Source organism: Podarcis bocagei (genome assembly GCF_964188305.1).
Source record: "Podarcis bocagei genome assembly, chromosome: 4".
Classification (NCBI taxonomy): Eukaryota; Metazoa; Chordata; class Lepidosauria; order Squamata; family Lacertidae; genus Podarcis; species Podarcis bocagei.
Window position 1 is genome coordinate 25,560,678 of NC_138128.1, and position 140,206 is coordinate 25,700,883.

Consider the following 140,206-nt stretch of genomic DNA (forward strand, 5'->3'; position numbering starts at 1 on the left):
TTATCTTTCATTTACCTGTTTCATCGACCTCCTCACACCTCCCTTTTTTGTATTCTAGTTCAATTAGCTATTTCAGCAAATCCTTTCCATCTTTCTCAATTTTTGTTCTATAATTTATCTTAACACAATCTAACCTTAAATTTTCCACTTTGGCCCATTAACAATCTATTTTTACTTAATTCTTTATAACATTTCTGCTAAAGCCATATAACTTCATTCCAGCATCCTTCTAACATTCATTAATTTTGCAATATTTCTGTAAATATACTTTAAATTTTTTCCAATCTTCTTCCACCGACTCTTCTCCCTGGTCTCGGATTCTGCCAGTCATTTCCGCCAATTCCATGTAGTCCATCAGCTTCATCTGACATTCTTCCCAGGTGGGTAGATCTTGTGTCTTCCAATGCTTTGCGATAAGTATTCTTGCTGCTGTTGTAGCATACATAAAGAAAATTTTATCCTTCTTTGCCACCAATTGGCCGATCATGCCCAGGAGAAAGGCCTCTGGTTTCTTCAGGAAGGTATATATAAATACCTTTTTCATTTCATTATAAATCATCTCCCAGAAAGTCTTAATCCTTGGGCATGTCCACCAAAGGTGAAACAATGTACCTTCAGTCTCATTACATTTCCAGCATTTATTATCGGGCAAATGGTAGATTTTTGCAAGCTTGACTGGTGTTATGTACCACCTGTAGATCATTTTCATTAGATTCTCTTTTAAGGCATTGCATGCCGTAAACTTCATACCTGTGGTCCATAACTGTTCCCAGTCAGCTATCATAATGTTATGTCCAACATCTTGTGCCCATTTAATCATAGCAGATTTCACCATTTCATCCTGAGTATTCCATTTCAACAGCAAGTTATACATTCTTGACAAATTCTTAACTTTGGGGGTCTAACAATTCTGTTTCCAATTTTGATTTTTCCACCTGGAAGCCAAGTTTTTTGTCCAAATTATATGCCTCCATTATTTGATAATAATGGAACCAGTCTCGCACTCTGTTTTTTTAATTTTTCAAAACTCTGCAGTTTTAATTTGTCTCCCTCTTGTTCCAGAATTTCCCAATACTTCGGCCATTTGGCCTCCATATTGAGTTTTTTCTAAGCCTTTGCTTCCATTGGTGACAACCATCTTGGGGTTTTATTTTCTAGAAAGTCCTTATATCTTATCCAGACATTAAACAGTGCTTTTCTGACAATATGGTTTTTAAACGCTTTATGTGCTTTAACCTTATCATACCACAGATATGCATGCCCAGCTTTCGCCAACCTTGTGCCTTCCAGATGTTTCCAACTGGCCAGGGCTGAAGGGAGTTATAGCCCAAAACATCTGGATGGCAACAGGCAGGCAATGGGTGGCTTATTTGTGATCAGCACTGAATTTCGAGGATGGGTAAGGTCGTGACTGTACTCACCTAAGAGCACTCCCGGCAAATTCCATGCAGGGGGTGCAAAACACAATCAGATACCCGCTAAATAATAATATAAAAAACTGGCTCTTGGATAGAATCACAGGTGAGTCATACAGTTACATGTGACAAGGAAGCATTGCTAAATTGGCCAGTGTGCTGCAGGTGGAGTAGCAATACCTGAAGAAGGGTGAAGGAGGTTTCTTGCTATAGCTTCATTTATTTTGACATACATAAATTTAATGACTATCTCTTTTCAATTTACTCCCCCTGGCTGGATGAAGAGCTGAGTACAGTTTCCGTCTCTAAAACCAATTAATTGTGATGACCTTGGAAGGCAGTTTCTGGTTATAGTACCTCTTGATGACTAACTGGCATTTCTGCTGTTATGCTGATTGTAGTGATTTCGACATCAGTCAGAGGAAATAGTTCAGTGTTTCCAGCCTCTGAAATTTAATATTGAAATATTAGATTTGCACAAGACACAGCATTAGTCATAACTGAACGACAACACACTCCCCCCCCCCCAAATGTGAGCATGTCTGCTCAGAAATAAGTCCTATTCAGTTCAATGGGACTTACTCCCAGGCAATCCTTACCGGTGCTTTTGCTACATGGTGATTCATGAATAAGAGAATAGCCAAAACAGACAGCCAACTGAAAACAGGTGCATGAACAAATAACACATTTTCCTTATACCATTGAAGTTTTCCTCTTCCGGGGGGGGGGGATGACAATGGAATATATGCGCTTTTCGCATCAATACATTCACTGTTTTAACTTTTGCCATTTGTCACACTCTTCCTGCAAATTGTCATTTTACAGTTCGATGTTGAAATCCACATTTATTCATTCAAGAAATTCGGATCTGCTGTTCTGCTTCACAAGGGAGTTGCTTAAATCACAATCACAAAAGCAACAAATTAAACGTTGGAGCACAAATTATCAAACAAAAACAGCAGCACAAAGCACATGATACAGCTGCTCCCTACCTCAGAAATGGGGTATCTGTGTGTCCCGTCCCCCCCTCCCCCCAGTACGAGTTGGATTCCAACTCCGAACAGCCTAGATCCAAATACCAATATTGTTATTACACCTAGTTGAGGTTTCATTATATGGAGGAAGCAGAGGTTGCCTGGGAGCAAATATACCAGTTAGCTAAGCTTTCATTAGAGGAATATGTAACAAAACCTCTTAGAACAAGGCTTCTCCGGCCTCATTACTTGCATTTGTTGTTGTTGTTGTTTAGTCGTGTCCGACTCTTCGTCACCCCATGGACCAGAGCACGCCAGGCACTCTTGTCTTCCACAGCCTCCCGCAGTTTGGTCAAACTCATGCTGGTAGCTTCGAGAACACTGTCCAACCATCTCATCCTCTGTCGTCCCCTTCTCCTTGTGCCCTCCATCTTTCCCAACATCAGGGTCTTTTCCAGGGAGTCTTCTCTTCTCATGAGGTGGCCAAAGTATTGGAGCCTCAGCTTCAGGATCTGCCCTTCCAGTGAGCACTCAGGGCTGATTTCCTTCAGAATGGATAGGTCTGATCTTCTTGCAGTCCATGGGACTCTCAAGAGTCTCCTCCAGCAACATAATTCAAAAGCATCAATTCTTCGGCGATCAGCCTTCTTTACTTGCATACTCACAATGTGAAAGACCCAGGCTATCCATGTAAGATATCTTAATGCAAGATACAGTGGTACCTCAGGTTACAGGCGCTTCCGGTTACTGACGCTTCAGGTTACAGACTCCACTAACCCAGAAATAATACCTCGGGTTAAGATCTTTGCTGCAGGATGAGAACAGAAATTGTGCGCTGGCTCTGCGGCGGCAGCGGGAGGCCCCATTAGCTAAAGTGGTACCTCAGGCTAAGAACAGTTTCAGGTTAACAACGGACCTCCAGAACGAATTAAATTCTTAACCTAAGGTACCACTGTATCTTTGAAGCACCTCTTCCTTCCTTTGCTGAGACACAGGAGTACTGCATAGATTTCTGGACTAAATTTGGCAATAAAGTTTTGGATGTCGTAACGGAAGCACTGCAGGTCTGTGCTCGTGTAATAACCATATTAAAAATGCCGAGTGTCCTTTGATCGAGATGTTCTTCTAAGCGTTTCTTATCAGTTGCATATCAGTTAAAAACGCCCAGCCAAAACAGCTGCTCTTTCCGCTCCTCTCCTCCAATTAAAATATATGGTTTTTAAGCCCATATAGAAATAAAACAAACAAAACAGGTATGCTCCTTGCCTGTATGGGGCAATTAAAGTTAACTGCTGAGCCAACTGCCTTTGCAATTTAAAAACTATTCAAGTTGTGGGGTTTTTTTGTGTGTGTTTTTTAATGAAAACTAGAACAGACCATGGAACTCAAGAACAAGAAGTCATACTTGTCGCCATCGTCACCTGGAAGTCCAATGCAAACCCCTTACGACCTGCTGCTAAAACGAAGGCTTTCCCCTCCATTTTAGTTGGGGGCTGAATGTAAACTGAATCCCACCCCACAGAGCAGTTTGGAAACCTGCCGCCTTGGCTGTGTTTACCAGTTCTGCCAATGCAGAACTGATTCCTTCCTCTTGCTCCAAACTGGGACGCAGGAGTGTTTGTGTGTGATATCCTGTACTCTGCATAGGAAAATCTGGTATATATTTTTTAGTTAACATGCATGTTTCATTGGCACAATATTGTGCCAACAAGAATGAATCTGGCCCACTGACAGGACCTAGGATTCTGCCTCTGCCAATGATATAGTTGCTTATAGATTTGTTGGACTTGATTCTTGAAACATTAGAAACATTTTTCCTCTGCCACTGGAAATTCAGCACAAGATAGAGTGTGTGTGTGGGGGGGGAATGTTTGCATTTCCCCCAGGATTGGAAATTCTTATATCTTAAAACAGCTTGAACAGGTAGATTAAAATGTCCAGAATGAACTGATGAACTGGACATTCTGAGTTGTGCTTCAGTATTTATGGGTGGTGGCTCCCTGCTTGTGGAACAATACCTTTAATTAAGCTGTTGGCTAATTAAACAATCAATGGCCTTTTAAATGTGGTTGTATGGTGGATTATTGGGGTTTGTTTATGTATTTTGTGTTCCCATTTTGCATTTTTATGCTGTAAACCACCCTTTGGTCTTCGGATGACGGGCGGAATATAAATTTAATAAATAAATAGGTAAATATTTACTTTATAGACTGCTACTAATGTCTGTGCTGTGGAAGAGACAGCCAAGTCAACTTGCCGGGTAAGATCAGTAGAAACAGCAGGTCCAGTGCAGGTCTATGCGCATATTATCTTGGAAGTAAATCCCATTGTGCCCAGCGGGGATCCTGCACGGATCCGTGCGCTCCTTATCACATTTTCTTTGGAAAGCCTCCTTCAGAAGACAAGAATAATTGCCCTGCTGGTCAGGCCGGCGGCCCACCTAATCCAGAGAGGTTTCCCAGCAACTGGTATTCAAAAGCATTGCTTCCTCCAGCTTCTTGGAGGTACAACACAGCGATGAGTTCCCTCCAAAGAGAAGCAGCGCGCTCTGTTGTGGACCTATTATTGGCTCGGGCGAAGAAGTGAGTTCCATGCCCAGCAGATGGCGGGCCGGAGCGCCTATCCTGGCTCTGGTGCGCCATTGAACAATAGAGTGAAGAAGCTTCCATGTGCGCGCGTGCCCATCTCCACTCCCCCTTTTTTCTCTCGCCTTCAGCGGCCGCTGTTTTTTTAATTTTAATTTTAGAGGGGGGGGGGCGGTGCCTCCGCGAGAATCTCCAGGAGCAGATTGTGGCGGGGGAAAGGAGAGAAAGAGGGCACCGATTTCTTCCTCGCTCCCGCCCATTCTCTCTCTCTCTATCTCTCTCTCTCTCTCTCCACACCCCCCCCCCCCGCCCCCGAAGTCTCCGCCTTGCCATCAGCAAAGACCAAGGGCATGCTCAGTAGGAGCCAGCATCGGCTTCGGGAGCAGGCTGCGACTCTACACCACCCCCTGCCTCTCTTTCTTGCGTCAGATTAATGTTCCGGGGAGGGACGGCGTGCGTGGGGGGGGGGCGGTTTGAGAAGGAACCACGCGCGCTTTGCCCGGGGGAGGAGCGGAAGGGCCGCCGGGGGCGGAGGAGCGGCTTAGAACGCTGAGCTGGCCCGGTGGAACGTCGGGGCTTCTCTTTTGGAACGCTCGCACACACTTTGGAACGCTCGCGCTCTCCCGCGGCGCGGAGGCGAGGCCCGGCCGGGCTCTCCGAGGAGCAGCAGCAGCAGCGGCTCCAGGGAACCGGGCGCTGTTGTTTGGAGTCTCGCTGGCGGGGGGCCTGCGGGGTTTCGGTGAGCGAATCAGCTCGGTGCCCGCCGTTCGATGGTTTGTCCCGACCGAGATGAGCCGCCCGTCCTCCGCCGGACCCAGCGCTAGCAAACCCTGCGGCAAGCAGCAGCAGCAGCAGCACACCCCGTCGCCGGCTGCTGCCCCTGCCGCCGCTGCCGCCAACGCCGCCGTCGCCACCATCTCCGCCGCCGGGGCCGGTTCCTCCGCGGTCTCCGCCGCGGCCGCTGTGATCTCGAGCCCTGGAGGAGGCGAAGGCAGCGGCGGGCCGGTCTCGCCTCAGCACCACGAGCTGACCTCGCTTTTCGAGTGCCCGGTTTGCTTCGACTATGTGCTGCCCCCGATCCTGCAGTGCCAGGCCGGGCACCTGGTGTGCAACCAATGCCGGCAGAAGCTGAGCTGCTGCCCCACGTGCCGGGGATCCTTGACCCCCAGCATCAGGAACCTGGCCATGGAAAAAGTGGCCTCGGCCGTCCTTTTCCCTTGCAAGGTAAGGAAGGGCAGGTCGCAGGCAGCAACCGGCACAGCCGCCGGAAAGGTGGGCGGGGAGAGGGGGCTGGGTCGAGGGAAGCAGCGGGGCTCAGCGCCTGCCCTTGAGGTTGTGGTGGTCCAGGTGTTATTTTAAAAGCTAGCTCTCTGAAATTCTCCATACCCTACTGGGAAGTATTGGGGCGAACCCCGTGAGCACCCCCCCCCCGCCTCCCACTAACTCCTCATGAGAAACAAATACGAAGTGCCCTTTTCTTCTGGAGAGCTGTTTTCATTTTAATGTAAGATGCACCTGCGTCTGTAATTCTGCCTCCGCCACCTTCCAAACCACTATTCCAAGCAGCCTTTAGACATAACCCCTTTACTCTTCAAGCTACAGAAGACGTGTGGGGTCTTGCTCACATCCACAACAGTAAACTGTGTCCATGGTCCTGTCAAGAATGCAGATCTTTGCTCTGTTGTTATTTCTTTCTGGTGCATAGTTGTCAAGAGACTGGGGCCAGAGAGCTCCTGGCTTTTGCACCTGACCTGTGCCAGGGCTGTACCCAAGCCAGTCTTTCTCAGTTTTGCTCCCTAATATCTTGCAATATGGAGTATTAACCTACTTTAGTTGTAAGGCTCCCTGGTATAAATGTATGTGAAGAGCTTGGAGCACTTGAAAGAACACACAGACTTTAAAATCTCTCATTATTATTATTATTATTGGCTCATGTCATAGTTATACCTCATCCCTGCTTACACTTGACAGCGTATGCTATGTTACACCAGAGAGTTAATGTATAATTCAAAAATAGTGGCCACTGAGGAGTGGAGATCTAAGGGAGCATAAAAGTTTGGAAATGATTTGGAAACTCTTTAGCAGTAGCTGGATTAGTAAAACAGGAGGTTTTTTTTAAAACGGGGAGGCCAGAGATGGATAGCTCAGTCAGTCAGTAGATTCTTGACAACATGTAGGGAGCCTTGCCAAGTGTCTCGGTTAATTGAAACACATTGGTGCTAATGCACTCCCTGTTAGTCTGCGCTGTGCGCTAAGGGAATTGGGGCATTGGTCTAAACATGGCAGAGATGTGTGCAAAGGCCCATGAAATGTGGTACCTTTCCCTCCTCCTGCTTTCACACTTCTGACTCAACCTGAAAGGCAAAACTTGACAGAGCGAGAGACAAGTTGGGTTCTGGTGTGTTAGTTGGCAGGGATACGTGCAGGGCAGAAGGGGCAGGCCAGGGGGATGTGGGGAGGGGTGATTCTCCCCATCAACAAGTTTTCCACTTTTTTTTTTTATCCTGCATGATTCGGTTGCAGGCAGCTGGGGAATGGAAATGTGTGCAAAGGAGAATTGGTGGGTGCAGAAAGCTGTACACACCTGATTCTCCTTTACAATCCAACTTTGCACGTTACCTCTGCAGAGACATCCCCCCCCCCAAGATATACTTTTGCTGATGAAACATGTTTGCATCCCCTAAAATATCGAGCCGGGAGCTCAGGAACTTCCCATATTGGTACGTCCAAAGCCACAGAGCTCCTCTGCATCCAGTCAGAGGCTGGGGGTTCTGTTGATGACGTCTTTTGCTGTTGTGGAAGGGGACAGGATTGGAGCTTAAGGGCACCTGCAACCTATACTGGGACGGTGCTGATCCTTTGTGCTTATTATTAGTAAAAATGGTTGCAGCATATCCCTACCCTCCAAGAGGAATGCTCCTGTTCAGGGCTTATGGGGTGACCCCGTTTCACTCCTAAACCATCGGCCCTTGACCATCCAAGTTAACGATTGGAATGAGTATAGCTAATTGCTAGTCCATAAGGACTTAGAAAAATGAGCATGGGTTGCACAAAGAAGCAACAGCACCGACATCCCATCTCTGGTGGTGATGCCATTTACAACCTTTTTCTTTTAAATGCTCCCACCCCTTTTTCTCAATCAGTGTGAGTTTTTAGGGGGGAGAGGCTGTTTGGAAGCACCCTAACTAAGATAAAAACCGAGGTGGCAGCTGGCAGAGAGAAGAGCTGTTTCCACCCAAGCTTTCTATCAGTGCCAATCTTTAGGCCCTTGTCTCCCTTAAACTAGATATACCGGTGTCGGTTTCGCTCCCAAGACGCAGGTTTAGGCTGATCAATATGCACTCTAAACCATTCTAAAATGACATTGACACAGATCTTAAGGTCGTGTTGATGAAAGGCAAGGCTGGAAGTGACCATGTCGCCCGCGTTAACAGTCTCAATCGGAAGGGCTCCAGTGGCAAAAGCAAAAATTAAACTTGCGGAAATAGAGAGTTGCTGCATTGAACCACTGATACTATCATAGAGAGTCGGAAGGGACCCCAAGGGTCATCCAGTCCAACCCCTTGCAATGCAGAAATCTGAACTAAAGCATCCATGACAGATGGCCATCCAACCGCTGCTTAAAAGCCTGCAAGGAAGGAGAGTCCATCATCTCCTGTGGGGGTCGGTTTGACTATAATTCAACCAGAGTTTGTTTTTTTAGGGGAAGGGGGCGTTTAGGGAAGACAGCTCCTTTCTTACACTGTTTTGGGAATGGTGCTGCAAAGGAGCACCTAGTTCTTAGATTTAAGGTACGCTGTCATAGAGTGTGCTTACAGAAGGCACCAGGTCCAGTCCTGGGATTTCAGGTAGCAGGGCCGGGATAAAACCCACCCTGGAGACTTGCCGCCAGTCAAGAGGAGTCCGTCCTGGACAAAGAGGGGCCAAATGGTCTGACAGAGTAGCTGGCAGCATCTTCATTCCAGGCCTGAACATTGCAGGATGGCAACTTGATACCAAGTCAGACTGTTGGTTCATTTAGTTCAATGCATCAGCCTTCCTCATCCTGGGACACTCCAGATGTTGTACTACGACTTTCATCATCCCTGAATGTTTGTCATCCTGACTGGGGCTGATGGGAGTTGTAATCGGAAGCATCGTGGGGGGGTACAGCTTGTGGGAGGCTGGTGACAGTATTGAGCTAGGTGTAACAAGGATGGGAGATGGGGTAAAGCAATGCGGAGGTTGGTACATATAAAGTTGTATCCTCTTGAGTTAGGCTCTTCTGCACTCTGTGGCTTTGGCATTCCAGTTTCCGACAGGGGACTCCCACTCGCCCTATCCAGAAATGGCAGATATCTTGAACCTCAGATTTTCCCCACATTAAGCATGTCCTCTGCCACTGAATTTGGGGGCTTCCTCATTAGCGTGTGACCTACCAAGCCAAACGTATCCCATTGGGTATCTAGTGTGATCTGCCAAGTGTCCCAACAACTCTGCTGCTTTGCAGTAACAGGTCAGTGGCAAAATCCGGAGGTTTATTGTGTTCCTGTTGGACCACCGTACATGTCTTGTAGGCTATGTTTGGTTTAACGGATCACAAGTTGCTCAGAACAAGTGCTCACAGTTCAGAGTTTTGAATTTAGATTCTACACAGAGAAACAAATGGTAATCACGAAACTGTAGTTGAAGACCAGTATTCGATTAAAACATGATAGGCTTCCCTGTGGAAGTCACTAAAACCTGCAGGTTTGAAATGTGCTTTCTTCAGAATCAACATATTGCATGGAGAATCTCCACATCATCATAAGCCACCTATGTGCCTGCAATGAAGCCATGCTATATACATAATGATTCCCAAATATTACATAGATAGGATGTAAAATTCCCAGAAAGTTTGAAAGGGAAAAACTTCTTTTTCTGTGGGCAGGGGAATGGAAATGAAAACCTTTGCAGCACTTATTTTCTTTTCTATCCCAAACCTTTTACAGCTTTGGCAGCATTAAATGCATAGTTCATAATATAGTTAGCATGTAAAATTGGTGTGTTCTTGAAATTTGCAGAGCAATGCTATGTGTTTACATGGAAGTGAGACCTGCTCTGTTTAGAAAAGTTTGCTGCCTGGTAAGCACACATATAAATGCTGTCTCAAAACTAGAATTGCCCTAGTTTGGGTAGGAGAGTGCATATGTCACAGTTGTTTCAAGGGGCAAGCGGAAAGATTGAGCACAAAAGCGGGGTCAGCTCGTAAGGGAGCAGGTGCAGGAATCCTTCTTTTCTTTTTTCATTTCCAAAACTTAGACCAAAGGTCACCAGAAGAGGATCCGTTGTAGCAGTAGAAATGTATGCAGTACATAGTGGAACCTGGACATCTGGGAGTTAGAGCCTGGAGCTATAGTCCTGTGCCTACCTACCTAGGGGTAAGCCCCATGGGACACAACAGGACTTACTTCTGAGTCAAAATGCATAGGGCTGCGCTGAAAGTTAGGTGTCATACAGGGTCGATTGGCATAACCTGGGGACACTTCATACATTGTATAGTTGATTTGCGCACCCTACAAATGCAGCATTGTGAGACATCCTAGAGTACATATTTTGTTTTATCTATATTTTGTTGAAGGGAGCAATCCAAGCCCAAGGTCCACCGGGGGGAGGAGAGTTGGGAATAGGCAGGTCTCAGGCTGAGCCTTGGTTCAGTTGGAACTGAGTCTCGCATCCTGGCTCGGCTGAAGATATGCCATCAAAAATGGGGGGAAATAGAATAAAAATCAAAGCACTACCATCCTACCTTATCTTGGGGCTCAGTCATAGCTGTCTGAGCTGAGGCTGGGTTAAGTCCTGAAAAGGGGCCATTCTAGAGGTTTGGGGGGTCGTCTTGACGGGGCAGGGGAGACTTCTGTTCCAAACATGACCTAGCAACCCATCAGAAGTTAACACTGGTGGCACAAGTCAAACTGTTTTAAATGCTTGTTTTCCCTCTGCCAGGCTCTGGCCAGCTCAACTGGCAGCAGAGGCAGCTTTAGGGTAGCATGACCGGTGCCACACTGCAGGAAGCACCACAACAATTATGCAGAACGGAGCGTGAGAGGCAGGCGGGGTGTTTGTGTCAGATTTTAGCATCGCACAGGGTGCTGCTGAAATTTTGGAGCCCCAAATCAAAGATTGGAATAGGGGTAAGTTACACCAGCCTAATTTACTCCAGCATCCATTATTCCGGCTTCCTTTAGTTCAGATCACTCTGCCTTTCCATCGGTGGTTTCAGGATGGTTTTTAAACACTAAATAAGTAAAACAATGGCACAGGCATACAAAGCAACCAGCAGACAAGAGCGTGCTTGAAGTCAGAGAGTAAGACAATAAAAATGTTCTAAAATGCCTGACTTAATGAAGAAGTGTTTGTGTGATGCCTTTAGCCACAGTGAAGTTGGCAAGGTATTTCATAGGTGCCAAAAAAGGTTTGTCCTTCGCTTTGCACCAGAACAGCCTTGGTTGCCCCAAGTGACGACCTCTATCCGGGAAGAGATGAGAGAAGTACAGCCTTGCTGTTATGCTTTCATTGGCTTTTGAGAAGGTTGACCGTGGAGTTCTTCTGCAGCAACCCAGGGAGGTGGTAGTTGAAGGTATTATGTTTCAGTGGTTGCACTGCTATCGGCAAGGTTGCTTCCAGAAAGCAGCACAAGGAGATTGTTGTTCAGCAACGTGGCTGTGGGGGTCTCAGAAAAGGTCTGTCTGAAATTCATGGGATCTTGGGATTTGGAGCATGGTGCCATCTGAGTCAGGAGAAACTCTGAAGGTGTTGGACCGGTGTCTGGAGGCAGTGAAGGGCTGGGTGGGAGCTAATAAACTCAGGATGAATTCTGATAAGATGTAAGTACTGTGGGTGGCTGGGGGGAAGGTGGTTCCCATGTCTGGGAATTATGTGTAGAACCTGTTTTGGGAGGGGTTCCACTCCCTCTGAAGGAACAAGTTCATAGTCTGGGTGTACTCCTGGATTCCAGCCTCAAATGGCTTCTGCGGCTGGAAGTGCTTATATCCCACTTCAGCGAATTCACTAGCTATGGCCATTCCTAGATGGGGATAGCCTGGTCTCAGTTGTCCATGCCCCCATCACCTTCTGTCTAGATTACTGTCATGGCTGTATGGGGGGCTGTGTGGAAATTGTCAGACTGTACAGCAGGTTAAGTGGAAGTGATTTGCCCAAGGCCACCCAGTGGACGTCATGGCACCAATAAGAAAGAAAAAAATAGAATAAAAATCAAGGCACTAAAGTCATGTCAACATCATCCAGGTCTAGCAAGTCTGGGCACCACAATTCAAGAAGGACACTGACAAACTGGAACGTGTCCAGAGGAGGGCAACCAAAATGGTCAAAGGCCTGGAAACGATGCCTTATGAGGAACGGCTAAGGGAGCTGGGCATGTTTAGCCTGGAGAAGAGGAGGTTAAGGGGTGATATGATAGCCATGTTCAAATATATAAAAGGATGCCACATAGAGGAGGGAGAAAGGTTGTTTTCTGCTGCTCCAGAGAAGCGGACACGGAGCAATGGATCCAAACTACAAGAAAGAAGATTCCACCTAAACATTAGGAAGAACTTCCTGACAGTAAGAGCTGTTCGACAGTGGAATTTGCTGCCAAGGAGTGTGGTGGAGTCTCCTACTTTGGAGGTCTTTAAGCAGAGGCTTGACAACCATATGTCAGGAGTGCTCTGATGGTGTTTCCTGCTTGGCAGGGGGTTGGACTCGATGGCCCTTGTGGTCTCTTCCAACTCTATGATTCTATGATTCTATGATTCTATGAACAACCTTCAAACAGAAAAAGAGTATCTTAGCACATGACTAGTCAGTGGCCTGACCTTTCTAGCCGGTTGCTGTTAAAGGTCAACAGAAGTACATTTAATGCAGGCTTTTCCTGTTCTAGGAGAATTACCATGGAAACGATAGGTGACCGGGAAATATTGTAATGTGGGTTGTCATCCGATGACAAAATTGTGTTTAATCATCTAGTCTGGAGATGGGCAGTTTCAGGACTTTGGGGCAATGCGGCCCTCCAGGCTTTTATGGGTTCTCTATCTAGCCCTTGGGGCCCTTCACAGGCCACATACACATACCGAGCCACACCAGCCCTTCTTTGCCTGCCTGGAATGTGCCCTTGAACTCTGAGAATGCCTTTTGCCTGAATGGAGGGCTGTGATGTTAGGTATGCCCATGAGTGCGAAGGCACAGCACTTCACAAGATTCCCCATGACTGGTCTACACTGCAGGATTTTCGACACAGGTAGACAATGCTACAAGGGACACGGGTGGCGCTGTGGGTTAAACCACAGAGCCTAGGACTTGCCGATCGGAAGGTTGGTGGTTCGAATCCCCGTGACAGTGTAAGCTCCCGTTGCTCGGTCCCAGCTCCTGCCAACCTAGCAGTTCGAAAGCACGTCAAAGTGCAAGTAGATAAATAGGTACTACTCCGGTGGGAAGGTAAACGGTGTTTCCGTGTGCTTCTCTGGTTCGCCAGAAGTGGCTTAGTCATGTTGGCCACATGACCCGGAAGCTGTACGCCGGCTCCCTCGGCCAATAAAGTGAGATGAGCGCCGCAACCCCAGAGTCTGCCACGACAGGACCTAATGGTCAGGGGTCCCTTTACCTTTACCAAGACAATGCCACATAGAGATGCTGTCTGGAAAGGACACGTTCTCTCACTGAGCTGTGCTCCATATGCACCAGAAACATTAAGAAATGGAGCAACTAGCTATACGGTTTCAGATCCATAGGAAGCTGCTTATACCAGGTCTGGCTGTTTGTCCTTGTGGGCTGGCTGGCATTGTCTACTCATGACTGGCAGTAGCTGTCCAAGGTAGCAGTTGGGGATCCTTCCTGATCCTTTTAACAGACAGTGATAGGTACCAAACCTGGGACAATTATCAGTATAGCATGTGCAATGTCACTCAGCTGTGGTTCCTCCCCACTTTTTCAGCACGACAGTGGCTTTTTGAGAGAGTCAAAGCTGGCATAGGATAGAAGCCTCATTCCTTGCATCTTCCACTCTTACCGAGATCACTGCCATCTGTTGGAAGGTTTGCAAAAAATAATAATAAACAAATGCTTTGGTTTTTTGCATCTTTTGCAAAACCTGTTTGGCCGGAGATGGCAGTAGGAGGAAATAAACAAGAACATTCGTAGTGGTGTCTTCATTGTTGCCACCTTCAGCTGTCTGAGTGTATTGTCTGCCTTCAGCCCACCTGAGCACAAGGACAGGGTATGGGCCCATCTCTGTTTAGCATAGTAATTAGGATTTAGCATGCTATGGGAGGCACCCATGTTCAAGATAAGCATCCTCTCTTACCCCATCTCCTGCCTGGGCCAGCTCTATAGAAGTGCCGTACCAAGAATCAACAGCACCACAAAGGGTGCAGGAAGAAACTTTAAAACAATTAAAGATACCAATCAATTGATTTTCAGGATGCTACCTTAATTGTGTTTGAACTGTACTGTAAGGGTTGCCTTTGCAATTTGATTGTCATTGCTCATATGATAGGGGAATATTATCATCTGCGATTATGGGGACGCTTTGCTAATCCAAAACAAGCAACCGCAGGTTTGTTTGGCAGTTGGAAGGGGAAATTGCTTAATGGATTTCTGTTTCCCCCACCCCTCCAACATGTAAACAAATGGGCGCAGTCCATTTCCCACTGAAATCGATGGCAAAGCTGCTATTGATTTTAATGGGCTGTACAGTAGTGTCTTGGTTTTGTTCCAAGAATGGGTGGCATGAGTGATAGCTAGGGCGAGAGGGAGGAATAGAGGGCATGAAAAAGAAAAGTTTTCCAGTAACAGTTCAAGTGTTACTCAGAAGTAAGCCCTGGTGACTTCAGTGGGGCTTACTCCCAGGTAGAGTGGGTTAGGGTGGCAGCCTAAGTGACTTCGTGGAAGTGCAAAACTAACCTGCTTAACCAGGGGTAGGCAACCTAAGACCCGGGGGCCGGATCCAGCCCAATCACCTTCTCAATCAGCGTGTTTTAACATGATTAGAAGGTGTCCTTTTATTTTAAATGCATCTCTCGGTTATTTGTGGGGCATAGGAATGCGTTCATTTTTTCTTTTCAAAATATAGTCTGGCCCACCACATGGTCTGAGGGACAGTGGACCGGCCTACAGCTGAAAAAGGTTGCTGACCCCTGTGCTTGACTAATCCTCTTTTCGCACAAACAGTGCCTTTGCTGGATTTTTTCCCCCCAGTGTCTAAGGGGTTTCTGCAGAGTTGCTTGCACAGTGCTGAGAAGAGGGCAGTTACTAGATTATTCATTCATCGAAGATCTGGGTTAACGACTGGATTGGCCAGAATTGTTACCCGCCCTGTTCCTCTGACCTAGAGGAATGTGCAAAATTGGTATAGCCAGTGTTATTTGACTTCTGGCTAAGTTAGGGATGGAATTGGCCACTTTGCTTTCTCTCCCATGCTTTTCAATTTGTCCCACTCCGCACCTTTTCCACTCCTGCTACAGTGGTACCTCTACTTACGGACGAGTTCTGTTCCGGGGTGCCGTTTGTACCACGAAAAGTCTGTAAGTAGTGTGCCGCTTCTGCGCATGTGCGTGATGCAATAGAGCGCTCCTGCACAAAGCGCATAGAACACTTCTGCGCACGCAGCAAAACCCGGAATTATACACTTCCGGGTTTGCCGCATTTGCAACCCGAAAATCCGCAACATGAACCTAATGCAACAAGAGGTATGACTGTACTTGGGCAAAAGTGGGCTCCTTTCTCCCTTCCTAGAGTGACAGCTTTCATGTTGCCAGAGAGTATGTGATAGAAGGCTTTGATTATCCTCTCTGCAATGCCTTCATATTGTGGCAAACCACTGACGTCTGATACTTAGTGGTATTGTCTGTAAAATGGGTATATCATTGCTCTTCATGAGCGTGATGGTGTCTCATACTAAGCTTCCTGACAGTTAGTTGGTCATTATTAACATTGCTGTGTAATCTCCAAATTCTGCTTTTGGAGAATAGGAAGGGAAGGGAAAAGATGTCAACTTCTCCTAAGAACTGGTTCAAAGGTGACTGGCCTGGGGACAACTACTCAATGTATTAGGCAGCTTTAGATATTTAGAGAAGACATTTGCATGGTTTATGGCAAGTAGACATTTACTAGCATTTGGCTGTTGTCTTGTTAGGAGCTGAGGTCATGAGAGACCTGATGGTGGCCAATTCTTTAAATAGCAGAAATGCACATGCTGTGTGTGCTTTTAATCCCAGTCACTAGTAGCCTCTCTTCATTAATTTTTTCCCTTTCCTTTCTCCGAGCATACTATTTTACTTTGTTGGTCTCAGTGATGCAAAGCTAGTTCACCTTTTGTTCCTCTCAAAATAATATCAAAATGAATCAATAGCTTGCTGCTTCCCTGCCTCCGACTAGCCATTGTCTGACTGCATTAATAGATGCTTGCGCCTGTTTCATAATGATCAAATAAGACTTAAAAGGTAGGATAAGAGGCAGGATCAAGGTTTGTTTTCTAGAATCGCTGATGACAAATATGATGGGGAGGGACGGGAACCAGTTCTATTTTTAGTTCTTTGATTGATTTTAATGAATGAGTTGGGAACAAGCCTGGGGCTGTTAATTACAAGGCTGGGGTCTGGGTTCTTTAGAATGGAGTTTGCTAGGTAGGATTTGGAGCGAGACCCCGGATTGCAGCAGATCATGTTGGTAAGGAATTGCACTGCTTTTGCATGAATCAGGTGGTTTGCTTAAGAGCAGCAGAGAATACAAATGAAATAGTAAGGGGCCCCTGACCGTTAGGTCCAGTCGTGACCAACTCTGGGGTTGCGGCGCTCATCTCGCTTTACTGACCGAGGGAGCCGGCGTACAGCTTCCGGGTCATGTGGCCAGCATGACTAAGCCGCTTCTGGAGAACCAGAGCAACGCACGGAAACGCCATTTACCTTCCCGCTGGAGTGGTACCTATTTATCTACTTGCACTTTGACGTGCTTTTGAACTGCTAGGTTGGCAGGAGCAGGGACCGAGCAATGGGAGCTCACCCCATTGCGGGGATTCGAACCACCGACCTTCTGATCGGCAAGTCCTAGGCTCTGTGGTTTAACCCACAGCGCCAGTAGTCGGCACTGATTGTCCCAGCTAGGGCTGGGCGATATCAGCTTTTCAACATTGCGGTGTGCTGCCAGCCAAACATCACAGTTTGATGATGTACCACGACATTGAAAAAGCAAGCTGCATTGGCCTCTGCCCATGAGGCACCTGGTGAAACTTCCCCAGCTCTCACCTCAGGAACTGAGGCCGTTTCACCCAGGCGCCTGTGGGGTGGGACAGCGTAGCTTCTTTGGCTTCCCCTCCCCAGCTGAGACAGCCTCAGAACTCCCCCTGCTCACGGGCAAGCAGGCAGGACATCGCTGCTAGCTGTGGGAGTGCCAACCACGCTCCCCTCAGCTGAGCAGTTTCACGGCGCCCGCTGCCAGGCTGAGGTAAGGGCAGCTGCATACAGTGATACCTCGGGTTACATACGCTTCAGGTTACATATGCTTTAGGTTACAGACTCCACTAACCCAGAAATAGTACCTCAGGTTAAGAACTTTGCTTCAAGATGAGAACAGAAAGTGTGCGGCGGCCGCACGGCAGCAGTGGGAAACCCCATAAGCTAAAGTGGTACCTCAGGTTAGGAACAGTTTCAGGTTAAGAACAGACCTCCAGAACGAATTAAGTACATAACCAGAGGTAGTACTGTACTCAGTCAAGCAGTTTAAAGATGCAGAAGGAGGAACAAGCTGTACAGTGGTACCTCGGGTTACAGACGCTTCAGGTTACAGACGCTTCAGGTTACAGACTCCGCTAACCCAGAAATATTACCTTGGGTTAAGAACTTTGCTTCAGGATGAGAACAGAAATTGTGCTCCGGCGGTGTGGCGGCAGCGGGAGGCCCCATTAACTAAAGTGGTACCTCAGGTTAAGAACAGTTTCAGGTTAAGAATGGACCTCCAGAACGAATTAAGTACTTAACCTGAGGTACCACTGTATTGGCCCCCAGGTTGTTCTCCCTCTGCATCGTATGAGGGTAGAGTGCGATGGTGGTTCACTCAGGGATATGTCGGTGGTGAGACTGCCACCGCTCCTCGAGTGGACGCTGCTAACAGAGGGACCCGGGAGCGGTGGTGGGTTCACCAGCGATATACCGCTGAGTGAAGCTGACACCGCGGTCTGCTCCTCATACCGGTCCTGGGCGATATATTGATATTTTGCCCAGGCCTAGTCCCAGCATGTGCTGACTGCAACGGCTCCTCGGAAGCCAAAGTGACTCATCCTTTGTCTTCATTTGGGGTTGGGGACCTTTGTTGTTAGTCCTTTTGTGTACTTGGCTTGGAGGGGGGATATCGCCACCTTGCAGTGTCGGGTGTCAGGCTAGGACTGAGGAGACCCGGGTTCAGATCCCACGAAGCCCATTGTGTGACCTTGAGCCAGTCACCATTTCTCTGCCTAACATATCTTACAGGGAGGGTTGTTGTGACGACAAAATGTGGAAGAATTTACGCTAGCAAAAAACACCTCGCAGGAAAGATGGGATTGCAATCACACCAACTTTTTTCTTTGTTTCCACAATCCATATAAATTATATTTGCCTATATAGACTTCCACTTTAGTTCAGATTTGCTCCCCTGATCTTGGGTGATGATCTTCATAGTTCAGTGGACAGAGTCTTTATAAAGCTACAGTTGTTGTTGTTAAAATTTGCATACCATCCTATACCCATAGGTCTCAGGGCAGTTCACTACATAAAATCACAGTATAAAAAACAGAAAATACACAATAAAAACAACCCAATAATCCCCTTTCACAACACATTTTTAAAGGGCATTGATGTCAATCAGCCAAAGAGGTATTTATTATTTACAGTTCTACACTAATAAATATTATTTATTAGGATTTACAGTTGTGTCCCTGCACAACTCTGAAGCGCACTGGATCTTTTATCCTAATCTGCCACACAATGTGGGTCCCTCTTAGGAACAAGACTGGAATATAGTATAGCAGATCATAGTGGAAATACCTGAATTTCCACCTTTCAAGCAAACGCAGCTGTCATCTATCTACACCTGGCCTTCATGCGAGAGAATTGCATGGAGCACCCATGTCATAGATGACGTTATCAGCAAGGTGGAGGAAGGAGCAGAGAGTGCTCTGCAAGACCCAAGACTCTTGTTGATGGTAAATGAGTGTTCAGATTGGACTACAGACACTCCCATTGTCCAGGTGCAACCTGAATACTTACTCTCCTTATACATATATGCCTATATATCTAGACTTCTGCAGAAGCCGCCAGGACTTTTAGCTGCTTGAAAAAGATACAGTGGTCACAGCCTTCCTGTGCCTATGCTATTCCATTTTGGCTTCGGCTGCAATTGATTTTGGTCCTCTTTTTTATTGTTGGCCACTGCTTATTCGTGATGCTGCCTTTGATCTGGCATTTGCCCATCTACTTCTTATCACTTCCTCTGAGGCTGGAGTTTACCATGTGGCTTGAATACTGTATCTTAGGGTAGCCAGTTTAGTGCTCTCCCATAATTCCTGGCCATTGGCCAAGCTGGGTAAGGCATTGCACTTGCGGCCCCAGTTTATGACTCCTCCATTGGATCTTTGCTTAGATTGTTGATGGCTGTGCAGGACCTTCGCCTTAGTTCTGATTCTGAACTTGCCACTGACTCTTGAGTCCTGATACTCTTCCCCCTCTTCTTTGATCTTTTCTGTTCTTCATCCACTCGGTCTCGTAGCGGCTTGGGCTTGCCCAGATCTGCTGATTATCGGTATTGTTCGCCAGGTGCAGATTGTTCCAGTCTATTGTTAGCTTTAACTGAAAATTCTCTTTAGTGAGAGGGGGAACTAACTAGAAGATTATGAATGGCTGGGACTTGTTTCTTTGGTGTGTGTGTTTTTTCCTCCTTTCCATTTTTTGAAGAACTGACTTTTAAACTGCAATGCAGAATACAAAACCACAGTATTGTAACACGGTGTAAGTTGGCAAAAGCAGAAACTTAGAAAAGCCTAGCAGCGATCGTGCTTAATTTCCCACCAACCAAAATGAAGCATCTTAAAAATTAAAATCAGATTGCATTGCTCAGAGAAACCCTTTTAATAATTTAAATCTAAACATTTATGCGATGTTAGTTGTATCTGCTCCGAAAATAGTGTTTCTTTTTTCTTTTTAAGGAAATGGTGCCTTTGCTTGATTGCAAATTCCAATGCTACCAATACAATTTGGAGGATCAGGCATATACTGGGGGCTTACGCACGTCCCCATTATTTCTCACAAATGCAGATTCCCTCATCCATTTCCGGACGTGTTCTCAATCAGATTTCCTGAACCTGCTTCCTTCCAGATGTATTGGAATGCAGCTCTTTTCAGCCCCACCAAAGACAGCTCTGTGAAGGGCACAAGGTTGGGGAAGGCTGTTCTAAACATACTTTGCCTTCAGTTCCAAATTCATGCAAACTTTGGTTAGTGCTGACCAACTACAAACTACAGTTTGCAGTCCTTCTTTAAAGCAGCTCCCTGTTAACCTTACTAGGTAAAGGTAAAGGACCCCTGACAGTTAAGTCCAGTCACGAACGACTGGGGTTGCGGTGCTCATCTCACTTTACCGGCTGAGGGAGCCGACGTTTGTCCGCAGACAGTTTTTCTGGGTCATGTGGCCAGCATGACTAAGCCGCTTCTGGCGAAACCAGAGCAGCGCACGGAAACGCCGTTGGCAGGAGCTGGGACCGAGCAATGGGAGCTCACCCTATTGTGGGGATTCAAACCACCGACCTTCCGATTGGCAAGCCCTAGGCTCAGTGGTTTAGACCAGTGTTCCCCAACCTAGGGCCTCCAGCTGTTTTTGGACTACAACTCCCATCATCCCTCGCTAGCAAGACCAGTGGTCAAGGATGATGGGAATTGTAGTCCAAAAACAGCTGGAGGCCCAAGGTTGGGGAACACTGGTTTAGACCACAGCGCCACCTGCGTCCCTTAACCTTACTAGACTTGCTCAAAAAGCGTATATACATGTGCTTACTTTTCACAGTTCTGCTTCCAGAAGTTCAGTTTTCCTCTGGTTTCCGATATTTCACCAGCCATTTTTGCTGACACTTAGTAAGCGTCTGGCCCTTTGTAGCTGTGATGAGAACCTGGAAATTGTCTTTGGTCAAAATGCTTACGGTAACCGGATTCTGCAACCAAATGGAAAAATCTTTGCTTGCAGGATGCAGTCCTGCCGTGTGCTCAGACCTAAGTGAGTTAACTGTCGAAGACAACTTCTGCATTTTAGAACCGATAGCAAAATTGTAGTGTAAGGGAACAGTATTTCACAAATGGAAAACTAATAATATAAGCACACAATTAGCTATGTGCCCAGCACAGCATGTGCTGACCTATACAGCTGCTGAGACTGCAGTTAACGGTGATTGCCGGGGGTGGCGCGGCTTGGCTTACGATGCATCTCGGAGGGAAACTTGGAATAATTGAAAAGAGGCAAGTTGGTGAAATAGATCATAGATGTTAACAGGATCTAAAACTTTCCACAATAAAAAAATTCCTTCCAGTAGCACCTTAAAGACCAACTAAGTTAGTTCTTGGTATGAGCTTTCATGTGCATGCACACTTCTTCAGATACACATGTGTGCATGCACACGAAAGCTCATACCAAGAACTAACTTAGTTGGTCTTTAAGGTGCTACTGGAAGGATTTTTTTTATTTTGACTATGGCAGACCAACACGGCTACCTATCTGTAACTAAACCTTTCCACCTTCAGCTTTGGGGGGCTTCATGTGAAATGCAAGGTCCTGTCTTGTACTTATTACCCGCCCTTGGCATTTTCCAGTGAGATCTGGCCAAGGTCAAGTCATTTGCCCACCTCCGAGCGATTTTGCCTTGCAATCCGAGAGCTGCACCCCAGAATAGTTAGCGGTATCTGGGGGTGGGGTGTGTTTATGCCCCAGCGTCCTCAATGACACTGACTGTGATTAAGGCGCCTCACTTATGCCCCTAAAACACTGTATCTCTAAATGTGGGCTCCTGCGTTGCTTGTGCAAATAGGCCAGTAGTGGGTGATATAATCACAATATTCCCACTCTTTTCTCTGCCCAGAAAAAAACCACTGGTAATGTTTACAGGTTATGTAAACATTATATAAAGGTAAATGGACCCCTGACCATTAGGCCCAGTCGTGACCAACTCTGGGATTGCGGCGCTCATAACGCCGTTTACCTTCCCGCCGGAGTGGTACCTATTTATCTACTTGCACTTTGACGTGCTTTTGAACTGCTAGGTTGGCAGGAGCCGGGACTGAGCAACGGGAGCTCACCCCGTCGCGGGGATTCAAACTGGCGACTTTCTGATTGGCAAGTCCTAGGCTCTGTGGTTTAACCCACAGCGCCACCCGCGTCCCTATATGTTATGTTATAAGGTAGCTCAAAGTAAAGTTTCCAGCGCACAGCTTTTTAGAGATGTGTTGTGGACGTACCCAAAAGAAACGAGAGACTTCCACAATAAAACATTGGCTGTTATGCATATTTTAGAGGCAGCCAGGCATAAATGGGGCAAGAATGAACATGTCCCTGGGTACCGTAGAACTAATGTGCTGGGTTCTCGGTTTCTGCTGCTCGAATGCTTCCCACCTCTGTGTAAGAGGCTTGGCACCATTTCAAATGCTGCTTGCTTTGCTGTCTGGCTGTGGCAGATGCAAGAATGCGCAGAAATTTTGCCCGCCCCCAGAAATGTAAATGCGCCCTCAGAGGTAACTCGTGTCCATGTCCCAAGCACACGGACCTGCTCATTTCTGCTTCATATTTCTCCCGCCCTCGTCCCCCAAGTTATATGGAGATGCTGCGATTCTCTCATCACCCGGATGCCAGATTCTCCCAAGAAAACCACAGCCCACAAACTCTTAATGGGCCCCTTGGTTTGTTTGGTCTCTAACCTAAAAGGTCTTTTCTCCTGGACTGAGCTGTCTAGACATCTTTATCTAGATCAAGCCTTCTATGCAGATGAGTCACGTCACAATCACTGCCACAATTACCCGCTGCAATAATGAATTGATAAAGGGTGTGACATCAAAGCAGGTCGTTTCAGTTGTGCATTATTAGCAATAGCACGTTGCTGCAATACAGAAGGTTCCTGTCTGTGGTACCATCTGGCGGGCCAGGCAGGCTGCTGCAGTTTGCTGTGCTTTCATTTTTGCACATATATCGTATGTGATACCCGCCAGGTTCTCTGTAGCAGCATGTGCCTCCCTCTCTCTGCAGGGGGACTTTACAGTTTGTGCTTCCAAAGCTCACTGACCAGGCTGTAAAAGAATCTCTTAAAACTGTTAATAAATGGGGTAGGATAAGATTTGTAATCTAGGCTGTGTGTGTGTGTGTCTTGGGCCAAAAGAATTGTATTCCATGGAAATTGAAACGTTATGCCCACAATACATTATTCACAAGTGGATATTCTTAAAACACTTAATTTGCATCGTTTGGATTTCCCCCTGTCGCTTTACCATTTAGTAATAATGAAATGAGGGCGGAGGGGAAATCTATAAAAGAGCTGGGTGAGAGAGAGAATGGGTTGAAAGCGTCTGGAGGTGGGAAAGCCTGTTTCTCATCTGTCATCTAAATGCTAAATAATTTTTTTCCATTGCAACCACGAGGTCTAGAAACTTGAAAAGTTGTCTGTCTTGGCAATGATAATTTGGCCCCATAGGAGTTCCCCCAAAAGAATTCCCCAAGTCTCATGGTTCACACAAGTCTTCTGTTTCCGTGCTTTTAACCTTTTGTACCTTGTGTAATGCGACGCGGGTGGCGCTGTGGGTTAAACCACAGAGTCTAGGACTTGCCGATCAGAAGGTCAGCAGTTCGAATCCCCGTGACGGGGTGAGCTCCCGTTTGCTCGGTCCCTGCTCCTGCCAACCTAGCAGTTTGAAAGCACGTCAAAGTGCAAGTAGATAAATAGGTACCACTCCGTCGGGAAGGTAAACGGCGTTTCCATGCGCTGCTCTGGTTCACCAGAAGCGGCTTAGTCATGCTGGCCACATGACCCGGAAGCTCTCTCGGCCAATAAAGTGAGATGAGCGCCGCAACCCCAGAGTCCGCCACGACAGGACCTAATGGTCAGGGGTCCATTTACCTTTTACCTTGTGTAATATTTTTATACATTTACAAGCTCACCACAACTTCTTATGGGTCTGTGTGTGCCTTTAAAGCTGTTGGGTTTGGGGGATTTTCTGTGCAGCGAGCAAACACTACACAAGAGCTGAGTGGCATGTCCTTTCGGTGCTTTGCCATAGAGTTTGCAGGATCAAAAAATCCCATCTGCTCACCTTGTTCCAAACTGAGATGTAGCATGTTGTACACAGAGGAGTGGACATCTCAGGAAATTGTCAAGAAGCAAATTAATAATAATAATGCCTTTCACCTTTTTGTTAACATAGATGTAGGTTTTAGTGTTGAGTTTTGTAATATTATCCTTAGTAGCATCAGCAAAGCTAATGTGATTTTCATATATGGCACAATTACTGTTTAGCTGACAAAGCTCAGTGGGAAATGCTGGGGTGCAATTATGGTGCATCTGAATGTGAGATGGAATGAGAACTACTAGGTTAGAAAGAACTGGACATAATAAAACATGGTATAGGAATGATAACAACAACAATAATGAGTTTATCTCAGGTGCTCAAACCACTGCACACAATCACACACAGAGTCATCTTTACAACAACCCTGCAAGATAGGTCAGCATTATTATCCCCATATTGCAGGTAGATGCCTAGGTAAGAAAACTGACTTCCTTCAAATTCAGAATTAAAAACAGTTAACACAGATTACAGTCACAAGAATAGGCTGGGCCCTGAAAACACACATCTCAAGTGTCAGAGACCAGCGTATAGAAGTACATCTTCAGCACTTACCAAAAGCCAGGCTTACATCTGAGGAGAGGGAATTTGGGGGCTACCACAAAGAATGCTCTCTTCTGGGCCACCCCCAATGCACTGAGCTTCTGAGGAAGGTGGAACTACCCAGAGGGCCACCCTCTGCTGATCTCAACACTCTGGATGATCTGTAGGGAAGGATGCAACCTTCCATATATTTGGGGCCTAAGTTGTTTTAAACGCTAGCATGAGCATCAAAATGTTGGTGTTGATCTTTAAAGCCCTAAATGGCCTCGGCCCAGTATACTTGAAGGAGTGTCTCCACCCCCATCGTTCTGCCTGGACACTGAGGTCCAGCGCCGAGGGCCTTCTGGCGGTTCCCTCATTGCAAGAAGTGATGTTATAGGGAACCAGCCAGAGGGCCTTCTCAGTAGTGGCACCTGCCCTGTGGAACGCCCTCCCATCAGGTGTCAAAGAGATAAACCTGAGATTTAGAAGACATCTGAAGGCAGCCCTGTTTAGGGAAGTTTTTAATGTGTGACATTTTAATGTATTTTTAATCTTTGTTGGAAGCCGCCCAGAGTGGCTAGGGAATCCCAGCCAGATGGGCGGGGTACAAATAATAAATTGTTGTTGTTGTTGTCTTAAATTGGGCCTGAAAGCGGGTTGGTGGCCAATCCTGGGAACTGTACTTTGTTAAGGGTGAGGAGAGTTATTAGGAGGCCTCTAACCCCCTCGCAAGAGCTACAATTCCCATAGTTTTATGGAAAGAGGGATTGATGGTTAAACCACTCTGGGCATTATAGCTCTAGGAGGGGAATGGGGGTCTCCTAACAACTCTCAGACCAACAAGTTCAGTAACAGACACCATCACTGACCTTTCCTTAATATATCTATATCTGAGAGTGATTTATATATTATGGCATTCAGCAAGTGAGGCTTTTAAATCTGAATTTAGGCCAAATGTGGTTTTTATTTTTGAAAAGTTGACTATTGGGTGCTGTGAGCTGGACCTTGTGAAACATTTCAGAGTAGTTGTTAAAAATTAATTGCACTCTGCGGCGCTTGTGTGAAGTTGATGGCTGCGACGGGAGTCGCTGGAATAGCTAAATTTTTGGCAGTTGCTTTCGCCTGAGAAATCGGTCGAGTCTGTTGCTCTGTTAAATGTTTGCCATAAAAACAAATGGAGTCTTTAAACTGCCACTTACTTTGAATTAAAAACGGTTGTAATTTCATGTAATCGCACACCCACCGATATTGCAACCTTCGTTAGCAAGCGGTCTCCGCTCGTGAATTAAAATCCTAAAGTCATTCATGGCACGAGGCTCCTGCCCCGCAAACCAGCAAGCCTTGTGTGTCCTTCCCTTCCTCTGTTGCACGCTTTTAGACTTGTGGAGGGTGCCACAAATTGGTTTCAAAGCGCATACATTGGAGACAGAAGGCCACAAGTCGAACCTCTAGCACATCCAGTGAAAAAGGATCAGAGGGCAGGTGGTGGGGAAACTCAAAAGGTCAGAAGAAAGCAATGCGGTTGAAATAATAATTCACAGCCTCACCTTTGTTACAAGTCTTCAACATGGCATCCAGAAATAATAATAATGATGATGATGATGATGATGATGATGATGATGATAATAATAATAATAATAATAATAATAATAATAATAATAATAATAATAATAATAATAATTTATTTATACCCCACCCATCTGGCTGAGTTTCCCCAGCCACTCTGGGTGGCTCTCAATTGAGTGTTAAAAACAATACAGCATTAAATATTAAAAACTTCCCTAAACAGGGCTGCCTTCAGATGTCTTTTAAAGATAGGATAGCTGCTTATTTCCTTCATATCTGAAGGGAGGGCGTTCCACAGGGCAGGCGCCACTACCGAGAAGGCCCTCTGTCTGGTTCCCTGTAATCTTGGCATTTGGTGGAGTATGGCCATGGTTTAGACCAGCCATTACGTTCAAAAAACATAAATGTTTGGTTTGTGCATTATAAGGCAAGCTCTAGTTTCAGGGTATTTCAGTCCATTCGATTTTATCCCTGAAAACCAAAATCAAGCAGCAAGCCACCGATTCTGCTTTATAGTCTTGCTTCCCACCCGCCCACCCTTTATTTTATTTTATTTTTTGTCTCCTTCCAGTACGCCACGACAGGCTGCTCCCTGACACTCCACCATACAGAAAAACCGGAGCATGAAGACATTTGCGAATACCGCCCTTACTCCTGCCCGTGCCCCGGCGCCTCATGCAAGTGGCAGGGCTCGCTGGAAGCCGTCATGTCGCACCTCATGCACGCCCACAAGAGCATCACCACCCTACAAGGGGAGGACATCGTCTTCCTCGCCACGGACATTAACTTGCCGGGGGCCGTGGACTGGGTGATGATGCAGTCCTGCTTTGGCCACCACTTCATGCTGGTTCTGGAGAAGCAGGAGAAGTACGAAGGCCACCAGCAGTTCTTCGCCATCGTCTTGCTCATTGGCACCCGCAAACAGGCAGAGAACTTTGCGTACAGACTCGAACTGAACGGCAACCGGCGGAGGCTGACTTGGGAGGCGACCCCACGCTCCATCCACGACGGGGTGGCGGCGGCCATTATGAACTGCGACTGCCTTGTTTTCGACACTGCCATAGCACACCTTTTTGCAGACAATGGGAACCTTGGGATCAATGTGACTATTTCTACGTGTTGTCCGTGATATTTCTATGTAATTATTGAGACCATGTTGTTGTCTTTCGTTTCACTGACTGTTTTTATTTTTATTTTTATGGTGTTCCACTGTAGCCCTCTTCAGGTGTTCCCTCACACCCTATTAACAGTTGCGTGAGGGGAGAACAGGGTCCCAGCTCCCTGGCACACACGTACCCCAGTCATCGCGGCACCACCATCCACATGTTCGTGCCAGGGAGGCAACTCCATGTGCGCAGGCTCCCCGATGATGTGGGGCCTGTGTAATTGTTCATCGTGTGAGCGGGGGATGCCCGAAGGGGACTTTAGGGTTCTTTCTTAACCGGCCGTTTTCTATCCTCATTCTCTCCTTCACTGCTGCCACCACCTGCCTGTACCACAGAGTTTTTTAAAGCACAGTTAACAGGACAGTTAAGATGATTTTATCCTGTTAATCTGAAAGTAAGGGAGGAGATTTGTTTTTTAAAGAAATAGCATTATTTAAGGTTTTAAAAGGTGAAGGCAAATCCCTTTTCTTGACAAGCAAAACCTGGAATCGGAAGAGAAGCAGCGAAATGGACTTAAAGAGGCAGTTTGCACATGCGGAATGTGGGAGGTGGACTCCTTAGGTGTTCCGAGTGCATTGTACTCCTTCAGGCGGCAAGAGGGGCACTTAAAAACAACAACAACAACAACCCTTATAACGTCCTGTTCTAGCACAGCATCTCCCTGTTATAGTAGTGTTCTCATTTGCCAGGACTTTTTAATGTCTGAGTGTGGGACCTTTTAGAAACATGGTTTATCACCTGCAACCTGAAATGTTACCAGCTTGTTCTGCTGCATTTGTGTGTGTAGCCGCACGAATCTGCTTCTCTTGATGATCTCAGTGATTGGCCTTGTAACAGAACAAAAGAGAGAGAAATTGGAGTACGGCAGTATCACTTCTTAGCGATGCAGGAAGTTGCTGAAGCCTTAGCGGTTAGGCAACATGTCTCAGGCGTGTTCTTTTGCAGTTTCACACACTGAACAGGGGGTACCACTGTCATCTGGTTGGTCTGGCTGTTTTGTCCTTTTTCTTCCCAACAGTTTGTTCCCCCTGCCCTCCAAAAAAGAAAAAAGAAAGAGTTTCCATGCACCTGCAAAATGTTTGACCCTCTTCATCCATCCAGTTCAGCAAGAGCTGAAGAGGCTCAACATTCTGTGGAAGCTGCTAACTTAACGTGGTGGCAAAAAACAAGATGTGTTTTGAGCAGTTTTAAAAATAGGTCCCACCTATAAATATACCCAGGATGTTTGGCGTACTTGACATTAACATTGTAAAAGCTATTTTCAAATAACACAAGGAAAAGCGATGTGCCGATTCGTCTTGTTTATGTTCTTTGCTATCTAAGTTTCCTGTTGTTGCCATATTTACTCTAGTTTTTTAAATAAATATTTTGCAAAAATAATGTTCATGGGCTGTCTGGAAAAGCATTTGCGCATCCGTCATATCTTCTTCGGCGATCCCTCGTAGCCAAGTAAGATTGTCTTCCATAAACACGGTTTTAACACTGAGTGTGTAAGTGACTGTAGAGGCCGATTCTGGATCCACACGTCCTTCCAGAGTGGGGACATAAGTTTCCAGGCAGGAGTTGATCACGGTGAGGGTTTGCCAAGCGTGTCTTCCTCTTAGCAGGTTTCTCCCTTTCGTCCTGAGTTCGAGCGTCTTCAAAGCCCATGACACCTTTGGTAAAGGCTGTTCTCCAACTGGAGCGCTCGCAGGCCAGTGTTTCCCAGTTGTCGGTGTTTATACTACATATTTTTAGATTTGCCTTGAGACAGTCTTTAAACCTGTTTTGTTGACCACCAGCATTATGCTTTCCATTTTTAAGTTCGGAATAGAGTAGTTGCTTTGGAAGACAATAATCAGGTATGCACGCAACATGACCAGTCCAACAAAGTTGATGTTGAAGAATCATTGCTTGAACACTGGTGATCTTTGCTTCTTCCAGTACACTGGCATTAGTTTGCCTGTCTTCCCAAGTGATTTGAAAAATTTTCTGGAGACACCGTAGCTTAGGGGCAGAGTACACACTCCACATTCATATGAGCCTGGGTTCATCCCTGGTATCTCCAGTTTTCAAAGACGTATGAGTAGCAAAGTTGAGGGAAATCCTCCTTTCAGCCTTGCAGAGCTGCTATCCGGGAAAATACACAATACTGATTTAAATTAGCCAGTATTCTGACTCTAAGGCAGCACCATATTTTCAGTATATTTCTGACCTTTCATACTACAGGGAATGCATATTAACTAACTTGCACTAGACCCAGTACTAAACTTGTGCCTGTGTTGTACACTTAAAGAGTTGTATGGTTGCTCAGAACAGTGCATGTGTGTTGGGCAGCGCACTGTTCCACCTCTCATGGGTGCCTGTGAGTTTTCATCCCCTCCCCCAACACTAATTGAGTTTCCTCTAATAACCTAGAATAGAGCCCTGTACCTTTTCTGCTTTCCACAATAACTGTTGTCACTAGATGCACTGAGTGCCATAGTTCCTGCCAATGTTTGTAAGCACTGCTTGCTCAGAGATGCAGGCTGACAAGCAGAGGAAGCAAGGAATTTCAGATGTTTTGGCCCATGCCTTGAATGAATTGCTCAGCAGTTGCTTGAGATTTCCAGCTTTATAGGAACAAATTTTGTTCTGACTTTCCTTGATGGGCAAGGTGTGGATAACCATTCCTCTGTAGCCCAGACCATCAGTGTGTGTCTACTGAAAATACGGTGCTGCCATAGAGTCAGAATACTGGCTAATTTAAATCAGTATTGTGTACTTTCCTGAATAGCAGCTCCCCGAGGCCGAAAGGAGGATCCCCCCAACTCTGCTACTCATACGTCTTTGAAAACTGGAGATGCCAGGGATGAACCCAGGCTCATATGAATGTGAAGTGTGTGCTCTGCCTCTGAGCTACGGTATCTCCGAAAAATGCTTCAGATCACTAGTATGCAACCGTTTTGGTGCATCATTGGTGGAGTAGAAAGCTTTGGGAGAAGGTACTCTGTTATGAAAAGGGCTTTAAGGTCGTGGTGTTACAATGTCTTTCCTCTGCTTCTTGGGATCTACATGTTTGTCCATCTCTGCTCTGACCATCAGCCTCGATGCAATTTCTAAACCTGTCCTCATCGCAATAGCATTCACCAACCCAGTTCAGTCCGTGACTTGAGACTATTGGTTCCATCAACCAAAGCCTAATTTTGCACTAAAATGCAAGTCTGGGTCGTCTGCAGAGCATTTGGTAAGTGGCCGTATTGAGCATCTGCTCTGCCCAGCAGCGGAATGTCTATACTTAACAATCTTAGAGAGGTGGTTTGCACTTGTGAACTGTTCAGAATGTTCACGCCATTCAAAGAGCCAAGATTAAATGGCAGCGTTGATGCCCATGCTGGGTGTGAGGGTGGGGGAAAGAGACCTTTTAGGGCCTGCATTTTAATATACCACTCTCTGTGCCCTAGAGGAAGAGATTTCCCAAGAGGAGAGTTGCTGGATCGCTGGCATTGCAAGACCTTGATTCCTAGAACTCTGTTGACACGGGAACCTTTAAATTATGACACAAGTGTCCCTAGAATAGCTACTGTACATTCCGAAAGTGATCTCACCAGGATATTGAAAGCAGACTCTTGCTAGCACAGCAATGGTTCCAGCTGTCATTTCCTAGGATGGTGTTTTTGTATTCCTCTCTGCTCAGGGGTCCAGAAGGATGAACATGGAGGTGTCTGTGGATTATATCGCCTTCTCGACATACCCATGTAGAGTTCCTCACTTACATATCTGAGCACATCCTAAGGCATGAGAAAAGAACGCCAATAACTTCCTGGGCAGTGTCCACAGACCAGGACAGTCTGAGCAATCAGGGAAGTTGGCAGATCGTACCGAGAACAGGAAATGGTATTATGAACAAAGCTGGCTGGCTGGCTGAGGAAGGGGGTCGCCCCATCATTAACAAACACATTGCCAAAAAAATTCTTTACATACAAATTGAATCTGAACATATGTTATTGCTGACTTTTTAACGTTGAATTCTGGAAATGACTAATGCTGTATCAGGCTAAAGATTTGCATGCAATATCTCAATCCTAGCACCGTTCAGAGGCAACAAAGAAAGAATCAAGTGAATGTATTAATATGATTACATAAATATTGAGAATGCAAAATGTTTCTTTTAAAAGGCAGGAAAAGCTCTCTTCCTTGAGAATCACTATACTTTATAAAATATTCATATTTTTTAAGAAGTGCATAAACGCAGTTGCGAAGAGTCCCACAACTTAGCCCCCTACCCCAGGCAGTCTATTAAGTTTTGCCAACTTTGTGAATATAAGAATAAGAAATATTGATAATTTTTATGCTGACACATAATAAAATGTTGGGAGAGATGTTGCAGCAAATTGTTTGCCAAACGAAGGTTGGGGCTACAGATGATGTTGGACTCCAATTCCCATCAGCCCCAGCCGAAATGGCCAAGTCAGGAGGAAAAACAAGTTCCAGCCCCTCTCTCCCCCCCCCAAATGATGGTCATTCATTAGCATTCAAATGGTGTGCATGCACCGTGTCTTGTGATCAATTATGAGGGGTGGGGCTTACCTGCACCCCCCATATTTTATTCAAGTTGGTATCACTGCTCTGTTCATGGTCAGCATTTTCTAGGAGAATATAAAAACCTTTGCAATAGGCCTCTCATTTTCTAGGTCACGATAGCCTTTTCCACGTCACCTCCAAAGAAACCCGAGCATGTGCATCTTATCCATTCAACCAAGCCTTCTCAATGGAAGTTGCTAACCTGAATTTATTTATTTTTAATTGCAACTACCTATTTTATTTCATTGCGACTCCTCAGGTGTGTGCTGAATCCGGTGGTTCTTTGGACCTAGGAGAAGTAGATTGACACCATTCATTCTGTAATAATAATAATAATAATAATAATAATAATAATAATAATAATAATAATAATAATATTATATGTTTCGCCTTCAATTTTCCTACCTTTATTCACATGCTTAATCTTGTTACAATGAGTACACTCTCTTCTTTGTATAGCAAAAACAAAAAACTTTGCAGCTTAGTAAAGAACGGCTTGGAAACTTTAGAAATGTTTCCAAGTCGAACAGTCTCTAATTAGCAGGAAAATGTCGGTCCACTGAATAGAACAGAAACTGATTTTTCCATTCAGATGGTGAAGTTTCTGCAGCTTTGGTAGCTAACATGCATGCACATTTTGAAAACGACTTGTTAAAGCGTCTGGCAGGTTCTGTAACATGGTCTCCCTCCCCCTCCCCCGCTTTGATGAATTACCGGTATATAGTTGTGGCTTTATCTGGGAGTTGGACAGGGGGACAGCACCCCTGTTGGTTCTGCAGGACCTCTCAGTGGCTTTCAACACAATCGGCCATGGTATCCTTCTGAATCACCTTGCTGGGATGGGACTTAAGAGATCCTGTTTGACAGTGGCTCTGTTCCTTCCTGGAGGGGAGCAATGACTTGGCCATTGGCCTGCCGGGTACCTTAGGGTTCTGTTCTGTCCCCCAAGGCCCATGCTATTTAACATTTACATGAAACAGGTGGGAGTGGTTGTCGAGAGTTTTGGGGTATGCCAGTGTCATGCAGATAACACCCAGCTCTATTTCTCCTTTCCACACAAATCCAAGGAAAATGTCTCTGTTCTAAACTGGTGTTTGTCATCAGTAACAGACTGGACGAGGGTGAACAAACTGAAGCTTAATCAGGACAAGAAAGTATTTTCCCCCTAAAATTGTGCCAGGTTTTTTTTGGGGGGGGGGAGCTTTTCAAAAGCCTAGGCTTGTGAGGGGGGTGATTTCCCTATGTCACTGTATTTGACAAGGATGCTGGCAGTGGCACTGAAGGGGAAAAAATGGCTTTTAAGAAGCGAGTGATGGGCATGCTTTGATTTGCAGAACAAAAAGTTAAGTAATCTATTGAGAGCTCCAGATATTTTCAAGTGATCTGTGGGGAAAGAAAAGTTTGAGAACTAACTGCTAAAGATAGATCCTTGGTGGAATTCTTTCTGCTCTAACTTGGTGTGTGGGAAGAGACAAGGAAAAAACGGAGATATATATATGTCCTTGCATCCCCTGAGGCTGCTGTGGTGCAATGAAAGATGTAGTCTGCCGGCAGTGATTACTCTATCCTTATGTAAAAAAAAAAAAGAGGAACCAACAGAATTGAAGTAGATGGAAAAACACCCACTACCGTTCCGTGATGTGTTTACCACAATCTTCTTCTTCTTCTTTGGCGATCACTTTTGGCCGAGTAAGATTGTCTTCCATAAGCACGGTTTTAACAATGAGTCCATAAGTGACTGTGGAGGCCAATTCTGGATCCACACGTCCTTCCACAGTGGGGACATTGGTTTCTGGGCGGGAGTTGATCACAATACTATAACCCCTGCCCTCAGTGTGTGGGGGAGGTGGGGGGCTGAGGTGTTGGCCTAGGAGCTGGAAGACCTGAGGTCAGATCCTCACTCTGCCTGGAAGTTCACAGGGCTAATCCAGGTAAGGTAAAGGACCCCTGGACAGTTAAGTCCAATCCAAGGCGACTGTGGCGTTACGGCGCTCATCTCGCTTTCATGCCGAGGGAGCCAGCGTTTGTCCACAGTTTTCCGGGTCATGTGGCCAGCATGACTAAACCGCTACTAATGCACGGAGGACCGCGAGGAGTGCCAGAGCGCACGGAAACGCCGTTTACCTTCCTGCTGCAGCGGTACCTATCTAGTTGCACTGGCATGCTTTCGAACTGTTAGGTAGGCAGAAGCTGGGACAGAGCAACAAGAGCTCACCCCATTGCACAGATTTGAACCACCGACCTTCCGATCAGCAAGCCCAAGAGGCTCAGTGGTTTAGTCTTAATCTACCTCTTAGGGTTGTTGTGATGATCAAATGGGGAAGGGGAGAACCATGCGCGCTCCTTGGAGGAAAAGTGAGATGCAAATGTAATACAGTGGTACCTCGGGTTAAGTACTTAATTCGTTCCGGAGGTCCGTTCTTAACCTGAAACTGTGCTTAACCTGAAGCACTACTTTAGCTAATGGGGCCTCCTGCTGCCGCCATGCCGCCGGAGCACGATTTCTGTTCTCATCCTGAAGCAAACTATTTCTGGGTTAGCGGAGTCTGTAACCTGAAGCGTATGTAACCTGAAGCGTATGTAACCCAAAGTACCAGTGTAATAATAAAAGCCAAATAGTGGTTTTTTTGTGTGTCTGAAAAGTGTTTGTCCCAAGACATGGAAATGAAATAGATGGGGGTATGGAGAACGGCGAGCTAAACACAAACACAATTTAAATGAGGCTGCAAAGAGGGGGGGAATATTCTGCACAGACGTGAGAATGAGACGCTGATCCCGCCCCCTTTGATGTCCCGCCGGAATCCCCCTGGCAACTGGAACGCAAAACACTGCGCGTCATAGAGGGCGAAGAACGCCGCTTCTCCCTGGAGCCTTAAAGGGGCCGCGGCCCCTGCGCCGTTGCGGTTGCAAAGGAAGCGATTGGGTTGCACTTTGCATGATGGACGGGGCTTCTGGGAAGTCGGAGAAGGATGGCCAGGAAGCCAGAGAAGATCCAGGTGCTTGCTCGAGAGAGGCAGTGCTCTGGAGCGTAGATGCCATGGGAGGGGGCAAAAAAAATAATAAAAAAAAGGATGGGGCGAGGGAGCGGGGTGGATGATAAAAAGACCGATGCTCCCACCCCGCAGAAGGCTTGGGCTAAAGAGGGGAGGTGGTGTGGAGCAGAGGAGACGTCCGTGGAGTCCGGGGCGCAGGACTTGGACCACGCTGAAGTAGCAGCTCTCAAACGGACCTCTTTTCAAAAGATGCAAATCTGGGCACCCTCTCTTGGGCCGGTAGGCAGCGGAACTACTTGCCACTATTCCTGCCACGTTTTAAAGCGACGGAGGTGTCTCCCAGCAAGGCAGCGACCCGACCTCGTGCTGCCTTCTTGTGCCTCAGTCCTAACAGGGGGGAAAGGTTGGCACAGTGCCCCTTCTTTCATCTGGGTCAATGGCAGGAGTGCCAACTTTAGCACTGTATTGGGGGCGGGCAGGTGAGCCCCGTCCTGCATCACATGATGCCAGTGGCGTAGCGTGGGGGGTGCAGGGGGGGCCGGTCGCATCGGGCGCAACATGGGGGGTTAGGGTTAGGGGGCGCAAATCCACGGGTTAGGGGGCGCAAATTACTTGCCTTGCCCCGGGTGCTGACAACCCACGCTACGCCACTGCATGATGCGGTGCACAGGCACAATTGGAATGGCGCATCCATTGAGGGGGGGCGGCCCCAAATATTTGGGAGGGGCAAAGACCCCTTGGCCCCTAGGAGTTGGCTGCTATGATCAAAGGAGCTTCTGCAAAGATGGAACTGAGACAAATTTCATGAGTGAAGCACAGACACAAACAAACAAACAAACACCACAAGTTTGTACATTGGTTATATTTATAGACCTCTCCCATCAAATAGACCCAAGGCAGTTTGCATCAGTGTCCTTTAAGTCCCTTGTTTTAATTTCCTTGTGCAGTATTTGAGTACCCACAGAGGGTTGTAGTCAGTTAACTTTTACTCAGAGCAGGACCATCGAAATTAATGGCCATAGTTGACTTTGGCCCATTCACTTGAGTGGGTGTGCTCTGAGTAAAAGTTTTGAATGCAACCCATAATATGGCTTAGGGAACCGGGTGGCATCAAGTGTAAAAGTACATACGGAAGGAGGGAATGTGAAAGGAAACTCACTGAGTCAGTTCCTCACCATGTCAGAATCCTTCCTCAAGATATTACAGTTTTTGGCATCCTAAGCTAGTCTGTTACATGGAAAATGGACGAGCTTTTCCAGCAGGAAGAAAAGGTCTCTACTTCGTAGCTTTTAAGACAATACAGTTGTTTCTTGTACTGTTTTTAAAACTTTGAATTATGGTGCTGGAGGAGACTCTTGAGAGTCCCATGGACTGCAAGAAGATCAAACCTATCCAATCTTAAGGAAATCAGCCCTGAGTGCTCACTGGAAGGACAGATCCTGAAGCTGAGGCTCCAGTACTTTGGCCACCTCACGAGAAGAGAGGACTCCCTGGAAAAGACCCTGATGTTGGGAAAGATGGAGGGCGCAAGGAGAAGGGGACGGCAGAGGACGAGATGGTTGGACAGTGTTCTCGAAGCTACCAGCATGGGTTTGACCATATTGCAGGAGGCAGCGGAAGACAGGAGTGCCTGGCGTGCTCTGGTCCATGGGGTCACGAAGAGTCGGACACGACTAAACGACTAAACAACAACAACATGGCATGTTTGTAAATCAAATAAATAATAATTATATAATAGGATGGGAAGAAGTGTTACTAGCATATTATCCTTGTATTTTTTTAAAAAAATATCCAAATGTTGTTTACTTTAAGTCATTTAAAAATAGGGAGCGGGGAGGGAAATAGGAACACTGGAAACTGCCTTATACTGAGTCTGACCATTGGTCCATTTTGCTCAGGGTTGCCTTACTTGCTGCCAGTAAGTATGGACAGCAATCCTGCCGGATTTCAGACAGGTGTTTTTCCCAGTTGCACCTGGAGATGCCAGAGATTGAACCTGGAACCTTCTGCGGGCAAAGCAAAAGCTGTATCACTATGCTACAGCCGTTCCCATATGTGCCGGCAGGTTGTTATAATTTTTAAAAAGAAACAACCACTACTACTAAACCTTATTGAAAAATTGGTAGAGTGGTTGAGATAGCGCCTCTACCTTCCCAACGAACATACAGCAACTGTTGTGGAGGCCTGCAGAAATGAGATAGATCTAATATTTATAGCTTCTATGCATTATTAAAATATTGTTCCCACTAATGTCATTTTCATTTACTATGGAAATGTTCAATAAAAGGAAATACTTCCAGATTCAACCAGACTGTCATGATTAAAGCTGCAGTCCTTAAACCTAAACACCCTTGCATGGGAGTAAGTGGTGCTTATTTCTGAGTAGATATGTATTTGATTGCACTCTAAGTCCAATCGAAAATGATAACTGATCCTTTGCAGATTTATTTGTAATTAATTACTACTGAATTCAATTGGAGTGGTAAGCCATGACCTGGAATGGGGTCCATTTTCTGCAAAACTGTTGACCTTAAACATCCACGTACTGGAAACTGTCATTAGGATTATATTGCATACCAACAATTTACCTATATATGTTTATGTTAAACAGACAGCAAAGACATTGGAAGAGAACAGTTGCCCCCAGAAGCTGTTCAATCAGGGAGGTAAGTAAGTTAAAAGATTGATACAAACGCATGGGGAAAGGGTCTGTCAATAGAAAATTTGCTGAAGCGGCTAAAAACGAAGCGTGGCAACATGCTGGTCATCACAAAATTCTAGAGTGAAACAAAAAAGAATAGTTATCTATGCTAGAATTGAGTGACTGTGGCCCCCTAAGCCTAATTTTAGTGCCCCTCTGCAAGCAATCAGTTTAGACTACCTCTTGTGAGAGTGAACTGTCCCTCTCCCAACACCCCATAGGGTGAGGGTGGGGAGAAAGATGGTGTGGCTCCACCCACTGCCAATAGGCAGCCTCTGACAGATTGTCCCCCAAAGCAACACAGTCCTCAGCTGAAAAAAAAGGTGGCCGATCCCAGACCTATAGCACACCTCTGTTGTCAAAAATTCCAGAGCGATAGTCTTTTGGAGCGAAAATACTGAAGAGCCTTGTGGAACCTGAAAGACTTAGCAAACTTATCATGGCTCCCTCCCATACCCACATGTGGAAGGGGACATAACACTTCATGCATCTGATGAAGCAGACTGAAAGCTTATGCTGTATCCTGCTTATGGGGGTCTTCCCAGAGTTGTCTAGCTATGTGAACGTAAAGATCTCCAACAAGGCAGTTATGTATTGGGGAGCTAAACATTTCAGGCAGCGATGCAAGAGTCTCGCTTATTTTTGAGCCATTTTATCTTCTCTCCTGAATTCTGGAACATGGAAAGTGGCACTTTGCTAAATTACAGATTGCATAGTGGTATTGCCTTTTGTCAGCCAAATTGTTTGGTAATAGCTAAGGGCGTGTCCTTTGTGGGAGATGTACAGAGAGCCTTGCTGGAATGCTTAGAATGTGATGGCCATGTATTTGAAAAGGTGACACACAGGCACACACAATTCGGGGTGGAGCTGATAGAAGGGTGGGTGGGTGGGTGTTTGTGTTTGTGTGGGTGTGTTAACAATAGAGTTGGTTTGAGTAAGTCAGAGGACCTGATGTTGGTTAGACAGGGGTCACCAAACTTTTTCAGCAGGGGGCCGGTCCACTGTCCCTCAGACCTTGTGGGGGGGCCGGACTGTAGTGGGGGGGGTGAACAAATTCCAATGCCCCACAAATAATCCACAGAAGCATTATAAATAAAAGCACACATTCTACTCATGTAAAAACATGCTGATTCCTGGACCATCCGTGGGCCGGATTTAGAAGGCGATTGTGTCGGATCCGGAACCCGGGCCTTAGTTTGCCTACCCATGGCTTAACATGTGTGCTGGTCCTTCTAGGCCAAGCTGCAGATTGCTTCAGCCTGCTTTCTGCTGCAGAGAAGCCCATTATTTCAAAAAGGTTGTAAGTCTTCAGCAATCTTTCCTCCATAAGGAAGGCAACCCTTGTTAAGTGCTGCCTTGTCTGTTGTCACAGACAACTTGTCTGTTGTCACAGACAGAGGTTGAGGCTTTCCATCACATGCTTCCCTGTATTTCTTGACAGGGTTTTATAAATAAATAATAGTGGTGCATTTCAAGTAACGCCCTGGAAGGGAAACCTGCAGACAGGAAGCAACAGGGACCATGCAAAGTTGATTTGTTGTATGAATTCACAGGGCATTCAGCCTTAATAATATTGCTGTAGGTATTTTCCCTTCCAGAAATGCTTTTGATGGTATCAAAGGGTGAGCAAACAATATCAGATCCTGAATGGAGGATAATTATGTATTGATAATTTAAACAATGTCTTTATTGTATTTGATACAAAGTATTTAACTGTCAGAGGTCCTTTACCTTTATTGCATCCATAGTTGTGCTGTATGCTTTTTGAAACATTTATAAATACAAAAATAAATACGGTGGTACCTTGGTTCTCAAACGTAATCTGTTCCGGAAGTCCATTCGACTTCCAAAACTTTCGAAAACCAAGGCACGGCTTCCAATAGGCTCAGGCGCCCCAGAAACAATAGCCGACAGCTGCATCGGACGTTCGGCTTCTGAAAAAGGTTCGAAAACTGGAACACTTCTGGGTTTTTGGCGTTTGGGAGCCGATTTGTTTGTCAACTAAGCTGTTCGAGAACCAAGGTTCTACTGTAGCACACAAAGAGTCAACCTTGATTGCCTAAAGGGTTTGCTGCCATTTAACTTTTAAGTCCATTATTACTCAGAGGTCTGGACTACAGCTCCCATTATCCTTGGCCATTGGTCATGCTGGCTGGGGCTGGGGAGAGTTGGAGTCCAACTTGAAGCCCAGAGGGCCACTGAAGAGCCTGTGAAGGTTGTTCCTTTTCTTTTGGTATAAGAAGTATATTAAATGGCTCTCAATTTCAAATAAAATTACTTTACTGTGTGCATTGGTCCTTAGTGTTGCAGAGGCAATCTTTTCTTCATGAGCTAAATGTGTCATTTATTTTTTACATAGGGCATCTGAAATTGTTGTGACAGTTTCAGAGTTTTACAACAGTGAGATGGAGCCAGAGGAGACCGTAGAGAGGAGAGAGATAGGCACAGGTATTGTATTGTTGCTGCTGTGGAGTGGTTTAAGAAAGCATAACATCTGGAGTAGGCAGAGGGAAGGAAGTCAGTACATTGAGGCTCACAAACTTGCTGCAGGGTTGCTATCAAATGCCAAAACATACACACCAGCCAGTTACTGTTCGCTTGCTTTCCTAGTGCTATTGCTCATCCAACTAGAGATGTCTCCAGGTGTTTTCCAAAGCATGCAGGGGTTAAAAGAGGGCAAGGGGTGCACACTCAAGACCCGCCTTTGTTGTTCCCACATGCCTGTCATTCCCTTGCATGTTGAGCGAGAAGGTCTAACCTCATTCACCTGAAAGGGACTAGACACCACCTGAAGATTGGCAATCCAAGACTGGGACTCTTCCCAATGTGAACCCACCAGGACCCTTAAATCTTCTTCTGAGGCCCTTCTTCAGGTCCCTCCTCTGAGGAAGGCTCAGAGGGTGGTGGCAAGGGCAAGGGCCTTTTCAGTTATGGCTTTCCATCGGTGGAATGCTGTCCTCAGTGAGGCCCGCCTAACGCCGTTTTTGACATCTTTCCAGTGCCAGATGAAGACTTAGCTTCTCTCCCTGCCCAGCTTTTGATGGACCAAGATGATGTTGTTTTGTTACTAGTGTGCTGCCCAAGCTTCATGTGGCTGTTATGGGACTTGTTTTTAATTTGTTTTCATGTTTGTAGTTGTATCATGAGTCTCTTCGGGACATTAATGTGACCAGTGGCTTAATCATCATCAACATCATCCCTGATTATGCAGTTCCAAATCACATGGTGGCTTCTAACTACATTCAGCTGAATGCAGTTAGACGTCTCCTTAACAAGTAACAGTTGAGTGAATAAGTGATCTGCCTAGCGTACAATGGCCACTGATGCCATTGGGTTTTAGGGTGTCACTACCAGTGCAGGTAACTGTGGGCGCCATGCTGCAGGAAGTACCACACCAATGCTTTAGACTGGAGCATGAGACGCAGAGTGGGGGTGCCAAATTTTAGCGTCGGGCGCCACTGAAATTTGATACCCCAAAGTCTGCCAAGGTTCCCATCACTGGCGGAGGAGGAGGAGTGCGGGGGGAGCGCACCACCCCCCAGCAGCATGATCCCGGTGGGGTACCATGGCAGCTGCCCTCCTGCCCGCGCTGGGCGCCACGGCACCACAGGCAACATGCCACGCCCCCAGGATGCACGCCATGCCCCTGGGACACGCGCCAGCCCTGCTCCCACCTGCTCTCCACCCCACGGTGCAGAAGCATGAAGCTCTGCCACTGGTTCCCATCAACCCCAACCAGCATGGCTGGTGATCAGGACGATGGGATTTGTAGTCCAACAACACCTATATCCAGCATCACCTGAAGGGCCACAGCATCCCTGCTATGCTGGTTGAGCAGGTATGAGACAGATGCAGAAGGAAGCGCTCAGACAGTTCCAGGCTGGCAGCAATTCCGGATCAACCTCTTCAAATCCAGATCAACTCTTTGCATACCAGAAGCAGCCTCTCAGATCAGGCAAAACTGGTTTTAGCCTTGGAGGTGGATATGAGCCCAGAGGCTTGGAAGAAGGGAGTTCTTACCTCAGCAGGTTGCCCAGTAGGGACTGTTCTGCACACATCATTGCCTTGACTGTAGAAAGGCCTACAGAGCTTACACCTCCCCTTTCTGTCATAGAACAATACACACACACGGAATGCTAGAAAAAGTCTCGTTCATTTGGTATTGCAGGAAAAGCCCAGCCCTCTATAAATTCTACCTTACACCCTGTGCTGTGCTGTGCTATTTAGTGCATAGGAATAGTGGCTGGGAGAAATTTTTAGATCAGTGTGTAATTTTTCACACACTAGAAAACAGTTGACTTAAATTCTCATTACAGAAGAGATGTCCCCCCCTCCCCAGTAAATCCCTTGATATTATGGTACTATTTTCAGCATAAGGCAAACTGATGTATTTTTAGTGTGGATTCATTTAAAAGATGCCTATATTAAAAATACCATTTGGTTTCCCAGAAAAGCTCAGGATAGATGTTTTGTGTTTCTCTAAGTATGTAAGTGCCATCATAATGCTGTTTATATGAACAGGTCCTGAAGATCATCCAGGAAGAGATAAAAGTGGATCATCCGCTTCTCCAGCCAGGTAACAACAACAACAGCAAGTCCTTGCATTAGTCAAAATGGTTATTAATGGGATGTACCTTATTACAAGCGGGTGGTGGAATGAAATTTCTGCTCACTCTTCCGACATTATTTATGAGCTTTCCCTCTAACTTATTGCATCTTGTTCAAACTGGTGCGCAATGTGTCATGGAAGGTGGACTACAGATTTCCAGACTGTAGAAGATACCACAGCTAGATTTCTGGGTCTCATGGGAAAGCCTGCTTCACCTTTTAGAAATAAAAATGTAGCATTTTTTATTTTTATTTTTTTTAATATAATTTTTAATTAGTTTTTTTTTAACATAGCATTTTCAACAGTAATTAAACATACTTTTACATTTTATTCAAATTTTTGACTTCCATCAATCCTGTCTGAAAATTTTCCAATCTAATCTCTCAGTATGCATTTCTTATCTTTCCTATTACATTTTAAACTCATAACCAATATCTCTATCTTTTTCTACCTTGTAACACTTCGTATATTTCTCCTTACAAAACTTCTTATAGTCCTACTAGCGTAATTTGTTGATTACAGTTGCTCTTCAAATAATTCATATACTTCTTCCAATCTTCTATAAATCTCTGGTCCCGCAGATTTCGAATCCTTCCTGTCATTTTGTCCAATTCTGCATAGTCTATTAATTTTGTCTGACATTCTTCTTTCGTCAGAATTTCTTCTTGTTTCCATTTCTGGGCTAACAATACTCTTGCCTCAGTTGTTGCATACAAAAACAATTTAACATCTTGTCTATTAATGTCCTGACCTATAATACCAAGTAAAAATGCTTCTGTTTTTTTTAAAAAAATGTAGCATTTTTAAATTTTAAATTATTATTTTTTTAGTGCTCCTTAGGTGTTTGTTTGAAAGATGTAGATATTTTGCACTTCCACTGCCTTCGGGGCTCCCCCATGTATGCTGATCTCTCCTCCTTCCCCCCAACCCCGGCTCCGTGGCCCAAGTTTCGCTCCAGTCCTGTTGACACTTGTTGTCACCGCTCGAGTTTGCTCTTAGAAGCAGCAGCATGCATCGCAACTGCATGGAAAACATGTTTATTTCTGGCAGGCTGTGCTGTGGTCAGAATCAGAATTCCTCAGGAACTGGCAGTAGTAATTACTGACGTACTATTTGTGCCGTGGATAGAATGCTCCGGGGCTTGCCTGTGTTGTAATGGGGCTCAACGATGTAAGTGTCTGTGTTTGCGCAGATGCTGACATAAAAAGTGTGGGGCTTCCTCTAATTCCATTGCTTGCCCTTTCCCTCAAGCACTAATACATCCTTTTTTCATCTGCCAAGGTCAGAGAGCCCAGAGGGAACGGCTGACAGCAGTCAAAAGCCAGGATTAGATATTGCCCCCTTTGAAAGATCAGCAGAGCTCTCCTCCCCAGAAACCACTGGCTCCTTATCCTCAAGCAAAGGTACTGTGTTTTAACTTCCGCATGTGCCAAGAGAGAAGGACTGTAACTCCGGGGGGGGGGGGCGTATTTCCCAGCTCCACCTGGAGATGCTGAAATTTGTGGAATGCTCTCCCCAGGGAGACTCGCCTGGTGCCTTCATTACATATCTTTTAAGGCCCCAGAGAGAATGTTCCTCTTCAACAAGGCCTTTGGCTGATTAAGCAATCTATGGCCTTTTAAATGTGTCTGTTGAGGTGGGCATTTTTGTCTGGTTTCCTGCTATTATGCTACGTGTTTTGTGTTTTTATGTTGTAAACCGCCCTGTGATCTTTGGATGAAGGGTGGTATATAAATTTAATAAATAATAGTAGTAACCTAGGACCTTCTCTCACACTCAGCTATGGCCCTTTCCAAATCGGTGCTCCAACCTTCCTCTGCACGTTAAAGTGGAACATAGGAAGCTCCCTTATACCAAGACAGGCTATTGGTCCACCTAGTTCAGAATTGTCTGCACTGATTGGCTCTCCAGTATTTTAGGCAGCACACCTTCTGAACCTGGATTGAACCTGGGAACTTCTTACTGCAAGGCTGCAGCAATGTTTTCCGGGGGGGGAGTGACGACGACTTTTTTACGAGGGGACAGCTTAAGCGAGAGAGAGGAAATGTGGAGCCACACACACTTACAGTTTAAGTGCTTGAACAAGAAGAGGGAAATTAAAAATATATATTATAACAATAGTAACATTTGCATAGCACTTTCAAGCACTTCATATGCATAATCTAGTCGTAATCATTGCAACAGCCCTGCAAGGTAGGATGATTCTTATCTCCCGTTATTGCAATTTGAGGAACTGAGGCTGAGAGACAGTGGGTTGCCTAAGGTCTCCTCATGAATTCATGTACTCCTGCCAATGTGTTTGCACCACCTTGCGTCTTCCAGTAAGCAACAGTGACCCACCTTGGTGGCTCTGCCTCACCTGACAAGCGACTTCTGCTTGTCTCTGCATTCATTGCCAAATCAATGTCACCCTCAAGTGTCTGCCCCACTCCCTGTCCAGCAAAGGAACTAGAGATCTGGCTCTGAGGGAGATATCTGGGGGTGTAGGTGTTTTGGGGTCATCAGAGTGGCCCCAAGACTGAGATGTCCCATTCATGAAGGACAGATTATTAATCTTGATGGTCTGTAGCTCGTATGCAATGGAGTTTTGGTCAACTGTACGCATACCTAGTTCGGCTTGTGCTCAGCAGGATCCAAGGGCCACCCTGCAATACTGGGAGGAATCAGAAGAGAGAGCTCTGTTGGGTACCACTTAAGGAGGTGAGCAATTGAAGTGTGTTCCTTTTCATGTTTCTGTTGAATTTGATCATGTTGCTGTTGAGTAACAACAGCCAAAACCCCAAGCAGTGTGCTTTTCTTCCAGATGATCGTGAAGATGACAAGAAAAAATCACGCTTCCTCCTTTTATTCTTCAGCATTAAATTAAAGTTTGGTTTAAAATTTAGGTATAAGAGGGTGTGAATTGCAGAGGTGCCATGAAACAAGGACTGAAGGGCAGGGCAGTCTTCTGTATTTTAAGCCAAATTGTCTTCACAATATTATGCTCAAGGCTGAAATTCCTTTTGTTGTGGTTTTGCTTTGGGGGTAGAGCTATTTCCCATTTTTTCATGACTGTTTCCTTAAGGTTGCTTATATGCATTTGCTCTCTTTTCCAGGGCTAGCATAACAACAAATGGATGGATTTTGTAGTCAGTTCAAAGATTAGGGTAATAATATGTTTGCACAGGTGGCATCATGAGTGGGATTCTTATAATGGGTCTAAATCACAGTTCCCTACATTGGCCGCTGGTCAATTCCTTCTGCCATTTTGCTTTTCCGCTGCTTAGAAGCTGCGAGTGACAAAGATAACTCTTGAGCCTCAAAGACAACAAAGGAGCTTGGAGTTTGCTTTGAGACATAAATTAATTATTCAGCTTGCTTACACATCTTATGTTGTGTCTACTGAAAAGGGAGGCGTCGGATGCAGTTGCTGCTGATCAATCCGGAAAACTTTTGGGAAGATCAGTCTCAATGCAGACAGATAAGAGCTGGCTTTATGACCGCTACAAGAAAAGGCGTAAGTAACAGGCTTCTTGTGCTGTCTATCTATGTATCTCTCACACACGTACCCAGACACACACAGAATAGCAGCGAAAAAATATCCACTGTAATCTCCATGCATAGAATTAACCATTTAGCTACATAAGAAACCGCCCCAAGCCTGATCTGATTATTTGCCCATGTAAACCTAGGTTGTCCGCTCTGACCGGCAGTGCCTCTCCAGGGTCTCAGAAAGGGGTCTTCCCCTCATCTCCTTTAAATCAGAGGTGTTAGGGATTGAAACCAGAGCCTTTTGCTTGCAAAACATGTGATTATTCTGCTGCAATGTGTTATAGGTTGGGTTGCGTTTGGCAAAGGCTGTTCTATAGTTAGGCCAGATGTTATGCTTTTTTTGGTTTTCTTTGCAGATCCAAAGGAAGAAAAGCTTCATCCTGAGAATGGTAAATTGGTCCTCAGCACATCAATTTCTCCTTCATTTTGAGCCCTGCCTTGTTTTGTTTTTTTAGTCTTGTGCGACTCCACGGACGGGATTGGGTGTGAAATCTAGGCAGTATAACCCCAGCTCAGCCGTAAACTGGAGAGAATGTGGGCACCTTGCTATTCCTCAGTCTTAAATCATGGTCTGTAAAATGGGAATGTTAACAACCTACTTTACATTGCAAGGTGATGATCAATGAAATGTGTATTGTGACACACTGAAGGTGGAGGCAGACTTGTGTGCAATCCTACTGTTGCCTATGGCGAACAGGTTTTGCAGGCTTTTTATTGCTTCGAAAGCTTGCAAAACTGATCCAAAGAGTGGTGGCGGGTCAAAAAAGGAAAGAAAGAAAAATTTGCATCACAGGAAATGATGCTACTCTCACTGTCTGTCTCCAGCCTCAGGCTGGATTTATGTCAGCAGTTCCTGTCCTGTTTCTTCAGCATCTCGTTGTTCCAAGATATTCTTCGATAGCTTTTTTTGTGTGTGGATTTCTGGTTTTCCCTTGTGAATATCCGCACCCAAATACTTGCAGCAGCTACTCTGGCCTGCGCTCTGAGGCATCTGTTTCCAAGTTTCCCATTTTAAATGGCAACCCCAACCAATGGTTCAAACTATCAAGCTCTTCTTCTTTTAACCTCTAGCAATGCTCCATTGCTGCTTATTTGCTGGGTAGAATCCAGATGCGGCTCCTCAAGGAGCACATTCCCCACTCTGCCCAATTTTTCACAGTTTACTATTCCACTCTTCCTTCAGCAATGGAACCACATGGGCAGGCGCTGGCCGTTCCTTTGAGCCTCCCTCACCACGTTGTGGCTTTTATTCTATTCTGACCACTATATTTTTAACGCTGTGAGGCTGTGAGCTCCCCCACTGCACTGCTAAGGTACAGGGGCATTCTGCATAAAAACAAAATCAGGCTTGTCTTTGGGCAGCCCACAGTAAGCAGACAAAAGCAATAACGGCATGGCAGCAGGCCGATCTAGATAACGCATGCAAATCCATGGAAGTAACTAAGGCAAGGCTTTTTGGGGGGAGCTCAAAGGGCACCTGAACGGCCATGCAAAGAGGCCTACAGCAGGCTTGATAGCACAGTATGTCTCCTTGAAAGTAAGAGCCACTGAGCTCATGGGAATATCTGTTGATAACCAGTCTTAAGACAGTTCTTTGCCAGCTTGAGGCAAAACAGGACATGCCATTTTGGCCTGACTCTGTTGCCATTCCCACCACCACCACTTACCTGCTCCTGGTCCCATCATGAACCTTGCCGCGTCCACCGCTGGGGGAGAAGTGACACAACCATTGGCACCACTTTGGGGCAAAATCATGTCAATTTTATTTATTTTTTCCCCAATTTTTTAAAATTGATTTTCCAAATTTAAAACAAACACACAAAAAGAAAATACATTACAATATTAGAAATAGAAACAAACAAACATATAAACACCTAACTGTTAAAGGCCCAATTTAATTTACATTGTTAAGTGACTTCCTCAAATCTCTCCTAACTGAATTTCAATAAATCTCATTGTAACAGTTTTCCAATACCTACTTTTCAATAAAATTTACTTATTCAAATTTCTATCTTCCTTTTCATAATATTTTCAGTCCATAATGTTATAGAATTCAACATATCTTAATCCTAGGCCAATTTGGTATTTACAAGTGATTCTACTTATGTGATATTCGAATATCTAGCTAAATAGTCCTTAAATTTCGTCCATTCTCCTTGATGTTCCTCTTCTTTCTAATCGTGGATTCTTCCAGTCAGGTCAGCCAGTTCCAAAAAGTCCAACATCTTCACCTGCCATTCTTCAACTGTTGGTATTTCTAAAATCATGCCAATTTTAAGTGATGCCTTGCTCTGCAAGATCTGGCATGATGTCGGGCAAGAATTCACCCAAAATGGAGACGCTCTTGCCCAAAATCGGTGCTGCTGGCAGAGGCAGTGGTGCAAGCGGGACACCCGTGGGCTGAAGCAGCATCTTCACCTTGCCTAATGACTGAACTAGCTTTGCTTGCCAGTGTACATTCACCGACATGTGGAACTGGAGGACCAGTCTTCTAAGGGCACTTCCAAGAGAGATGCTTTGGGTATTGATGGTCTAGTGACATCATGCACAAACACAATGGAACATGTGCAGTGTCTCTGGGAAAGGCGTATTCCCCCCACTCCAGAACATCTCGAGCTGCACAGCTGGCCCTGCCATCAGCCCATGTCCACTGGGCATATGGATGGGCACAATCTGTGGCACCCTGCTCTTTGTGTACTGGGAAGGATTTGCACATGCCAGGAGTAGCCAACATGGTGTCCTCCAGATGCTTTGAACTGCGACTCCCATCATCCCTCACCATTGGCCACACTGGCTGGGTATGATGGGAGCTGTAGTCTGAAACATGTTCAGGGTATCGCAATTGAGTGCTACAATTGGCTGTCGCTGGCCTATTGCTGCTTCCGCATCCCCAGTCCTAAATAAGTGATGTGGGTGTGTCCTTTGATTCAGACCTTAAAAACAAGAACGAACCAATTTCCTAACCCATTCTCCTTGTGTATGTTTAGATATCTACGCCGTCTGGTACGAGGACCTCAGCTGCTTAGACATTTTGTGCGACACGGAGGTATTTGTTACTTGTGGTCTCTGCAGATTTTGGTCAAAGCATCCTCCCAACTCAATGTCCCCACCTCCATCCCTTTCCCTTTCAGCCAAATCAAGGCTGATGCCATTCATCTTTGGGAACATTCTGGGCAACGGGGTTCTAGATTTGAAATTGAATTAATCTCTTGTATTGTACATTGTATTGTTTTCTTTTTCTTTTAAGTTTCAAGAAGACTTCTTAAAGCTGTTTCAGGAATCTCTACGCACCCTGTCCAGCGTTGGTCCACCAACTATACTAGCCTATAAGCCAGAATCATCAAGAGAAGACATTCATTTTGAGGTGGTGTCTCTATCCATTCTGTGGTTTGTGCATGTAGGATAACCAGGGAGATGTGTGTGTAAAATAACACACAGGGAAATGTGTGGTGCATTGCACACTTTTGTGCAAACCTACAGTGTAGTGCTTTTGAAGTGTCACCACTTAAGAATGCATGTGTTTGTGTGACTGAATGTCCCATTTCCTCTAAACACACACACACTTCTCTCTGATGTGCTAACTTTCTGTATGCATATTTCAACACCTGACCCCAAACCCCTGCCACCAGCACCTGCATCTCAGAAGGGGCTATACCACATATTTTTAAATAATAATAATAATTTATTATTTATACCCCGCCCATCTGGCTGGGCTTCCCCAGCCACTCTGGACGGCTTCCAAAAAAATATTAAAATACTGTAATACATCATTAAAACATTAAAAGCTTCCCTAAACAGGGCTACCTTCAGATGTCTTCTAAAAGTCTGGTAGTTGTTGTTCTCTTTGACATCTGGTGGGAGGGCGTTCCACAGGGAAGGCGCCACTACCGAGAAGGCCCTCTGCCTGGTTCCCTGTAACTTGGCTTCTCGCAGTGAGGGAACCGCCAGAAGGCCCTCGGTGCTGGACCTCAGTGTCCTGGCAGAACTGATTTGCTTAGGTAAGTAGCCTAAGAAGAACGCCGCATAAAGACAAAATAAAACGGTAAGGAGCATTCAGAAGTGGAAGAGTTGAAACTATTTGGTGTCTAGAAGCAGGTGTACTCCAGAAACATATGCAGGGAAGCCTCACCCTGTGTCTATATTGCGTTTGTCACGCTTTCCAGGAAACAGATGGCTCTAAGATCCTTAAAGAAATTGGATCATTTACAGTTGCCTGTAATCCCTTGAGAAAGGGAAAGGGAAACAAGACTCTCCAAGCCATCCTTGATGTTAATCAAGATTAACAAGTCTGGATTTGGGAGAGGAGACCAGGAAAGTAACAACATGTGATATAGTTCAGTAGTCTTGGTGTGTTACTGTTTGACACCACCTGTTCCAGTAAAAAATGAGAGCTGCAGGCAAGTTGGAGAGCTGTATGGGTCTTTTTTTAGAAATGTGCAGAGACTTGAGGAAGCAAGCTCTGTTGAAGTGATAGCGGAAATTAGATTATTGGATTGGGAAAAGGCACCCGTTCTTTAAACCTTATGTTACTTTACCTCTCTCCATTCAACATTTTGCTAGCCAAATTTTACATTAGTCATTTTTAAATTTATTTTTAAAAGAGCATCAACATGAATTGCCTGAACACTGTAGTAAATTCTGATGAAAATCCATTGCAGAAACATCGCTGTTTCCACTTTACAGGGTATGGGATGGGTAGGGAGAATAATAGTATTATTGCAGAAGCCAAAAACTGCCAGGGTTGAATGACCTCCTTGCATGACCTCTTCTAAGGTGATCGATTGAGAATTCATTTAAGAAAAGCAATATTCTGAAATCCAAGGGTTTGAGATTTTCCCCAGGAGTGGGGAAATTATAATCATTTAGTGTTTTCATTACTTTGTTGGAGAGATGAATTAGTCATAATTATCATCTATAAGAAAGAAGCAGCTACGTTATTCCTATATGCAGAATTGACTGGTTCTGGCATTTTGTTTGCATAAAGTTTGTTCCACGGGTTCTTATTAAAAGGGCACAGTGCCTTGTTTTCTAATGATGTATACAAGTTGCTGGTATTTACCAAATTTTGAAGTAATACTGATGGAACTTGCCAAGTTCCAGCTCTGCTTAATTTAGGCACACAAAGTTCTGCCTGACTTCAGTCAGGAGATGAATCTCACAACCTTGATATTGTCTACAGGAATCTAAACACTCCTTTTGCATTTTGCAGAGTGAGATGTTGCATGTTATGGACATTTAGGAGGCATTTCCTGTGAAAGTTAAATACTTATAAATCTCACTGATTTCCGTGAGAGTGAGCTAAGCACAGATTTCAACTCTCCCTTCAAAGTAATGGGACTTTTAGGAGTTATTAATGGTCATGCCGAGCTGCTCACTAAAATAATATCTGCCAGCTAAATGCAAAAAATGTAGCCTCTGGGTTGTAGCCAAAATATGTATTTGCAATATTTTATTTAAATGCCTTAAAAGGAAGCGTCGTGGGAATAACAGGAAGGGGCGTTCTTTTAAAGCCATCAGAGTTTGTCAGCTGTAGCCTGAGAATTTGCATGTTCAGTGTTCATCCTGTTTCTGCATTTGAACTTGAGGGTGGCTGTGGTCAAAATGACTTGCTCTCCACTGTCAAAAAAAATGAATATACTTCAGGGCCAAGGGAAGATATTCCCACCTGCTCTGCAGTCTTTTCACAGCACCTGAATGAGACTTGCAGACAGCAGTCTGAGAACCTCTGCATTATGGGGATAGAGATCTGAGAAAAAGTTGGGAAGTAGGGATTATTTGCTTAGTATGATAACTAGGTCATATCCATCTTCGACAAACTGGCACCCTCCAGATTTTCTGGACTACAACGCCCATCAACCCTATCATTTTAGATAAACTTTTTCATAATGCTTTTTCCCACTTCAGAAACTTTTCACGATTCTGGGGACAAGCAACCAAAACAGGAGAGGACTGCACCCCCGTTTCCACCCTTGTCTAGCCCTACAGCCTTTCCTTCGAATGAGCAGCCCTGTTCCTTTGTTCAGTAGATGCAGCCCTCAGTGCTGGTCACTGTGTGTTATGAGCAAATGCAATGCAGTAATTTTAATTTTCGATTTGGTTGCATGGCCTCTGTATTTTATTAGGGATGGCATTCCCGACAACTTTAACATTGCCCCCTGCTGCTCATTCGCTGTAGTGCTGCATTGAATTATTTCTGCTGCTGTTTATTCTTTCCCTGGAGCTTTGGAAAGCCAAGGAGCTGCTTGTTTTCTTATGCCGTTTACAGTAGGAGGCTTAAAATAAGTCTGTTCAGATTGCTTGCTGTGGCCTTTTAGCATGCCTTTGGGGACAATTCATGCCCAGGTAATATAAAAAAAAAACCTTGCAGTCCTTAACACAGGATCCTCCCCTCCCCTCCATTTTCCTCATCTACTTAGTTTTGGATGAAAGTGAATGCTGTCAGGTGACTTGCAGGGCTTCAGTTTCACTTATTTACACTCTGAGAGGTTAAAAAAATACTTAATTCTGACCGAGAGCAGAGTCTTGCACATTGTTGTTGCTGTTATTCCATTTTCAGTACATGCTTGCACCTTTAAAACACCTTTGAAGCACACCCTTTCCCTCAAAAAATTCTAGGCACTGTAGTTACCAGGAATTGGAACTCTGGAATAAGCTACACGTATTTATTTTGCTTTAACTTTTGTGTTAAGAAGATACAGGGGCAGGATTTGTGTTTTACCAGATGCACTGTGATTTGTGCATCTGAGGCTATGACAAAATCATAGGTTTGTAATGACCAGCACCAGCATACCTCACTCGCCTCAAAGTTGGCAAAATGGCTAAAAACAGTTGCAAAAGAATCTGTTGCAAATGTAAACATAGCATGCCGTGAGCTGGATCTAGAGCGGGTGAACCAACTCCTAGGAGTGGGGTGAATTCAGCCCCCTCAAAATAAACTGGCACAGGGCTGGGCTCTGGGCTTGGCCTGCTCCCGATGATGCAATGTTGCACGTGCATTGCGTGCATGATGTCACACGTGTGCAACACATGCTGGGCCCATGACATCACATGTGAACGCTGTGCACCAGGAACTCCCCCCCCCCCAATATTGGGTGCAAGATGGCACCTCTGATCCAGAGTTACTCTCAGCAGAGTTCTGCTTGCTCTGGAGGAAGGAGATAGGATTGTTGATTGTTCCTCTCCCCTCCCCCCCTTGCCCCTCATGCTGCTTGGCGTGGGGACATAACCTCCAACCCTTTGGTGCAGCTTGCCAGGTAGCACAGGGGGCTGCACAGGGAAAGAGAAATTGGCTAAAACAGCTCCCCCATCCCTTCTCCAGTGGGGAAGTTTTTAATGTTTGATGTTTTATAGTGTTTTTAATATTCTGTTGGGAGCTACCCAGAGTGGCTGGAGAAACCCAGCCAAATAGGTGGGGTATAAATAATATATTATTATTATTATTATTATTATTATTATTATTATTATTATTATTATTATTATTATAATAATAAATTACCTCCACAGGATCTCGGTGCCTTACATGAACGGAAAGAGCCCTTTTGTCCATGAAATGACCATGGATCGGATGCAGTAAAACAGACAACAGGAATGAAATAGCTGCAAAATAAGATTACAAGAATGGGAGCATTTCTCCATTAAGCAAATCTAAAATGGTGACATTTGGGGTGACATCCTTCCCCCCAAAAAAAACACACCGGAAAAGGCTTGGAGAGGAGACATTTCAGCCGCCTTTACCATGGGCTAGAGCACTTTCCAGCTTTCTTTATTAACATAGGCTAGATCCCTTTTCAGCCTAGCTGCTTTTCAGTCCTAAAAAAGATTTAAAAATTACAAGCCTAATATTGAACTTTCCCGCAAGGTGATTGTCATCACTAATGTCTTCAAAATGTTCTGTTTCCTCTCTGCAGTTGGAAAAACACTATGGAGAAATCTGTGAGTTCTGCGGCAGCCCACTGAGAAATTATCCGTCATTTGAAAGTCTAGAACAAATAGCAGAATATGGAAACGTAAGTAATGGAGAAATCATCCTAATGGCATCGCTACAAAGTCAAGGGCGATGTGGCCGTGAGATAACTGTAGGATCTTGCCTTCCAGCTTTTCTGTTGCCAGCAATGCAGAGATCTTCACGAGTTCATTGTCAATGAGAAAAAGCGCTATGCGAAGGAAGGAGTTCAGCTGATTGATATCACCACTAAGCAGGTCGAAGGAACTGCGGAGGAGAGGAAAAAAGCCAGAGAAAGAACTCGCCAAAGGTATTGTCAGCCGGTTGGTGTACATGCTATTTTCAGGAACAATTTTGGTATCATTTGGGGCACGGCAGCATTTCTGAAGTGTTTTGCAAGAAAGAGCAGGGTAATTATTGCAGTGGTACCTTGGTTCTCGAATAGCTTGGTTCCCAAACAAATCGGCTCCTGAACACTGCAAACCCGGAAGTAAGTGTTCCGGTTTGCGAACGTTTTTCAGAAGCCGAATGTCCGACATGGCTCCCGCGGCTTCCGATTGAGTGCAGGAAGCAGCCAATCAGAAGCTGCACCTTGGTTTTCGAACGGTTTCAGGAGTCGAACGGACTCCCAGAATGGATTAAGTTTGAGAACCAAGGTACCACTGTATATTGAGTTTTGAGCTTTCCTGCTATTTCAGGAGGTCTGGCCCTGATTCATAGGCTTTAGCCAATTGTTATGCACAAACATGTGCAGCCAAACTTTCTGTTATAGAAAAATACATCGCTGAGCAAGACCAGGGTGTTCTGCAGCAGAGGAGCATCTTTTCTGTTTCAGTGGCTAAAAGATCAGCTAGTCACCTTGCCAGCCCTCCAAGAGCATCTGGAATTCAACGTTTAAGAAATTCGGGGTTCATGCCACATGCGTTTTGATTTTGCAGGTTGAAGGAGAAACAAATGGCCCAACAGGCTGTCTACCTCCCAAGAGAGAAAGCAGAGAGAGAAAAGGATGTATCTCCAACTCATGTCTTTGACTGTGAGTTCTAATTTTTCTGCAAGTTATTATGGACAGTACTCATTAGTGGGTGAAACCGTGAGAATGGCTCTTATATAGCAGAGATTGAAAACTGGTATATATTCACTCTTACACTAGAATCTTGCCCTGTCCCCAGCCAGATGATGGCACTTGTAGTTCAACAACATCTGGAGGATCAGAGTTACCCATCCCTGGATTAAATGGTCTCTTGGATCAGATCTAGCATGTTCCTACTACTACTACTACTACTAATAATAATAATAATTTATTTATACCACGCCCATCTGGGTGGGTTTCCCCAGCCACTCTGGGAAGCTTCCAACAAAACACTAAAATACAATAACCTATTAAACATTAAAAACTTCCCTGAACAGGGCTGCCTTCAGATGTCCTCTAAAAGTTGGGTAGTTATTTTTCTCTTTGACACCTGGTGGGAGGGCGTTCCACAGGGCGGGTGCCACTACCGAGAAGGCCCTCTGCCTGGTTCCCTGTAACTTGGCTTCTCGCAATGAGGGAACCGCCAGAAGGCCCTCGGCGCTGGATCTCAGTGTCCAGGCAGAACGATGGAGGTGGAGACGCTCCTTCAGGTATACTGGACTGAGGCAGTTTAGGGCTTTAAAGCTCAGCACCAACACTATGAATTGTGCTTGGAAATGTACTGGGAGCCAGTGTAGGTCCTTCAAGACCAATGTTATATGGTCTCGGCGGCCGCTCCCAGTCACCAGTCTAGCTGCCGCATTCTGGATTAGTTGTAGTTTCCGGGTCACCAACACACCTAGATAAGAGATGTGCATTGTATTTTTTTTTAACTCTCTGTTTTATTGTTTCAGGTTAGTAAACAGGTTCATTTAAGACTCTTAATATAAACATACGTTGTAATTTTTACCTTGGCTGCTAATCCAATTTGTGTTGCTGCTGTGTTTTGCTATAATTTCTTTATTCGTTTTTAACTCCATTATAGTGGTTTTTAATTTCATATTCGGAGCCGCGCTAATAATTTGTATTGAAGAGCAAGCTATTAAAAACCCAAATGAAACAAAATAAATCTGAACTAAATTGAAATTGGTTTTTGTTCTACTTAGTTCAAGTTTATTGAATAACCTTTATTGAACAACATTCTGTGCTTCTTCATGTTCCCTAGATACTCGGCAACTCAGCACCATCTCCTACTGCCTGTCCCAATATAGACCTTCTATAACGGGCTGGACAAAGATGCCTCTCCAGGGAATTAAATTCCGAAGTCCCACAAGCCAAGACGCTAGCTACAGCATCTCTAGCTGTGATTTCACTATTGCAGGTGGAAAGGTAAGCACCTGGATTTTCCTGCACTGGAACCCCATTAATGGACCTGCTTCTTCTTCCAGGATAAAAACATTCATAGGACAGAGCATTCTGCATTTGACTATGGCAACAGCTGCACCACACATTTAAAGCACCATAATACCACTTTTTTTAGGGACGTGGGTGGCGCTAGGGACGCGGGTGGCACTGTGGGTTAAACCACTGAGCCTAGGACTTGCAGATCAGAAGGTTGGCGGTTCGAATCCCTGCAACGGGGTAAGCTCCTGTTGCTCGGTCCCTGCTCCTGCCAACCTAGCAGTTCGAAAGCATGTCAAAGTGCAAGTAGATAATTAGTCCAGTGGGAAGGTAAACGGCATTTCCGTGCACTGCTCTGGTTCACCAGAAGTGGCTTAGTCATGCTGGCCACATGACCTGGAAGCTGTACACCAGCTCCTGTGGCCAATAAAGCAAGATGAGCGCCGCAACCCCAGAGTCGGTCCCGACTGGACCTAATGGTCAGGGGTCCCTTTACCTTTACCTTTAATACCACTTTAACAGTCATGGCTCCCCACCCCCACATCCTGGAGACTGTCATTTGTTAAAGATGATGAGAGTTCTTAGAAGACCCCTGTTTCCCTCCCAGAGCGACAATTCCCAAAGTGATTTAACCACCAGTCCCTCTTCCTATGGAATTCTGGGATTTGTAGTTCTATCAGGGATGCTGGAGCAGCAGACTTCCTGCACTGGCAGAGGGCTGGGTTTGAAGCCACTTTCCAACTCTAGGGTTCCACCTTTTGTATGGGCAGTGATTGGTTTTGGAATGGACTTTAGCTGCTGGCAGAATGCAGGCTTGAATGTTTGCCTATGTAACATCCAACATTGGTTGCCGCGGAGGACAGGCCTGCGACCGCTTGACTGAGATCTTGCACTCTGGTGCCCCCATTCCCAGAACTGTCCACTATTAACCGTCACTTGGCTACAGGATCACAGAGCTGGGAGGCAGCAGGTGTGACTGGAAACTCATCAAATCATAGAAGGAGAAAACTGGGAAGGGACAATTCAGTCGGGCAGCATAGCTTTTTGTTACCTAATCCCACCACCCTTTTTGCATAGTGACCTTTTTCTTCTTCTTGCCTTTTGTATACTAATTCTCCTGAAAACAAAATATTGTTTTAAAGTACGTGTCTTGTTTTCCCTTCGTGTGCAGTTGCTGAAAAACCAGTTCTTCCAGCAATACTACAAAAACGGTGTGAAGTTTCTTACCATGTTTCCAGATGGCAGTTCACAAATATTGTATCCTTTTTGTGGTTTTGTTTTTTTTGACTTGTGGCGATATCTGAGGCGCATCTTTACAGTATTAAGGGTATAATTCAGCCAAAGCTAAGCACATTTTAAGGCCCATCAATTTCATTGGGAAAAGGTTAAGAACTCAACTCAAATTCAACTATGCATGTAACTTTACCTCACCTTTTAACCACCCTGTCATGGTCACAGTCAATATTGTGGTAAAGAGGATGGTTTTTTCCTATTTCTATCTATGCTTATACAAGAGGAGAAGATTCCCGTCCTCCTTAGTAATATTGTGAATGTTGGACCAAGGAATTAGTGCTTTACAAAGCTATAAGGAAGTGATCTTTGTTCTTGCAAATATCAGGGCTGCTATACTGTTTTGTTTCCAATCAGTGCATGTCCCATAACTTCCCCCTGAAATCCTGTAACTTTTTATACCACAAAAGTTACGGGGTGTTTTTGTCCCGCTTTGCTTGGGCTGTAGTGCAAGAGTAACGCCCCTGCTGATGGCAGTAATGCAATACCATTGGAGAAATATTACAAAACTAATAAAACAGAATATGTGGATGTTCCAGTATAAATCCACCGCTATTACTGTATCAGTGACGCGTTGCAGAATGCACCTGCGGAAAATCACCAGTCTGGAGGGGTCCCAAGTGTCAACATGCTGGGACTTGGAAAAGAGCAGCTAGTACAGGTTATTAGTAAGCTATTAACTATGCAATCCTAAAGCCATCAAAGGCAGTGGTTCTTAAAGGGTGTGGTGCGCCCCTGGCACTGGTGTGGAGGAAGATTCAAGGACAAACAAAGAAACATTTAAATATTTCAGTGCAGTGCAGTATAGGATAGTATCAAAAGAATGTTTTTATTTCCAGAATATGGATAGATATTCAAGAGCACTGGTTAGTCTTCTACAGTTCTCCAGAATCTATTTTCAACAAGGATTTTCAACTAATATGAAAGATCAGAAAAAAGAAAGACTTTGTGTTGATGAGATGAGAGTTTGTTTGTCTCAGATTAGGCCTAAGAAGCAAGCTCATACTTCTCATTGAGTTTGTATACCTACTTAATGTAAAAGGCTTGCTTATAATTATATTTGGGGAACAACCCATGTTCTTATGTAGCTGCATCCTTTTATACTTTCTGGACATCCCATGATCATATTATAAAGTTGTGTTCTGTGTTATAAATCAGGTACCACAAAGAGTCGTTTCTATTTGTTATGCAATGTATTTCTTATCAGTTAGAAAAGCAGCGAGCTAATGTTTATTCTGAAAGTGTTGCCCAGAGAAAAAAGTTGGAGAACTCTGCACTAGGAGTAAGCCACACCAAATTCAGTGGAATATAACTTCTCAGTAGGTGTGTATAGTGTTGCACTGCAAAGGCTTTAAAGGCTATTAATGGCTCATAACTGAGTCTGGGGGGAAATGGGTGACCATGCTACTAGATAAAGGTGAAGATGGAACTAGATAAAAAGTAGCATGTTCCAACTCCAAGCCTGGCAGCCAAATTTTGGACCAGTTGAAGGATTTTCCTAGGAGCTACTATTTCACTTTATCTGTTGAAGGTGGTGGGTTTTTGCTGCAATCTTAGCCACTCTGTTTTGCTATCACACAACCCTGGAAGGGGTAGTAACAGTGTTTGTTTGGGTTTGTTTGCTTGTTTTTATTGAATATTTTACTGGGTTACAGAAGTACACATAGTGTTTCTAGTGTTTGTTGTGATATGGGTACAAAAGCATAGCAGAAAGTAGGACTGAATCGTTCAGAAGTGGTATCCAAGAACACACACGCACACAAAGAACTAATCAGTTGAAGCCATGCACACACCTTGATAACGCAACAACGTTCCTAAGCATGTTAATGGGCCCATTGGAACCTTATCTACATACAGCTATCCCTCTGGAAATCTGGCGATTATCATTGTACGAAGGAATGAGGGCACAGGCTACGTTGCCATAGTACAAGACGACAAGCCTGAGAATGCAGAAATCCAAGCAGTGTTTGATTCCTGTGGCAATGGGACTTGCTATCATTCAAATGGCAATGTGTGGTACGTTCAGTTCAATCAGTTTGGTCTTGTTGTTTTACGTTTAGGTTGTAAAATGTATACCAGTGTTTTGTACTTGTAATTTGAAGGGTGATCAGGACCTCGTTTTCTAATTCAAAAACATGCAGTGTCCTTTGTTAACCAAATGGCAGATAAAGAATACTGGAGGTTACTGGTGAACGTAAAAATTCCAACTGAACTTTTAAAATGGATTTCCCACCGAGAAAACCACAAGAATTGGAAATTTGAGAGCCATTTCGAAAGGTTCACGTTTGTTCCCAGAAAAATCACGCGTTTCAGCCCTGCTGTGCGAAAGGGAAGTTATAAGACAGAATGGCGTTTTAGCTGTTGTGCCGTGGCTTCCTTTCAGCAGAGGCAGGCTGGCAGAATTAGCAGCAAGAGGAAGAGGTTAGCGTCTGAGCAAGGGATCATGGCTGAATGCCAGTCAGGGACAGAGACGTAAGCTGGGTGCAAGAACAGCCTGACAGGAAGATGTTCAGCACATGAGATTTGTCCCATCGCAACAACACTGCGCTAGGAGAAACGGCATCCTCTGAACTTGCTGAGTATTAAAAACCCCAGAAGCCAAATTTGTGGTTCTGCCTCCTGATGAAAGAAGTGCTAGGTGAGAAATTGTATGGGTTTTAATCAATCGGTCAGCTCATTAAATACTTTTACATTTTCCAGTAAGTAAAATCAACCAGTGACAGTGTGGTGTAGTGGTTAAGAGCGGTATACTTGTAATCTGGTGAACCGGGTTCGCTTCCCCGCTCTTCCAAATGCAGCTGCTGGGTGACCTTGGGCCAGTCACACTTCTTTGAAGTCTCTCAGCCCCACTCACCTCACAGAGTGTTTGTTGTGGGGGAGGAAGGGAAAGGAGAGTGTTAGCCACTTTGAGACTCCTTCGGGTAGTGATAAAGCGGGATATCAAATCCAAACTCTTCTTTTTCTTCAACCTTTTTTTTTAAAAAGAAGACATGTTCCTTGTTTTCGCATTGACGAATGCCTATGCCACAGCAACTCTGTTAGCAGGCAGGCTGATCTTTGATGAGGCAAGTGACCCTGGTGTGGAGGCAAGCCAGTATTCAGTTTTTGTTGATCCGAACTTGGAGCTTGCCCTTGTACCTTCGTCATTTCCCCCCTATTTGATTTGGCAGTACAGTGGTACCTCAGGTTACAGACGCTTCAGGTTACAGACTCCGCTAACCCAGAAATAGTACCTCAGGTTAAGAACTTTGCTTCAGGATGAGAACAGAAATCGCGCAGCGGCAGCGGGAGGCCTCATTAGCTAAAGTGGTACCTCAGGTTAAGAACAGTTTCAGGTTAAGAACAGACCTCCAGAACGAATTAAGTTCTTAACCCGAGGTACCACTGTATCTGGATGTGAAGATATTTTCAGACAAGGGCTTGGTCTGTACAGCCAGGTTTCCCGAACTTCCCGTCCTCTCAAGTTGTTATTTTCCACATTTAGGATAAATGTTACGATTCGAGGAGGACATTATTCGGACGAAGCTGGCAACAAAGTGAAAACGTGGATCTGGCCCAACAATTTGCAGAAGTGCGTCTCGAGAGCACCATTTAAGCCAGTCTTTCTATCCTTGAACCAGAACGTTGGTGTCAGGATAGTTGAGCAAGACAGAGTAGCCATTTCTTTCCTTGCAAGGGGCAAACAGGCCAAAATCAACATAGGAGCAAAAGTAAAGGTACTTTATTTCAGAGTTAATATGGGGGAGAGTGGATGAGTTTACATGTTCTTAACAAGAGAGGGTGGGATTGTTTGGGGGGGTAAATATAGAAAACGTTTTCGAAAAAGGGAATGGAGCAGTTTGCTTCGAACTTACAGAGCTACTTGAAAAACGAAGTTAAATCGGCCAAAGACTGACACATAGTTTATCTGGTTTGTATAAGACAATGCCTATAGTTCAGCATCACTTGACCAAATAAACCAAAATGTCAGTCAGATGGAAGTTGGGGTTCCCCTGATCTAGTGAACAAAAAGAGGGAAACAAATCATAACTTCAAAAAGATTTATGAAAGCATTTACAGAGATGAATTTGTATAACCAAGAATTCAGGCCGAGACTCAAATGATGGGTAAGTTAAGAAAAAAGCAGACTGAGAACAGGCCAAGGAAGAATATTATATAAAACTTTTAAATTAAAAATCTAGTAGGTAGAACACTCTTCAGCCATAAATTTTAAAAATTGCTTATGTAATCTGATCCATGCAGATTATCAGGGCGCCCATAACTGTTCTTGAACGTCTCTCAAGCGCACATTGCTTAGCAATATAGTTCCATACATTAAATTTCAGCAAACTTGAAAATGAGAGCAGGAACGGCATGCTTTTTTTTCTTTTAACAGGGAGTGCAGGAAATAGCAGTTTTAAGAGAATAAAAGGACATTGGGATGGATCCATCTAAGTTCTATTCAGAGTAGATCCATTGAAATTAATGGACCTAAGTTAGCCATTCCCATTAATTTCAATGGGTCTACTATGAGTAGGAATAATATTGGACATATTAGCAAATGAATCCTGCCCTTCTTGAGGTTTCAGCAAATGTGGTGCCCATGTGCATGCAAAGAGGGAGGTTTCTGAAATACTCACCTGACCTGAGTTGGTTTTATGCCTTTTGCTATTTCTGCAGTTTTAATGAGGTTGAATAAAAATAGGGTTCGTGTTTTGTTTTTTGAAAGCAACTTTTTAAAGGCTTTGGGAAGGGAAAACTGGAGGTGGTTCATCCACTTAATCCCATGTGTAGAAAATAGTGCTCTTTGAACTCCTCATTCCTTTTCCAATTTGTTTTTGGCTTGGTTTTTTTTTTTTTTTTACATTATTTCCCCTCCCACTGGGAAGCATGAGAGGGAAATTAAAGCGAACCAACAATGCCAACTTCAGTGCTGGCGTAGTTAACCCCTGGTCTGATGGCATGCTAGGGAATGGGGAAGTTCTCCAAACCACCCTCTTTTTAGCCTTGCCAACATCAAGGGACGCGGGTGGCACTGTGGGTTAAACCACAGAGCCTAGGACTTGCCAATCAGAAGGTTGGCAGTTTGAATCCCCATGATGGGGTGAGCTCCTGTTGCTCAGTCCCTGTTCCTGCCAACCTAGCAGTTCGAAAGCACGCCAAAGTGCAAGTAGATAAATAGGTACCGCTCCAGCGGGAAGGTAAGCGGCGTTTGCGTGCACTGCTCTGGTTCGCCAGAAGCGGCTTAGTCATGCTGGCCACATGACCTGGAAGCTGTACGCCGGCTCCCTTGGCCAATAAAGCAAGATGAGCGCTGCAACCCCAGAGTCGGTCACGACTGGACCTACTGGTCAGGGGTCCCTTTACCTTTAACATCAACAAGGTCTGACCATCAGTAAATTCCAGGTAAGAAGAGGGAATCTGGTCCTTGCCTCTCTTCCGACTCAGAGAGAAATAAGACTGCAACGTTGGTCAGTCTCACGGTAATACTGATTTAATTTCCCTTGATTTAAAACAATACTCAGTTAGGTTTCCTTCCCTGTGTGACCTTTCTGACTTTCTGCAAGCGAGAACTGCCATGTGACTTGGGAACTACATTAACTCCTTGCTTTTTTGCTTCCTTAAAAGCCGCTCGCTGAGCATCACCCGTGGCCGAAGTTTGTGTCTGAAGATGACCTCTTCCTGTTTGCCTGCCGGATAAAGATTCTCCGCATCTTTGCTAAACTGCAAGGGTGTTTAGATTTTCCTAACAATGACTGGTGGGCTAAGCTCCAGCTGCCTTCGTTTCTTTTCACTAAGGCTTTGAAGTTAATGAACCTTTGTAAGGAATGTGAAATAAGTTCTGCTCTGGACACCTTAATCATGGAAACATTAAATTCACCAGCCTGATCATGATTATGTTATATGAAGACACTTGTTTCGTTGTTCAAAGGAATATTTACCATTATGTTGAATTCTAGAGGTATCGGAAATCAGATCTCAGGATTCATTTAATAACAGTTCCATTTATGCTGGTCACATAACACGCAGTACCTTCTTATGTTATACAGCAGAAAAAGGGGACACTGAGCCTACTTTAGGCAGAAAGTTAAATTAGATTGGCATTTTAGTACCACCCAACTATGATTTTGGTGCTGATATGGTGCTGTTATAGAGTCCAGACTCTAATTGAGGAATTGAGCTTAGACAGGTGGACTCATCCATTGTCTCCCGAGACAGACAGATGCAACTTTAATGGTCCTGGCAGCATGGCTTGGATCTTTGTGAGGTTTACAACTCACAAAGGAACCAAAACTTCCTCACATCTGATCTGCAGCATGAGTCGATTCCTATCATATATGACTTTGTACTGTGGCCTTTCACAAGCAATTGAAGGGTGTAGCAATACTAGAAACCAATTGCTTATGTGCCATGCCTGTCAAGTTTCCCTGAATAGCCTTGCATGGCCACTAATTTCTGTTCTCCGTCTTGTTAGGAAACAGGCAGCAACTCAGTGGAAGCAACAGCTATATGGGACGTCCTCCCAAGAACAAGGCGGGGGAGCGGCGGCGGTTAAGTTTAACAATTTAATAAATAACAATGTAATACAGCAACAAGGGTGGGAGAAGAACATAAAGGCTGGAGATAGATTTGGGTTTTTATTTAAGTTTATCGATGCTTGGATTAAATTAACTGCATAGAAATTGGTACTTAAACTAGACCCAACACATTTCCCCTTCTAGCTCGTTTGTCTCGCCACATGTGGAACCAGATAACCAGGCAAAAAGGAACATATATCTTACAAAGGGAAGGTAGACTGGATAACACCAAGTACAAAATTCTGCATTAGGGTAAAATTATTTGCACATTTATTCCCAAAAGGCACTTATTAAAAAGAACACTAAGAGGGGAAATATATGCAGCACTGTTTTCTTAGCTCACTGTTGATCTCTGTGTCACCAAATTATGGTTAACTGCCCAGTAGTGGAATAGATAGAATAGGAAGCCCAAACCTTAGTTCAGAAAACTTGGTTGCGCATTTGGACTTTTTCTGCATTACCTTTTTTTACTGATGATCAGTGCACAATAAGCTTTCCATCTGCTTTATGGTGGGTTTCCTCTCTTCCGCCTTGAATCAAGAAATGGTAAGTACTCCTCTGAAACTGTTGAAGGGAGGAGATTTAGGCAGTTGATCCCCAGATGAATTTCCTCTGCAGGGTAAGTCACTTTGGTTTATGATGTTGAAATGGGTCACTGCCAACCTGTTAGACCTGTGGGGCTTTATTTGTCCCTTTCCCTTACACTTCAACATTTTGACCAACTGGGTTCTTATATCCTTGCTGTATAGCGAATAGATAAAAGGATTTATCAAAGAATTGGCTTCTCCTAAAATGTATAACAAATCCTTCAGCTGTGAGCTCAGGATGCAGGAGGTACAAGTAGCTTTCACAATGGCAACTACATAATAAGGGCTCCAGAAGAGGACAAAACAGATAATCACAATGAGGACTGTCCTCAGAGCTTTGAAATGGCGGAGAGGAGCAGTAGGGGTATCTGGGTGCAAGCAGACACGCTGGATCTGCTTCTGATGAAGATAAGCAATCCTCCCCACTGAGATATGTAAACAGACCAAGGTCAGCAAGGCAGGGATATAGATGCCAAAGCAGATTATGTACAGGTAGTCACTCTTGGCTGCTGCCAGGACCCCACAGCTACCCGAGAGTTCACTCTGTTGAAGTTGTGAGAAAATAAGTGGCATGTGTCCCACCAAGAAGGAAACCGTCCACAAGACAACAAGAGAGAAAACTATAGGTTTCTTGCTCATCAGTGTAGGGTAATGAAGAGGCAGCTTCACTGCCAAATACCTGTCCAGAGAAACCAAAAGCAAGGTGAGAATGGACCCAATGCAAGGAGTGATGCTCATGCAGATCCGCAAGAGACAAATATACAGATTTCGGTCAAATAGTGCATCTGTCGCATCATCCAAAGCTTCCCCAATGCACATCACACCAACCAGCAGATCAGCTGCTGCCAAGTTAAGGATGAAGACATAGTTTCTGCTTGGTTTCTTCTTTCTCAGCTGACAGATGACTATGATCACCAAGAGGTTGGATGATGGGATGAAGACGCTTAAGAAGGCATGTAGCACTGTACACAAGGTATCCGGCATCTTCTTTGGGAAGCAGCAGTGGAAACTACTGGGTTTAACATATGCATTGCATACGCAACTTACAATCAATCCACAAGAGGCGACATCAGGCTAGGAGGAAACATACTACCATTGAGAAACTGGTAGAAGTAACAGCAGCAAGAAGTGATGATCCAGTGTCTAGAATCCATTGGCTCGGCTCTGCTGGTCAGATGGATCCTTTCAAACTTCTGGGCAATGTTTGCCATTGAGAGAGATTGCCAGCATCACTGTAGCTTCCGAGTTCTTTTCCCTGTGTGAATATAGGTTTTTCTTTTTCACCTGGCAGAGGTGTGTCTGAAGATGCATGAAGGCTTTGGGCACAGTGAACTCGTTGGCTTGAGGAGGAGGGGGAAAACACCTGGGGCGGGCAGTGCAGCCTTGTTCAATCAGTTCCTGAAACCGTCTTTGACGCAGAAAGATAAGGCGTTTGACAAACAGAGTGGAGAAACATTGTGAGCTCCCCCCCCCCCCCACCATTAGGCAGCTAAAAGGAGCTCGTGCAGTTTAAAAAGCATGCTCCGTATGCATGCAGGAAAATATTCCTGCATGTTTATGCTATTAATATCAATGGAGTCAAATTATTTGATCTCGGGTAGAAAACATACTTCAGTTACTACGGCCAGAAAAAGGTCATTGTTTCCAGTTTAGTGGATATTGGATGTAAATACAAGGCTAGGATGTGAACTGGTAAAAGCTCACCAGAATCCACACTTTCCAATACTGGTTTGCTTTGTTAATCCAAAAGTAAAATGGGGGCTTAGTACTTCCTACATTTTATTTAGGAATGCAGTCTTATATTTCCTTACTTGGATTATTAAGTCCCATTGAACTCAAATCTCTAATAAGACAAGAATAGGATCACACTGTTAATTTGACTAAACACTTTTTAAAAATCAATTATTCTGCATCCTCTAGCTGTCTTTCAGAGCAGAGGCGGCTTGGAGGTATATCACCTGCACTGCCTGCAACAAGTTCTAAATTCAATCCCTGGCAACTCCATGTAAGGCTAAGATAGCCCTCTCCTTGAAAACTGTTGCCAGTCAGTGTAGAAAAAATGCTGAACTAGCTGGATTAATACAGTGGTACCTCAGGTTAAGTACTTAATTCGTTCCGGAGGTCCATACTTAACCTGAAACTGTTCTTAACCTGAAGCACCACTTTAGCTAATGGGGCCTCCTGTTGCTGCTGTGCCGCCGGAGCACGATTTCTGTTCTCATCCTGAAGCAAAGTTCTTAACCTGAAGCACTGTTTCTGGGTTAGCGGAGTCTGTAACCTGAAGCGTATGTAACCTGAGGTACCACTGTATTCTGACTCTGTGTAAGGGAGCTTCCTAACACTTGCATGTTTTAGGTTGCCAAGAAATCTTGCATTTTCCTTCTAAGTTCAAGGGTATGCGTTTGAGAGTTGTGATTTAGGACAGGGGTAAAAAACAATGTGGTGTCTTCGAGGCGTTTTGGTCTGTAACTCCTGTCAGCCCCAGACAGCATGGTCAAGGTTGACTGACAGTTCAACAGCATCTGTTCTACACAGAACATTCGCAGGTTCCCATCCTCCAGAAATCAATGTTTTGCAATGACATTGCAATATAAAAGTGATAGTAGAGGACGAAGAGTAAGAGGAGGGGTGGTACAAGAAGGGGCAGAACAAATTAGTAAATTTCCTCCATCATCCTCCAAAGCCAAACCCAGCTTCCTGGCAGTTATAGAAACTAAGTCTGTTGCTTATATTTCTGAGAGTAACCAGAGCAGGGCCCCAAATAGAGAGGGACAAGAACAGATAAATTATGGAAAATTGGGTTCTGGAAAGAATAAGCAGTCCGTAAATAGTTGCAACAAATAGAACTGTGCTCTGTTAAGGTTTGAGAGGAAAGATAATTTTATAGTGTACGGACAAAGGTATACCCAACTGTGCTATATTTAGACAACTGCAAGGAACTGGTTCAACTCAGGACTCTAATATGTTGTCAATTTATCCTCTGTGCAAACAGTATTTTCATTAAGTTCACATTTACTGCAGTTTCCAGTTTTATTGTCAACCATTCCAAGATAGGCATCACTAGCGACTACTTGTTAATGGCCACCAAAAGAGTTTCAGTAATAGCTCCGCAAACACTGCTTTGGAGATTGTACCTTGTGGCTGTTCCTAAGCAATTCACACAGAACATCTGCCAAGCTTTTAGGGCCTGCAAGCTTCTAATCCTAGGTCTGTAAAACACTGGCTAGTTACAGCTATGAGAAATAGGGACCCAACAGGGTAAAGCTCATAGGACCATCCTGCAGAATTGATGATGTGCTGCCTATTGATAGTGTCCTCCAAGAAGTTTCGACTGGAAAAATGAAAAAGAAAACGGGTGGGGAGAGAGACAGAAATAATCTCTTTTCAAAGGCATTACCTGAAGTATTTTTGTATGGTTTCAAAACTGCAGCACCTTGAAAACAGGAAAGGCAAGGCAACAGAATTTAAGGTCCTATGAAGTGGGAAACAATCCATTTTATAATTTGAGCACCAAAGTATTATTTAATCACTTTGATTAGAAGCCCAAAAGAATATTGAGGAAAAACAAGTATATGGCTTTGGGTGCTCAATAAAATTGTGTGTGATTTCAGTGGGACTTTACTTTTTCCAGGGCCAAACCCTATGGTGTTCTCAGTCAAGATTTGTAAGAGTCGCGTACTTTTGGCTTACTGAAGACCAGTTATGAAGGATTAAAGAAGTGATGTTTCCCATATTGCAAGGGTAGGAAGTCTTCAGCCTTCCAGACTTATTTTTAGTTCAACTTTATCAGTGCCAGCTAGCACAGCTAATTGTCAGGGACGTGTAGTCCAGCAATAACTGGAGGGCCACAGGACGTCAAACACCCACCCATATACATAGACTGACAGTATACAGAACATTATTTCTTGTTTAAACTCTCATTTTGTTGTTTTAAAAATACTGTGAGTCAGGGTGGCTATCCTGTGGCCTTTCAAGTATTGAACTACAATTCCAATTAGTCCTAAGCCAGCTTGGCCAGTGGTCAGAGACGATGGACAATATTTGGAAGGTCTCTCGTTAGCCATCCATGTTGTAGATCAGAAGTAGAGAACCTGATTTGGCCATCAGGATATTCTTTTAACTCCTACCCCTTGTGGGCTGAATTTGGTGAGCAAGGTTACCCACCAGAAAATTGCCTGATGTCACAGTGATGTCACCAGGCTTGCAAAGAACTCTGTGTGGTGTTTTGAACCAATGCTGATCAGCAGATTTGAAGTCATGCCCTATGAGCTGATGGGCAGTGACTTCAACCATACCTTTTGCAGGGATTGGCCGCACAAGTGCATTCTCCAAGGGCAACCAGATCTTTATGGAGTCATGACTCTTTGCCCCATGCCTGACATCACATGACATTAGGTGTGGGAGAGGTAGGCATTGTTTCAGGTAAACAGTCTCACAGGCCCAACTTGGTCTTCTGGCACAGGTCCCCCACCCTACACTCTGCCCTAAATAACTGAAATTAAAAGTAACTCTGTTATTAAAATAAACGAATGCTACAAGTAAAAGGGCTTTGGAATGATCTAGTATAAATTACGGGAACAAGCATAAATTATGCTGGTGCTAGAATGTGAAGAACGGAGGCAATCACAGGATTTGTATCCATAACAAAGGAAGGTTTCCCTTTTGTTTACTTGAATACAAACACTGCTTCCAAGACATCATGTTGTTGTTTAGTCATTTAGTCGTGTCCGACTCTTCGTGACCCCATGGACCAGAGCACGCCAGGCACTTCTGTTCTCCACTGCCTCCCGCAGTTTGGTCAAATTCATGTTTGTAGCTTCGAGAACACTGTCCAACCATCTCGTCCTGTCGTCCCCTTCTTCTTGTGCCCTCAATCTTTCCCAACATCAGGGTCTTTTCCAGGGAGTCTTCTCTTCTCATGAGGTGGCCAAAGTACTGGACCCTCAGCTTCAGGATGATCTGTCCTTCCAGTGAGCACTCAGGGCTGATTTCCTCCAAGACATCATACCAAACCTGTTAAGAAGGGTAGGAACCAGCAGCTATTAACTTTGTAGCAGGTTAATGCCTGGGAGTGGAAGGCTTGACATGAATGTGGACAGGAGGCAGCCTGGGAGGAACCCAGCTGCATGTAGCAAAATAAAAGTATGAAGGAGAGGCTAAAGGACCACAACCACCAGTCAGTCTCTGCCTCAAATGCAACTCGTCCCTGGTTTTAGGAGTCTTCTCTTGAACACCCCCTACTCAGTGCCGGATTTACGTATAAGCTATAGCTTAGGACTCTCTTGGGGGCCCCAAAAAATTTTAAAGGGAAAAAACCTGGATGTACATTTCCAAATGGTGATGTATGGAAGTGAGAGCTGGACCATAAAGAAGGCTGATCGCCAAAGAATTGATGCTTTTGAATTATGGTGCTGGAGGAGACTCTTGAGAGTCCCATGGACAGCAAGAAGATCAAACCTATCCATTCTCAAGGAAATTAGCTCACTGGGCTCACTGGAAGGACAGATCCTGAAGCTGAGGCTCCAATACTTTGGCCACCTCATGAGAAGAGAAGACTCCCTGGAAAAGACCCTGATGTTGGGAAAGATGGAGGGCACAAGGAGAAGGGGACGACAGAGGAAGAGATGGTTGGATAGTGTTCTCGAAGCTACCAGCATGAGTCTGACCAAACTGCAGGAGGCAGTGGAAGACAGAAGTGCCTGTCGTGCTCTGGTCCATGAGGTCACGAAGAGACGGACACGACTAAACAACAACATTTCCAAAATATAAGGTAAGTTCAGCAATTACTTTGATAATTTACCTATTTTGTTATGTGCAAATGGCTTTAGATACCCATTAGGTCCATAAATTACCATATAGCATATATTTAACACAAAAAACAGTGACAATTTGCTGTTGACAAAGGACAGCTGGACATAGAAAGGGCCCCATTACCTTCAGTAGCTTAGGGCCTCATCAAACCTAAATCTGGCTCTTCCCCTACGTGAGTGTTAAATTCCAAGTTGATTAAAATTCTGGTTCATTCTCAGAGTAACTACCTCATTGACTAGTACATCAATAAGTCCTCATCTCTGTTTTACCCCAGATTTCCAAGGGGGGCAACAGTGGGCTCACTGCATGGCCAGAAGCTACAAGACAGAAACTTCCTAAGTGGCAAGAGATGCTGCACATTGTGCTTTTTACACAGCCCTGTTGCAATGCCATGAAGCTAGTTTTAAAACCATGCACTCTCAAAGCAGGAAGGTTCAAAAATAGTGTTGATGTTCTGTACGGCTACAGTTTATGGAAATTAACAACCCAGCAACACACCTGAGCAACCACAAACACAGGTGCACTCTGCTTGCTTGATACTAAAACTGTTTGTTCACATGGAGGTACATTATTCATGGGAAAAGAAAATCCTTCCTTCACAAGATACATTCAGGGTGAGGGGAGGAATATACTGAATGCTGAGAGTTGGGGTGCATTTCACTGGTTATTCAAAAGGCTTAGGAGCTGATCAGCAGATTTGTCAGTAACATTTGATGGTCTGTAATTTACAACTCAAGCTGTGTTAAAGCCAACATGCACATGTAACTCATATCCATCAAGTATCTGTTTCACTCAGATACATACTGAAAACTTCAAAGAAAAATTACGTCACAAGATACTCAAATTAGAAACAAAACAGGTGAACGAGCATTAAAAGCACGTATTAAAGTTAGCTACATATGGATGAAAATTGCAGGCGTTTTAGTTACTGCCTACTGACTAAATAGCTTTTCCTTCGCTAACTCACTAGACCAACAGTGATAAAATAAATAAAATAAATAAAATAATAATAATTTACTTGTTTCCCCAGCCACTCTGGGCGGCTTCCAACAAAGATTAAAAATACATTAAAATCTCAGACATTAAAAACTTCCCTAAACATAACCCTAAACTTCCCTAAAAATATACAGCTTTTCCAACATCATAGTGGCATAAAACCACTTACTTAGATGAAAATGCAATACACTACAAAATAAATTTACTGCAGTTCCTGTTAAAAAGTACAATGTCTGCTACAGGAGACGAATCACTTATTTGACTACTCCTGCACAGGTTTCCTGTATGTGGAGACTTCTAACTCATTCTGATTATTGTTGCCCAAGTTCCACCTTTCAGTTAGTGCATCACAATAATGATTGTTTATTTGCATATGCTTGCCAAATGCTGAGGAAAAGATGCTGTACATCAAATGTTTTCTCGTGAGCATCAACATTTTATGAACTTCAGACTTGCATATAGTGCTAGCAATCTACTTGCAGAAAACATTTTAGGTATTTCTTTCTTTTTAAAATGAAACCCATGACTTTTCTACAATTTGGCTACAACAGACACAAGAAACCAATTTTTTTAAAAATACGTTAGAAAAACTGAGCTCCCCTCTGCATTTACCTGGGGTCCCTAGTCTGGCTATGGAGGGGAAAAACCACTGTTCATTTGTGTATGTATGCCTGTATGTAATTCAAGGCTTCAAAATGTTACCTTGTTTCAGTTTAATTCACAGATATATCATTAAACATGTGATATAGAAACACAGTGTGTGTGTCACAAATTACATTCTATTTTTGTTTTGCTCATTCTATTTTTTTTACCCAGAATTCAGGTCTAAACAAAAGGATGAGTTATGTTTCCGCCACCTCCAGCTGCTTCCAAGTAAGTTACTGTGTTAGAACTGAGAGTGCAGTTTTGGTCACAGAACACTCTCACAAATGGAGGCAAAAGGTAGGTACCCCCCCCCCCATTCTCCTTGCAATCACAGAAAAGCACCATTGGTTGCTGTATAAGGAATTTGCAAAATACGCTTGAGCTTGTGGAATCCTCTGGTGGTTTACAATCCCTTCTGTAAATAGAACAGCTGCACTGGATCCAACCAAACAGTCTTTTCTGCACGGCTTAAATATAAATAGTTGTGGTTTCTCATAGACTTCCAACACATTCTTCCAGCTCAGTAATTAGAATGTTTAATTTCCTTTCTGTCTAAGAAGCCAGAGGAGAGGAAGCGGCTGTTACTAGGCTAAAAGTATTCTATCACAGGCAATGTATTTGGTACTTTCCAAACCTAAGTCTCTAACTGTAACTTGATGTGTTGTGAATTGCAGAAGTTGAAGTTTCAAACAAGAAAGCCTCCATAAACATTAAACATTGTCTTGTGTCTTTCTTCTTCTTCTTCTTCTTCTTCAAGCACAGTCGCCAAACAGACAAATTCATAAAATGATTCAAGGTCTTTCACACAGTAGATGAAATTTCTTTATTTAAATTAGTTTGCTTAGCTCATATTTAGGACAGAATAAAGGCCAAGCTATTTGATCATTTAGAGTGGCCCAGAAACAGACTTCAAAATTGCTGAGGGAATTCAAACAGCACTTGGTCTTCTTTGAAGTCATGACACTTAGGTACTTACTCTGCATATAGTTTTGTTTCTATAATTTATTATACAATGCACCATTCACTCAGCAATATACTCTGAAAATATACAAAACTTACATAACCAAATCTGCAATGTTTGACAGCCACCAATTTTTATCCAGACCAGTTTAAAGGATAACCAGTACTCCTAAGAGATCAATTTTAACTACAAATGGAACATAAATTTCACGCACAGTAGATCAGACTTTTCCAATAAAAAAAAATAAGGTTATTAAAGCATTTTGTCATCTTCTTAGAAATGAAAATAAAAGTGTTGGATCTAGGCTATGGGTTGTATCCAACATTGGTCATACTTGGAGCAGACCCAGTAAATAATGAACTGTTCTGTTAATTTCAGTGGGTCTAGTTCAAGTAGAACTTAGCTGGTGTAGCCCTAAGTTAGATGCACTTAAACTACATTGATTTCAATTGGAACTAAGTGCAATTAACTATGGATCCAACCCAAACATTGTTATCGGTTAATGTCTGCATTGTCTAGCTCTAGAGTGGTTGAATTAACTTTTAAAAAAACAACTATATAGTATTATTGCACTCCTTGAATGTGCAGTACTTTGAATATACCAGCACTGAAAAGGGTCTTGCATTAAGATATTCAGGAACAACATGAAAACGAGGAGAGCATCCAGTCTGTACCAACAAGTATTCTGTCTTCAGTACAGGCCGTCATTTATTTCGTTCATGTTGTCTTTTGAAAGTGTCGCTTAATGTCTGAAAAACATAGCAAAAACATAGCAGGTTGTGCTACAAAAATAGATCAAATAACTATACCCAAAGCCATTCTATATCCAATGTCGCCATGGAAAACGTACTATATTCAGTTAGAACAACAACAACACACTAGAAGCTCGGCAAACAGAAATAATGAATTGATATTTAATATACATGCCACCAGGCTACTACTACATGAGACAAGTGTAGAAGATATCTAGCAAATGAAAGAGCTAACACTGACAGTCACCAAGTTCCAGAAGTTCCATGTTAAGCCTATGTTGAATATGTGTATGAAACATTAACTGCATGAAAGTTAGTTGCAATATTTTTTTGCTAGCCTGCAAAGAGGCCAATAGTCTATTTTTCCAGAGGAAGAGAAGCTCCTTCCTCCACAGCCAGCACAGAAAAACAACAGTCTGGAAAACAGGGATGGAATTATCTGTCCCTGATCCACCAGCCCACTTACTTGCCTGCATAAAATCCCTTGCCAGCCAAAAGCTATCAGGTGAGTGATTAAATACAAGGATTATTTATTACCATTTTATCTTGCAAATCAAATACCTAGCTGAGTAATCTTCAAAACAAACTTACAAGAGGTTTTCAGTACTGATGGATGGGGCTATGATCTATGGTGTGGCATTTGCTCCATGTGCACGTTGAGTTTCATTTCATTATCGAGGATTTGAACAAGTTGCTGCATGGAAGGAAGGTGCCCAGACTGTAGCTTAGACCACACTGGAACATCTAAATAAGAAGTGTAGGACGTAAAGAACATGATTAGCATATTAAACTACTTATTGTACATTGTAGGAACTGCAAGTTGCTGCTCTTATTTTATGCTTGCCAGGATACCCAGAGAAAAACAACTGATACAAGCTTTTGAATACAGTATAGGTTCACTCTCACTCCCGTCTTCATCCCACAAATACCAGTTTCTCGCCAATGTACATGCAATGAATTATTACCAAGCTTCTGAAGAAACTAGATTAAATATATATATATTTCTGTTTACAAGGCTTGCATGAAGAATTTGTGTGCAAAGTTCTTTCTTGACAAACAGATTACTCTGTCAATGTTCAATCAACTTACACTGGAGAGGTCTTTTAAATGGCACATTACTTCAGAACTGTTAATACTATAGCTTTAGTTATTTGTGAAAGTTTAGGGATCACTCACACTAGTCACGATTTTGACAAAGGGTCATCTCAAATAGACCCTTTATTTCAGTCTTCTGAACCAAATGCAGCTAGTAGCTTCATAAATACTTAACAATGGGCACAATTAACACAAAATCCCTCTTAAGCTAACGAGAATACACAAAAGCTGTTCAGAACTCACCATTTAAAGTTATTTCAAATGCACCTGTTGACATACAAATGTTCTCAGTCATGCTGCTCAGGAAGAAAACCATCATACAAGCATAGACCTAAAAATTAAACACATTAATCTAAATGCTAGTCTTTAAATGATGCAACATATTTATCAGTTTAGCTCTATATTCAGCTGATACTAATATTTGGTGACAGTAATCTTTTTTTGTGACTCAAAATTTGTTCATTTTCCTTCCCTGTCTTGAATTCAGAGGGTTCATTTATAACACTTAAGTAAGATAAATACCAAGTGATAACCAGTATGACACACCGATTGCTAGAATAAAATCAGGACGGTTATTATTTCTAAAATAAAACCCCTTTTTATAAAGCAAGTAAGCAAATACACATATGCTCTACATAAGTTGTCTTACTACTATTCTGTTTCAAACCCTAGAGGCATCGTTCCCTTTACTCCAGAATGTTAAATGTGCTTTTGGCGCTATACCCAAAGGATAAAATGATGCAATCTTCAGCAACAGGGCATAAAAAGATCTCATAGTGAAACATTTATGTTTCAGCTCATATTAAGATTGCAGCTTCTTGTACATGGATTATCCAAGATCATGTGGTTATATATTTAACCCGTTACTTCATAAGTTTAGTTATTTTTCAGAATTTCTAATACTAAAGATACTACTTAGACCAGAATCCTTGCCTCATCTGAAAAGTAGTGCTGCTGTTTTCTGCTATTCTAGGTCTTCTGCACCAGCCACCAAAGAATAAACCATAACTAATGGTGACATATTCTTATTTGCAGTTCAAAAAGCTGATTATAACCAGTAGAAAATTATTTTTTCCAGCCCTCTTAAAGACATACAATCATACCTTGGAAGTCGAATGGAATTCATTCCAGAAGTCTGTTCAACTTCCAAAACTGAATCGAAGCTTCTAATCAGAAGCTGCAGAAGCCCCGTCAGATGTTCAGGTTCTAAAAGAACGTTCGCAAACCAGAACAATCAATTCCAGGTTTGCAGCGTTCGGGAGCCAAAACATACGAGTTCCAGGGCGTTCAACAACCAAGGTACGAATGGGGAGGGGGCGGGGAGAGGTTGTGTGTGTTCTGAAGCAATTTCCCCTTCAAGCTATTATCAAAGTGCATGTTTGTGGGAGCATTTGGTTGTGTGAACACCAGGAAATCAATCTCCACTCCTTGAAAAAAGTGATGTTGTAAGAGGAAAAAGTAGTCTCTTTACCTTATTTTCTTGGCCCCACTGCCAGACGCTTGGAGCTTGCATGCCAAAGAAAGCAAAAGGATCCTTGCCAACAATAATGAAGCCTATTAACACTAGTTTGAAGACTGACAGGAAAGATGCTATATGTCTGGGGGAAGAAAGAGATATGTTATTCGCCAAAGGCTATTCCTAAACTTATCTTGTCAAAACCGACAAAGATTATGCCATACCCAGCTGCATGTCACTATTCCAGTAACTTTAGTGATATTTCATCTTATCAATATTACGTATTTGAAAATGTTGCATTTAAAATGCAAGACTACATGTAACTCCCCACATGTGCGCTCAACTTGTGCATGGCGCTGGGAAAGAAATAATTCGATTTAAACTGCAAAAAGGTGTGGAAAAAGCAGGGAAACAGCAGTCCCATGAGCCTTTGCACTGCCCTTTGAGGCCTGTGGACAGTTGAAATTTGGGGAGCAGCATCACCGGCAGCAAAAGAATCTGACCCACAGCCAAGCACCTTGGGGTACCAGTCTACCCAACTTGTCATTGTTTCCACATCATCCTCCAGTGATGAGGAAGACTAAGAGCCACTAATGCCACCATTTGTGCCAGTCTGGTAAGTGGTGCTGGTTTTTCAAGGGTTTCCAGAGGCTTAAAAGGGCGTTTACAGGCTTTTCAGATGCGTGTTCCCCACTATATGTGATTTCAAGTACACATGCAGTACCCAGGAGCATAAGCTCCCTTGTAACTGGGGAGTCGTCTGTATTCCAATTACTGAATGCAATTCTGGGCTGAGATCTTAGTTCTTCAGGTTGTCATAAAGCAAAAAACTCAGCACTTCTTTATGCTCTCTCTTCTGTATCATCATTAGTGTAAACATTCTAACCACACCAAAAGCAATCTATCATTACTAGTTTGGAAGTGTGGGTTGATTAGTTTAGCTAGCCTCATGAAACTGAACTCGTGCCATAGGTACCAAATTAGATAAACAAGAGGAATAATAGGTCTAAACTCATGTCTCTGTCATATTTTAATTCATAATAAGCTTACCTATAAAGAGGCTGAGGGAGATAATTTTCCCCTTCAATGCGGATGTCTGGGTACCGCTGGCTAATAACCTGCATGTACTCCTCAAACACCCGTCTGTATCCTCAGGAAACACTGAACAGAAATATTTTATTATAATTAGTTGGTGTGTAGTTAAGCATAAACATAAAGATTATTTATTTGTAGGTAATCAATTGGAATTAGCATGCTTCCGGATTTCCCGAAAAACAATTTACTCCCTCAACTTCACCATCCTCATCTGCCCAAATGTTTCTTCGTCTCCATCACAACTCCCACCGACTTTCCCCCCTCTGAACAGTGGTGACACCTCTCTCTCCCCCCCCCCAAAGTCTTTCCTCAAAATCTACATTTTAATGCACTGCAAATTACTTTGAACACAATTCTGTAAATGTAAAAGTATCATGTAAATTAATATTTAATCTACTCTTTTATGTGGCATTTTGAATTACCCCTCAAATAACCAACTTTGAAATGCAGGCAACTGCATTTTTACACATTAAGCTCTAAACATGGTCTATTTTAAACAGTAAGTTCCCTAAGGAATAAGGCCTGTTTAGTTTTACCTATAGTTTGGGTATGGTGCTACGTACACTGATGTATAAACACTTTCACAGGTAGCTTTTGGGACATTTTATCCCATGGATAAAAGCCTGCTTCAAGTCCATCTCTGTCAGTGCTAGAAATTAGCCAAGGGCATTTTGCGACTACCATGGGTTCAATTGCAGCCAGGTGGAGATCTCTAGGTGCCAGGTTGTAGACTAGGGAAGGCAAAATGTCACTTAAAGAAGGATCTGAAATATTTTCCTTGAAGCTTGGATTTGTTTTATTCTGGATTGTTTTATTTGATATTTTAATGTGTTATAAACTGCTTTGAGATTTGTTCTTTAAAATATAAAGTGGTACAGAAATGAAATTAATAATAATAATAAAAATACCATAAAAGGTGCCTAGATATCCCATTGTGGCAAGTGCAACCTAGGTTTAAGGTGCCATTTGTAGATTAGATTATATATCTGAGTTTCTAACACTGATCTCAGTGTGTGTGTCCCATTTCCCCTACCTCTGGTTCTGGGGAATCAACTAAATATTTTATCTAAAGTCATGCAATAGCTTGGATGGCAGCAAGAGCCTTCAGTATGATATGAAAATATTAACCAAGCCAGCTAGAAGGCGAAATCCGAACTGTATGAGAGCTTCCAAAACATGTCTGTAGGTAATAATTAATTCCAATGCTGAAAGTTAATGAGTCAACGGTTTGTTTTCCTTGAAAGTATCCGCAAAAAACAATAAGAAAGTGGAATACAGCCGAGAACTCTCCAAAAAGAAAATGACAGAAAATTAAAACACACTTTCTCCTCATGTCACAATACCACCTGGAAACTTGATTGTTGTATCAAAACTCTTTACGTTTTTGGTGTTCCCACAACAGCTCTGGGTATTATCTCTTCTGTTCCACATCATACATTTCTAAAGAGCCCAAGGACTTTAGTAATTGACTTCTCTTGTGTAGCTCACTGTACAGCTATGCCTTAGTAAAAACTATTACATTAAGCAATCACTACAAAAATCATTAGTAATGGCCCTCTAAAGAAAACTGGCTTTTTAAATTAAAGATTTCTTAGTCTACAAAAAGATTTGCATTGTCTCTTTTTTCAAGTTGTCCTTTCTGCATCTGTTTCATTTGTTGTGAGACATTAGTGTTGCATGCAATATTAGGTTGAGAAAAGAGGGGTGGAGATAGAGAGGGGTTGTGAGGTGATGCTTCTATTCTTCTTTTGAGTGTATATGTGGGGTTTTGTGTCAGTGTCACTTGTATAGGCTCTTACTATTCGCTTGTTATATTTCCTTGGTGATGAGAGAGGTTGGGGGTGGCCTAGGGTGTGGTTGATTGTTTTGGGTTGGCTGTAGTGAGATTTGTTTATGTGCGTGAGCGTGTGAGGATGTGGATTTTTGGATCAGGTTAGCCATATTTATTTGTAGGCTATCAGTGGACTCTTGCTGTTGTCTTGTTGAGCTATGTATGTGATAAAGGAGAACCATACTGAGGTGAAGGCATCTTCTTCTATTTGTCCCTATGTCAGTTTCAGCTGATTGGTTAGTTTTTCTAGTAAGGCTGTTTCCCGTATTATTTGATAGCACTGGGCCATGTTTACTCCTGAATGCTCTCTCCAGTGTCTGGCTGAGGCTTCTGTCTGCTGAGAGTAGGTGGGTTATGAGCTCTTTATAATGTTAGTGGGCATTATTATCTTGGAAGATGTTCAGTAGGGCCAGTTCTGGGGTGACTTCTAATACTTGCTTAGTTATTTTGAGCATTTCTTGTATGACTGATGTCCAGAAGAGTTGGATTTTGGGGCATTCCCATCACATGTGAAGGTATGTGCCCGTGGAGGTGCAGCTTCTCCAGCATTTTGGTGGTGTTAGGTACAATCTGAGTTTCAGGATGAGTTTTTTTTTCTTTTAACCAACATTGATTTAAAGGGAAGTTTAGACCACATTCTAGTCCATTGTGTGGGGTTAACCTCATAGCCTATGTCATCCTCTCATTGTTTATTGCCTACGTTGAGGGGGTTTGTGGGATTTTGGAGCAGTTTAGTATATTGTGGATTCCATCCCCTTGCCGTGTCCATTTGTTGTTAGGAGGAGGTTTTTAAGAAAACTGTTTTGAAGCAAACTAGTCTCTAAAATGTTTCAAACACTAGCACAAATAATCCACAATTTCCTTCCAGGAAATTTATACATAATGGTGATCAGGTCATAGGGATACTGTACACCAGAAGAACAAAATTTCCAGATGATGTTTATGATTCTAGCCTTGAGTTTCCTTTACTTGCCTCCCAGTTTGATTCTCTTCTGAGTTTTATTTTGAGAGCCACAGTTTTGAGAGCCTCATGGTTGTCCTCTTCAAAGACAAGGGAGATTTGTTTTAGGTTTGTTTGTTTTTTTAAAGAAAAGGAAAACTGGGATTTTCACATTTATAGCAGGGCTTCTTGATTAAAAAAAAAGCTAAAAAGGTACTGAGGAATATACACAATTCACAAATATTACTCAAAACATTCAGTAATAGAACTGGGAACCTAGAAGACTAATGTGAAATGTTTTTTAAATGACACTGCTTTTCTTTCCCTTTGGTCCCAACTGTGGTGCGTTGCTATGCTGATGTAACACTGCTAACACAAGGAGTAACAATGCCTGAAAAAAATTGCAATAAATAGATGGTGAAACTTTAAAAATGAAGAATGTTTCCAACACAAGAATGAACAATGCTGAAGCTGATAAAGAAAGCCTGAGGAAAGAACACGTTACAGAAAGAAAACTGGATTGCTAGGGCAAATGCTGAAAAACTGCTTGAAATTCAGAATTCTAACCATTACTCCATTAAATAGCTATTTTTAGAGGAAAGTACTAACATTTTAGGCCCACACTTTAATTGACTTTCCTATTTTTGCTAATTCCAAATCCATTATTCATACTCAGACTGAAGTCTCATATCCAAATAGCAGTTTGCATATAAATATATTATTAGCAACTTTGTTAATACTGTAAAATGTTGTTTGTGACTTGTCTAAGTTTTACAACTTTAGCTACAAAAAGCCTTACTGAAACCCATCACTAACTACAAATTGCTGTTTACAAGTTCCTTTATATAAAACTTTGTGCAATTCTAAGCATGTTTGCTCAGATATGAGCCTCAGCAACTTCATTAGGACAGTCTTTTATACAGTATAAGCTTACTCTGGATTGGAACCCAAAGCATCAACCCAATGTACACAGATCTAGGACTTCAGTTCAATGAACATGGTGGGACTGACTTTTGGGTAAACATGACAGCATTTGTGTTGCGTGTATTTGGCTTTCATCAATATAAATACAAAAGTACAGACTATTCCCCTTAATGGATCACAAACCTTATGACAGACCTGAGTATCCAAAGGAAAAGAGCACGGTTTAGAGAAGTACCATTTGGCAGCTCCCCTTTTACAGGTCAACACATTATGTATACCTTTAGGTCCTAAACAAGAATGAAGGTTCCTTTCATGTTATAAACTGCTTCCCTCAGTATAGAATCCTCACACATACTGGAGTGTGGACAAACCATGTCCTCCCAGCGTTAGAAACTCAGATATATAAGCTAGGCACCAAACAGCTCCTTAAACCAGGGTTACAGTCGCCAAAACATTGTGGGGCAAGACGGCTCTGAAGTCTTATTTTTCAATGATGGACTGATTATGATTGATTCTCAGTTAAACATCTAGCTAGTTCAGATGACAACCTTGAGTTGGGTTAAGAGCTTTGAGAACTTAAAGAAGAAAAGCAACTTGATCCAGGGACAGTCCACACATACAGTGGTGCCCCGCAAGACGAATGCCTCGCAAGACGAAAAACTCGCTAGACGAAAGGGTTTCTCGGTTTTGCGTTGCTTCGCTAGACAAATTTCCCTATGGGCTTGCTTCGCAAGACGAAAACGTCTTGCGCTTTTTTTTAAAGCCGCTTGAAGAGGCGCAGTTGCGACGGACCGTGCTTCAAAAGACGAAAAACATCGCAAGGCGAAAAGACTCGCAGAAGGAATTATTTTCATCTTGCGAGGCACCACTGTATATTGTCCTATTCCAACCTCTTTTTCTTAATGGTCGACTGCTCCTGCTCAGGCTGCACAGAAAAAGCATTTTGGTTCCAGAAATTCATTCCTATCGCACAGATAAAATATAACTGATAGAATTCTACAGGATGGGGTATTAATATATGAAAACAGACCAAATCCAATGATCCCATGGCATGCACTTCTAAGATGGTAGAGGTGTCAGGTGCCATCCTGGTGCCTAGGCCTCTTTCCTTTGGTTGCAAGTGATAGAAAAGCCACCTGGCTAATTTCAAACTCTGCCTCACCTGCAGCGTCCAAGGGCCTATACGGCCCCCTCGACTTCTTGCACCACCGCACCGTTTCTGAAAGCCCTTACATAAACACCTTTTTTATCACCAGGCACCCCCAACCCCCCCCCCCAGTCAACATAGTCCCACCAATCCGCCCTGCTACTCACACCACTTCTCATCCTCAAATCCCAACCTAATTGCCAACACCAACGTGGCCTCAATCTATTAATTGCTCAGGGCCTCCTTGTCTTTCCCCATCCTATTGAACACCTATCCACCTCAAGCCCTATATTTCACAATATATATATTCAAGGTGAGCTCGGCACAGCACCGAAAGGACAGCATTGCCCAACCCTCCCTCCTCTCATTTCAGCTTCATGCCTCCTGCCTATCAGAAAGCCAACATTATCGTAGCAACCCTGATGTCTTCCATCAAGGGCCACAGTATCCTAAGCCAGTCGTCTTCTACTGGTGGGCCATGGCCTGATCCGAGGTGGGCCAAAACAGCTGCACTAGCGCCATACAGATATTTGGGGGTGGATGTGGGTTGGGGGGGGAGATGATAAGAAGAAATGGGATCCCCAGATGCATGTTTATTTGAGGTTAAAGGTGGGTCTAAAGGCTAAAGCGATTGAAATCGGGGGCGGGGGGGGGGAGATAGATAAGAACCGCCCTGAGACCTCCGGATATAGGGGGTATAGGGCGGTATATAAATTTAATAAATAGTAGTAAGAGGCAGAGACGATTCCTGCCCTGGGAAAACAACTCTTATCTAAATTCCGACGTAGCCTGTCCTCTACTTTCCCCGAGGCCTTAAGGGGCTTCTCCGCACCTTCATGTGCGGACATGCCGCCCTTCGCCCCCCAACACCTCCCCAGGGGCCCCCTAATTCTCTCTCTTCCCCCCACCCCAGACGCCCCGCGTTGTCAGCCTTTCCCTTCGCCCCCTCCTCGCTCGCCCTTCGCCTCCCTTCCCTTTCCGGCCTCCGCAGGGCGAGGCTTCGGCGGGGAAGGGAGGCCAGAGCGACGGCGCGCGGTCGGCTGTGGGCTTCGCCCTCCCACCCCCGACGGAGAAAGGCCTGAGGAGGAGATGGAGCAGCAGGAGGAGGCCTCCCCCCCGCCGGGCTCACCAGATCTGGAACTTGAGCAGCGGTCCCGTCGCGTAGGCCATGCGCAGCTTCTTCCCGGGCGGCAACCCGTCCGGCTGAGCGCCAGAGCCGCCCAGCCCCGCCGCCAGCAGGAACAGCAACGCCAGCGCCGGCCTCATCTCGTCTTCTTCTCCTCCTCCGCGCGACCACGGCCGGCTTTATAAACGCTCCTCGCTCCGTTTCCCTCTACCCCCCTCCCACCTCCGCACGCACACCGCCTCGCGCTCTGCCGCTAGCGGGCGAGGGTCACGTGAGAGAGGGCGCCCGCAGCGCGCCTGCGCCAGCTTCCACCTATCCCCGGCCGCGGAAAGAATGGCGCCCACCCCACCCCCCACCAGTCGACGAGTTTGCCTCACGGGTGTTGTACATACGGGCTACTCGCGCCCGGCTGAACAGCAGGGGGAGTTCCGTTGCTCTGCCAAAATGGGAGACTCTAACCATCCCCAGAGTGGCTTACGTGCGGCATTAAAAGCAGTTGAAACAAAGCTGTCTCTCCCTACAGGCTTACATTCTAATAAAATCATCATCATCATCAGTGGGTTTTTTTAAAAAAATGTTTAGGGGTATTCTTATTTTCCTACTCGTATTGAAATACTTTCTCTCAATGAGGCCAAACTTAGATTCACAAAATGTTTAGGGGTACGCGTCCGCTCAGAAAAAAGCACTGATAATAATAAAGCAAGTTTTATTCAGGGTGCTCAGGGCCATAAAATTTTGGAGTTGTTGGCAAGGGACCTTGCGGGTCATCTAGTCCAACCCCCTGCAATGCGGGAATCTCCACTAAAACATCCATGACAGATTGTAGCACCCTGCTTGTGGTTAACGCTTAGCTGGAATGAAATATTCAACGCAGCAACAGAGAAATTAAAATAATAATTTATTTGTCAGACAAATAAATGAGAGGCACAGTGGTATATGGTTACCAAGCTCTGGCCTGGCCTCCTGCCATTATGGCCAGCACTTATATTTCCTTAATCCACCCCCCTTTGCTCCTCCTGTGGCTGCCTCTGTTCAATCAGCCTGGTTGAATTTCCTATTGGCTGATTGCTATAACCAATTCTAAGATACACCCATATCCTCCTGTCCTTATATGGAACACAAAGAGCTATATATTGTTACATCTATAAATGACAAATAAGTAGTAATATATCTTACATGTGTCTCAACAAGGAATCTTAATTACCAGCTCACCTCTTGCCCTCCTTGCCCTCCAAAACAGATGGTTAATAATTTTAAAATTTTATCTTGAACAGATGTCAGAGACCTTGGGTTCACATAAACATTGAAAGATCTCCTTCATTTGAAGGTTTCTAAACAAATGTCTGACAACTAATATATCAGAACTGTTTGGATGGCGTCTCTTGTCTAGGAGGAAAACACTGTCAAGGTTCTCTAAAAACAGCTGGCCTTCTTGCCTGGCATGAAACATTTGAAAATCTAAGCCCATTTAATTTAGGAACCTGATCAAGATATAAGCCAATATATGCCTTGATTAAAAATGCAGTCTATATTCAGATGCCACAAGATGGCCATCCAACCTCTACTTAAAAACTGAGTCCACAATCTCCCGAGGGAGATGGTTCCACTGTCAAATAGCTCTTACCACCATAAAGTTTTTCCTGGTGTTTAGTCGGAAGCTCCTTTCTTGTAACTTGAAGTCATTGCTTCGAGTCCTAGCCTCCAGAGCAGGAGTAAACAAGCTTGCTCCCTCTTCCATGTGACAGCCCTTTAGATATTGGAACATGGCTATCCCATCTCCTCTCAATCTCCTTTTTTGCAAGCTAAACATACTCAGCTTCTTCAACCAGTCATAATACGTTGTTTCCAGTCTCTTGAACACCTTGTTCACCCACCTCTGCACACGTTCCAGCTTGTCAATATCCTTTCTAAATTGTGCTGCCCATAACTGGACACAGTGTTCCAGGTATGGTCTGACCAAGGCAGAACAGAGCAGGAATATTACTTCCCCTGATTGGGACACTATACTTCTGGGACAGCATTGGCTTTTTTTTTTTATTCTGTCATGAGAAGAGAAGACTCCCTGGAAAAGACCCTGATGTTGGGAAAGATGGAGGGCGCAAGGAGAAGGGGATGACAGAGGACGAGATGGTTGGACAGTGTTCTCGAAGCTACCAGCATGAGTTTGACCAAACTGCTGGAGGCAGTGGAAGACAGGAGTGCCTGGCGTGCTCTGGTCCACGGGGTCACAAAGAGTCGGACTCGACTAAACGACTAAACAACAACAACACACTGCTGACTCATGTTAAAGCTTGTGGTCTACTAAGGCCCCAAGATCCTTTTCACGTGGACTATTGGTAAGCCAGATGTCCCCCATCTTATATTTGTGTAGCTGGTTCTTCCTTCAAGTGCGGAACCTAACATATGTGCGTATTGAAATTCATTTTGTTGGTTTTTTGCTTATTCAACTTAAATCCAGCTACCTGGCCAAACTGTTGGATTATTTCCAGGACCTTTTTTGTACTAGTGTTTGGCTCTTGCAAAGTCAGTACTAAGTCATCTGCAAATGCTCTTAACTTATACTGTTTAGCTCCGACCTGCACTCCTTTAACCTGCTGGTCATTCCTAATCATATTCAGCAACACCTCCAGAACTGAAATGAAGAGTAATGGGGAAATTGGGCACCCCTGTCGTGTTCCTTTTTCTATCTTAAGTTCCTCAGTTACTACATTATTTACAATCAATTTAGCTTTTTGTTCAGAATATATTGCAGCCATACCATTCTCAAAACCTTGGCCTACCCCCATCCCATGAAGATTCTTTATCATAAAGCTCCAAGAAATATTGTCAAAGGCTTTCTCCGCGTCCACAAAAATCAGTACTGCTTTAGTATTTATATTCACCTCTAGCTTTTCCAAAATGTCTATTATATTCCTTACATTGTCTGCTAGGTGTCTTTTTGGGAGAAAGCCTGCTTGGTTCATATGAATCTTCTCCATCAACACTTTTTTAAATCTTTTTGCCAAAATGTCTGCAAAAATTTTGTAATCCACATTAAGTAGTGATATTGGGCGGTAGTTCTTCAGTTGAGTCTTTTCAGTCTCTGTCTTTGGTATGAGTGAAATATATGCTTCTTTCCACGATTCAGGTGTCTTTTTTCCCTCAAGGATCTCATTACAGACTTCTTTTAGCGGCTGAATCAACCATTCCTTCAGCGATTTGTAGTATCTTGAAGTCAGTCCATCTGGTCCTGGAGATTTGCCCAGTTGCATATTCTGAATGGCAGCCTCTATCTCTTGTTCTGTTATTCTCTGGTTCAGATCCATCTTACTTTGATGAGAGATTTTTTGTAATCCATATTTATCAAGGAATTTGTCTATATCTTCTTCATTTTGCGGGCCTTGAGTATAAAGTTTTTTGAAATAACTCAAGAAGCAATTTCTAATTTCATTAGGTTTAGATATATTCTTTCCATCCACTTCTAGGCTTGTAACTGTATTTAGTTTCTGCCTTTTCTTCAGTTGCCATGCCAGAAGTTTGCCACATTTATTTGCTGATTCAAATGTCTTTTGCTTCATCTGCTTTATCTTCCATTCAATCTCTAGGTTCATCAATTCCATATATTGTGTTTGATATAACTTAATCTCTCTTAAAATCTCCTGGGACTTTGGTTTTGCTCTTAATTTTTTCTCTCCTTCCTTTATCTTTTCCAAAATCTTTTCTTTTTTCTCATTTTGTTTTTTCCTCTTTATTGAGTTTTGTTGAATCAAGAAGCCTCGCATCACCGCTTTGCTTGCGTCCCAGATCACTCTTTTCTCCACGTCAGCCCTCAAATTTATTTCCCAAAGTTCTAGGGAAAAATTTAACAGATATGGAAAAAGAGAAATTCCAAGAGGAGACAGGGTTGACGGTCGTCAAGAAGGTGAAATACCTAGGGGTCTATCTGACATCCAAAAATGCGAATTTGTATAAGGATAACTATGAAAAATGTTGGTCAGAGATTAAAAAAGATCTAGAAATATGGTCAAATTTGAAATTGTCAATGTTAGGCCGAATTGCAGTGATTAAAATGAATGTATTGCCTAGAATGTTATTTTTGTTTCAGACCTTGCAGATTCTTGATAAGATGGAATGTTTCAAGAGGTGGCAGAAAGATATTTCGAAATTTGTCTGGCAGGGCAAAAAGCCCAGGATTAAATTTAAAATATTGACAGACGCTAAAGAAAGAGGGGGTTTTGCCCTGCCGGACTTAAAATTGTACTACGAGGCAGCAGCTTTCTGCTGGCTGAAAGAATGGATGCTCCTCGAGAACACAGACATTTTAGATCTGGAAGGTTTTAACAATGCTTTTGGTTGGCATGCATATCTATGGTATGACAAAATCAAGCTGCATAGTGCCTTTAAAAATCACATTGTTAGAAAAGCATTGTTCAATGTTTGGATAAGATATAAAGATCTGTTGGAAAATAAAACCCCTAGATGGGTGTCACCAGTGGAGGCCAAGGCAGTGAAGAAACTCAATATGGAGGTCGGATGGCCGAAGTATTGGGAAATCTTGGAACAGGATGGAGATAAGTTGAAATTACAAAGTCATGAGAAATTGAAACATAAAGTACAAAATTGGTTTCAATACCATCAAATAATGGAGTTTTTTAAACAGGACAGGAAAATTGGCTTTCAGATGGAAAAATCAAAACTAGAGACTGAATTGCTAGAACCCAATACTAAGAATTTATCCAGAATGTATAACTTGTTGCTGAAATGGAATACACAGGATGAAACAGTCAAATCGGCTATGATTAAGTGGGCACAGGATGTTGGTCATAACATTATGTCAGCTGACTGGGAATGGTTATGGAACACCGGTATTAAATTCACGGCATGTAATGCCTTAAAGGAAAACATTATGAAAATGGTCTATAGGTGGTACATGACCCCAGTCAAGCTGGCAAAAATTTACCATTTGCCCGACAACAAATGTTGGAAATGTAAAGAGACTGAAGGTACCTTCTACCACCTTTGGTGGACGTGCCCGAAGATTAAGGCTTTCTGGGAAATGATCTATAATGAAATGAAAAAGGTACTTAAATGTACTTTTCCTAAAAAACCAGAGGCCTTTCTCTTGGGCATTGTCGGCCAATTGGTGTCAAAGAGGGATAGAACTTTTTTCATGTACGCTACAACAGCAGCAAGAATACTCATCGCAAAGTATTGGAAGACACAAGATCTACCCACTCTGGAAGAATGGCAGATGAAAGTGATGGACTATATGACATTGGCCGAGATGACAGGCAGAATCCGTGACCAAGGAAAAGAGACGGCGGAAGAAGAATGGAGAAAATTTAAAAGTTATCTTAAGGACTATTATAAACTTAATGAATGTTAGAGTGTTGTGGTTTTCAGGAACAAAGGGATACAGTGATATAAGGTCAGAATATAGAGATGACAAAGATGACAGAGGTTGGAAAGTAACAAATGGGAGTTGCTATAAAATTAAGGACATTGGGATGCAGAAAGGGGGGGTATGGGGAAGTCCCAGAAAAGAGGTTTATGAAAATATGATATGAAATTATACGTGTATGTTTGTCTTTTTAAGTGTTTGTTTGTTCTATAAAATTTTGTAAAACCAATAAAAATTATATATATATAAAAAAAAAGAAATTCATTTTGTTGGTTTGATCTGAAGTCAGTGCAGAATGCTGCAGCGTGATTCCTGACAGGTCTGAGCTCTTGCCAGAGATCAGCACTGGTTGCTATTAGTATACAAAGGCCTTAATAACCTGGGAGCAGTTTACCTACGAGATCACCTTACCCCCCACATGTGCATACCCAACCACTTCAATTGGCGGAATTTGACACTACCTGGAGGCGGTTGGAGGGTGGATGGCGGCTAATGGATTGAGGTTGAATCCTGACAAGACAGAAGTACTGTTCTTGGGGGACAGGGGGCGGGCTCGTGTGGAGGACTCCCTGATCCTGAATGGGGTAACTGTGCCCCTGAAGGACCAGGTGCGCAGCCTGGGAGTCATTTTGGACTCACAGCTGTCCATGGAGGCGCAGGTTAATTCTGTGTCCAGGGCAGCTGTTTACCAGCTCCATCTGGTACGCAGGCTGAGACCCTATGTGCCCGCAGACTGTCTTGCCAGAGTGGTGCATGCTCTGGTTATCTCCCGCTTGGACTACTGCAATGCACTCTACGTGGGGCTACCTTTGAAGGTGACTCGAAAACTGCAATTAATCCAGAATGCGGCAGCTAGACTGGTGACTGGGAGTGGCCGCCGAGACCATATAACACTGGTCCTGAAAGATCTTCATTGGCTCCCAGTACGTTTCCGAGCACAATTCAAAGTGTTGGTGCTGACCTTTAAAGCCCTAAATGGCCTCAGTCCTGTATACCTGAAGGAGCGTCTCCACCCCCATCGTTCAGCCCGGACACTGAGATCCAGCACTGAGGGCCTTCTGGTGGTTCCCTCGCTGCAAGAAGTGAGGTTACAGGGAACCAGGCAGAGGGCCTTCTCGGTAGTGGCACCCGCCCTGTGGAACGCCCTCCCAGCAGATGTCAAGGCAATAAACAACTATTTTACTTTTAAAAGACACCTGAAGACACCCTGTTTAGGGAAGTTTTTAATGTCTGACACTGTATTGTTTTTGATATTTGGTTGGAAGCTGTCCAGAGTGGCTGGGGAGACCCAGTAAGATGGGTGGGGTATAAATAATAAATTATTATTATTATTATTACTACTCCAGGTTGCACATAAAACCTGTTCTGCTTTTGTATGAACCCAACAGTTAGTGTGGCAGCACCTGCATTTTGGAACTCTCTGTCAGTTGATATCAAGCCTTCAGACTCAGGCACTATTGTAAACCACTAAGATACATTTTTGTGGTACAGCAGTTTGAGACCCATTGGCAACTCTCACTTGGTTTAGCTTCTTCGCCATGCTCTTTTGTAATAATGAAAGATTAAATTTTCCAGTAATTTGCAGATGCGGCCACATTCTACATATGCATGTTTTCTCCAGAAATGGCATTCATGTATGGTGGTAATGGTGGTGGTTTTAAAGATCCTGAGCACTATGAAGATCAAAGACAATGTCTGCAAATGTGTGGAAAGTTAATCTACTTAGAATCATAGGACTGTAGAGTTGGAAGGGATCCAAAGGGTCTCATAGTCCAACCTGTTTCATTCTAGGAATCTCAGCTAAGGAATCCCTGACAGATGGCCATCCAACCTGTTTGAAAACCTCCCTTTCACAGAAGTCAATGACATTTAATCAGCCTAATCATATACAGAATCGCTGCTAAAGTCCAAAAGGACAGCTCACAAACAATATTGATGCGCCATGATAGCAAAGCTTGTAGGGGAAGGGTTGCCCTTGGCTATAGATCAGCAAAACTATGCAGTAATGATTATGTACCTCAGAGCAACAATGAGCTATTACTCACTTTAGTAACACAAAACTCAATTACAGCCAATGGAAGTCAGTCACCCAACCAACAGCTGAAAATGTTATGTCCTCATGGTTGAGGAAAAACTTTCAGAAAGGTTATCATTTTTTGAGGGAGGGTTGGTGGTGAAATATTTAGTGGAGGGGTTGAGACAGGAAAAAAACACCACCTGAATACTTCCTGTCGAGCTCCCCCACCCCACCCCAGGTGTGGATGGCCCAAAAGAAATAGCAATGAAAATGATGCCTGAGAAGTTAGGAGCGTGTGGCACCTGTGGCTGTTTAGTGTGAAATTCGACACACTGTAAAAGGCCATAGAGATGAGTCCTCGCACACAGATGTCCCCCATCAGAGCAGTCCATGTTAGAATAGGGGAGACCCCCTAAGCTCTTGGGAGTAAATAGCAACTAACCAGAATAGAAACTGAATGGGGGGGGGGGACTCTTCTCCTGGGAAGGACCTTGACCCATCAGAAATGGCATGATTATTCAACTTTTCACAACCAATTCAGGACTGAAGATATTGAGGATGTTTTGTGGGATGAATGTCGCCCTCTGCAATCAGCTGATGTGGACAAGGTGCTGGCAGCAATGCATCTGATGGGGACTGACTGGTTGGGTCCAGATGGTGGTTGATGCTTCACTGTGTGAGGGGGTGGTCCTTGCTGCATTGAAAGAAACAGTGGTGCGACCTCTCTTAAAGAAATTAGCTCTGGATCACTTGGATTTGAACAGCAACTGGCCAGTTACAAGAAAAAACACCAATCCTTTTTAGGGAAGGTGGCAGAAAGGACTTTGGTGGGGCCCCTGCAGGCATTCTTGGAGGACACAATTTATTTAGATCCATTCTGATCTGGATTTAGGCCTGGCCATGGATGGAGTCAGCCTCAGCTGATCCTTGTAGAGAGCAGGACTGGGGAGTATGACCTTGTGCCTGCTTGATCTCTCATTGGCATTTGAAACCATTGACCATGGTGTCCTCCTGGACCAGCTCTGAGGAATGGGGATTGGGGGCACTTTATTACAGTGGTTCCAATCCGACCTTCAGGACCGTGCCTTCTGGCCACTTGGCAGCTATGCTGTGGCAGCTGCCTTATCTCCAGCACAATTTAATATCTACATGAAATGCTGGGAGCGGTCATTAGGCGTTTCCGGGCAAGGTGCCATCAATAGGTTGATGATACTCAACTCTATTTCTCCATCATCTCTGAATCAGGAGAGGCTGTCCAGTCCCCTGGGTCACTGACTGGGTACAGTGGTGAAACGGATGAGGAAAAACAAACTGAGCTTGAATCCTGGCAAGAGAGAGGCACCGTGGGTGAGTAGCTCCTTGTTTCTGATAAATTGCTCAGTTGCCTAGCCTGGATAGGGTTGCGTTGCCCCATCAGGTTTACAGCTTTCGGGCGCTTCTAGATCCAGCTCTGTCCCTAGAGGCTCAGGTAACCTCAGTGGCTAGAAGCGGCATTTGCCAACTGCAGCTGGTTCAACTGCTACAACCGTTCCTAGACCCACAAAGCCTTTCCACAGTAGTTAATACACTGGTTACTTCATGACTGAATTACTGCAATGCGCAAGGGTGGGGCTTCCCTTGTGTTTGATCCAGAAACAGCAGCTAGTGCAGAATGCTGTGGCACAATTGCCAAGTATATACACAAATGTGGTGACAGTAATAATAATGCAACAAAACAACAACACCACAAACTGGCTTATAAATTTACTAGAATAATAACTAGAATAGAGATAGACTTGTAACCATTCAAGCAACAAACATACTAAGGTGCCATGTGCAAAACAAAGCCTGGAGATACTGTAAACATGGAGTGGAAAAATGTACAACTGTATCTTAACAAGTTACATGTGCAATAAACACTTTGTTTTGCGCATGGCACCTTAGTATGTTTGTTGCTTGAATGGTTACAAGTCTATCTCTATTCTAGTTATTATTCTAGTAAATTTGGTTTTATACTTATAAGCCAGTTTGTGGTGGTGGTGTTTTGTGGCACAATTGCCGACAGGTAATATCTGTTCTGGACTTGTAAGAATGCAATCGTTTAGTGTGGCAGCACCTGTACTTTAGAACTCCTTGCCTGTGAAATCAAGCAAGCCCCTTCGCTGCACAAAGCGCCTGCTGAAAACATTCCTGTTTAGACAAGCCACCTCAGGTGCTTAGAAAGTTGAGGTAATTTTAGTGCTGATATTCCAAGGGAGCAGAAGACTTATGTACGCGACGACAGCCACACAGATGCTACTAGCCCAGAGATGGAAAGAAGATAAAGTCCCTACCAGAGAAGAATGGCAAATTAAACTGTTGGACTATGGCATAATGGCAAAAATGGCCGGAAAGCTCAGGAACCAAGAAGACCAAAACTTTAACAAAGAATGGGGAAAAAATATAATTTATCTTGAAGACCACTGTGAGCAGATGAAATTAGCATGATTGCAATAACACTTGTAATGTAGCAAATATTATGGAGAAAATGGAGTGATATAAAATATGGACTGTTGAAAAATATGCAGTAGAAAAGGTTAACAATAGGACCTATGGAAGAGAAGGTGGGAAGTCCAGAGATTCAAAGGAATCTTCAAATGTGTATGTGTATGGTTGTATACAGCATCTTAAAAAGCAGAGACATCACCTTGCCAACAAAGGTCCGTATAGTTAAAGCCATGGTTTTCCCAGTAGTGTTGTATGGAAGTGAGAGCTGGACCATAAAGAAGGCTGATCGCCGAAGAATTGATGCTTTTGAATTATGGTGCTGGAGGAGACTCTTGAGAGTCCCATGCAAGGTCAAACCGATCCATTCTTAAGGAAATCAGCCCTGAGTGCTCACTGGAAGGACAGATCGTGAAGCTGAGGCTCCAATACTTTGGCCACCTCATGAGAAGAGAAGACTCCCTGGAAAAGACCCTGATGTTGGGTAAGATGGAGGGCACAAGGAGAAGGGGACGACAGAGGATGAGATGGCTGGATGGTGTTCTCGAAGCTACCAGCATGAGTTTGACCAAACTGCGGGAGGCAGTGGAAGATAGAAGTGCCTGGCGTGCTCTGGTCCATGGGGTCACGAAGAGTCGGACATGACTAAACAACAACAACAACATGGTTGTATTGTTATATCTTTATACTTGTTAAATCAAATAAAAATTGTTTCAAAAAAAATGAAAGAAAGCTGAGGTAATTTTAATGTGTTTTAGTATTTTAACTTTTGTATGCAGGGATGTGATTTTTTCTAGATTTTACTGTCTTACCTTTTTGTAAACAGCTTTGATGTGGCTTTTTAAAAAAAACAAACAAAAAACAATCAGTGTATAAATTATATGAAATAACTAAATACATAATGGTGGGTATAGGTTTTTCCCCCTGCCATCCTAGAAACTAATATACTGTTATATTTTTTGTGTGGGATATCTTGACTCCTGTTCTAATTATGGGTTGCCAGACATTGAAATTAGCATGTTAAAATATAAGCCATGTTAAAAACAAAATTTAAAAACTGAGATGGGCTGGCTTCCTGATGAAGCAATTGCCTTGAGAGATGGACCATTAAAAGACCACAAAGAAATGGGTGATGACCCATTAGAAAGGCTATTAACAGAGACACTGTGGGCTGACAGCAAATAGGGAAAGCCCCTCCTGAGGTGAGGGATAGTTAGCAAACACAAAAAAACCAGAGTTTCAGGAGTGAGCAACAGAATTGCAGTGGGCAGTGGTAGAGTAAGAAACATTTTTCCTCACAGCGAAAAAATGAAACTGCCCACATGACCAGAGGTGGGGCGGGATGGCTGTTTTCCCCAGAAAAGGAGGCAAAAGACTTGGAAGGCCCTGCCTGCCCAGTCCAGTGCAAGGAGTAATCTTAATTCACTGAATGTCTTCCACTCCACTCTGGCAAATTGAAAGTGCAAATCCAGTTTGGACACTTTAAAACACGGAGGGCTAACCTGTGGCCCCTCCAGATGTTGATGATTACAGCTCACACAATCGTTGGCCATATTCCATGCTGGCTAACAACATTTGGAGGGTCACAGGCCAACCATTTCTGCTTTGTACGTTTTGACACCAATTGCTTTCAAACAATGCAGACATTGTGTGGCTATTCCACTAGAGGGCATCTCAGGCATTCATTTGGACACTCGTGTCCTGACCTAGGAAGAAAATCCCATGTGACATAAGTACAGAAGGGTTTTTTCTAGCTCTAGGTCGACTTGGTTACTTCGAAAGTTTCTTTCAGGTGCATTTAAAATGATTGCATCATGGACCACACAGAAAGGGAGCTGAGGCTGAAGGAGCCAGCCATTTTTTAACAGTTCACTGTGATTTTATTGGTGTTTCTGGTGTTGCCTGCCATCTTGTTCCCATTGTGGAAGAATGGGAGGATATGTTGATTTAATAACAACACAGAATCATAGAATTGTACTGTTGGAAGGCACTTCCAAGGGTTATCTAGTCTAACCCTCTGGAATGCATAGTCATATGGGCAGGGAAGGAGCTATTCTGAAAAGGCTATTTTCCATATCATTCCCACCCACACCCCATTTAATCTACACTATGGCACTTCCTAATTTAGACACCAGGTCAGTGTGTAACTGGACCATAAAGAGCTGGACCATAAAGAAGGCTGATCGCTGAAGAATTGATGCTTTTGAATTATGGTGCTGGAGGAGACTCTTGAGAGTCCCATGGACTGCAAGAAGATCAAACACATCCATTCTTAAGGAAATTAGCCCTGAGTGCTCACTGGAAGGACAGATCCTGAAGCTGAGGCTCCAACACCCCATGAGAAGAGAAGACACGCTGGAAAAGACCCTGATGTTGGGAAAGATTGAGGGCACAAGGAGAAGGGGACGACAGAGGACGAGATGGTTGGACAGTGTTCTCGAAGCTACAAACATGAGTCTGACCAAACTGCGGGAGGCAATGGAAGACAGGAGTGCCTGGCGTGCTCTGGTCCATGGGGTCACGAAGAGTTGGACACGACTAAACAACAACAACAACAACAAGGGTGTAACGGATGGATCCTCTTGTGAATATTGACCAGTTACCTAATATTCCTCCTTTCACTTCTAGCACACCGTGAAAACACGAATAAGTTCAGACATTTACATCTAATTGATTTGGAACTGGGAAGGCAAAACTTACTCCCTTTTCATCAGGGAGTTCATGAATCCCTCCTGTCTCCATTTCAGAGGAGGAACATGTCCTTTCTCCTTTATACTCAATCCCTTTTCTCAATTGTGACATTCTTGTACTATGAGAGAGAAATTGAAATCCCAGTATCTAGGAAAATGTGTCTCAATCCACAAAAAGTCACACTGAAACAGAAATACAGCAGGTTAGAAACATGCAAGACCTATAAAGAAAACACCAAAATCTTTATTAAATGGAAAATGCTTTTTATTATATTCTACAGTCTTCTTATTGCATAAGGGTCACTTCTATTGTATCTGGCCAAAGAGTAAATAGAGGGACCCACTGTACTTTATTTAGTTCAGTAATACCATTTTGGAATCACAGCAAGTTATTTGCCTCATTTTGATTTACAATACTTCTGCTCAAAAATTTTACATGTATCCATATATTAGGGACAAGGAAATAAAAATGTAGCTGTGTATAGTGTTTTTAAATGAGCATTTCCAGTCTTTTATTATTAAATGATTCTACAGAACGAACCCGTGAGTTTCATTTGTCTTCTTTCTAAACACCCAGCTCCAACTCTTCCAGCTCCTTTAGGAGGGCAGCCTCTTTCTGAATTTTCTCCAGCTAGGACATATACACAGAAGACACCATCAGCATAGGCAAAGGAAAAATTAAACTTGAGTACAAAGAACAGTCATGTTCGATAAAAGCTATCTATTTCTGAGAACCATTTCTTAACTTAAATCCAGATGGGAGATTCTTGGTGGGTATCAATGGCTCTCAGTCGCAGCAGCCAAACGGAACGTCCATGTTTAGATGCTTTAGGACTCCACAGGAACAGGGTTAGAAAACTTACTTTCATGGCCTGCCAATGGGCTTCCTGGAAGCATCTCTCTGGCCACTAATTAAAAACAGTCTATTGGGCTAGAACAGGTGTGAGGACTCTTGGGCCCTCTAACCACAACTGAACCACAACTGACATCATCCCTGGCCCCTGACCATGCTTGCTGGCGCTGATGGGAATTGTTGTTGCTATTTATTAAATTTGTATACCGCCCTAAACCCTTAGGTCTCAGGGCAGATCACAACTTAAAGGTACAACACGAAAAGCACAAAATACGCAATGAAAATTATTTAAACTATTAACTATACTAATGTATACAAGCTAAGAGAGAAAAAAATGCACTCCCCAACAAAGGCCCCTAACCAATACCCAAGACCACAAATGCAAAATACAAATTAACATATAATATTTAAAAACAATTTTAAACCACCACACCCAACAAAATAAACAGCACCCACTCAAGTTAAAAACCCCATCCCCGTTAGAACAGTAATTATAGCACAAGGGGCTGGCCCACCCCTTCGTTCCACCCCCAAAGGGATGGCCCCCTTTGATTTCTCCCCTTCAGTGGTGGCCCCAAGTTGTAGTCCAGCAACATCTGGAGGGCCTGAGGGTTCCCATACATGGGATAGATGGTGTTTTGGTCCAATCCAGCAGGGTTCATCTCATGTGCTTACAAACACTATTCATTTCAAGACGTCTGCCTGCCATGTGTGGGAAGGAGAGTTCCGTGCATTCAAGAGGTTCTAGGTCATGACTTCTGTCTTTAGTCCCACATTGCAACTTTAACAGGAGCGCATTCAAATAAGTTTCGATTGCAAGAAAAAACAGAAATCGAATCTCGGTTCTGGCAACTTTTTATTGTTTTCAGAAGAAAACAGAATAGTGCCTTTTTACATTTACAATGTACTAATAGTACATTTTAGTACTTTTAACGTGCTGTACAAGCCATCCCTAATAACAGAATAATCTATGAATAGGCATACCTGGTTTTTCTCTAGCTGTTTGCCTGTAGCAGCCTGATCCTTCAGCTGTTCAATTGCTTTTAGTTTCTGTGGTGGTGAAAAAAAGAACACGTTTTAAGACAACATTTGAATATTTATGCTGTAAGAATTTTTTTTTGGGGGGGGGGAGGAGAGAGGAAGTGCCCTTTACTGTTCCCTAAGCATTGTCCTCAAGGTCACGGATGCCTCCACGCTCCTTTGAAATATATTTTTCCCTGCGGAAAAGTGTAAACAGCACAGAGAGAGCCTGAGCTGTGCAGCCCAAACCACAGATTGGCAAGCGGGCAGCTGAGTGATTAAAATACACATTGATTTCTTGCTTACCTAAAGGAGATATGGTAGGTTCAAGCACTCTATTGAGAGCAATAGCCGTCATATAGATTGCTGCTCTTCACCCTGGAGTGGTGGCTGCTGAATGTAAAGGATTTTGTGCCACATTAGTTTATTGCAGGCATAGGCAAACTCGGCCCTCCAGATGTTTTGGGACTACAACTCCCAGCATCCCTAGCTAACAGGACCAGTGGTCAGGGATGATGGGAGCTGCAGTCCCAAAACATCTGGAAGGCTGAGTTTGCCTGTGCCTGGTTTATTGCAAGATCAGAGAGCATATCTAGATAAGAACATTGTGCCTATCCTCACTTAAAATTGCTCTTCCAGATGCTTCCCATCCTATAACTTTTCTGCTCCAGAAAGAAGAGGAGCTGGCAGACCATTTTGATTTTTTTTTTTGGGGGGGGGACAGCAAGGAAGAGCTGATCACCCCTCTGCACTACTGCTCTCAACTTTACAGGTTCCCATCCTTTTTTAAAAAATATATATACTAATAATACTTGCATATGTGTCTGCTGCATTTTCCCTACTTTTGGCACTCACAGGATATCTCATCTAGCCTGTCTAGCAGCTGCCACGCTATTTCTGATACAATAGGGAAGAGACTGGAGGACTTTGGCTGCCTTGGGGAACATTGGCTCTGTACCTAATAACCCTTATTGTGCACATTATACTAAAATAAAATAATAATAACAATAATAATAATAAATAAATAAATAAAAAAGTTAGATGGTGAGAGAAGTGACAGCTGTCAGGTCCTGGGGTTCAGGGTTGGAGAGAAGACCTTTTGCCAGAACAGACAGGCTTCTTCATTAGAAAAGCTCCCCACCTTCTTCAGGTTCTTTATCTTCTTATCAACCTCAGGATCTCCTGATGTTATGGAGGGAGCCGCATTCTGCGATGCATTCTGTACTGGTGAGGCCGGAGTAACTTCCTGGCTCCCTTCAGCTCTGGCCTCCTGTAAAAAAACAACAAATTAAATCAACATCTGGAACAATGTCTTTCGTATACAACCCCGTGGCACATTTACACGAATGGTATACATGTTAAGCTCCCCAGAATGTTGGAATTCAGCACGTTTTGGCTCTGTTCAGGGTATAGGTAAGCAGGTTTAGAAAATGTGAATGCAACAGTTTGCTCAAGAGAACTGAAGCAGCAGCTATACCTGTTTGGCAACTTTCTTTGCCTCGTGCTTCCTTTGATTTTTGAGTGCTGTTTTAGATAAAGGTTTATCGCCATTTTTGGATCTCATGTTCTGCGGTGGTTCATCCTCATGCTAAGAGAAAGCAAGGGGGGGGGACAAAATTACCATAAGAAAACCCACACATAATTATCTGCTGCCTGATAAGAGGGGCTTGTGGTGTTGTTTTTTATGTTCACTTACGCCACATGTCTTATAGCAATGCCACAACTACACAACCCCTACACTAGGGATGGGAAACCTGTGGCCCTACCAGATGTGGTCAAATTCCACAAATGTTCTCCATCTCAGCCCTACAAAAGAGGACTCACTTCCATGTTAAGAAATTGTGTGAAACCCATGTAGATTGTCACTTATTACTGTGTGTGTGTGTGTGTGTGTGTGTGTGTGTGTGTGTGCATTACTCAATTATGATTATCTGTTTCAGGGTTCACAAAGTATCCTGGGTACTCCCAGGATAATTCTATCCACTATAAAGCTGTTAAGGGGCTGGAGGTGAGCTTATGTCACAGAAAGCAACTTTTGTGAATGAGAATGACATGTTATAGAGAGACAACACTGAAGTGTGAAATGTCTGTCATTCTATCTGTTTCCTCTCTCTCTCTCTCTCTCTCTCTCTCTCTCTCTCTCTCTCTCACTCACTCACACACACACACACACACATTTTGAAAGCAATTATTCCTTATATGTCCAATTTTTAAAAATTCCATCTTGATTAAAAAGTTGGTCGACTTGCCAAGGGACAGATCAATCCTTTTATGGGCCACCCGTGGCCTATAGACAACCAGCTGGTCATTCTCAATCTATATTATGCACAAGGATTCCACAGAATTTATTGCGCAAGTTTGCTTCTGTGCATGGGAAGTGAAAACATTTGAAGCATCCATTTCAATAAAGACAGCCGGGAGGGGAGGGGAGGAACAGTTCTCTTCGTTTTTGCTTTTGTGTTTCAGGGGATGCTTGTTTCATTTCCACTACTGCAGCCTTATTACTAACCATCCAAACATTTTTACCAGTCATCTTTGGCTTGCAAGAGACAACCATCTTATGAGTAAAAAAACCGAGGCTGGTATAAAAATCTGCAGTCAGTAAGTGCAGTAATTTCAGGAAGGAGGAAGAGGATGCCAAATCTCTTCTTTACCAGCCTGCTGTTTCCACACTGCCCTTCGAGGAAAGGGCTTCGTTACTTCCACAACCAGTACAGAATCCAAGCAGCTGGCAAAAGCGAAAGAGAGGGCTCGGTTTCTCCTTCACAAGCCTGCTTGCTCACCTAGAGGGAATTCCAGACTTGCCTGTGGTAACCAAGTGAGGGATTAAAGACTGCACTACGGGTATTTCAGGTACACCTTTAAACCTTCATAAAATAATAAAGACAAGAGCTTTCCCCCTCTTCATTGTGCAGCTTAATTTTTTAAGATATCATGTAGGTTAAATCCCCTAATGTTACTTGATTCCTAGCCTGCAGTCCCCTAAGTAACACCCACTTAACTATGGGAAGACCCCCAATGAACTTAATTCTGAGTGAACATGTATTACCAGGGACGTCCAACTCCCAATGTACTGCAATCTACTCACAGTATGAAAAAACTGGCAGTGATCTACCCATTGTCGTTGGGAAGGGGGAGAAGGGGATCACTGAGGGGCCAGAGATCTACCGGGATCTACCAGGAAGACCCCACGATCTACCAGTAGATCACAATCTACCTGTTGGACATGCCTGTATTAGACTGTGCTATGAGCAACTTTAACCCACTACACACCTTAAAAAATTCAAAGAAGCTTAATATGTTTCTCAATGACCAGTTTTGTTCCTCTATCACATGCGATTAGGATTACATCAGCCTTCTTTCGTAACAAACCTCTTATTAACTGTGCTTATGAAGTTAGTAAGAAATAAGTCACTTGCAATGACCAGCAGTGTGGGAGAAACCAACACTCCTTTCAGTGCTGGTAGACTCAGGTTACGCTCTTTCAAAAAGAAAATAAGAAAGAGGTAGTAAAGAGCTATGTTCTCAAACCTGTTTTTGAATGCTGAAAAAGGAAAATAGGAGATTAATGACTCTCTACATAAAAGGCAAATGCAGATTAATATAGGTTTCCCATTCCTTATAGCTAGGAGATCAAGAACTATGAGACTACCTTCCTGGAACAAATTCTCCTCTCCTATCTCAACTGCGGTTAAGGAATGCATTGGCACCTCACACGAAAAACAAGGAAGGAAAAAAATACCCAAGGGTCATTTTGCGCAAATAAATGTAGGGGGGGAAAACCTGTAATGCCTGGGCAGGAAAATCCCTTACATTTGAGATGAAGGCATAGTAGTGACTCTGTATGTGAACTGACACAGGAAGCGTTAAATTCGTAAATCACAGAATCATAGAATTGCAGAGCTGGATGAGGCCACAAGGGGAATCTACTCCAACCCTCTGAAATGCAGGAATCTTTAGCCCAACATTGGGCTTGAACCCATGACCCTGAGATTAAAAGTCTCATGCTCTAACAGCTGAGCTTCAGCCCTATAACTGAGGATGCAGCTGGGCTAGAGAGATAAGGGCTATCGGCAGTACCCAAACAGATAAAAAAAGAAAAGCAAAGCATATTATTATTTAGATGGCTACTGCGATTCAGTTATTGCAAATCAGATTCTGCTTGAAATGTATCGTGCCCTTGAGTCTGTGTTCTTGCATGACATTATAGTTTCCCATTTATACTAGGAAACACCAGCTCCATGGTATCTTTGACGTCGTAACCTGGGGTTCTCATATTCTGGTAGGCTATCAGTGCCTTAAACATCTTCCAGAGAGGCAAGAATCCAACAAATGAATGAAGGACTCTGGAGTCAAAGCCAGAACTCTGCATGCTGGCAGCTGTGGGAAAGCCCTGCAGGCTGTATACATGGTACCTATTTGCATGCGTGTCCCAAACAAGTTTTGAGAGGTTATTATATTAGGAAGAAAATGATATTTCACCGTACTGAATAGTACTGCTCTTGTATAATATTTTTAGTGACTGCTAACAATCTGTTCAGAAGTAAGCCCTGAGGAATTAATTCTTCGTACTACTATAAAAGGATAAAACCTAATTTGCCATCAAGCTTAGTTACTGCCACTTTTCTTTAACTTTCCTTTCGCTCTGTCATCTCAAGTCTTTAAAATGTTGTTGGGAGGTGCTTTCCCCTTCTCCACTATTGAGATGTGAGCAATCCACGGGATGCTTGCTTAATAAACCCCCATTAGTGTCAGAACCCATCAGGGATATGGTCATAACTGTTTAATCCTCATGGGAAAGGGAGGCCAATTACCAGAATCTCCTTGAGCAAATGGCATCCCCTGTGAGCCCCTCTTTCCCTGCGACACAACAGGGATACTGCTTGATCATGGAATGGGCTCCCATGATGCAGTAATAGGCAGGACGAATGATGGAACAAGCTTGTTTTCTTCTGCTCCGGAGGGTAGGACACGAACCAATGGCTTCAAGTTACAAGAAAAGAAATTCTGACCAAAGATCAAGAAGAACTTTCTGATGGTAAGAGCTGATCAACAATGGAAGGGACTCCCTCGGGAGATTGTGGACTCTGCTTCATTGCAGGTTTTTAAGCACAGCATGGATGGCCACCTGTCAGGGATGCTTTAGCTGAGATTCCTATATTGCAGGGGATTCAACTAGATGACCTTTGAGGTCCCTTCCAACTCTTACAATTCTATGATTACAGGGATGAGGAACTGGTAAAAAAGAATGCAGAGGAAGTGCTGCAGATAATGTACCAACAAATTCAAAGCATCTGGTAATGAATTTGTGGGATTAAATCCCAACCATATTCATTCTTTTAAAAATAAAAGGGCTGCATGGTTTGAAACTTCTCTGCCATTGTTGAGCTATACCAAGTGTCTATCCTGGTGATGTGCCAGCAAGGCCTCCTACAATAGTAGTTGGTTTACTTTATGAAGGTTTACAGCCTGATTTGCCCAAAAGAGCCAAAATTTATTCAAAAACAGGAGCATTTTCACAGAAATATATTTATTTGTTTTGGAAATATGAACTATATGTTAAAATTATAACATTTTAATGTGCCACTTTTTTAGGTGACTGAAGGCCTTTATATTAAAAGTAAAGTTGGGGGAAGAAGTTACTGTACTTCTATTGCACAGCCTGTTTGAAAAGAAATGAGTATTTAAGATTACCCGGCCTTTGCTCCCACAGACTGAAAAAAAAAACCATGTACTGATCTGACAGCAGAAAAACACTTGTGCAAACCAGAGCTTACATATACCTTTCCTATATTATGTGTACCTCAGTGGCTTTTATAAACAATACATGATTATAGTTGGGTGGGGCAAGTGGGTAGGGGAATCTAATCTTGGCATTTGCAAAGTCCTAGTTAAATGGCCTTCAATAGTGCTAATTACCAGTTGAAGCGGAAGAACAAAGGACTGGATTTAATATCGTGCCCCCTACCCTTTCCTAGAGCTGGGAAGACATTTTTCAGCAAGACATTTTACAACAGAGGCAGCAGTTACTTACAAGTTTAGAGCTAGTCACAGGTTTGTTTCTCAGAGCTGGGGGCCTGTAAGCTTGGGCAGCCTTGGGCTCGTCGTTCAGCGCTTTGCTCGGAACAGCATATGTTACCGCCTTCGCTGGAAAGACGCCATCCAAAAAGGGTTGCCAGGCAACTTGCCAAAGTTCTGCGTTCTGCTGGACTTCATACTTGTATAGGACAGGGCCTGTGTAATGCCAGATCTTGTACCCATTCCCAACCCGCAGCCTTGGAGAACATGTAGCTGTTACAATATGTTCCCCATCAGGGCACCAGGCGAAGTACGTGGAATCCGAGGCCTGTGGTTTGGAAATGAGTTTGTAGTTTTTAACGTCCCAAACGTCCAGTTGCCCATTGAGATTCCCAAATCCAGCTAAGACTAAGATGTGTCCTTGAGGGCTGTAGTAGGCAGCATTGTGTGGGCCGGTTCCAAAGTCAAACACGGGGTCGCATTTCAGATTGAAGATTGTAGCCTTGGCAGGCATAAAACCATAGACGACACAAAACTCTGTGGAATTGGGGCTCCAGGTTGCATCATAAATAGGACCATTTTTTGCTAGAGAAAAAGGAAACAGTTGAATTTTTTTAAAACTGTTATCTACATGTGCCTGAAGAAGGAATTGATTTTGAAGAACACTTACAAGTCATGTTAGTTTCTCTTAACAAGCATAGGTATAACGTTAGCCTCCTTAAAACTGCAAGATATTAGAACAGGCCACCACAACTTGTAACCTGTGAAGCTGAAAACAGCCTTATTGTTCCTTAGCAGAGTGATTCAATAATCTTTTTTTTGCTGCCTCTTTCGGATTGCATGTGTGAGTGCACACACACACACACACTGAAGGTGTGTATTTGTGTGTGGATTGTCAAGCATCTAGACACCACACTGTATGCCTGCTGTGCTACAGTAGGCTTGGAAGTACATAAGTTACTCAGGCCTACATTAGACTGTCATTATTCTACCACAGCCGGATAACCGCATCTCTCCTGCCACTACTGAGGAGCAGCAGCCAGCGAGTAGCCTGGCCACGTGATGAGAGAAACACCTCCTTATTCAGTGGCCAGAACACCGCCCAAGTTTCTTTCAGCAGGATTAGCCCTGAAAGGCTATTCCACAAGGGCCGCACATTTTTCTTTGTTTAGTTAATTCATTGCAATTAAAAACCTTAATCGGTTAAAACGGTCTACATGTTTTACAGATTTAAAGAGTAGTCTCATTAGTAGTAAACACTCTGGATATCGGGGCATTTGAAAGTATTGCAATTGGCCCAGACACTGTTAAGAGGGCTTTACTTTCTTAAAACGAACAGGTACCCTTTTCTTACTTAAGTTGTCATGCCACAACTATCACGTGCTCAAGATGGATGATCTGTTTAAGCTTTGTAATATATACATATGTTGAATTATAATAAGTGCGACAGATTAAAAGCAATTCAACAATTGGGGGTTGGGGCTTTAAAACTGATTTGGAGTCCTAGTTTTAACCACTTTCTTTTCCCAATTCAAGAATCAGGGGCTCCTTAACGGAATTAGGCGCTCCATCCTGTCCCCATCTCCTCTCTATAATCCGCACTTCTTCACTTCTTCTGAATGAATAGAACTTCAGATAGCAAAAGTCAAAATGAAAACATTCCAAAGGAATTTAATCTGTACAAGGTTGGTCATCAGAGCAAACACAGGAGACTGAAGTTTATTTCCAAAGAACATTACAGATCTTTTAGCATATATGGAGGACGATTTTTCAGTTCATTATACAATTACTAGGAGAGTCACTTACGTAGTTGTACGACAGCACTTTCCCCATTCGTTGCGATGTAATGCAGATTTTGTTCCCCGTAATATGAAGCTCCCGTTTTATCAACTTCTGTACTAGCGATTACAAGCACAGCAGTAGCTATTTGGACATAAAAACAACAATAATTAAATGTTTCAGAAAGCAAACTACCCAATGATATTAATTTAAGGTTCAATAAAATGAAACTGGAATGCATGGCAGGGGCAGCAGCTCTTAAAGTACCAGCTGCTGGCGGTGGAACAACAACAGAGAGAGCAACAGTTTCTTGCAGGCACTGTGGAAGACAGGATGCTGGGGAGACAGATCCAGCAGGGCTCTTAGGTTCTTACATGTTGAACCCCCTTCTTCTCACTGACCAATTTGTACAGACTGTGGGGAAACCAGCAGCCTGGTACCATTTTCTGCTTTACTTGCTGCAGCAAAGGACTGTTCCACCATAGCTGAAGAATCATCATTTAGCAAGCTAAATCCAACTTACAGATCTGCCTAATTTGTTTTTGAAAGAGAGCTCATGTGCCACAGTGCACAGATCAGCCATCAGAGCTGTATTCGCACCGAGTTTATATAAACGTCCCAAAGACCGTTTATGGCCACTGTGCTTGCTATAGTAATGCCACAACCCACCTCCACCCAACGTGTTTGCTTCCTGACCAGTATACAGTGGTACCTCGGGTTAAGTACTTAATTCATTCCGGAGGTCCGTTCTTAACCTGAAACTGTTCTTAATCTGAAGCACCACTTTAGCTAATGGGGCCTCCCGCTGTCACTGTGCCGTCGCTGCACGATTTCTGTTCTCATCCTGAAGCAAAGTTCTTAACCTGAAGCACTGTTTCTGGGTTAGCGGAGTCTGTAACCTGAAGCGTATGTAACCTGAAGCGTATGTAACCCGAGGTAAAATTGTACTATATACAACTCACTGGAATACCAGCAACCCTAGCGTGCAAGGACTGGAGTTAACTCACAGAAACAAAGCAAAAGATTCCTTTGCATGTGCAAAAGGCACTCTGCACATTAATGTGATACTGTTGGAGAACTATAAAATGTGCCATGAAGTTGTATTTTCTTGGCAAAGCTTCGAAGACTGCATTACCACTCAAAGAATCACAAGCATCCATTTATTACGGTATCCCTTGTGACGTTTTTAAAGACAGGCAATATATCTGGAACCTGTATAGAAGCTCCATTTAGAATGAACGGAAGATTTGCACAATTCATGTTGTTTGTCAGTTTAGTCTGTCTCAATGGCTTTTGAGTAATGCCTGTTACTCAGAAGCAAGTCTGATTGTACTCCCAAGGAAGGGTGCCTATGACTGCTGCCTGCTGGGAGTTACAGGGGATGGGACTGGTCTGGAAGAGTAGCTGCAAGTATAGTTTAAATGTCATAGAAGAGAATTGCAATTAGCACTTAGAATTACAAAACACTTGCACTAGTTACCTACACAGAAGAACACAGATAATCAATACATTCACTTCTTGACAGATAAAGACAGGGGAAATTTGAAATTTCTTATACCTTTACTATTCCACAGCATCGTCACCTTATCAGCTTTAAAGAAACTCTTGTTGGCCAATGCAGATTGCGGGCCTCCAAAGTTTGGGTACTGATAGAGCCTTACGAAAGATGGAGCTCCTTTGCTTCCAGGAACATAGACAGCAACCTGTGTCAATAACATTTAATCAGCTTGGTAATACAATTCTTAAGAGCAGCACAAAAGACAGAAGCGGAATAATTCATAAACCTTTTCAGGATTCCTACGAAATTAAAATGGTCGAAGAAATAAAAATCAAAAGAAGGCACCTTAGTTGGCTGATCCCCTGGCGATATCACAAAATCGGTGACTTTTTGCAAATGAAGTTTATTTGCAATTGTACCTGCAAAATCACAATTTTACTCAGGTTAATAAAAGTTACCTAAATAATTGTTAGATTGTGCTGCTGATGAGCCTATGCTAGTGGCAAGTAAAAAGCAAACACACACAAAATGGTAAAGGTCTTCTTTATGTAGTAGAATAACCCCTTCAAAATTGGTTTACACTAAAGCTATATATTCTCACAGCATGATGCACATCTATCTATCTATCTATCTATCTATCTATCTATCTATCTATCTATATTGGAGCAACAAACCACATTTTCTACAACTCTTAAAGCTTTTTTCAGCTAAACTGTCTATATTTTAAGGGGTGCGTTCAAAAAGTAAGTTTATACATGCATTCAGGCACAGCTCAAAGCAGCTCCTCAGCTTAAGTGTGGTCCAACCTCTTCTCTTAGCTATGTTCTTGAGTAGAGGTGAGGAACCTTAGACCTAAGAATTGCATATGGCCCTCCAGGCCTCTGCCAGGCTCTCAGAAATCCCCCAATACCTTACCCCTCACCAGACCTACTCTGCACCATCCTTGTATTGATGTAAAATACCATGAAATGTGTAATAATCTCCTGCTTGCCTGTATGGAGGATGCAGCAATGTGTGGGTGCGAGTAGAAACTTCTGACTTTTGCATGGCTGGAATGCAGCCTGTACAAAAGTATCACACGCTTTTTGCCTCTGGCCCTTGCCCATCTCTGGTACGCATCCCTGCAAAAGGTTCCCCTATGAGAGAGCTTGGTCCTTGGGCTTTTCTTGAGTAAGTTAGCTACTTTGCTTCAGGCTGTCTTCACACTGTTGAATCAAGTGCTCCTATCTCTTTTATGTATCTGAGAGTCTGCCTCCAAACACCATTACATTTCCCAAAGGGCAAGCAGATTCCTCCCTTAATGCTTAAACTAGACATTGGTCATGAGTCCCTACTGCTGATGCCTTGGCAAATTCCAAGTGTAAGGCACTGCTCATGATTACAGTGGTGCCCCGCAAGTCGAATGCCTCGCAAGATGGAAAACTCGCTAGACGAAAGAGTTTTCCGTTTTGGAGGTGCTTCGCAAAACGAATCTCCTATGGGCTTGCTTCGCAAGACGAAAATGTCTTGCGAGTTCCTGCGGGTCCCCCCCCCTTTTTCTAAGCCGCTAAGCTGCTTATCAGCTGATCCGATAAGCTGCTAAAAGCCGCTAATAGCGCTAATCCGCTAATCCGTCAATGGGCTTGTTTCGCAAGACGAAAAAACCGCTAGACGAAGAGAATCACAGAACGGATTCTTTTCGTCTTGCGAGGCACCACTGTAGTTAGAGCATCTGCAACAGGTTCAGAAAAGTTACCTGTGCAAGACTGTCTACCTGGAGCCCAGGTTTGGCTGCGGCTTACCAGGACTCATTTGCCCTCAATGTGAATGGGTGTGTCTGCACTGCCAGTGTGACGTTGTTGCTACTCAACCTCATATCTGCCTCCATCACCACATTCAAGTAGCAACCATTTACACTTGCCTTGGAGAAAGTTCCATTGACTACAGTGGGACTTACTTCCGAATGAACTTACACAAGGTTGCTCTCTTAGAGTTTGTCTCTCATTATCTTCCATGCATCTCTGGCTGAACCACAGGAGCAATTAATTCACAGACCTACCTGGCATTGCTGCCCCCTTTGTAAGGACTGCTTTCTAAAAACATTTTTCAGAACTATTTCTGATTTTCATCCAGGCCAATGTGGATTTTGTACTATAAAAGGGAGCTTCAAAACTATATCAAGGCCCTCAATAAACGCTATGGTTCCCCAGAATCGGTCAACTGTGATAAATGCAGGCGCTCAAAACACAAGAGAAATAAAGGCAAACTAAAAGGGAAAGCTTATCTAGAGAACAAGAAAGGGCTTGCATACTGAAGTTGTTGTTTTCAAAGAAGTGCAGTTCATTGTTAACACTCCTGGCGCATATGCTTTCATCATCTGACCAGCAAGGGCACCTAATGGTTAGAGAGGGGGGCAAGTGATTTAGAAACGTGGTTTGAAAATGTTTAAGAATTATTCAATTAGGAAAAAAGTATTGAAATGGTTACTGGTGCTATTTTTCAATTATCCCACTGCTTTCATTCTGGTCTGCTAAGACAGGCTGACATCCAATGATATCGCCTCACCAACAGAACAGATGTCCCTTGTGCAGTGAAGCGCATACTTCCTCTCTTTACTCTGCAACCCCCTACATGCCCCAAAAATCTGCTCTGGGAGTTTAGGGGACCTTTTGGAGCAGATTTGTGTTGGGGGAAGTCCTACTGCATGAGTAGAAGTCTTCTTCTGTGATGTCAAATATTGCTCACCATCTACAGGGTTGCTTGAAATGAAATATACCATGTTATGAACTGCAGAACAAAATCAGATACTGCAACTTCAAGTACAAAAGTTTTCAAGTCGCTTTCGTGAATAATAAATTATCCTGAATGCTACTTACCAGTTCTGCATCTTTTTCTGGATGAACGATTTTAAGAACTTTCCAGTATTCACATCAAAAAGTTGAAGGTTGGGCACTCCTGCTCCTCCATCTTTAGAAGCTACAACAAACAGCATATATTGCAGTGGTGACCTTCAAAATAAGCACTAGATCTCCTTCCCTAATCTACAACATCCTGACCATGGGTTCTGTTGATGTGTTTTGTTAATGCCTTATACGGAATGCTATACCAGAGGCTAGCACACAAGGACAAGAAAACAGGATGTTTTCTTTAGCATTTGCTTTCACGGATCCCGTATCTGTAAGTGTGAAAAAATATTTTCCTTCTTAAACAAACCTAGACACAACAGGTTTTTTCCGAAATAAAAATTCTCAGTCCCTGACACTCTTTAGAGATGCAATACGCAAGTTTATTTAAAATCCTTTATAAACCTCTTAATAGTTCATAAATGGTTCAAAAGTAGTGTGAAGTCTAAAAAAATACCTAGTTAAAACTTTAAAACAAAAAGACAACCTAAAACCAGTAAAAAAACAATATAGAAACACATAAAAGTATGTAAAAAGTGATTACAACAGATATTCAGAAGATTCAATCACATAAAACAGGGTCTAATCTTAGAGGGTCAGCAAAAGCCCGGGCTTATCCTATCAGATAAATTTACCCTCTGATGTCAAAATCCTTTGTAGATGCATTTTTTTGGCAAGAGTCACTCTATTCTTTGCTTGAGTTCATCTGGAACTAGTTGTGCCAAACAGTAATACATTTACTCTCCATTTGCGGGCCAAACGAGATGCAACATGGGAGATTCAGCTGCAGATCTGCCAATGCCATTTCCTTTTACCTAAGAGCAGCCACAGGGGAAATGGAATCAGGGCTGCTGCAGTGCTGGATGATTTTTTTTTTAACCCATTCCCTGGTTTAGATGCTTGCTCTCTGCCTACCCGAACCCCTGTCACTAGAAACCACTGTCTGGGGTGGGTAGACAAGCAAGATCTCTCTTCCCCTACCTCACAGCTAACAGCAGTTTTAGGGGGACAATTTAAGCGGAAAAAAACTGCAGGGTGTGTTTTAATCCATTCCCTGTGCTATGGCTCTGATCTAAACCCTAACTCCCTCCCCAAACACATACAGACACAGACACACACTCACTCCTGCCTTTAGAGAAAGAAAACAGCATCACATCTAATTGAGTATGCACTGGTTTTAGTTGGGGGCATGATGTCTGGAAGGCCTTGAACTGTGTTGGATGATGAATCAGACATAATGACTTTTTGGTGATTTCCATCAGTATGATTCTTTCCATTATTATTATTATTATTATTATTATTATTATTAACTTACTGTAGCCTTCCCTAACCTGCTGCTCTAGGCTACAGCTCCCATCACCGTGCACAATGGTTTTATGTGTTTCAAAACTGAAGTGATTTTTATCTATTTTAAAATTGCATTTTTTATAGTAGTGATTCTTATCTATTTTATAACTGTACTTTCCACTTGTTGCAACCTGCCTCTGATGAAAAGCAGGTAATAAATTTTACAAATATACAGTGGTGCCCCGCAAGACGAATGCCTCGCAAGACGGAAAACCCGCTAGACGAAAGGGTTTTCCGTTTTGGAGGTGCTTTGCAAAACGAATTTCCTATGGGCTTGCTTCGCAAGACGAAAATGTCTTGCGAGTTCCTGCGGGGGTTTTTTTCCTCCCCCCCCTTTCCCAAGCCGCTAAGCCACTTATCAGCTGATCCTAAGCCGCTTAACAGCTGATCCGCTAATCCGCTTATCAGCTGATCCGCTTATCAGCTGATCCGCTAATCAGCTGATCCGCTAATCAGCTGATCCGCTAAGACCGCTAAGAGCGCTAATCCGCTAATGGGCTTGCCTTGCAAGACGAAAAAACCGCAAGACGAAGAGACTCGCGGAACGGATTCTTTTCGTCTTGCGAGGCACCACTGTATAAGCCCTCATTGGCTATGCTAGCTACAACTAACGGGAGCTGGAGTCAAAAGCATCTGATGGGCACAAGATTGGGGAAGGCTGGCTGACACTAACAACAGAGAATAAGTGGTGGGGAGGGGGGATCCTAAGGAAGAAAATGCAAGTCCCTCTCCTGAAGAGCTTGCAGTCTATATTGAAGGGCATAGCAATGGGAAATTGGAAAAAGGAAAGTCAAAGGTACCATACACAAGTTATTGCTATGACACTTTAGAAGGAAGCTTTTTGATTTTTCTTCTGTATTCTTACAATCCTAGCATACAAAAGGTTGCCGTATTTATGAACCTTCCAATGTTTACAACATGCACGACTGCAGCCATGTGTACACTGAAGGAAGCTGGAGCAGACACCTGAAGTACTCACTTGTGTAGGGCTGCCATGTTACCAGGACATTGCTCTTTGGAGAGAATTCAAGGCAAACTGTCTTTGGCTGATCAAAAGAACGCAGCACCTCATGGCTGGTGACATTCACGATGTTTACTCTGGAAGCAAAAGAGGTAACTTCAACAAAGCTTGATTAGGGTGGTTAATTTATAGCAGGCTTTATTTGTTCAGTGCCAAATTTGCTTTCTTTTGAACCACTTAATAGAATATAGAACTATATTTCCACTTACCATACTGTTCAATATTTCACTAATATAATTTTTTTCCCTATCAAGGTTGCATTCCTTTGGTGGGTAATTTAGCAACAGTATGACAGCAACAGGCAGATCCAAGGCCAAAGGTAGATAGGGAAACCCTTCTCTCTCTGCCACCTCTTTCCACCATTTTGTTCCCTCCCAGACAATCACATATTAGGCTGAGGGCTGCAGGTTGCCCGCTGCTAAAGTTTCCTCAGTGTGTAACCACCAAACTCCAAACCTTCAAAGACTCGTGTGCACACGTTTCACTACCATGCCCTTGAGACTGAAGTCATGCAAGAGTCACATTGCAAATGACTGTGATAAGAGAACCTTTCTATTTTTGGCCTATTCACACACTACTTCGTCCCAATTGGCACAAAGTAAGATTGGGGAGCTGGCCTCAGGTTAAACAGTAACAGTCCCATCTGCTATATGTTAAGTGATATCTAAACTGCTGAGAATGGCACACATGTGCAATACAATACTCCAAGAACGACAAAACAGAACTAACATCTCTGGAAATGTACTAATTCAAAATGGAAAGGGGAGGATATTCAGTTTCAGAAACTACAATCCTACACATGCTTAGGTCAATGCATTTCAGTAAGCTAAGCCTGCCCAACTGCATCCATGATTCAAGCATTTTAGGCTGTCAATTCTACCAATCTAATCCTACCATCTGGAAAGCAATGCGTAAATTGGACAGAATTGTATGCGTTGGTAAATTTTAATCCTGTCCACTCTTCTTGGAAGTCCAATTGAGAACTGACTGAGGTTGGTTTTGAATGAACATACCTACAAATACATGTATTTGTAGCAATTTTCCTTCCTCAAGCAATTTTTTTAACACACTTTGCACAATTTAATACAGGCCCCCAAACTTCTTAACAAATGTTTAAAAAAGAAGGAGTTATACTGACTGTTCTCCATTGCACCAAACAAAAAGGGAACCATCCTTGCTGAAAGCAAAAACTTTGCTGTTTTTCCCAGACTCCCTGGAAAAACAAATACATTTCTATCACAATTAAAGTATATGACACAAAATGCATAGAAAAATATTAATAGACTGTGTTCGATAAATATCCCTAGCAGTATATAAGTATACCAATTCTTACTTGTTATTGATTAACATCTGAATTTAATCAATTAGATATAGTTTTGATCATTTATGTGAAGCATTATCCATCAGTTGCCACCACCTCGTAAAGAGATCTCCTTGACCAGGCTGTCTGACTCATAACATTGGATCCTATTATTACTGTTTTTTTGTTTTTATACTGTTTCACTGTTTTCTATGTTGTATCTTTGTTTTTATGACACTGTTTTATTGTCTTTGTGTTATGCTTTTGCTTACAATGTTTTAGAAATGCTTTCAATAAATAAATAAAATTCCAATTAAAAATAGCACTTAACAATAGAGAAAAGTGAAGTACCTTTGAAATGCTGTATTCTCTGTGAAAAGAGGAGGCCCATTCACCATATAGAGTCCTTCAGATCCTCGCACTAGCAAAAAAAATAGCATTTATTTCACACTAATAGAATTAGCACTCAATGTTTACATAACAAAAGCCTATTTTAATGATCATACCTCACATTAATAAGCTGAAATATTAATATTAGTAGGTGCCCCTTTGCTCCTCAAGCCTTCAAATAACAATTTCCCACTTCATCTGAATCAACTTTATAGTTTGGCAGCTTCAGAACAAGCAACAGTCATAAACTCAACTTCAAACTGTGCTTTTTCTGAAGTTGATAGCCAGTTTCCTAGTTTGGACAAAAGGGAAATGATGGTGAAATAAGAGGCTTCCTGATTTGATTATTCATGCTAGAAAGGAATAAGTGAAGTCGCTGTGAGCATAGGGAAGTGTTTCACACATATCTAGGCCTATTAAGCAGAAAAATGACTGTCTGAATACAGTCAAAGTTTGAGGCTTGAATACTTGTATCTTTGCAAGGGAATGGCCAAGTTTATACTGAGAATTAGAATTGTTGATTGAATATAAATAAATGGCAGTCACACATTCACTGGGATGGGCACCTATCAATAACCTTACTGTTGCATTCTGGACCAGATGAAGTTTCCAGAGATTTTTCAGAGGCAGTCTCACATAAGCCTGGTTGACACAATACCAAGCCATGTTTTATTTAACAAACCGCAGGTTAACCACAAGTTCTCACACAAATGATCATACAAATAAAAATTTCTCCAAAAATTGTTTCATGCTGCTCTTGTCTCACTTGCTACTGGTTCTTTGGGTGAGCAACCGGGGTAGGTCATCAAACAAATACACATCTCCAAGCCATAGTTAAAACAAACCAAGATTTGTAAGCCAACAGCGAAGCATGGCTTCAGATTATGATTTGTTGTCCGCAATCAAGGCATAGTTAAGCTGCTGAGCAGGGTCCATATATAACACTAAGCTATGGTTTAATGAACCATAGTTTAGTGTTATGTGCAAACTAGCCCATTGACTTTGCTGTAGTTACTCATTATATACATAACTAAAGCAGGTCTGAGCTTCCTAGAAATGCGTGCACTTGCCACACCAATGTAAGCTTGGTAAAAAGCACCCCCCCCCCACAGCTGCCACTGCCTGTCTAGACATGAACAAAGCTGGGTCCAGGAGTACCCCAAGACTACATGCCTGATTTTTCAAAAGGAGTACTACCCTATATAATACAAGCTGAACCCTATCACCAGAGCACCTACGTTTTCCTTTAAAACTTATGAGTTCTCCTTGCTATAAAAAGAAGGGGGAACTGCAAATAAAGAACTCAATAGAAAATTGGGGCAGAAAAAAATGGCAAAGATGGCACTATCTCCTTCAGCTTAACTTTCAAAACCTGTCTCAGTTGTAACCTGGCAACCACAGTATGACACATAGGGCTCCCACACCTTTAATTTTGTAGTTTAAGAAGGCACAAAGTTTCTCACCTCTTGCAGGCTTATGGCATGACATACATTACCCTCCAAAATAATTAAAATTATAAAAAGTATAGGAACTCTGTCCTATGTTGCTTTCAGATACTCTAGGCTTAAATATAATGATTTTGAGATCAGGTCACATTAATGACTTAAAAATAAGTTATCTACTGGGAATTTTTACATCAAATACTGAATCCCAATAGTGCAATTACTGCATTGTTGAACCCACTTCTACATAGAAACATAAGAAACTACCTTTTGCCGAGTCAGCTATTGGTCCATCTAACTCAGTACTGTACTTAACTGGCAGCTCTCTAGGGTTTCAGGAAGGAGTCTCTCCTAGTCCTTCATGCAAATGCCAGTGACTGAACATGGGACTTTCTGCATGCAATGCAGTTGTTCAATCACTGAGCTATGGCCCTTCTAACTTAGGAGAGGCAATAGAGTCTGAAACTGACATCCACAGATGAGATTCAAAAGGGAGATAGGGGGGTGTATTTTGCGTGTGCATGCACATAAGCATGTGCAACTGTCCATATCATTGCTGTAAAGCCTGATCCTATGCAATTTCCTCATTAGAAAAATCGCTTAGGATTTGCTCTAAATGGATAAGACTGCAGCTTTACTAGTTATCTTTACTAGGTATCTGAAGAAGTGTGCATGCACACGAAAGCTCATACCAAGAACTAACTTAGTTGGTCTTTAAGGTGCTACTGGAAGGAATTTTTTTAGCTTTACTAGTTGGTAGAGAAGCCCTATGAAACTCAGTGGCCCTCAGTCCCAGGTAAAACATCTAAGAGTGTGATCCTAGGAATACTGAGTAGGAGGAAGCCACACTGGGTGCCTTGCCCTTTACCTCCGAGTAAGGCGATAGAACTCATACACGCTTGCATTTGAAGAAGCCCCAATAAGCTTTTTAGGTCTTTGCATCTAAGTAAATTAATAAGAATCTGCTTTAGACCAAGCCATGCCATTAGTCCATCAAGCTCAGTTACTGTCTTCAGTGATGAAGTCAGGGACTCTCACGGCTCTGGACAACGATTTTAGGGGGGGGGGGGGAGAGACACACAAATTCCTTTAGCTGACAACGTGTCATGCTTAACTTGCTTCAAAGTGCAGTAAGCTAGTGCTGTCGCCTTGGGAGTCTTGCGCGCTCTTTCTGCTTAGCTTCGGGGGACCCTGGACTTTCGTCCCGAAGTCTTGCCTCGCCTGCCTATTCCTCAAGGAGCAGCAGCCGCCCGCTTGAGTATGAATGCGCTCCGCTACTGAGGAACGGCGCTTCCCTGGGAGACCTTTAGGATCGCCCTGCGCGACGCGCAGGACTTCCCTCGCGCAACTCCGGCACGAGGATGCAGCTGAAACGGACACGGGGACAACACGCTGCGCCCCAGAGCACCCGCCATAATGCACGCGGCGCTACATCGAAAAATAAAAAAAAGATTTGTTAAAAAAACAGGCAACTTATGGATTCGCCCGCCTCAACCCACCTGCCAGGAGCGGCGTGGGTGGCGCCATCTTGAGCCAGGCCCAACCTTTTCTCCTTCCGGGTCGCGGGGGTCACGGCTCAGGACAGTACACGTCTCTCCTCCGCCAGCTCAAGAGCGGACGCCTTTTTCCGGGGTGACGTGTAGCAACCTCTCGAGAGGGGAGGGGCGGAGAGTTTCCCACGTCACGCGGCCTCCGCCCATTTCTGCCGGCCACCTTTAGCGTTAGACGGCGAAACGAAGAAGAGAAAAACCTGAGGGGAGAGGCGGTCGCTTCCGGGTTGGCGGCGGCGGCTCCGCCTCCCCGCTTCCGGAGGGCGGGGCCTGCGCGAGGGGCAGTTTGCTGCTTACGCGGCGGCTCGGCCGGAGGGAGCGCGTCAGGCGGTTCAGTCTCTTCCCCCCTCCCTTCCCTTCACGCTGCCCTCCCCTCGCGCGCTTCATCCTCCTCCTCACACAAGCAGCGCGGCCACAGCTCAGTCGCGGCGTCTGTCTGTCAGGCAGCAGCAGCTCCGGCGGCGGCCAAGATGGTGGCGAAGCAGCGGATCCGGATGGCCAACGAGAAGCACAGCAAGAACATCACGCAGCGCGGGAACGTGGCCAAGACCTCGGTAGGGGCTCCTTCGCGGAGGAGGCCTCGGAAGCCTCTTCTCCCCTTTCCCCTCAGCGCCCTCCTGCGACCGGGGAGGGCAGGGGCCCGTCTCCCCCTGCCGGTTTGCCCCTCGCGCGGGAAGCAGCCTCTGAAGGGGGAAACGCGCGAGGAAGATGGGAGGCTGTGTGGGAGGGGGGGGGGCTTCGCCTTTAACCGGTTCCTGAGGGGCTGAGGAGGAAGAGGAGGATGGGGGGGGACTGGGGGGGGTTTGTGGCCTCCCTCCCCCCGGCCGCTGAGGGGCGGCTGCCCCCGAAAGAACCCCCCCTTCCTCCTCCTCTTCCTTCTTCCTCCTCTTCTTCTTCCTCACCCGAGCCGTCCTGACGCGCTGGCTCTTCCCACAGAGAAACGCCCCCGAAGAGAAGGCGTCGGTGGGGCCCTGGCTGCTGGCCTTGTTCATCTTCGTGGTGTGCGGATCGGGTAAGCGCTGGCAGCTGGGCGGGATCGGGCCCCTTGTCCACCATCTCCATCAAGGGAATTGGATTTTTTTTTTAGTGGGGTGGGGGGTGGTTTTCAGGTGGGAAACCCCTTCCAGCCTGAAAGGTCTTGGGTTAGCGTAAACAAGCTGCTTTCGTCTCAAGAAGTTTTTTTGGATGGCGGCGACACTTGTTTGCTTCCCACAGATGTTCCCCTGTGCTTCTCTGGTGTCCAGTAGTTTGTGGTCCTCAAATTGTTGGTTATATTTGCCAAGATGTGATCAGGGAGAAGGAAACTGTTCTCTTAGAAGAGGCATTTTCTTTTTCTTTTTGAGTGGTGGAAGGTGTTTTCGCCTAAAAGGGGGGCAGCACTGCTTCTCGCAAGTGGTGGGATGGGGAGCAGGTGTTCCGAAACATCTGGAGAGGTGTAGCGGATTTGCTGGGCAAGGTGGACCCCTATGGCTGCTGCTGGCGTTGAGTGCCATATGGGCAACTCTGCCATTGGACCTTATTCAGTTACCGGGAGTTACCAATTTAGCTCTTAGGTTCTCACATTGGTACTTTTTCATCATAGCTATGCTGGTTTGTTTTTTTAAAAAACCTGCTTAAATTTACTAGACAATATATTGGAATCCCTCTACACATACAAACATGTTGCCTAACTTGATTGGGCTAGTGATATTTGCCCACTTTTTCTGAATAACCCCCACTGATCTTTATGTACATCTGTAGCAATGAGGACTTGCAAAAGATAAAGGCATCCTTAGAATTTTAGTTTCTCAATGCTGTCTTTTAAGTTTGTTTTCCCAGAAGTGACCCACAAATCCCAGTGGTATTGTCTGTCTAATATACCTGTGTTCAGGTTTGCACAGCAGACTAATATAGCTGGCCTTTTAGAAGTTGGTATTTGAGACTTACCCATTTAAATAGCCAAATTGCAAGTAAGGTAATTTTTCTGGTACACCAGGTGGCTCAGGACAGAGCTTCACAAAAAGAAAGAAAGGGTATGCAAAACAGATTTCCTGAACACAGTCAGGGAACACTGTTAATAATATGTGATGGTTCACCTAGTTCTATAAGCTTATCGGCTCCATTTTTTATATCCTTAGGAGTTGTGTTGATGGTTACAAATAAGATAAGTAGAGTAATAGTTATTATTACTTAAATGAGGGGCTTTATTCACATGAACTTTGCCTACTTCACAAATGGAGGAGACTGGTATTTTATTGTGGGTTCATAGCTGTTTTTAAATGTCATGCTTATACCCCTTATTGTGGCTACTTAGTTGTTGACGTAGCAAGCAGTGATCTGAACTAATAGGTTACAAATGTGCTGCCAATAGCAATTTTATACACTATGCTGAAAACAGGAAGATTTACATTGTCAACCATTGCTTTCTTTTAAAACAGCCTTCCTAGCCACACTTACCTGAGAGTATGTACTACTGTACATGGATCAGTTCACTTCTGAGTTATTATGTGTAGGACTGAGTGGGAAGTCATATTGCTGAAATCAAAACTGCTAATTAAAATAGGTTGATTTCAGCTGAGAAAACAGGCAAAATTTTGTGCCATATGGTATAGTTTCACACTTCACTTGGTCTTTCTAATGTGGCTTTCTTGGAAGATACTTATATAAAATTGGGAGTAGTAAAATGTTCTGTCTTACACAGCTTAGTAAAATCAAGTGGAACTTGTTCAAAGGTTTTCTGAAATCTGTTTTACTTGGTGTATATAACAATGCCAATGTACATAACTCTTTAAAATGTGCGTCATTTGATATATTCTAACATAGCAACATCTAATCCTGTTTCCTTTTGCAGCTATCTTCCAGATTATTCAGAGTATCAGAATGGGCATGTGAAGGAGCTGATCCTTAAACAAGATTGTTATATTTCTCCTGTGAACTATGAACTCTCATTCCTGATGTTTGATAACTTGGAATTTAAATTAGCTGTCGTCTTGCTTCTGAAGAACTTTCCATGTTGACCATATGTCATTCCAGGTTCCTTCACAAGTCATTCCAAGTTTTTTAGTCCATGCCACAGTGCCTTGAAAAAGCACCACATGTATAAAGCAATAAAGAGTTATTGTTAACTTACAATCGTGGACCTACTTATTCTGTGAATCAAACCCATGCTTTATGTTAGTATATTAAAGTGTAAGCAGTGTAGATACTTAGTGACTGCATTATATGTAAACACCGATCTTATGTTTCTTCTGTATAAATGGAAGTTGTTTTATTTAAAATGGAGAAGTTAAGCTTATCAAACAGTGATTGTATGACTAGTTCAAAACACACTCAAGCAACTCGGTCAATGGATGTGTGCTGTGGTTTTTGCTTATCTAAAAAGAACATCTGTATGTGGTAGCTTAGTTTGACCTTAGCATGTGGCAACTTAATAAGTCTCAAATTGTTCTGATAGAAGACCTTACCCTATGCTTCTTGGAATATTGTTTTAATAAAACAATGTAGTTAAAACCAATGGTTTAATTGACCATATACATAAATGAACAAACCTCTTCAGTCTTAAAAAGCACCAGAAGTTTTACAAAATGCTTAATTGTTGTTATGCTGTACTTGAGTGTCAATGTTTCTCATGTCATCATTCCTTTCTTTGGGGTGGTTAATCCTCTTGGGAGCAACTGAAACTTAAGTGTAAAACATCACATGCTGACTTGTTCCACGATACTATAATGTTCTTGATAGCCCACCCAAAGAGCACTAACATGCCTGCATCCTGAATAGTTCCCCAGTTCAGCTGAATAAGTTAACCAATCCAGAGTTTTATATTTCTGTGACTTAAATCTTTTTTTAAAAGAATCCTACAGCATTTTCATTTCATAGAAATCAAAACAATGTAAGAGTAAGTGGGTTGTATTTTCACAGGCTAGTAGACACAACAGAAGTATCCATCTTGTTGCAGAACATAGTGAGGTAAATACAAGGCTGGGCACTCTTCCAGGGAATGCCTTCACAAACAGGTAATTGGACCACAAATAAACTACTTAAAGGGCTACGTGAGGGGAAAGTTAACTAGGTAAATTACTCTGTAATTTTGCAGGGTTGCATTGCTGATGGGCAGGTGACTGGAAGGCTACATTTCTTACCATTAGCTGTCAGCACATTCTGTAAATGAGAAATGCTTGTTTGTAATCTAAGAACTATTTCCAATAAATTACTTTAAAATCTGAGGTGCGTTAAGTTCTTTAAGTCCTTAAGTCTTTATTTAGGTAATAATAACCCTGCGATTCTTACGGGAAAACGGTTATATTAAGGGCACAGCACCATGCTCAATTTATGACAACTTTTGAGCCCTCTAGGATTTTCTGCATAGCCCATGCTAGTGATATAATGTCAGCATCAAGGTTTTGCTGATGTTGACTCAACATTGTTGGCACAGCTGTCAAAGGTGAGTGTCACTGGGGGAAGAGCACGCTTAGTGTGAATCGAACAGGCCCCTCAGATTCTACCCTTGAGTACCGACGATTTAAGTTACATCAACAAAGGAGATCGTGTAAATCAAAAAAATTCCTATGGAGAGTCAGAAAAGTCTTCCTGCCACTCTGCTCACATCACTGCAGTGATGCCAATCACAGCATGCATAGAATAGTGTAGAAAATCCTTAACACGGAGTCCATTTCTCAGATGCCAGCACATGCAGCTCTTATCTCTGGTCTTAAGCCCTGCACACCAAAGGGAATGTTGATGTTGAGAAATGCTTAAGAATAAAACTTGTGAAGACCCTCAGGACACCCAGCAAGAACTTTTGTACCACTCCGCAGGTAAGGAGATGGGGGGAGCTTGACTTAAGCTTTAAAGTATGGCTGCTACAGATGTCTCCCATGTCTCTCTCCCACTTTCCACCCTCTGTCCTTTACAGTGTTCAGCAGTGTATTGGCTAATCCTTCCTCAGCAGCTGGTGACACCATCACATGGTTAGAAGGCACTGTGTAGAAGGAGGGGCATTGGGATCTGTGAACCATCAAATTCAGGTAAGCTCTCTAGTGATTGAAGGGCACTCCTCTCAAACCATCCTTACTATTGACTAAGCTATCATAACGCCCTTCACTCTGCAGAATTGCAGCCCGGCCACGTGGAGGTCAGTCAGTCACTACACATCGCAGTTCCCTAGCTGGGAGAAGAGTGTTCCTCTGAGGAGCAGCTAGGTGGCAGCACGCTCACAAACGCATACTGGACATCTAGGTCTAAGACCTTCCTGTCAACTGCTGACCATTGATCTTTGCTGCCTTTTGGCCTCTTCCTGGGCAGCTTTCAGGCAGGTTCAACAAGCAACATACCTCTTATTCCTGTTGCCGTGCAGTGAGCAAAAGAAGTGTACCAGCAATAGTAACCAGTATGATTCCAGCTGTTCCTCTGTGGCATTGCCAACTTGATATTCTAGTGGGCTCCTGCATCTTTGCAAGTTGCTTGCTCGGCAGTTGTGAATGCAGTGTGGCACAATGGGGCAAATGACATCTGAGCTGCCGTGAAACTTTCAAGATCACAGGAATCCTAAGCTAAGAATGGTGACAACTCTTATGCCATGTGTCTTTCAGAACCTGCTAAAATGATGCTGTCCACTTTGTTAGTGAGGATAAGCAGAGAGAGATCACTTCTATCCACCAAAGTTCTTTCTTGCCTTCTCTTACCTTGAGATATGATTCTGGGAAGGATGGGGTCTTAACCTATCATAACTTAGGGTAACTGTCCTCTAGTAAGCTGGCAGGTTCTCCTGAGTTGCTGCTGCTGCAATGAACGAAGCATTTAGTTGAGGGAGGGAGGGAGAACAGATGACAAAATTTGGGGCAATAATCAAAGGAGCATGTGTCCTGTGAGCTGTCTGTCTGACTGCGCTGCTACCTCTCTGACACTCCTCAGATGTGTCCCTATTTGAGGCGTCTCCCTGTTGTGCAGTCAAAAGCCTGGTTACAGTCATGCCATGGAAGTTGAGCAGCTTAGTTCCTGAATGTTTTGGCTCCTGAACGTCGCAAACCCAGAAGTGACTGTTCCGGTTTGCAAACTATTTTGGAAGCCAAACGTCTGATGGGGCTTCCATTTGGTTGCAGGAGCTTCCTGCAGCCAATCGGAAGCTGCGCTTTGGTTTTCAAACGTTTTGGAAGTCGAACGGACTTCTGAAACAGATACTGTTCAACTTCCAATGTACGACTGTATTAGCAATGGTTGTGTGATACAGGTGAATTTGAACACCTATTTGTAGAGGGATTTCCAGACGTTCCTTATTGCTGAATTGCTGCTTGCCCTAGGGGCTCTTTCAGTAGTGATTGGTGGGTTGCCTGTTGTGAATGGCTCGGGGGTGAGGTCTTGGAGATGTTTCCCTATTGCTGTGTGTGGAATGGGTCAGTCTACGCATGGCTATCAAGGCATTGTTGGCATGCTACTCTGTGATTGGTTTGTGCCAGTGGTGTTGCCTTGGGCGCTGGGGGAATGGGTAGCATTGAAGCTATGGTTTTTATAGTTCTATTTTTTTAAAAATGATATTTATTAGAAGTTTAAAAATTACAGAAAAAAGAAGAAAAGAAAACAACAAATTAACAGGACATAATATATAAAAAGAAAAAACATAAAAAACAATACAACAATATAGCAAAAAAGAACAATAACATTAAAACACACATCCAATATTCCATATCATTATCTTTCATTTACTTGTTTCATTGACCTCCTCACACCTCCCTTTTTGTATTCTAGTTTAATTAATTATTTGAGCAAATTCTTTCCATCTTTCTCAATTTTTGTTGTATAACAGTCTAACCTATTAATTAACTCAGCAAATCCTTTCCATTTCACTATATTCTGTCATTAAATTTACCTTAATTTATTTTAATCTTATCTTACCATAAAAAGCCTTAAAACTTAAAATTTAATACTTATTTGTACATAACTCCTTATATCATTTCTACTAAAGCCAAATAGTTTCATTCCAACATTTTCCCTAACACTCATTAATTTTACACTAATTCTCAAAATAAATTTTTAAAAACTTTCTTCCAATCTTCATCCAACGTCTCTACTTCCAGGTCTCGGGTTATGTCAGTCCTTTCTATCCATTCCATCTAGTCCATCAGGTATTTATAGTTCTAACTCTTCCCCTTCCTCCAGACCGGTGCTGGAAGTACATATGGGATCCTGGCTAAATTATACTGGTGTAGCTAGGGTCACAGGAATGCTATGTTACCCTGCAGTTACTTGGAAATAAGTTCTACTAGATCTGGTGCAACTGCAAAATAAGTCACATAGTTTTGCCAATAAGTACATGGAAATGTGCCATTGTATCAATGTGCCTATGGCATAGTAATAATAATAATAAAAATAATAAATAATTACTAGTCTTCTCTAGTTATTCATTACTAGTCGTCTTCTTTGGAGATCACTCGTAGCCGAGTAAGATTGTCTTCCATGAACATGGTTTTGACAGTGAGTCCGTAAGTGACTGTGGAGACCAATTCTGGATCCACACATCCTCCCACAGTGGGGACATAGGTTTCTGGGAGGGAGTTTTATCACGGTGCCAAGCATGCCTTCCTCTTAGCACATTTTTTCTTTTCGTCCTGAGTTCGAGGGTCTTCAAAGCCCATGACACCTTTGGTAAAGGCTGTTCTCCAATTGGAGCGCTCGCAGGCCAGTGTTTCCCAGTTGTTGGTGTTTATACTACATTTTTTCAGATTTGCCTTGAAAGAGTCTTTAAACCTCTTTTGTTGACCACCAGCATTACGCTTTCCATTTTTAAGTTTGGAATAGAGTAGTTGCTTTGGAAGACGATAATCAGACATCCACACAACGTGACCAGTTCAACAAAGTTGATGTTGAAGACTCATTGCTTCGACACTGGTGATCTTTGCTTCTTCCAGTATGGGCAGTTATCTTTCCACAAGTGCCACACTGATGCTGAAATCCAGCATCGTCTCAGCTCTGCGAGTGGCTTTCTCCTGATTGAAGTGCAGAGTGTTTGAGGACCGGGACATTCTCAGGGAAGCCAAAATGCTTGTTTACAAAGCTATTGTACTACCAACCTTACTATATGCTTATGAAACATGGACCATTTATAAACGCCATCTCCAGTTCCTCAAAAGATTCCATCAACTGTGTCTCTGGAAATTTTTATTACTGGTACTCCACCCATCTGGCTAGGTTGCCCCAGCCACTCTGAGCAGCTCATAAAAAACAGTGAAACATCAGATATTAAAAACTTCCTGAGACAGGGCTGTCTTCAGATGTCTACAGAAGGTCAGATAGTTGTTTAGCCCTTAGACATTGGATGGGAGGACGTCCCACAGGACAGGCGCCACTACCAAGAAGGCCCTTTGCTTGGTTCCCTGTAACGTCACATTTTGCAATGAGGGAACCACCAGAAGGCCCTCAGAGCTGGGCCTCGGTACTTGGGCTGAACAATAGGGCCATTTAGGGCTTAACAGGAATACTTTGAATTGTGCTCAGTAATATGCTAGGGCGTAATAAGCACCTTGTCCCAAAAGATTTATTGCATGCCTTCAGCATGTAACAAATGTGAGCATTAAGGCTTGTGAAATCCTAAAAGTGAGTGCCTCATCTGTCTGTAGGAGTATTGGCATTGTGATCTTGGACCATATTCAAACACAGAAGGAGAAGAAATTACAACCAGAAACCGAAGGGTCTGTTGGTTTTATGTCTGATCTCAGTAAAGCAAGTTCACTTAAGATGAAGTCCTATTTTAGTTTTCTGCTATGTCTGTTGAATGATATGGGGAATTTTGTTATTGAGATTGCCCACAGTCAATGAATAGTCTTGAAAGTATAGTCGTACCTTGGTTCTCGAACAGAATCTGTTCCAGAACTCTGTTCGACTTCCGAAAGCATTCGAAAACCAAGGGGCAGCTTCCGATTGGCTGCAGGGGCTTCCTGCACTCCATCGGAAGCCATGTCAGACATTCGGCTTCCAAAAAAGTTCGCAAACTGATACACTCCGGGGTTTGCGGCATTCAGGAGCCAAAACGTGAGTTGCAAGGCGTTCAAAAACCAAGGTACAACTGTATATGATCAGATACAGGTTTTATGAGCCTTGGACAAGAGACTATTTAAGCTACTCTGAACGCCTTGAAGGAAGAGGGTTCAAGTGTAAATCATATTCTGCTGGTTTTCTTCTACATCCCAGTAATCAATTTTTTTAAAAATAAACTCAATCATATTCTCCCACACCCCAGCAAACAAAATATTATTTAGGAAAAAACATACAGTTACGCTAGCCAGCAATGGCTCCAACCTGATAAGCAAACCAGTTGAGCTAGAACTATTTTGATTGGACAATGTCACCCCCTCTAAACATTTAAAGTTATATTTGTTGAAACTTGCCCTTTCCAAGTGAGATGAAATATTTTAAGCAAGCTTCTCCAGCGTTCCTTCTCAACTGAGAAGGCACGGTCAAATTTCTGTTCCATACAGGGTCAAACATTGTCAGTATCAAATGCATGACATGCAAGTATTAAGGGATAGTAACTTAACTGCATCAGTTAATACCAAGATATACCCTGATGGTTAATAAATCAGAAACATATTTTGATTAAATAGGTAGAGCATTTTATATTGTCATTTAGTGCTGAATTGGCAGAAATATGTCCCACACTATATAAATCTTTGCCTTTTACTTCTGTTGAAATATTAAACTCTTTTCACATCAATATAGAACTAGTATTTTTAAAATCCTAAATTTATTGAGGGTAGCCGTTAAATTTCATGCCCAATATTGATTTTTACGTTTATTAGGTAGCCTGGCAAGTACATGACCTTGCCTTCAGGTGGAAATTCCTAATACCATTTAAAAGCCTCAATCATAACTAATTAGATAAACCAATAAGCAGTGAAGCAAAGTACAATCTATCCTGAAAAGATGCAAACAGCTTTGCACGTATGCACCTGTTAAGTTTCAAAGTCAAAAATGCCATTGAATGCTTTGTAATGAATTAGCGTGATTCTCATGTGGTTTCCAGTACAGTGGTGCCTCGCAAGACGAACGCCTCGCAAAACGAAAAACTCGCAAGACGAAAGAGTTTTCCGTTTTTGAGTCATTCCGCAAGACGAATTTCCCTATGGGCTTGCTTCGCAAGAAGAAAGCCCATAGGGAAATCTCCAGGGACCTCTTTTAAAATGCTGGCGGTCGGGAGCAAAGACTTTCGCCCACCGCCGGCCTTCAGAAGAGGTCCTGGCTGGCGGTGGGAAGAAAAGCCCTTGTCTCCCCCCCCCCCAGCCTTCAGAAGAGGTCGGGGGACAGACTGTCCCCGGACCTGGTCTGAAGGCGGTTTCCATAGGAACGCATTGATTGATTTTCAATGCATTCCTATGGGAAACCGTGCTTCGCAAGACGAAAAACTCGCAAGAAGAAAAAACTTGCGGAACGAATTAATTTCGTCTTGCGAGGCACCACTGTAACTGGTATTCAGAAGCATACTACCTTGACATGAGCCAGCAGGGTTAGGAGCCATTGGGCGCCTTATTCTCCATGGAGGCCTTGAGTTTTCTTTTATAGTCATTAAGGTTCTTGGCCATTACTGCTTCTTGTGATGCAGATTCCATAGTTTAGCAATACTGTGTGTAGTATGGCTGGGAAATCCAACACTGTGATATATCACCAGCTAAATGCTGCGATATACTGATATATCACAATGTCTAAAATAAGGATGGATTTTGTCTGGCTTCACAGTGTTTCCCACATTGTGATTTTTGCATAGCATGCGCACGCACACATCATGATTCGCAATATATTGCCGGGTCCAAAACTATGAAGCTGATATCATGATATGGACTTCAAACTGGTTTTGGATGATATATCAATATATTCCCCAGCCCTAATGTGAAGGAGTACTTTCTTTGTCCGAATCTTCACTGAATGCTCCTGATTTCTAGTATTATGAGACATTTGACAGAGTGCCTAGGACCCCTACTTCGCTCCTGCTGGCATCTGGGATGAGGGAGACTACAAGCAGGTTGTGGGCACTTGAAGACAATGGAACAAGCCCTCCCCAACCCCAGTAGTTCATTTTCCAGTTCTCATATTTGGGCTGCTCACCATCCAATTATTCAGCATCCAGTGTCCACTCTTATTTTCCCTTCAATTTTTGAACTGCTCTTTACAGTATGTGTGACTTTAAAGAGCAGTTAATAAACTGTTGTTGTACCAAATTTGGCTTTGTTTGGACTTTTTTTGACCATAGGAACGCATTAATTGATTTTCAATGCATTCCTATGGGATTTCGTGATTCGCAAGACGAAAAATTCGCTAGACGACAAAACTTGCGGAACGAATTAATTTCGTCTTGCGGGGCACCACTGTAGCTTCAAGAACACTGTCCAACCATCTCTTCCTCTGTCGTCCCCTTCTCCTTGTGCCCTCCATCTTTCCCAACATCAGGGTCTTTTCCAGGGAGTCTTCTCTTCTCATGAGGTGGCCAAAGTACTGGAGCCTCAGCTTCAGGATCTGTCCTTCCAGTGAGCACTCAGGGCTGATTTCCTTAAGAATGGATAGGTTTGATATTCTTGCAGTCCATGGGACTCTCAAGAGTCTCCTCCAGCACCATAATTCAAAAGCATCACACACATTTGCTAAACAACAAAGCCAGAACCAAGGCTTGGTTTGAATAAGATGTTTTTCCTGAAGCATGTGCATAACCAATTGGGGAGTGGAAAAGTTTACAGGTGCTTTTTTTAAGCATTTACCTGAGAGTAAGTCCCATTGAACTTGGTGAGGTTTACTTATGTGTAGACACGTATATAATCAACTGGTGAAGGTTCCATAGAATTCAAATGGCAATGCAATAAAATAAAATACAATATAAGAAATAAAAGAAGCAATCGAAATGCAATCAAAAATCAATGAGAAATCCACAGAAATGTGGTGGACCACCTGAATGAAGCTTGTGGACCAGCTTGGGCACTCCCATCATGGTGGATTCTGATTCACTACTTGAACCTAATTATGGACCTTGAGCTAGTTTGGAGGTTCTATAGGGAGTGCAGCTATCTTGACTGAAGAACGGTACAGTCCTTCTATCTGGCATGATCGGCCTCTTCCACTGAGTGTGCAGGTTTGGGAGGGATGGGTGGCACCCGCCTAGCCAGTCAGATCAGCTGAATCTACCCTGGTGATCAGTGGGGTGGCAGATGTTACAGTCAGATCACCCTCACATCCACTTGAACCTAATTATTAGACTCAGATAAAGACTCGTGACTCGGTTGATACGAGCCCCTAAAATCACACTGAAATCCTGATAGGGACTAGTGTTTAATCATTTTTAACATCCACCAGGGTGCAGTCTGGGAGCTGTACAACAAAATCTCAAACTCTATGTAGGATCCACAGTAACGCAGACTCTGAACAAAATTTATGTTGACCAACACTGCCCCCTGCTGGCTAGATCAGCTACATAATGGGGACACAAATCATCATGCAGCATAATCGGAAGAATAAATATCTAAGGCTGAACAAATCTTAACTGCTGCAGCATTTTCAGCTCTTTGCACAACTGATGCTTACAGATTTGTCTCTGGTGCTTGGGGAGTTGAAACAGGTAGATAAATATTGCTACCGTCAAGCTCTGGCAAAGCATTAGCTAGAACAGCTAAAATTTCAGACAATGAAAATAATGCTTGTGTCTAAGTTTGACGGCATAAAATTGCAGCTGCATTGCTCCCACCCATGGAATGTATCCCTTGGGGTGGATTTGGGGCTGTGGGGATGGTGCACACAAGGGGGCACCATCTCAAAACCCAGTAAGTGAGGTGTTGGGCTCTGATGGGGTCCTGGAGTCCTCCTGCCTGTTTCACATAGCCTAGTGAATGCTTTCCCGGCTTTTGGAAGGAGGTAGGTGGGATGTGGGTGGCGCTGTGGGTTAAACCACAGAGCCTTGCCGATCAGGTCGCGGTTCGAATTCCCGCGACGGGGTGAGCTCCTGTTGCTTGGTCCCTGCTCCTGCCAACCTAGCAGTTCGAAAGCACGTCAAAGTGCAAGTAGATAAATAGGTACCACTCCGGCGGGAAGGTAAACGGCGTTTCCATGCGCTACTCTGGTTCGCCAGAAGCGACTTAGTCATGCTGGCCACATGACCCGGAAGCTGTACGCCGGCTCCCTCGGCCAATAAAGCAAGATGAGCGCCGCAACCCCAGAGTCGGTCACGACTGGACCTAATGGTCAGGGGTCCCTTTACCTTTAGGAGAGCTTTACAACTCCACTAGAGCCCTTGCCCCTCCTTCCCAAAGCCCTGCGCCTCCCTACCTGCCTTGGGGAAGGCTGGGAGAGGAGCACCAAATTTTGGCCTGGCACAGGGTGCCATAGTGCCCATGTCCGTCACTGTTCCCTTTGGGGTGGGGGATGTGTGTAGCATTTGAGCTTAAATAAGACCTGAATCTCTCTCCCTAGGGAACTCTATGGACTTATTGCACTGCACTGACAATTCACTGGGTTGGGCAGAGATGAAACACTTGTCACTTGGGTCACATCATGTGCCTATGTCCAATAGTAAGTAGATCGGGGTAGTTTGCATTCTTCTTCCAAGTTTTGAAAGCATCAAAAAGGGCACCTCAAAAACAGGTACCGGTTAGCAGTGCGGTGTTCAGTTGATCAGTTGGTTAATTGACTTAAAACTCATTTTGTTTATTTATTTATTTCAATTGGTATACTGCCCTTCCTCCAAAGATCACAACATAAAACCACAAAATACAAGAATTGCAGAATTGGACAAAATGACAGGAAGGATTCGAAACCTGCGGGACCAGAGATTTACAGAAGATTGGAAGAAGTATATGAATTATTTGAAGAGCAACTGTAATCAACAAATTACGCTAGTAGGACTACAAGAAGTTTTGTAAGGAGAAATATATGAAGTGTTACAAAGTAGAAAAAGATAGAGATATTGGTTATGAGTTTGAAATGTAATAGGGAAGATAAGACACTGAGATCCAGCGCCGAGGGCCTTCTGGCGGTTCCCTCATTGTGAGAAGTAAGGTTACAGGGAACCAGGCAAAGGGCCTTCTCGGTAGTGGCACCTGCCCTGTGGAACGCCCTCCCAGCAGATGTCAAGGCAATAAACAACTATTTTACTTTTAAAAGACAACTGAAGGCAGCCCTGTTCAGGGCAGTTTTTAATGTCTGATCCTGTATTGTTTTTAATATTCAGTTGGAAGCTGCCCAGAGTGGCTGGGGAAACCCAGCGAGATGGGCGGGATATAAATAACAAATTATTATTATTATTATTATTATTATTATTATTATTATTATTATTATTATTATTATTGGAAATGCATACTGAGAGATTAGGTTGGAAAATTTTCAGATAGGATTGATGGAAGTCAAAAAATTGAATAATAAGTAGTATAAAAAGTATGATTAATTACTCTTGAAAATGATATGTTAAAAAAACTAATAAAAATTATATATGTGTGTGTGTGTATGTACACCACAAAATACAGACTAAAACAAAAACAAGCCAATAACTCTGCTCCCGCAAAGACATTTAAAAGGCCCTAGGATGTTATTCAGCCAAAGGTCTGGTTATAGAGAAATGTTTTATTTATGTATTAAGTAATCAAGAAAGTGCCCTCATACTCTCTCTCTCTAATATTTATACTGGTCCTCTGACAAACCGTCATGACAGTCTGAGCCACTAGGAGGTGCAAGAGGCACACAGACTGAGCCAGAAACAGCCCAGAGCCTGAATGAGTCATCTCAGAAGTGGGAGGCACCACCATGACTTGCAGGAGAGAAACTCCCCTCCCTTTTTTTCCCCTTTCACCCCGACACCAAGGGAGTCTTTTTCTGTCAGGGGAGGGAGGGAGGAGATATTGTTACCCTTTTGGAAGCTGGGGAAGCTGGAACATGTGGTCTTGGGAGGGAAATTGAGGCAGGGAGAGGGGAGATGGCACAGAGAGGTAAATTCTAGGAGAGGGAATTTGAGACTGGGAGACGGGAGGCTGGGACGCAACCCCTCCAGCTAAGTAGATATTTGCAGGCGCTCGTTCTGTGAGTACAGAACATGACCCAATGGGTCATTTTAGAGCCTTAATTTCACCAGGTTTCTCTCAACCAGCAGCTCTGACCATGTAACTGAAGATCTTGGCACTGAGAGAGGAGGAGGAGGACTGATTACACAAGAATCATCTTAACCCAACGAACCTGCGCATTACTAGATCCTGTTGCAGCTATATTTAAATTAAGAGTGTGGGGAAGTACAGAGGAAGTGCAAATACGGTTTCTCAGAAAATTGATGCAAGAACCCGCAGGCGTCAAATGACGATCATTCGAGGGTTTTTTTTTTGAATGGCATGGAAGTAAAGAACATTTGCTACTTTTTCCTAATGAGGCGGATCCAGTTCAACAAACTCGTGAGGAGACATACCAGCTTTTTCCTTTTCACTTGTGTTCTGAACAGAGACAACAGGGGAAAAGAATGGGGGAGGCCTGCCTGTCTTACACATTAAAAGGTTGTTCTAGGCCTAAGGCAAGCATTTGGTTAATCCCATCAAGTAATATCCCACAAAGTTGTTCTGTTAGCATAAGAAATTTGGGCTGTGTCCTCATAGCCCCTAAATCTGTTCAGGGGTTTCCCCCAACTCTCCAGTGCAAATTTGGAGAGGACATGGGAGGCGATGAGAGTACCATTGTGCAAGTACCTTTAAAGCGCTTACTTTGTTAGGTACTGCCCTTGTACTTTGCATTTCCTTTGAAGGAACTTGGGACACTGCCTTATCTCATTTTTAACATGCAGTTCCTCTATACATTAAGAAGATTTTGGTTTTTTAAACCCAGCCAGTAAGACCCATGACGTAGTGGGGATTTGACTTTGCGACACTCTCATCCTAGCCCAACAGTTTTATCCTGCTCACCATTCAAGGCGAAGGTAATAGATGCCATAATGACGTGTTAAAAAACCTGCTTGTTTTAAACCCTTCTGGCCAGCAGGTGGAGATACAACACAAGGCAGCTTTCCCAAGTTAATCATTCTCAGAAAGGAAAAGTTTCACAAGAACCCATTACTGGGTATGCTGCAAGGCTCCGGATTTAGATTTGTGCATTTTGTACCATTAAAGAAAGGAAAAAAAGAAAGGTCTATAGGAAGCAGCAACAACATCTATATGACTCAGATCTCTAAGTTCTGGAAATCGCTGCTGTACTTAACAACTGGGGTGTTGCGGGGCTATTAATGGCTATTAGCCATGGTGGCTATATGGAAATGCTGTGTCCAAACGCATTTATGCTCCTAAATCACAGTTGCTGGGAAGCAGGAGGAGGAGAGGACTATTGACTCTGTGCCCTGTTTGTAGGCGTCCCAGAAGCATCTGGTGGGTTACTGAAAAACAAGATGAACTAAATTGGGAAAGGGGAGCTGTGTTCTAGATTTTGTCAAGACTCCGAACATCTCTGATCACTGGTTTCCCCATCCCTGGACACTATTCCAGCAGCATTCTCCACTCCCTGGGGCAATCTTGTATCAGATCATGGCATCTGTTGATTTATCAGTTTTATTATGCTAGGGCTTCACCTGTTGACATTGGTGGAAAAACGGGTTTCATTGTTGACAATTGCAAACGTTCATCAATATGTTTAATAAACTATTCTTCTATTTTCACATTGATTTTTTTACAAGGCTGCTGAACTTTTCCACTGTTTTGGTGAGCTGGGTGAATTAGATGTATTATAGCAGCGGATGTGGGGGAAACTCAAGTTCAAATTCCTGCTTGACCGTTAAAAAAGCAAGTCACTCTCCACCCACCTTACTCCTTAAACGTAAAGGGACCCCTGACCGTTAGGTCCAGTCGTGGACAACTCTGGGGTTGCGGCGCTCATCTCTCTTTATTGGCCAAGGGAGCCGACGTTTGTCCGCAGACAGCTTCCGGGTCATGTGGCCAGCATGACTAAGCTGCTTTCTGATGAAACCAGAGCAGTGACAGGAAACGCCGTTTACCTTCCCACCAGAGCGGTACCTATTTATCTACTTGCACTTTGACGTGCTTTTGAACTGCTAGGTGGGCAGGAGCAGGGACCAAGCAACGGGAGCTCACCCCTTTGTGGGGATTCGAACCGCGACCTTCCAATCAGCAAGCATTAGGCTCAGTGCTTTAGACCACAGCTCCACCCGCATCCCTACCTTACCCCTTATAGGAGACTAAATTGATGCTCTGAGCTCAAGGTGGGGCAACATACATGTGATGTGTAAGCAGTGAGATTCGTTCAGATTCTAACACAATACTGAAGGGGCCTTTTAAAGGCCTAATGTACACGGTACATTAACTTGAGAAGCAAGTTTAATTTATCCTTCGCCCATGTCTAAAAAGTTTCTGCAGTTGATTCAAAGCACTTTTGCTTTTATTAAATGCTTGACCATTCAATTCCAGTGGAGGATCCTAGGCTCCCCCACCTTTGAGCTTTCGAAGAATCATCAAAATTTGAATTGGGGCAAAAATTCAGGAAGAAGCAGGGAAATAGCAGTGAAACAGAACCCCCTAATACGTTTCTTCATGCATTTGCCTGGCATGGGGCCTATCTGCCTAATCCTAGTGCTCTCTCTCTCTCCTCCCTTTTGGTTTGGTTTGGCTCCTTTCTTGCATGTGCAGGCACCTATGTGGTATTGCTGAATAGTGCTAAAAAAAGACCCAACTGGCAGGCAGACCCAATAAGCAGGGAGCAGCTGGCATGGTTCCTCTGCAAGCATTCATAGCGTTGAAAACCCTCCTCCACCCCCATGTTCAAAAGGTTTTGTTTTCTTTGTTAGCTGCTATCATGTGATGCAAACACGGACTGCAGCAGTTGATTGACTAAGCTGGTGCTGTCACACAGAAAACAAAGAGGAGGCTTTGCAGGATAGGATAGGGAGCTGCTGGCTGATATAGCCTGTAAAGACTAGCAACAGCACATATAAACAAACAATGGTGTGTTTGGCCCCCGTCCCCTAACTCCACTCTCACTGACAGACCCAAGCAAAGAAACTTTGCAAACATTCCCGGCCTGCAATGTAAATCTTCAATTTTTTTATTTCTCTTATTCCTGTCTCCCACCTCCCCTTTCGCTGGGTTGACGACAAGAACTCAGAAGCAATTTCGGCCTGATCTTAAGGAGTTGCAGTAGCATGGAAGAAACAAACCCTTCAAACATATTTTTTTTTTAAAAAATGAGGACAGGAAAAGAGCAAGGGGAGGGGGGAGGGGACACAGGCAATTCCTACAAAGTCCCGGCAACTCAGTGACAACTTCATTGTTTGTATTTCCATCAGCCGTTCAGCCACAAAATGGACCCCTGCAGCATCTCACACACACACAAAAAAGAGGCTTTCAAAAACGCTTACAGAATGTGGACCATGCAGGCCTCTAGAAAGGAAGGCATTCCAGAATGAGTGCCAAAACGGAAAATGTGCTTCTCTTTGTTGCCACCAACTGGATCTCAGATGGTTGCAGCATTCTTGGACCACAGTCCCATCCGATGATCCAAGAGCACAGGGGAGGGTTTTAAGATACAATTCCAGATTCAGAAGCCCCAGTGTCTGTAGTCTGAGCCGCTGATGTCACCAGCTGCCTAAGTTCTTCAAACTTATTGGAAACACCTATCTTCTATCTGCTGCTGGATGAAAAGGCAGCAGCTGGCCTGAGAACAAGTGGGACTCAAATGCACAACATCTGGAGGGATTAAGTTGGCCATCATAATCGGTTGGCCGTGAAATGTGAATGTTTCACAATCCAAACCCAGCTTGAACTCCTCGTTGTGATGGACCAAGCCCTATTCTTCAGTCACTTGCTATAATAAATGGCTTTACGAGCTGCCGGAGAAATAGAGCAAAACAATGGAAAGACTACGTTTGGGGGAAGACTGTAGCTCAGTTGTAGAGTACCTGCAATGTTTTCAAAAGATTTCAGGTTCAACCCTAGGAATCTTCAGGCTGGGAATATCCCATACGAAGCCCCTGAAGAAATGCTGTTGGTCAGTGTCAACAAAACTGGCCAAGACTGACCAATTCTGATTTGGTACAAGGCAACTTCCTAGATTCCTAAACACCATGGAAACTCCAGGGAATAAATGTTTGTGGCAACCTGAAGAATTTGAGGAGGAAGTGCACAGTACAGACCAATCAAAATATGTATTTTCAATTTTTATGATCAATTTTCCTAAACATCTTTGGAGTCTCACTAAATCAGTCAGATGTTGCCCACTTTGAGTTGTAGCCAAGGATAGTTCTACTCAGAGAAGACCCCTTGAAATGAATGGATCTAAATTAGTCGTATTCTGAGTAGAACCTAGCTGGATGCAACCCTTGGGTTTTGGCAGGAGAAAACTGGCAATTCCAGCTAATTGTCATATTGCAGCATGACAAGCTAAACTACTTGCCAGATCTGTCAAAGAGTTTCACCCAACTGTGAAAACAAAATGACGGGAGTATTTTAAATGTTATCATCTGCCATTTCATGCCATCATGCTTGTTTTCAATGTGTTCCTTTTCCTGGGTGATCTCAGCAATGCCTTTGACCCTACAGAAGCTGTTCTGCTATCCTCATTTCCTTTCTGAATCTTCCATTATACAGATGGGCTAAAAATGATTATCCCTAAAATGGGTTATGTCCACACACACACATTCTTCCTGCTGTTAAAATCTGCTATGCAACATATAAGACATGTTAGCAATTCTAATGTGCAGGAAGTTTTCTGTGAAACTTGGGAGGTCATCTTTAATCTAAAATGAACTTTTGAGGATCTGTTTTTTTTTAAATCCACTAAATAATAATGAATTAAACACTATAAAGATGAGTTACCTTTCAAAAGTTCCACCAGGAAGAAATACTACTATGTATTGCTGTTTGATTTTCCAGGATTTCAGTTCTTTTTTGTTCAATGTGCTATTAGCAATAGGCAGGAGAGGAGAGGAGCCTTGCCAATAACTCCTATTCCTCTACATGGCTTAACCTTCCCATATACTTACCCCTAAAGTCCTTCCCCTCCACAGTATTCTCATCCAGGGATAGGTACACCAATTCTTCATACACTAAGCTGTCCAGCAGGTTTAACCCTATCAAACACTCCAGATTGCCATAATTATTCATAGAGGTTAAGGTTGTCAATCGCTACTATGATGGCTTTGATATGAATGTCAGCTGGCAATACATAGCACACAGACCGAATATAGTTAAGCCATTGAGGCTTCCTGTAATTTGTCCCTGAATTCACAAGAATTGTAATTTCTGACACACACACACAAAATCCTTTGGCAAGCCAGACTTGGCCATGTGTCTTGTTGCCTATCCAGAACTAAGTAACTCACACATAAAATTATAAAGTTGCTTCAGTGTGGTCATTTGATGCTGTCCAGAATGGCAGAAGTCATTATAGTTCAGATCCTAAGGCTCTATATATACCACTCTATATACTACCACAGCTATGGGCCCTTGTTAGGGGACTAGACCACTGAAGGATTAAGCAAAGTCATAGTGATATATTTTATAGGCCGTGGGCTTAGTTGGCTTGTTAAAACATTATAATCGCCACTGTTGCTTACAGGAATGAAGTGTGGGCTTTTCAAGAGACTTCCTCTTTCACCAATACATTTTAAGTATATCTGTTTACTGAAATGGTGCCCGAAATAACGTTTAAGAGGGGGAAAATAGTACATTCTCCAGGGCTTGGTCACATAGATCACTGGGTGGCAACACAATGCAACATCATCACTTTGTGTTGTGGTCAACTGGGAATAACGCTTGCCAGTTCTGCAAGGCCAATTTAAGTAATACACTGCAAGAGACACATAATTGTCATATTCTTTTCCCTATGAAATGCACCAGACTACAGGGAGTTTATTGGTGCTATTTTATGAGACGTCTGTGTCCTACTAAAGCCAGAGTGCGCTTGGGTGGTCTTTGGTATTATAAACAAGGGCAATGTTGTACCACAGAAGTGCATCGGGACGTTTGCTGGTGATGAGCCACATCCAAACACTTTTAACGGGAGCATTTGCAACAGCATGGTGGTGTAAAATGCATAACAAAGATTCCATTTTATACCCCCAAGAGCTAGTAAAGTGAAAGACGACGTGAAGTTGCAAAGCAGTCTTGGTTTACTTTGCAGAACGAAACCTTGTTCTTGCATGAAAACTAAAAAGAGTGTGAAGTTGGGTGGAATCCAGCAAGTATCATTCCACTGACAGAAGGCATCTGCAATGGGACAGGGAGGCAACTTTTGAAAATTCCTTCTGCCCCCTGCAGCTGCCCGCCCCCCAAATAAAAATCTGCTCTGGGGAGAGGTTGCCAAAAATTGCCTCCCCTTCCATTCTGTTGACAGCTGCCTTCTGTCAGTGGAGACATCCATTGGATCCCACCCATTCTACACTAATTACCTTAAAAGCCTATGTGGCCGTATATGTGACTCTCTTCTATATCCCTTAAAATAAAAATTTAGCTTATGACTAGATTCACACTAAACTTCAAACCACCCGCTCCATAATGTTTCAGAATCGTGCAGTGGTAACTGGCTTTGGTTTAAGTGACGCTTTGTATGTTCCTAAACTCACTTTGATATCCTGCATCTTAGCAGGGGAAGTATTTAGGACCACATTGGGGGAAAGGTGTGGGTGATGGTTATCCATAGCATACTTTCTCTCTAAAATGAGGTTTCAGCTTGTGTGAACCAGGCATAAAATCATAAACCATGAAAGACAGAAACACTAATTCCAGTTACTTTGCTGAGGAAAAGTTGGTCCTCAGCCAAAAGGGCTAAGAAAACAGGCAGCACAATCCTATGTGTGTTCATTCAGAAATAAATCCACTACATTCAAGGGATTTACTCCCATATAAGCATGTCTAGGATTGCAGCCTTGGTGTTCTTCATTTGCTCTTTTCAAGCTAACTCTAATCACTGACCTAAACCCTCGTCATATTCTGAACACATGCAGAGGCAAATCTTTCAACAAAACTGCAGTTTAATTTCAGAAAGTGTTAAAATATACTGTACATCAACTTCTGACATACTACGTTAGTATACACAAATGGTCTCTTGAAACTGTATTTATGAAATGTACATTTTAATTTAAATACTCAGTATACACTGCACTTAATCTGCATGTTGCATTTATTAAATACATTAAAATCTGCAATGTAACAAAACGTTTTCTGCATACGAAATTCAAAACACCATTTTAAATGAACAAAAGATGGCTCACTTCATTTTTTAAACTAGTGCGTAACACACCAGCTCAGCTCCACCAACACTAGCTGTTCTTTTTTTTTATTATTTGACATTGTTCACAGACTATTACATATCACAATAAGAGTGCTGGATAAAACATGAGGTACGAAAGTGGTTCAAAGATTATAGGTCATGCAGATCATGCTAGACAGCAAAGAAAAATGTGAATGAGAACACTAAATAAAAATACATAAAGAATGTGCATTATAAAATAAAAACTCAATTACACAGCTTTGCTTCTTTGGTTACAAAGTAGGTTGAACAATTTCACAGCTTTTTATTCCCACCCAAAAAATAATAATAATCATACGAAATGTCAAAAAGCAGAGGAATCATGGCAATTTCTCTATTAGAAAGTAGAAACAGAAATGAGCAAAGTTTTCTTCATCAAAATAGCCCATCAATTATCTCACAATGACTGGCGACTACCTGTACAGACGCACTATGGTCTTCATACTTACAATATACAAAAATTTACATTCAAGCTGGGTCTTAACTACTGAAAATAAATACCAAAAGGTAAATTGCCATTAGTGTTAGAAATATGCCAGGATTCTTTTGTTCAATTATTGCCTAAACATTTTATCTATTAAACTCAATCCTGCCTATATCAATTTTTACTGATACTTACATTTATTTTTTTTAAAAAAATTAAAAGTTCTGTGACATTGTTCATGTACATTATGAATAGCAGCCCTGTAATAAATAAAAACACAAATAAATGAAACTAATGTAGGCAAATGTTACTTATAATTGAAAGAACAGTGGCTCTAAAGATGAGTTTGTTGCTATGTGAAAAAGCAAGGCTCAAAGTAATCCATGAGTAATGGAAACCTTGAAGAGCCTCACCAAAGCTCTTAAAGACCCCACTCATGTGCACCAA

The 140,206-nt window shown here is 43.4% G+C and overlaps 6 protein-coding genes and 1 long non-coding RNA gene across 10 annotated transcripts; 4 read left to right on the forward strand and 3 right to left on the reverse strand.

The window, feature by feature from the left end:
• Window positions 1-5,125: 5,125 nt before the first annotated feature.
• On the forward strand, window positions 5,126-28,963 carry SIAH2 (siah E3 ubiquitin protein ligase 2). The gene is made up of 2 exons (XM_081190605.1): window positions 5,126-6,198; window positions 26,989-28,963. The coding sequence occupies exons 1-2, from the start codon at window positions 5,764-5,766 to the stop codon at window positions 27,544-27,546; spliced, it is 993 nt and encodes a 330-aa protein (XP_081046731.1). The 5' UTR covers window positions 5,126-5,763; the 3' UTR covers window positions 27,547-28,963.
• Window positions 28,964-31,133: 2,170 nt separating this feature from the next.
• Window positions 31,134-63,415, forward strand: ERICH6 (glutamate rich 6). 4 transcript variants are annotated; one of them, XM_081190253.1, is made up of 18 exons: window positions 31,134-31,438; window positions 37,730-37,784; window positions 40,179-40,267; window positions 42,341-42,395; window positions 43,710-43,831; window positions 45,056-45,128; window positions 45,818-45,924; window positions 46,316-46,348; window positions 48,947-49,005; window positions 49,207-49,323; window positions 53,867-53,965; window positions 54,054-54,211; window positions 54,840-54,934; window positions 56,076-56,239; window positions 57,423-57,508; window positions 59,399-59,557; window positions 61,026-61,257; window positions 63,149-63,415. In XM_081190253.1, the coding sequence occupies exons 3-18, from the start codon at window positions 40,225-40,227 to the stop codon at window positions 63,407-63,409; spliced, it is 1,863 nt and encodes a 620-aa protein (XP_081046379.1). In that variant the 5' UTR covers window positions 31,134-31,438; window positions 37,730-37,784; window positions 40,179-40,224; the 3' UTR covers window positions 63,410-63,415. The 4 variants fall into 4 exon arrangements, with proteins under 4 accessions (XP_081046379.1, XP_081046377.1, XP_081046378.1 ...); XM_081190251.1 differs by lacking the exon at window positions 31,134-31,438 and adding an exon at window positions 34,972-35,121; XM_081190252.1 differs by lacking the exon at window positions 31,134-31,438 and adding an exon at window positions 34,972-35,121 and having other exon boundaries at window positions 45,059-45,128.
• LOC308585257 lies at window positions 57,515-58,709 on the forward strand. The gene is made up of 2 exons (XR_014007203.1): window positions 57,515-58,202; window positions 58,381-58,709. It is a non-coding gene; the product is annotated as an uncharacterized lncRNA (long non-coding RNA).
• A 10-nt stretch (window positions 63,416-63,425) lies between the features above and the next one.
• LOC308585063 (glucose-dependent insulinotropic receptor-like) lies at window positions 63,426-69,380 on the reverse strand. Its single transcript, XM_081190591.1, has one exon. It carries the CDS (start codon window positions 65,667-65,669, stop codon window positions 64,635-64,637), a length of 1,035 nt encoding a protein of 344 aa, XP_081046717.1. The 5' UTR covers window positions 65,670-69,380; the 3' UTR covers window positions 63,426-64,634.
• A 3,556-nt stretch (window positions 69,381-72,936) lies between these two features.
• Window positions 72,937-83,705, reverse strand: SELENOT (selenoprotein T). Its single transcript, XM_081190693.1, has 6 exons — window positions 83,468-83,705; window positions 77,452-77,562; window positions 76,417-76,543; window positions 75,189-75,276; window positions 74,442-74,594; window positions 72,937-73,847 (listed from the first exon to the last, which is right to left on the reverse strand). The coding sequence occupies exons 1-5, from the start codon at window positions 83,602-83,604 to the stop codon at window positions 74,470-74,472; spliced, it is 588 nt and encodes a 195-aa protein (XP_081046819.1). The 5' UTR covers window positions 83,605-83,705; the 3' UTR covers window positions 72,937-73,847; window positions 74,442-74,469.
• Window positions 83,706-96,257: 12,552 nt separating this feature from the next.
• On the reverse strand, window positions 96,258-117,234 carry EIF2A (eukaryotic translation initiation factor 2A). The gene is made up of 14 exons (XM_081190319.1): window positions 117,064-117,234; window positions 114,084-114,153; window positions 113,571-113,645; window positions 112,391-112,509; window positions 110,038-110,137; window positions 109,473-109,555; window positions 107,528-107,601; window positions 107,243-107,387; window positions 105,712-105,828; window positions 103,922-104,490; window positions 99,365-99,475; window positions 99,029-99,157; window positions 97,852-97,917; window positions 96,258-96,645 (listed from the first exon to the last, which is right to left on the reverse strand). Exons 1-14 carry the CDS (start codon window positions 117,089-117,091, stop codon window positions 96,580-96,582), a joined length of 1,752 nt encoding a protein of 583 aa, XP_081046445.1. The 5' UTR covers window positions 117,092-117,234; the 3' UTR covers window positions 96,258-96,579.
• A 175-nt stretch (window positions 117,235-117,409) lies between these two features.
• SERP1 (stress associated endoplasmic reticulum protein 1) lies at window positions 117,410-121,316 on the forward strand. The gene is made up of 3 exons (XM_081190732.1): window positions 117,410-117,668; window positions 118,051-118,126; window positions 119,945-121,316. The coding sequence occupies exons 1-3, from the start codon at window positions 117,585-117,587 to the stop codon at window positions 119,983-119,985; spliced, it is 201 nt and encodes a 66-aa protein (XP_081046858.1). The 5' UTR covers window positions 117,410-117,584; the 3' UTR covers window positions 119,986-121,316.
• The last annotated feature ends 18,890 nt before the right edge of the window (window positions 121,317-140,206 follow it).

Coding starts and splice junctions, on each gene's coding strand:
- SIAH2 (XM_081190605.1), top strand. CDS start 5,764: ATGAGCCGCCCGTCCTCCGCCGGACCCAGCGCTAGCAAACCCTGCGGC. Junction 6,199..26,988: donor CCGTCCTTTTCCCTTGCAAG/GTAAGGAAGGGC, acceptor GTCTCCTTCCAG/TACGCCACGACAGGCTGCTC.
- ERICH6 (XM_081190251.1), top strand. CDS start 35,061: ATGATGGACGGGGCTTCTGGGAAGTCGGAGAAGGATGGCCAGGAAGCC. Junction 56,240..57,422: donor TCACTATTGCAGGTGGAAAG/GTAAGCACCTGG, acceptor CTTCGTGTGCAG/TTGCTGAAAAACCAGTTCTT. Junction 61,258..63,148: donor ACATAGGAGCAAAAGTAAAG/GTACTTTATTTC, acceptor CTTCCTTAAAAG/CCGCTCGCTGAGCATCACCC.
- LOC308585063 (XM_081190591.1), bottom strand. CDS start 65,669: ATGCCGGATACCTTGTGTACAGTGCTACATGCCTTCTTAAGCGTCTTC.
- EIF2A (XM_081190319.1), bottom strand. CDS start 117,091: ATGGCGCCACCCACGCCGCTCCTGGCAG. Junction 110,138..112,390: donor AACATGGCAGCCCTACACAA/GTGAGTACTTCA, acceptor TGTTTGTTGTAG/CTTCTAAAGATGGAGGAGCA. Junction 97,918..99,028: donor AGATAAAGAACCTGAAGAAG/GTGGGGAGCTTT, acceptor TCACCACCACAG/AAACTAAAAGCAATTGAACA.
- SERP1 (XM_081190732.1), top strand. CDS start 117,585: ATGGTGGCGAAGCAGCGGATCCGGATGGCCAACGAGAAGCACAGCAAG. Junction 117,669..118,050: donor GGAACGTGGCCAAGACCTCG/GTAGGGGCTCCT, acceptor CTCTTCCCACAG/AGAAACGCCCCCGAAGAGAA. Junction 118,127..119,944: donor CTTCGTGGTGTGCGGATCGG/GTAAGCGCTGGC, acceptor TTCCTTTTGCAG/CTATCTTCCAGATTATTCAG.